Raw genomic sequence first — 139,893 nt, forward strand, 5'->3', positions numbered from 1 at the left:
GTGCCTGTACCAAGAGCCATGTACAGACTGACTTATTGATTGACTGACTGACTGATTGATTGACTGACTGAAATTGCCTGCTGTTTTCAACGGGCCCTTGAGGTGTTCCGTGATGTCTTGATGACAGAAGAACAGATACCTCCTCTCTTGAGATGTCTGGGCAGCGGACCTCAGCCAAAAGACGGCTAAGAGCCAGATAAGCAACCCCATTTCCAAGCCAGAAGCTCTGGCTCTCTCCTGTTGCTTTGATGGATCTTAGACCCCTTCATGTTTTCTTTCACAGGTGGGCTCAATAGTATGTTCAACTTTCAAAAGGGGATACCTAAATAAATATCGGACAGAAACAATTTTACACTATTTGAGCAATACAAGAGAAACCAACGGATGAGACTGAAGGAAGGGAAAGCAGTCTTATTATCAGGTATTCTACTTCCACAGCATCTGTCATCAGTACACGGTATATGATGATATTGATAGCCTGTCCTTTCTACACTTTTTAAAACTTGTATGAGTTGAAGTGATGTTTTTCCGTTGTTTTTGAGGTACAGTTTTTTTTTCTGGGTATTTGGTTGGTGGTAATAAAAATTATTGCAGACAGTCTATTATTTATTTAACTATATAGGGCATTTATATATTTTATTTCTTTTGGCCTAATGACATATTTTTCAAGGTTTGATATGTGAGTGTTCTGTTCTGTTTTTTTCCTAAATGTAAAGTCATGGCAATATTTTTCAACTATTTAAAAAGGGACATGGGATAAAGAATAATGCAGATGAGACGATGATTCCTTTGCCAAAATGTTTTCCTGTACAAAGTTTTGCTAAAGTTGCCTTTGGTACAAAACCGAGCATCAAGGGTAGCTGAATATGGTACTTCTGTGGGATTTACTATTTGCCAAAAATCTGTGATGTATACCATAAAATACAAACTTGGAGAACACTCTTTAAGGGCTTGTAGTTGGTTCTCACACACTGGAATGAGAGTTTGATGGGTGTATGGTGGTATGATTCTCAGAACATTTCAATGATGAGTTCTATAACAGTTGGAAGTCATGTTTGAGTAATAGTTTTAGTGTTGACGACACAGCGTACTGAACACACTGTAATTATGAATTTGTAGGAAATGCAAATAAAATGTTAATAAAAACAACTGAAAACTGTGTCATGTTGTCTGTGAAGCAGGTGGTGATGCTAAGGGGCCAAACACTGAGGGCCCCTTTAGTGGATTTAAGGAAACCTGAATCCACTGGACCCAGTAGTGCCAATGTCCACCCTCCCCTGTTGTTACCCTTGATACCAAGGCTGTGTGTGTCTCTGTGTGTGTGTGTGTGTGTGTTACCCTTCATACCAAGGCTTCAGAGCTTTTGTCAAGAACATGATGCACTTCCCATTGAAGCTCTTTATGTTTTCCATTGGTGTTGAGTTTCTTTATTATTAGGCGTCCAAACACAGGAAGCTGCTCGTTTTTGTTTCTTATTATCAGGGCCTGAGCACCAGAGGTCCTGGTACTCCAGTAAAGATTTAGTATTCTTCAATTCAATCCAATTCAATTTTATTTGTATAGCGCCATAACAATACAATTGCCTCTAGGCGCTTAACAGAGCCTAAAGACTTCAAGACTTTGCCATTTTTCAGGGTGGTTCCCATAGGTGGAAACTGGGGGTCTGCTTGAATCCGTGTATCATTCGTTCATTTGTTTTTCCGATTTAGACGAGAATTGAAAAAATGAAAACAACGTTTGATTTCTCGTTTTTCCCTTTTCAAAACCAAAACCAGAAATCGGATTACGGTTCGTTTTCTCGTTTTTTCCATTCTGCACCCCCAAATGGAAAATGAAACATTCGAATAACAAATCCTGGCCGTATTGGTTGTCAGGGAAACGAAGCGCGAGCCACATGTAACCATTTCCCGCTTGAGCTATAGTGTAACTGATAGTAATAATAATGGCTAATTTGGAAGATAACAGGGAGCTAATAGAGCAAATGTTTCGGTCGGGAAAGACCCATGCCGAAATGTCCGAGATATTGCGGAGTATGGGCGTTAAGGGGTTATCGAAGATGTCTGTGAGGAGGTTTTGTGGCGACGTTGGGCTGCGACGGAAGGGCCACATCACCGACCAGGAGTTGGAAGAAGCCGTCTTATTTTCCATTCAGAAGGTGAGTATGCCTAGCCCTAGATTTAGGCATTTGTTTGAACTAATGATACAGTATTCAAGTCAGTGGTTTGAACATTCATTATTGCCAGAGCCGTATGAATCCCGTGTAGGCCTACGATTCAGGGCCAGGTGAGCCCCAGATAACAGATCGGACCAAACATATGCCTAAATTGCCGTCTGGGCTAAGTAGCTCTAATAGGCTATGTAGGCTACAAACTTGTAATCTTAACGTGACTTTATGAGTAGGACATTTGTTTGTTTGTTTATTTGTGTGTTTATTTACTGTCCGTAGACCGGTCCAACGTACGGACGGAAATTTATGACGGGGTACCTGTCATCTGTGGGGGTTAAAGTGGGTGAACCCCGAGTTGGAAGGATCCTCCGAGCCGTCCATCAGCCTTACAACGAGCTGCGTCGTGAGGTAACGAGAGTGTGCATGAAAAATGAGTTCTGAAATCGCTGACACCATGAAAGTTAACTTAATGTCAGAGGTGGAAAGCCATCATCCAATACATTAATCCAAGATAGTAGAATAGTGGATGTGCTGTGCAAAATCTTTCATATTAAATTAAGTAGGTCTATACCTACTTGGGTCAAAATGTAGCCTACTCAAGTACAAGTGTATTCATTTAAAAAAACTACTTAAACAGTACAAAGTAGGCCTACTCATAAAAACTACTCAAGTACAATACTTGAATAAATGTAAGTTACTTTTCACCACTGCTTAATTTGTGTGTTAGCAGAAGGCCTACATAATAATCATATTTGCAAATAACCTGAATGTTTCTGTTGATGTTATTTTAGGCTTTCCATTGATTGCATTGTAATTCTTTTAAGGAGCTAGAAACCTGAACCCAGTCCCCTACCATGCCGATTATACTGGCCATAAGCTACATATGGACCAGAACAAGAAGTTAGGCATGTTCGGGGTTACCCATGTGTTGGCCGTAGACGGGTTCAGCAGCAAGATTGTTGCACAAGCCACGATGCCCGTGAAGAACAACCTCGTCATTCACGAGAACGTTTACAGGCAAGTTGGCAAGCCTCTACATCAGTGTCACATGTCTGCTCAAAAGCAAATTCGTCCATTCATTAATGCAATAATTAAGTAATTAATGCCAATTAACACTACTCTTTTTCATTTCTTTATTTCCTTTCTTTTTTTAAATACAGGAAAGCAGTTGTCAACAATGGCATGTGGGACCAGATCAGAGTGGATCACGGGAAGGAGTTTTATTTAACACTATACATGCAGGAGAAGTTGGCTGACCATCGACACAACACCACTAGATACCCTTACCGGCAGACAACCTCTTCAAAGGTATTTTTCTACTACTGCTAGGCTACTAGTACAGTACCATGGGGAATAGAGCTGTCAGTTGCTTTGCTACTCAGCTCTGGAATGCGCTTCTGTTTACGTGTCTTACTTTATTATTGCCTCTCTCTGTAAAGTGTCCTTGAGTGTTTTGAAAGGCGCTTTTAAATAAAATGTATTATTATTATTATTATTATTACTACTACTACTACTACTACTACTACTACTGCTTGGATCATGCTTAAAAGGATTTCAGCCTTTTATGACTTTTGGGTGCTTAAAGAATGTCTGAAGTGTGTCATATACAAAACGTTTTTGTGTGTGTGCTTTGAACAGAACCTTCGCGTGGAAAGAATTTGGCCAGAGGTCAACAACAGGGTCAACTAGAATGCGTTTCGTGAACGAACTGTGAGAGTGTGCTTGCTCTGTGACAGAGAGAACAAGTGCCTATGAATTAACATGTATTTACATCTACTCAATCAGTGTAGTGGGGCCTTCTTCCAATATATTTTAGCAAGCAACCAAGCTCAACCATTATATTTTGGCTCCACTGACGTTTAGACATATGAGGGTATCTCAGAGTTTCGTTATACTGACTTACTGAGCTAAGTGAATTGTTGAAATTGCTATCTTGGTAAAAGGAAACATCTCTGCAACAATATTGGAATGAATGCGGTTACATAGCCAGCTTTACTTAAAGTTTATTGTAAGATAGGCCTATATGTTAGACTTAATGCAGTTAGAGTTAGACTGTAGGTCTAGTATCAAACGTAAGCAACACTTTTACTGTATAGATAGAGAGCACGTGTATCACATTGGTTTATAGTCTGTCAAATTAGTTCTAGTTATTGGTGTTTGTTGGCATAAAAAGTTAGTCTTCTCTTATAAGCCTAGGTAGTACATCTGATTAGAGCTAGCAACCATGAATTGCAGATTAAGGGGTCCCCTATCTCAGTGTTCATTTTAGCAGCTATTTTTAGATTCAGTCTTAAGACAAAAATGCATATTAGTTTAAGTCTCATTTAGTCATAGTTATCCTTTTTAGTTTCAGTCTAGTTTTCGAAAACTCATTACAATTTAGTCTAGTTTTAGGCACATTTAAAATTCCATATTATAGCCACATTAAACTCCTTCCCTTCCCTTCTCAGGCCCAGGGACCTCCTGTGTTGTGTCTACTGCATAGTAGTCTAGCTTGCAGTACTTAAATTGTGGATGCAATTAGTCTCCAAGATACAGATCAGCTGAATTCCAATTAAATCAATGTAAATAATAATTTAAGGCAATACTTGATTAACAGAATTGTCATTCAAATATATGAGAATATCACGTCTAGATTAAATCAACCACATATCCTCCATATGAAATGCTGTGAAATCTCATTACCAACAGATTTAGCTAGACGGATAGTTTTGACAGTTGAAAGTGGTGTCAATGATTATAATAACAATTGCCCAAATAAACAAGGCTATTCAAACCAGTCACATATTCATTTATTTTTTGCTTGAGTAATGTTGTGCGTAGCCTGTCCGAAATTGTTATCTTGGTAAAAGGAAACATACTGCAATGAGTTTACTAGCTAGCTATCAAAAGCTAGTATAAGTTGGGATATGCTACCTCATTGTTAGCTAACGTTAGCTAGCTAAACGTTTACCGAGGCTAACGTGAAGCTTCAATCGAAAATGATTAGCTAGCCCTGTCCTTTAGCCCATACTGCAATGAGTTTACTAGCTAGCTATCAAAAGCTAGTATAACTTGGGATATGCTACCTCATAGTTAGCTAACGTTAGCTAGCTAAATGTTTACCGAGGCTAACGTGAAGCTTCAATCAAAAATTATTAGCTAGCTTTCCAAGCTAGCTGACACAACCTAAACACTCGACTGCCCCTTTGAAGTCAACTTAACGTTGGCTAATATATTCTAATAACTAGTTATCATTGACAGTTACAAGCTAATTTACCAAACTCCTTTCTGTCCTAAATTGAGCAGTTGCTGGTGTGAGCTACAATATGGGAGCTAGCAAAGCCATTTCTAGCTCTACTTCACAATACTGCTGCCTAGTGTAATAAGTTAACGTAAAACATAAATGTTTATAAAGTATCAGACATAAACAGGATACAACACACCAATTTATTTTACCAATTGATATTATGTGTTTATATATACCGAAAATGTCAGTAAATCCAGATGATGATTATGCTGCTGCTGCTGTTGGTCCCGTCGAAAACCCTGGAGTCGCGACCCTGTCACTTGTTTCCATGTGAAATCAATGGAATGCTTCACTTTTTGGCGCCGTATTGACAACTGTCTGTCACTCGCACACTGTGCTTGTAAATTATTTTTCAAGTTTGCACGTACCTATTTATGCGAGTGAAATACTCGCACTGTAGAGCCCTGGAAGGTGTCTCTTAATATTCCTACAGTTAAATGGAGAGCGACTGATAGAGCGGGTGACGTCACAATGGCTCAACCTTCCCCATGTTAGTCAATGAGAGAAAAAGGGGATGAAAAAGGGGAATAAAAAAGGAGTGGCAAAGAGTATCGCCACGAAAAGTCATAGCAACCTGCACCGGATCGGGCCGGACGTTTTGGTGTTTGAATGGCGTCTCTAGCTCAAACGAGCGAGGAGTAGTTAGCTGCAAGAAAAACGGGGAGAATAAATAAAGAAAACTTGACGATAACAATACTGTGCTTCCCTTCGGGCAAGCACACTAATTATCCAATCAAACAGGCCCTCATCCACTTGCAGGACCAGGAAGTACTGGACATGCAGGACAACATGTCCAAATTCTGTGTATCAAACTTGGCCTGTCAAGTCAGTGCAATTGGACTTACCCGAGTTGTGCAATCCTGGAATGCACACAGGATACCAGGAAAAGTGTAATAGCTTACAAGTGTAATAGTTCTTATCTGACCAAAAAAAAAAAGATTGTATGAAACTTAAAACTATTTTTACCCATTTTAGGCAGAGGGATACCAAACAACCTGGCGGCTGCTGGGTGTCCAGCTCGCTGTCCTGCTAAGCTGCTGCCCAATGCAGCTGAGGCAGCACAAAGGTACGAGGAGGAGTTGGGGTCATCTCTGACGTGGGTTTCAGACTTTGGCTCTGACCCGTTTCCCTCAGAAGAACAGAGAGGTCATGCAGATCACTTGTTTGGGGAGAGGTACCCGGACATATCTCAGCTCTTCGATACGGTCGTTAACCAGGATTACACCATGTTTCAAGAGGCACTGCTCCATCTAATACATGTCTCAGACATGCATGCAACATTGTAAATAAATAAATAAATAAATAAATACTTGTGAATCTTGTTAAAATCAACATTTTAATGGGTTATTTATTCTAAAAAAGCTTCCCCAGCACTGCCATGGCCTCATCTAACCCAGCCACTTCATGTACTTCTCTATCCTCGACTGGGGACCTGGATTTAGGGCAATAGTCATGGCCATGGTCCCACCTCTGGATGCACGCCCTGCATCCAATAATGTTCCTGCAGCAGGACGCAAAAAGCGCTTTTTCCACAGGACCTGTAGATTAAAAAACATAACACTTTGGTAGATCTTAGTTATTTTGCCTTAGGCCTGCGTGTTTAGTTAACATTCTTTATAACTACAAGTAAAGCTGTACTAACCTGTGCACACAAGGCAGCCAAAGACGGTCTTTAGGGCATTTACGTCTCCCTCTTGGAGGCACAGGAGTGTTGCCTTGCCAGTCCCGGCCGTTACCTCCTTATTGGTCTTGGTGACCTCCTTCAGGCCCTGGGCTGCCTCTATCACCTCCTCTATGTCAGACACCACCTCTGGAAGACCAGTGTCTTCTCTACGACTGAAAAACATTTTGAATTTACAATGTATTATTATTGAACAATGGAAAATGGAAACAAAGGAGTGGGGATTTACAGTACCCTTGAAGATGAGAGGGCACACCCCCAAATGCCATTTTTCTCAAATTTGAGTGATTTTGAGATTGTTTCAGAATTTGTTCCATTTATGTCTTTCAAAATAGAATACTTTTATGTTATGGCAAAAGACTACCTTAGCCGCCTCCTTTTGCCAATCTGTCCTAGCTGACTCTCAGGAATGGCAAAAATCTTTCTTGAATTCTGTTTCCAGAAGCACAGAATACAAATATCCATAATGTAACACAATTCCATATTCTTTTTATTATAATTCTTTATCTTATCTCAGCCAAACATAAATGACCATCTCAGGTTTACCCATTGAGAGTAGAGGAATTATTATGTACTGTCAATGGGTTTACCTCTGGTGCCCTCAGAATCTAGAATGGCATTCCCCTGGCCATCTGTCAGGACCATGTCCTCCGGGTCGCCAAGAGCCTCCAAAACCTTCCCCAAAACGGATGGCACAGTAGCCTCAAACTCGGAAAACCGCACTGTCACCGTTTTGTTTGCTTGCAGCTTCCCCTCCACCACACCCCCGATGTAAATATTCCTACACGAACAGTACAATCACAATTCAAAGAGTTAGAGGACACTTGACTTTTTGAAATCATTCAATCACACAATACTGTTGAAATGCCTTTGTGCGTGCAAAAGCACTGGCCACAGGCTGCTGTAATGAAAATCGTGCTGCACCGTGGTCCACTGCAGCTGCTGCTGTTGCTGTTGCGGGTGGTTGTGGTGGTGGTGCTGCTGCTGCTGACACATCCCCATGCACCTCATAGTGACCCCGGTCCACCAGGTCCATAGACACAAAGCGGCCATCGCCCTCGGGGAAGATGGCGATGTTGTGGTCATCTGTGAGGTAGACCGTGTTCTTCTGAACCTGTGTGATAAGCAGTGTTGGGAGAAACGCATTTAAAAAGTAATTAATTACTGTAATGCATTACTTTTTGCTGTAATGCAGTAATGTAAGGCATTACAGGGCAAAAGTTTGTAATATTTACTTTTGGCGAAAGTAACTAAAGTAGGCCTAATGCAAAAGCAGAGTAATGCCTTTCATTTTGGATATAGTAATATTGTAATGTAAGGTATTATTTTGAAAAGACAGTAATATGTAATCAGTAATGCATTACTGTTTTTAAGTAACTTGCCCAACACTGGTGATAAGAGATGAGATTATGATTTGTTACTTATAGGGGAGACCAGAGTTTGATGAGCCACTGTGTGGGGTACGTTGTGTCAAAGCAAAACAACTCTGCTAACAAAGTTTTATTTATTGCAGCAGATATAACCAACGGATCTGTGAAATTAAAACTAAAATAATGAAGTTAGACAGTGATATAGGCTACTTACTTGGAAGATGGCACTTATCTTGTCCGTGGTGAGATCTTCTGGCCTCACTGTCACCCTCTTGGGGCCCAAAAAAAGGACGTATGTATCCATCTGCATTGTAATAGTAGTTAAGATTTGCACCCATTACACAACAGATTTAAGGATACATACAACAACAATTTATAGACTATAAATGTTGGTCTAAATGTTCAAACAAACGTTGCATCGATTCGAATATGGTTCTAGCGCTGAAGCTAATTGCTCTGACTAGCAGAAAAGATTTGACACATGGCACTGATTAATGCATCCATGGCCAGGATATTTATAACATGCTAGTATGCCTAATGAGCTTGCGATTCACAACTTCACAAGGCGTGAAGAAGCCTCGGAATCTGAATAGAATGTTCGAGCAAACACATTTACAAAAAAGAATATATATATTTTGTATAGGCTATTAGTTCGGAGTCAAAGCTATGGTGAAAGGGCAGGCTGAAGCTCAAAACTCTGTTGGTTTGAAACACTCATTAAAAGTTGATGCTCGTTATCTTGGAAATATTCTCTAACTGCAGTCAAGTTGTCATTGCTTGTGTCCAACTATTGTGAATTTGTTGTTACATTAAAACAGGAGACAACTTACTATTTGTAGAGATTGATGCTCGGAGCTCCAGTGGTTTCCTCTCAGGTGAACGAAAGGTGAATCGGAGATCAGACGTGTGCAATTCCAGGATGCTATATTTTCATTAGTTGTTGGATTAAATCTTACCCAGATACTGTCACCAGAGCCAACATTACAACCTTACTTTCACCAAAATTTTAATGGATAGATGTCTTAATCTGTAACTTAAGGCTCTCTGTAATGCCACAGCAATGTTGTTATGATGTAGCTGAGTCATTTCAGCAAATAGTGAAAAGGCCCACCGGTGACCCCATCTGCACTACATCATTTTTAGTGTGTACACGTGTAGAAGTTTGGGTTGGGGGTGCACGGCTTGTCTTGGGCACAGGTAAAGCGGATGCTGAAAAAAAGTCAAGAACGACTGATGCAAGGCATTACGGGGGACTTTAATATATAGTTACAATTGTAGTAACTTTAAGTTACAATACATTTTACTGTAATCTGGATTTTAATGGTGTTTACTGTGTGGTGGGTCAGAAATAAGATATGAACCTGAACCTGCTATGAACTATCTATGCGCTATGAACCTGAACCTGCTAATTTTCCAGTGGCACACGTGAATAGGCTATGATGGAGATCACTGAATTTATTTATTTAGATCAAATGCTCAGAAACACCATTACAAGCTGCTTCATACAACAGGCCGAATGCCGGTTTGTTTTTTTCCCTGACAACCAACACGAGTTCTGCCTTGCGCAAGCAGAGTGGATTTGTTATTCGAATGTTTCATTTTCCATTTTCCGTTTGGGGGTGCAGAATGGAAAAAACGAGAAAACGAACCGTAATCCGATTTCTGGTTTTGGTTTTGAAAAGGGAAAAACGAGAAATCAAACATTGTTTTCATTTTTTCAATTCTCGTCTAAATCGGAAAAACAAATGAACGAATGATACACGGATTTGCTTGGCCCAGGGACTCCATAGCACCAACATAGGCCGTGAGGCTTGTGGCTGCCATATAGTTTTACCTTCACCCACCAAATTTTGTATGCATGTGGGGCTTCATATGTACATTGCATTAGCCATGCCCAACAGGAAGCAAGTTATTTTGGATTTTGTGCATTCTGACATGTTACATTTTCTCGTTCTCCACCTAGACAGTTCATCAGTCATGTAAGATTTGCCATACATGATCTCAAGATGTTGCAATTTTTTTTGCCAATTGTTGAAATGTAAAAACCTCAGACTCTGGTAAACCATGACCATCTGGCAACAGAATGAGTCTTTTCATCGCTCTCTTGGTTCTAGTTCAAGACAGTTCAGGTTCATTTAATATTTAGTGTACCTGAAGTCACTGGTGTTTTTATTTTCTATTGTGAAGGGCTTTTTGTTTTGTTGAACAGTGTAGCCATGGGGAATTTGGTTATTTCTAACAGATATTTGGTGTCCCTCACCAGTCAGGTGAGTAACAGGATGTTTAACCAAACAAACAAATGAGTTATGGCATGGGGGTTGGTCTACAGGTGTCTAAGTCATTACTAAGCCTTTGATATACAAGAGTCACCGCCATGTTTGTTTTTCTGTAAAGCAAGTTAGCGATGTTGCTCATTCATGATATTAGGAAACATTTGCGTAAAATCTTGATTGATAATCTAGGGTTAGTTCAACTTACTTCTCAAAAACACCTTGGCCAACTTTAGGCATCTTAGAAATAACATGTCCACCGAGGCTGCTAAAATGTATATGTTCTCACTGATTGTATCTCACATTGGGCCTAATTTATAAAAAAAAGTTGCGTAGAAACAACCCTACATTTTGTCTAAGGCATTTTCTGAAATGAGCGTAAGTGTGATCCACAGAAAACGGACGTACACACCAAAAAACACGTGTACACCAATCCTTCAATTATAAATCACAAATAGTCGTGGAATTGTGCGCAACTGAATCACCGCCCTCACAACGCCCCTATTTAATCTAATTAGCATATTATCAATGCACAAACAGAGTAGTCTGGGAAGTCCCGCCCCACTTCTTCCGGCCAAATTGATTTTGCCTCAGAACTGGGTCTGGCCAAGTTTGCATACCCGTTCATTTCAAGATTTCCAGAATCCTTGGAGCCAATCACAAACTGGCTTTTGGCTACCTGGCGCGCCATTGGCGGATTTAAACTTACCACGGCTACGTTACAAAATCTACTGCACGGAGAGTTTTTAAACATTGGACATGGTGGCCGCCGAAGCACCGCAAAACTTCGATAAGGCAAGTTTTCTTTGAAAACAGAACAGAAACTTGCCCTGGAACAATTCATACAGAAAAAATATGTGTTTGCTTTATTACCGATCGTTGTATCGTTGTATAGTATCGTTGGTCTGATTGGTTAAAGGACTGTCCAATCAGGTGGCTGAAGCGGAGCGCTGTTGAGAGTTGGCCAGACCAACTGAACGAATGGAATGCAGTGAAGGGGCAGGGAATTCCCAGACAACAAACAGAGCGCATCCTCGCACAAATTCTTTGTGACAATGGCAAGCAAGAAAGAAACATGTAAACCGAAGAATTATAGTGAGGCTGGTACCACTTTACAATAAGACTCCATTATAAATGGTTTATAAATGGTTTATAAATGGTTTATAAATAGGTTATTAATTAGGTTGTAAACCCTTTGTAAGTCATTAATAAGCCCTTATAAATGAGTTATAAACAGTTTGTATACATCGATGCAGGCTCAGTATTTGGGAAGATCCCCATCTTGGCAACCCACTGTCTATCCCTTAACTTGCTCTACTAGCCCAATTGCACACTCCCTACCATTCTTGTGTCTGTTAATAGAGATTTAACCCCAGGAAGGGGGGCGGGGGGCTCACAACGTGGTCAGAAGGTCACAGACCAGCGCTCCCACGACAAATAGGGAGCTTGAGTTTTATATCTTGCCTATATGGGGGGGGGAGGGGGCTTCTTGTGTTTGCATTCCGTTCCCACTCCTTTTGAACGTGTTCTCCCTATGCGGATGTGATTTGTGGATGTTGTGTATGGATGCTACTGGATGTCCTAAAATTTCCCTCTGGATTAATAAAGTATCTATCCATCCAAGATCAAGTTACTGCTTACTATTCATTACACAACAAATCACCCTTTATTAATCCGTTACAAACATTTATAACTGGCAAAATGGAGCCTTATTGTAACGTTTTGAGCCCCCCCCCCCCTCCTGGGGTTTAATCTCTAGTAACAGATACAATAATGGTAGGGAGTGTGCAATTATGCTAGTAGAGCAAGTTAAGGGATAGACAGTGGGTTGCCAAGATGGGGATCTTCCTAAATAGTGAGCCTGCATCGACGTATAAAAACTGTGTTTATAACTCATTTATAAGGGCTTACAAAGGGTTTACAACTTAATTAATATCCTATTTATAAACCATTTATAAACCATTTATAATGCAGTGTTATTGTAAAGTGGTACCGTGAGGCTTGAAGTTCTGCTGATAGAAGAGCAGATGCGGGCCAAAACATTGTTAGAAAGCCTGTCAGGTGGTGTAATGGCAAAAGCAAAGTGTGTGACATGTAGTAGACACGTCTCCGAAGCACCAGCGGCACGAGCAGCACCAGAGGCCGCATCTGTGTCAGCAGAACCATGGCTTTGGTGTGATCCACTACCGACCGTCTGAGTGTGCCCAATCTGGATGAGAATACATTGGCAACCCTGTTTTACGCAGGAAATCCTCTTTCACATTTTGCTGTTCCTGGGCACTGTATGGAACTCTAATACATTGCGGGCATATAGAGGGATAGTAGGCGAAGAACATCTGGCAAAATTCTGCTTAAAGATGACAGGGATTGCTCGACTGGTCTCCAATTTCTCATCGGAACGTTCCTGTAGCCAGGAATCCAAGAACGGACAAAACCTGAACGTGTATGGCCTGGTTGCATCTGGTGCGCCTCTGTAGACGAGAGGCCATTTGGGCACAACGCTCTCGGCAAGCGGTACCTGCTTATCAGCCATACATCATCCTGTGTGAAAAAGTCTGCACGATCACGAAAAAACCCTCTCTCTCCTTATTGCGCAGTTGGCAATATCCTCTAACAACGCCAATGCAGCCATATCTCCTACTGAAAACTAAGCCACTATTAGACTTTTATAGGCTATAGTTTGAGCAAATAGTTTTCTCTACACTTGTGAACTTAAAACGGAATACCCATAAGACGTGAATCTCATTCATGTGTAAATTATTCTAATAGTTAAATAGATTTTATTGAGTGAAACATTAATTTAGCCTTTCACCATTAGCCCAAATGGTGACAGGTGCTGACGATGATGATGATGAAACTGAATTCCTGCAGTACTCCAATATTGCCACAAGGATAGGCTTTGATAGTTTGATGAATTAAACGGCTGACTGATGACTCCCAGTGTCGTCATTTGCGTTTTCCGCGAAGCCAAATAGGCTATCTTTATGTTTCCAAACATTTCACTTTGGGGCACATCGTTGTTTAAAGGCGTCATTGCATCCCGCGCTAATTCTACGACAATATTAATACCTTCACTGTTTAAGCAATGTCTTTCATCAATTCCAAGTCGGCTGCAGCCATCTTACGATTTTTTGTGAATAGGTCTTAGTGACTTAGGAGTCCTCATGAGGAGTTTTAAGCTGTCTTAGACTTAGGTGCTACTTTTAGGGATAAAATACTTTGTGAATTGCTCTTAGTAAAAAATAATAGGAGTCCTAAATTTAAGACTGACACGCCCATTATTTTTAGGAGTTTCTCCTAAATTCGCCACTTATGAGCTACTTTTAGCCCTAAGATTCTTTGTGAATACGGCCCCTGGTCTACTGCCAACTCAAAATACTTGACAAAAAACCTAAATCAAATCATCACTGTTCAGTCCTCCATAAGTACAAACTTTTAAGTTGGGACAACCTGATCACATTTCTGTTTAATGTTCAAAATCTGGTTAAACCTGGTCCCCCCCACCACTATTCAGCCTAGTCAAGTTTAGAACAGCAGCAACCAGTGCTACTCGAGGGGCAGCAAGAGGACACTGTGATATTCCTTTAAAAAAAGTGTATTTGGACAGTCGGTTTTCTAAGTTAGGTCAGCCCAGGAATGGAACCATCTCCCACAGAACATTGGAGAATCAACCTCATTCAACTGCTTTAAAAAAAAAACTCAAAGCATGGTTGATAAATAACCAAAAATGTGATAATTAATGGGTAAGCAGTTTTTATTTAGTGAAACTCTTGGAGTACATTTGCTTCACCAATACTGGGCACTATGATTGTTGTTTCTCACTTGTACGTCACTTTGGATAAAAGCATTTGCCAACATATGAGTTGATAATTGTAGTTTTTGTATCCATTTCCATAGAATGCTAGATATTCTCTCCTATTAAATTTAAAATGTAAAAATTCATTTCAATTCCATGATGATTAAATTTGGTTTCTTATCTCATTTATTTGTAAAATGGTTTTTGAGGGCTTATGTGCTGGCTAGCTAGCTAGCTACAGACACATAGATGGTTTATGAGGGCTGATGTGCTGGCTAGCTAGCTAGCTACAGACACATAGATGGTTTATGAGGGCTGATGTGCTGGCTAGCTAGCTAGCTACAGACACATACAGTGCCCTTGATAAATATTGGCACCCCTAGTGAATGTCTTTGCTGTTAATCCTCTTGGTTTTTCACTCAAAATATTCACACAAATCTTACCCTTTCATTGAAGTAAAATTATTGAAAGAAAAAAAAACTGTGTGCCACAATTATTGGCACCCCTCGAAAAATCTTTAATTAAAATCTAACTGAAGTATATTTCCAGTCATATTTTACATTTTTAAGTTCACCTGTTTGATAAGGAACTCTTATGGAGCAACCATGACTTCCAGTTCCACTGGCAACCAAATATGAGGTGACACAGGCCAAATTCCATTAGTCATTCATCACTATGGGAAAGACCCAAATAACACAGTGATGATGTGCGACGAAAAGTTGTTGAGCTGCACAAATCAAGAAATGGACACAAGAAAATCTCTAAACAGTTGAAAATACCCATTTCCACTATCATGGCAATAATTAAGAAGCGACAGGAGATGTTAAGAATCAGCCTGAAAGAGGACGTGTCTGTACATTGACCCCACGCACCGTGAGGGGGATGGTTAACTGGCAAAATAATCTCCAAGGATCACAACTGGAGAATTATTGAGGTTAGTTGAGTCTTGGGGTCATAAAGTCTCCAAAACTACCATCAGAAGCCACATACATCACCCCAAGTTGTTTTGGAGGGTTGCCAGAAAAAAGCCTCTGCTGTCAATCAACAATGCCTTTGGACATCTTGCTAGGATACATGGTATCATGGATTCCATCAAATACCAGCAGATATTAAATGAAAACCTAACAGCCCCCTCCAGTAAGCATTAAAACGGGCCGTGGTTGGACCTTCCAGCAGGACAATGATTCTAAGCACACCTCAAAATCAACACAAAAATTGTTCACCGACCACAGAATACAATTTTTGACATGGCCATCACAGTTCCCTGACCTAACCCCCATAAAAAAATCTGTGGGATGAGCTGTAGCCAAGTCTACAAATGTTGACCTCAGATTCTGAAGGATCTGAAGAGATACTGCAAGTAGGAATGGTCTCAGATCCCGTGCCATGTGTTCACTAACCTCATCACGCATTATAGGAGAAGACTCAGAGTTATCTTGGCAAATGGAGGCTGCACAAAACATTACATTAAGGGATGCCAATAATTGTGGCACACATGTTTTGGGGAAAAATATTTATTTAATGTCAATGTTTTTTTTTTCTTTTAATAATTTTACTTCAATGAAAAGGTAAGATATTTGTGTATATTTCGAGTGAAAAACTGGAAGGATAAACAGCAAAGACATATTGTTTTAAAGCCTGTTTAGCTCATATTCACTAGGGGTGCCAATATTTGTGGAGGGCACTGTAGATGGTTTATGAGGGCTTATGTGCTAGCTAGCTAGCTACAGACACATAGATGGCTAATACAAAGATGCACACCTTTCACATCTTCCTCTCTAGCCGATGTTCAGAGAGTAAGATATTAAGTAAAGAAACATTTCAGAAATGAGAGAAAACAAGTCAGGATTTTCCCTCCTCCTGTTGGAACACAAATTACACTTCATTACCTCCGCCAAGGAGGTTATGTTTTCACCCCTGTATGTTTGTTTGTCTGTTTGTTTGTTTGTCAGCAGGATTACGCAGAAACGCATGGACCAATTTCCATCAAACTTTGTGGGGAGATTGGGTAATATAATGGCAATAATTGATTAGATTTCCAGATGTCAAGGTCAAAGGTCAAGGTCACAAGGCAGAGGTTTGCATTCTCTGAATGCTCCCATTCTTGTTAAGACTGCAGTGCTTTCAACTCTCCTCAGATTATTTGCCAGTAAAATGTGATGGTCCACTGCAGTCCACCCAGCTGTATCGCTCTCCCTCACAGGCTCCTCCATACTTCCTTCCACAGCTCTATTCTTTCATTGCTTTATTCATCAGTTCTGTATTTTTAAACAATGGTTTTACTCAAGTTTGAAAAAGATCATCTGACTTTTACTGATTTTATTTACTTAAGGGAGAATGCAGCTTCAAATGACCAAACAGTTAGCAAGAATACAGTCATAGGAAAAAGGCAGAGCAAAATGAAAGAAGAAAAAAAAGTGAAAAAGCATTTTATATTTGGATAGTATTGCTATACATTTGTCTTTAAGTCTTAATAAATATATATGTATTTTAAGCAATCATGCAAATGGATCTTCGATTCATTACAGTACAATAAACATGAAAAATATAGGTTTTCAGTTTTCATAATAGGTATTGCACATGTAGTTACCTGTTGAAACCACTTGAAACTACTGAAGTGTAACTGTAGTGTTGGCTGTAAAACAGTTCAAGGGAAAATACGTTTACATACAAAGGCCCAAAAATATATATAAGAGAGAACAACACACTCTGAAAATCAGCCACACAGGTGTGGGACTAAAGGGTCATGGATGGTTCTAGAATATTAAGCTTGTGTTCCTTACTCAGAGGCAAGTCCATGTGAGCCCCATTACGCTTGCCTGGATCCTAGTCCAAGTTCTGAGCTCAAGCAAGCCATTTTGCATCCCTTTAATCAATTTTTATGTCTTAGAAATAAGCTTCTGGCCTTAATATCTAACTGTCTAACAGACAATATAGGGTGGAGGATATTAGAAAATAAATTCAAATGGTTGATTTTTTTTTATTAATCCATGTTTTAGACTCTAACAATGTACCATTTTAATGTATTTTCTAATCTCCTCCACCCACCAGCTCCATTCAACAACACTAACCATTGTACCACTGATCACACATGGTAGATTTGCCACATCAAAAGTGGTATCTAAAGATTTTGTGATAGGCAAGCCAACAGATCAAAGAATCTGGCCCCCTACTGACCAGACTGGAGCCTGTTTTAGAGCCTTAACTGGCTATTTAGAAAAACATGTAAATCAATAGAGAGGAGGGATGGCAAAATAGAACTAAATCTTAGAACTCAGGCTAGGACCTATAGGCAAGGTTCATAATCTTAAAATTCTCCAATCTCTACTAGCCTTGAATTAAAGACCTAAATCTCAATGCTCTGCTCCCCTTTCAGACTAGCATCCATTCAAAGTACTGCGTACATGAGCTGCAGTTGGGAGGCTTTTTACACAAATGTTTTTAGTCCTTCAACCAAGACTTGAGTTGAGACCACAGTCGGTTCAAACACAGGACATGAATACAAGATTCACAGCATATTCTTTCAGCCTCTGTATGCTAGTAGAACACACTACAAAATAAGGAATAAATAACGCCTAGAATATAGTCAACATGGTTATACTTGGTGGAAAGGAATAACTAAATACTACAAATACACTCCACACATGAAAAAGCACACGGAGGCCAGTACAGTATGACAATCCCTTCCTCCACCATCTGGATCATACAGAGTGGCCACGGGATCAACGCCCTATCCCATGATTTAGCTTTTACTTCTTGAGACATCAATGGCAAAAAAAACTCAAAGATTGGCTCCAATTTGCTTGGAAAACATGCTTAAATTACAAGGACACACTTTGATCAGTGGTCTTGCGTACTGGCTGGCATGAAACCATAATAGTCAGCTCAAGATTTGTACCCTTCAGAAGAGGCTCAAGACCTCCCTAAACCTGGAATGTCTGATGGGGCTCTCATAAACTGAACTATGACTGACTGAGCCTTCTCTTCTGGTCCATCTGATGATAGAACAGACCGTGGGGAAGAATGGGAATGAGATATTTTCAATAGAGAAAGTACCACTGCCTGACCACTTGGATGAAGAACATTTTCTGGGGATAATGTTAAATGTTGCTGTTAATGTTCTTCAAAAACAACCAAACTAACCCAAGAAGCAGGTGGTGTAACAGACACTTTTGTACTAAAGGTGGCAGCAGTGGTTTAGAAGGGGCATCTCCTAGCAAGATAAATAAATAGTCATACAAATGAAATGAAAACAAAAAAAAAATCTCCCTTTGTTGTTGTGGTGTCTTTACTCACACCCTCTGACGGAGACCAAACAGGGACTTCTTGTGCTTTTCTGAACACCCAGAAAGAAACACAAAGTAAAAAGAGATATTTCTTTCGACTACATATGGTTCCCTTACATATATGCTGGGGTATGGATCATCATTACCATGGGTCAATAGTACTGGTTCCCTTCCATATATGCTGGGGTATGGATCATCATTACCATGGGTCAATAGTACTGGTTCCCTTACATATATGCTGGGGTATGGATCATCATTACCATGGGTCAATAGTACTGGTTCCCTTACATATATGCTGGGGTATGGATCATCATTACCATGGGTCAATAGTACTGGTTCCCTTCCATATATGCTGGGGTATGGATCATCATTACCATGGGTCAATAGTACTGGTTCCCTTCCATATATGCTGGGGTATGGATCATCATTACCATGGGTCAATAGTACTGGTTCCCTTACATATATGCTGGGGTATGGATCATCATTACCATGGGTCAATAGTACTGGTTCCCTTACATATATGCTGGGGTATGGATCATCATTACCATGGGTCAATAGTACTGGTTCCCTTACATATATGCTGGGGTATGGATCATCATTACCATGGGTCAATAGTACACGGACGCAAAAACACTATCATGACTTGGACCGAGGCACGGGGTTGGAAAGCAAAAGAAGCTTTTTACTTCGGTGCTATTAGTTCTTAATGGGTGCTACGATTATTGGATTAGCTGTACATCATTCACTTGGACCCAATGACCTCCAGGTTTGAAAACTGGGTTAAGCACTGCCTGACAGCGGTGAAATCTCAGACAGAGAGGGAGGATGTGCATGTTGAGTTATAGGTCTGTTAAGTGTGCATGTATGAACGTGTGAACTAACCTAAAGTTTTTAGCATATACACATATTTAATAATATGGATGTCTTTCCCTATATTTTTAGCATGACCTAGCACTCCCAATCTGTGCAGGGAGGCCCCTCATCCTCAGACTCCGACTCAGGGGAGGCTTCTTTGATGCGCCGCAGGGCCTCGTGGATGCTACGAGTCAGGGGGTCACAGGAGTCAGCGGGCGGGCAGCGCCCCCCGTGAGGCACCTTCTTCAGCTTCACACCTCTGCGGATCTGGGCCAGAATGTTGAAGCTGTCATCCGTGTCTGGGTCGGGGGCCAACACACGCAGCTCTGCCTTCCGGAGGTGGAAGCTGCCACGTTTCAGCGACGCCAGGACCTCATCCATAGGTGAGCTTGCTGCTGAAAAAGAGCACAAAGGAAGAACAAGTTAGGACTCCTATTTACGTAGCTTTTTGCTGTAGTAGATGAATAGTGAAAAAGGGTATGAAATATTGTTTCTAAATGTGTATAGCACTAAACCCACCCCATCTCTTCAGCTCAGGATGGAGCACTAAACCCACCCCATCTCTTCAGCCCAGGGTGGAGCATTAAACCAACCCCATCTCTTCAGCTCAGGGTGGAGCACTAAACCAACCCCATCTCTTCAGCTCAGGATGGAGCACTAAACCCACCCCATCTCTTCAGCCCAGGGTGGAGCATTAAACCAACCCCATCTCTTCAGCTCAGGGTGGAGCACTAAACCAACCCCATCTCTTCAGCTCAGGATGGAGCATTAAACCCACCCCATCTCTTCAGCTCAGGATGGAGCACTAAACCAACCCCATCTCTTCAGCTCAGGGTGGGGGCTAATGTTAAATACTGTAAATATAGGCACACCAACTAAATGTCTGAAAAAATGATTTGGTTTATAAAAAAGTCTTTATGGCTCTCCTCAGAAACTCAAAAGTAACCCTAAAACATACTGGTCATGCAGAAAACTGGATGACAGCACCTTCTCATGACTGAACTTTACGGCAGGCAACCTTGGATGCTAAGGTTGTTACTAGAGTGTCCTTATGGTAGTTATGGTGGTTGCTAAGGTGTTGCTATGGTGGTTTAAGTGATTTAAGAGAGAAAGACATAAAGAAACAGACAGTGATTGAGTGATGGTGATAATTTGACAGCCCTATCATCCTTAGTTACTGTTGCTAGGCCTTTAGTAAGCTCAGTTTTTGAGCCTTTTCCTATTTTTACTACTTTGATGAATATGCTAATCGCTAGCGCGGTCTCTATGGATTTACCCCTATACCTTAGCATTAAGCTAACTTAGTTTATATCACAGTTAAACATGCAATGCTATATGAAACGAATGTTACGAGATGAGATTACTAACCCTAAAAAAAATTATATTTTTTTTTTAATGTATTCTGCATGCCTGCTCAGTTTTGCAGTGCTTCCCAAGTAAAGGTTTGAAAAGAACTTCAAGCTTCAGACTTTCTGATAGGGAACCTGTTATCTATCTGCCAAGCAAATGTCAGGCTCATATACAGAAACTTTAACGTGAATTAAACTTTACTCCACCTATTGATCTGGAGGTGAATTGCTTTGCAACACGGGCAACCCTTTAGTAACCATGAATTGATAAGAGTACATTTGCACAACAGTGTGAAAAGCCGAAGCAACCGTTGCAGAAGCATGGGCCGGCCTTAAGAGAGTGAATGAAAAAGAGAGATAAAGAACTAAAAAGACAATTAAAGGGAAGTAAGATATAGGGAAAAAATGTAATGATAAAGAGATTAATTTTTCGCAGAAAAGCGGTTTAAAGAATGAAAAGAAGTGGCCGCCTAGCTTTGCATGCTCTGTAATAACAAGAAGCAGACAAATATAGCGCATTGTTTAGCATGTACTGTAATAAAACCTTTAATGCAGACTTGTACTGAATTTGGTAATGAACATTTGATTTGCAAGATAACCATTGAGTGAGGTTTAGTGACTTGCTTGCTACCTTGAGAATGCAATGCTAGCTAGCTAACTCAAACTAGCATTAGACTTAAAGAAGCATTCCGGATCAAATGCTATTTTCAACGATATGCTAGCAGGGAAAACTAACAAAATCTCTTGAAATGCGCTGACTTTGACATTATGACAAACTAGTTACTCAACAACTGTCCTAACACAGTCAAACATCAAGCAAGTGCAACACAAGACAAAGCAAGACCGCAAATAAGCTACTTACTAGTTCGGCAGACAGTAATAGCCGGGCGGCATCTGGCAATCTTACATTAAGCAGTTATAAGCCTATGGACCCTGGTATAGCAATGGCACGGAGGCGATTTTTCATATTAAAAGTCATTGTAGCGCCCCCATTTTTTCAAGCTGTTATTTTAAGGTAAAACTGCTTATCCTAACCCTAATCCTGAAGTATAATTGTTGCATAGTGTTACATTAACAATTGTAGCAGGATACACTAACATTGAGTTGGCTGCCAAAATAGACAATTTGGGTATTTTTGCTGTTTCAAAATTTGCTCAACTTTGCTCCTCCTGTGAATATAAGCACCAGCGGCCACTAAAAGGTTTTAGTGAACACGGCCAAGTTACATATTTATTGTAAGTATTCTATTGGTTTCAGTTTCATAAGTGTAATAAGTTATATGAATATCTGATTACATTTTCAGTCATATTTATGCAAATTTTCCAAAAATCTGTAAGCAAATTTGTCTAGAACCACTGTATGAATTGAAGGGTCAATTTATTGGGCCCCAATTTATTTTGTGGGCAACTGTCAATGAGCGAATTCAGCGTCGCATGATTTAATTAACTTGGCGAAATGATTTAGGTAATTTAATACCATGAGTGTTTAATACCGTCACCGCAATGTTCCCACACATCACACGATAGATTTAGTTCATGTGCGACACACTCGTTGCAGTCAATTAAATTAGGGCCCATTATGTTAATCATGATGCTTTCAAACAGAACTTAACATAAAATGTTTTAAGTGTGTGTGTGTGTGTGTGTGTGTGTGTGTGTGTATTTGAGTGTACTTCACCTCTTCTCCACTGGGATGACTCCAGAGAAGTGGTCTTCCTGAGTTTCCGGCGGGCACTGAGAAGTTGACTGCTGTCAAAAAAGCGTGCGCTGAAAGGTCCAAGTGGAGGGGGAGGGCTGCTTGCTGAGGGCTGCTGCTTGGGGCCGACCGCATCTGAGGGCCCCTGACTGCCCTCATCATCACTGGAGGGTGGTGGAGGTGGTGGTGGCGGGGGAGGGGGAGGAGGCGAGAGCGGGGAAGTTGCCAAGTTTGGTGGCAAGGAGCACGGGGCAGAGAGGAGTGGCTTAGATCCAGCACCAGCAGCAGTTAAGGAGAGGAAGCCTTCTGAGTGCAGCATGGAGGAGCCACAGTCCTCTGTCTGCACGCTGGCCGCCTGGGTCTTCATCTGGGGATGCTGCCCCTGCTCCGTGGGGGTCGGGGACTGGGTGGCACCGCCCTTCATCCTGTTGTGGGCGAGACGCAGCCTCTGGGACTTCAGGGTGACCTGACCAGGATACCGCTGAGAGGGAGAGTGCACATATCTCACTCAATGCACAAGAAGATGAATCCCAAGCAGTCAATGTGCATTATACCCAGATGCCCAAACACTATGTGCCTGGCTCTACTCACAGCCATACCTGCTTGAAGCTGCGTAAGCGGTCCAGGGTCTTCTGCCTCTCCTGTCGAACTCTGGAGTTCCTGACCTCCTCCTTCTCCTCCTCCTCTTCCTCCTTTAGATGTGTGGAAGAGAATAATGTAAAGGTCAGAGCATATAAAACACATTCATGGACTATAGGAACCAGCCTGATATCAAAGGCACATGTGATGAGTGCAACTCCACACACCTGGCAGAGACCAAACTGGGAGCCGCTGCTGCTGCTGCTGCCTCCCTCTCTGTTGTGCTGCTGGATCTTCTGCTTGTGATTGATAATACAGATTTCCTGATGAGAGGAAAACAAATAAAAAACATTGAACATAGTACCATCATTTAAAAGAACTCCCTAAATACACCAGTTTATGTCCGAGGAGGAGAGAGATGGCAGCAGTGGCAAATACACTCAGTCAATAGTTTTTGAACACCCCAGGTGTTTCATTACTGTGTCATTTGTGTTGTTGTCCCACACTGGAAAATGGTTGAGGTACAAGAGAAGTCAAAAGTTTACATAATAGAAGTTCAAACTAATTGCAGTTGAAGTGATTAATTAATTCTTTGTTAAAGCAGTATATGGAGGAAATTGCAAAATCAAGAAGGCTTTTATTGAAAGATGCTTCAACAGCGTAATTTTGATCAAATACAAGTCTGTTCCTATGGACAATGGGGAGACACATCATTTCCAAAAGCCATCTGGAGACAAAACCTAAAATAGAACATGTCTTGCATAAGCCCAAGGTTTTGTTCAACATGTGTTCTTTCAGTAATGAACATGATGCTGGTAGTGCCTGATACCTTCTTGTTTCTGAGATAGGCTTTCTTAGCGGTGATGCGGCCCCTTCGCGCCTCCAGCTGCCGGGTCTTCTGCTGAAGTCTGGTGACCTCTTCTCTGGTCGGGGGGCCAGGGGGGGCGGAGGAGTCAGTGGCCTGCATGGCGTCTGGACTCTCATAGGCATCATAATACACCACCTCATCCAGCCTCTCTAAAACACAAACACACACACACACACACACACACACACACACACACACACACGACTCTCATACGCATCATAATACACCACCTCATCCTGCCTCTCTGAAACACAACACACTAGGGATGGGAAGATTCACCGGTTCGCATCGATGCACCGGCATAAAAGCTCACGAGGCGATGGCCCGGATCCAAAAAGTTTGGACCGGATACAATGTGAGATGAATCGTGATGCATCGTTTCTAACATTTGAATCGTACTGCATCGCAATGGGGTGAATCGTATCGCATTAGTAGCTGCTTTTATGTATCTTTAATGTATCGGATCGTTGGCAGTGCATCGAGATGTGTATCGCATCTTCCTCAGTGATGAGATGCACATCCCTACAACACACACACACACAAGACTCTCATACGCATCATAATACACCACCTCATCCTGCCTCTCTGAAACACAACACACACACACACACACACACACACACACACACACACCCATGACTCTCATACGCATCATAATACACCACCTCATCCTGCCTCTCTGAAACACAACACACACACTCATGACTCTCATACGCATCATAATACACCACCTCATCCTGCCTCTCTGAGACACAAACACACACACACACACACACACACACACACACACACACACACACACACACCCATGACTCTCATACGCATCATAATACACCACCTCATCCTGCCTCTCTGAAACACAACACACACACACACACACACTCATGACTCTCATACGCATCATAATACACCACCTCATCCTGCCTCTCTGAGACACAAACACACAAAATGTCAGAGAGAGAAAATGTCCCTAATGTCTGCTGCTTGACTGCCGTTTTTGAAATGTTAAGGATGGAAGTAAACTGACGCTCACTGTATCCCTCTGCCAGTACATCCCAAATTGAACCTTTCTTTTCCTCACTCAACTTTTCTTTTGAACTATTTGGCATGGTTAAGACACTTTTTTGATTACAATTACTTTTGAGGTACTACTAGCACTGTTTATGCCATCCAGCTGGTACTATTGCAAGAAGATAGTGATGGCCACAGTACTGGTTTTATACTTTTCTTCATTATATTAGATTTGGTTCAGGTGATCACCTAGTTCAGTTCAGAATCAGGTGTGCCTGTATTGGAATTCAACAGACACTGGAATAGAATACACGTAGAGATGGTGATTTAAGAACAATTTGGAGTGGTCTCTTAATTCCTTCCATAGTTGTATATGTATTTTCCTTTCCTAAATGTTGATTGCTTGCTACTATTTGTTGCTGATTTGTATTGTGTTTTGTGAGGTGTCCTTGAGTGCCTTGAAAGGCGCCTATAAATAAAATGCATTGTTATGGCCCGTGCACCAAAGGTGCAATGCCTCTGGTGTCCACCGGGGGGCACCGGCACCAGCGGTGCAAGGCTCCTACAGCTGTATTCAGGATTCCTCTGAACTAATTTGGAGAGCTGGTGAGGTGCAGTTTGGGCTGTTTTTGAATTCCATTGCATTGAAGGCCTACTTCCACGATTCTATTACTCTGACCAGCCTATTTCATCAGTGAGGCTGGGCTAAATAACACAAACACTTTAGTGTTGAATTCATCATCTTGAATTATAAAACAATTGGGTTCTAGCGCGTAATTTAGCTGTTTCTGATTGGACGAGAGACGTTCCATGCTATAGGTTATTCGTCAACATACCTACAGTTACGGGACTTTTCACAGCTAAAAATAAATCACTCCGCGATGAAACATTCGCATTGATGATAACCGCTAAGTCAAAGTTTTTAAAATTCCAAATGAAGACGTTGACAATGGAACTATTTTTTGTTGCGGAGAAACAATGGCGAAAAAAAACATTTTTAATCAATAACTTCGTGTTGAAATGTTCATTTGTTGACTGTAGAATTGTTAATCTAACAATTGGTGGAGAGCATGCCAAGACACATGAAAGTTGTGATTTTAAATCAAGGTTATTCCACCAAATATTGATTTCTGAACTCTTCCTAAGTTAAAGCATTAGTATTGTGTAGTTTAAAAATGAATATGAGCTTGTTTTCTTTGCATTATTCGAGGTCTGAAGACACTGCATCTTTTTTGCTATTTTGACCAATTGTCATTTTTCTGCAAATAAATTATCTAAATGACAATATTTGTATTTGAAATTTGGTAGGAATGTTGCCAGTAGGTTATAGAATAAAACAAAAATGTACATTTTACTTTAACACATACCAATAAATAGTAAAACCAGAGAAACTGATCATTTTGAAGTGGTCTCTTAATTTTTTCCGCGGCTGTATATGTATATGTCCAATATGGAATAGCCAATATGGAATAGCAAAGATAACTGCTGAGTTGCAGCACCATTGTTTTAGTTTTTTATGAATAAAAATAGAAAGCAGTTTAAATGTATACATCCGTCTTTTGTCATACATCTTTTTCTCACAAAAATATACAGAAAAAAACGGTAATATGTGATTAATCATGATTAATCCACAGAAAACTGTGATTAATTTGATTAAAAATTTGAATAGTTTCACAGCCATAGATTTGTATAGACGCAGTCTCAAAACGTTTGGATCATACTCTGCAGATTCTAGTCCAAAATAAAGTCTCCAGAATGTAGGCCTATGTGTGATGAGCTACATACAATCTACAGTTTGAGTGAAGTTTTATGGAATCCAAGTGAGCAAAATACTTTTTTACAGGGTCAAAATCACATCCCCTGATTATACTTTTATTTCATTACCAATATAGGTCAGTTGAACAGTTGAAGGGATGCGGTAGGGCATTTTATAAAAGGTCCAACAAGCTACAGTTTCAACTTATTTAACCGTCTGAAACAATAGAAGGAGCAGTAGGGTATATACCTAGCAAAACTTCTCAGAACCCAGGACAATATTGCCCTTTTCTTAAATTTGTAATCTCGTCTGACACATTCAGTTTAAAGGGATTGCTCCACAATTCTATTTGTCAGTTTTAACCAAACCTTTCACTAACTTGAGCCTGGCTCAGCTCACTCACTGCCTTTGACCACACCTTCACCACTGACTTCATCGCTTGAGCAACAGTGTGCATGTACTCCCGTCCTGAAGATTACTCCAGATTATTAGAGTGTAGTGATGGGAGAAGTGGTCGCCCCATCTGGCGCCCAACACTGGTCTACTGTGTAATAACCATGCCAACCAACCAATATCCATAACCATAACCATGCAGCTTGACCTGCATACAGCAGTTAGTGAAGATCCTCAGGACGTCTTTGTCAAGAGTCTCACCTGTTATCTGTCTACGCAGACTATGGAGCTGTGCAGTCAGGAGCAGCTCCTCATACTTCAGGATCTCAAACTGGATCTCATAAAGCTGCAGCTGCAGCTCATAGTAAAGTGACTCCAGGTGGTCCAGGTGTCTCAAGGCATCTTCCCCGTCCTGAAGAGCCTGCATCTGAGGGAGAAGGAAAAGACAGATTAAGGAAAAGCTAAATAAAGAAGAAGAAAGAAATGAGAAACTCCTAAGGTAAACTAAAGTCTTACATTCTGTTTTATAGTAGGTTTAGGTCATAGCCATTCAGAAGCACAACTAGAAGTTTCTTAATGGTACAGGAAATATTCACAGTGGAACTATAAACATAATCATAGTTTTGGTATTATGATTATTGGTGGCCAAGCAGCGAAGCCACCTTATGGTTTTCTATCCATTATTGGTGGTCAAGCTGCGAAGCCACCTAGTGGTTTTCTATTTGGTGGCCAAGCAGCGAAGCCACCTAGTGGTTTTCTATTTATTATTGGTGGCCAAGCAGCGAAGCCACCTTGTGTTTTTCAATTTATTATTACACTTCTTCCTCTTAGAGAGCTCTCTTGACTCCTCGATGTCCAGTCAGAGAGGTGTCTGACGAGAGATCAAGGTATGCCAAAAGACTGTTAATTTTCGACATTCGGGACACTCTATTCAGACAGGATGTGGCGTCATCACGCTGTGTGTACATATCTGCTCGCACTAGCGCGCTCTATCAGACGGCAGTATGTGGTGTCATCACGCTGTGCGTTAGCAAGCACGTTGTTAGCAAGCGAGCATTCATCATCCATCAGCTACTGACAGCGTATACATCCCTAATGAATTTAGACAATTCTTTGTTAATCAATCGCGGCATAATTGCCCCCGCTCGTCAAGCGAAAGGTGTCCGATTAAAAGTGCCCAACGGGCTATTCCCGGGTGGTGGAATAGCCCGTTGTGACGAGCGCCTGCAGCCTGCCACCTGCCCCCGCTCGCCAAGCGAAGTGTCCCAATTTAGTGCCTCTTCGTCGGTCTAACTACAGTCCCGAGTGCTGGGATAGCAAGCTGCTTAGCATAACTGCCATTCAGAACCAATGGTAATGCTACCAAGCTAGGCTAGCTAGGTATGCTAACTGTCGGGTATACATCGTTAAAAACCACCAAAATACTCATGTCACTGGCTTTAATTTGAGAATGGTATGTTAGTTGTACATTTAATATCAGTACAGTTGTTTAATTACTGCTGATATTTACATTTACGGTCTGTAGCCTTGTGGTCTACTGACTCTGCTACCTAGCCACCGTAACCATTATGTCCGCCATTGATTTCGAAATAAAACGAAAAGCTCTGGTTAGGGAGTGGCGCACAGAGTTATGGGTAATAAATGCCGCCATTAGGGCATCAAGGAAGCTCAGACCCTCTCTTGAAAAACGGCCGTTATGTGACGTATTTCAAGGTCTCTGACTAAAGAGGAACTGAAGGTTTAAGCCAAATGGGACACTCCTTGCTCTCTTGATAGGAAGGAAGGAAGGAAGGAGGCATTTTAAGACCTTTGGAACGCAGTGTATGGCAGCCCCTAGAACCGCATGGTCAAAAGTTGTGAAATTTGGCACACTTGTTGGGACCAGTCCCCTCATCAATTTCACCAAGTTTCAGGGTGGGAAATTTACATAATTTTTCTGGGGCAATTTTTGCCCCCACTTACTGAAATCCAGGGGCATTTAACAAAAAATTGGGGGCACTTTTAGAAACTTTGGAAATAACATTTAAAGCAGCAATATGGAGTTCTGTTCCCAAACTAGTAAGCGAACTACCTAAAAGGCATGCAAAAGCCTTGCAAACACCACCAACAGCCCAGCTGACATTGATAGAAGCCTGCCAACACACTTACTGGTGTTTGTTTGGCAGTTTAGCTGGCAATGATATGCGTATAAAAGCTTTCCTTCCATTTTTGCACGGTGTACCAGCCCGTTACACAGAACTATAGGGCATATTCAGGATGGCTAGTGGGGAAGACAAAAGGTGTTTTTCTGGCCTTCACACTATCAAAATGAATTTAAGGATGGTACCTAAACTAGTTGCCTATAAAACCGTATCCCAAAAAGTGTCAAATTGTTGCATAGCGTTACTTTAACCTTTGTTCAAAATAATAAACACACTTATTTAGGCTTACAGTACATGAGCAATTGACATCAAATGGCAATGATAAGACTTTTAAGCAGTAGCCTACAAATCTTAATGTTTTCTTAGATTTATTTTGAACAAAAACCAAACAGAAAACATATGATTAAACAATCATATTCAATTTTATTCTTATTTCTTTGTGGTTATTTATTGTTACTATAACATTCTTTTAAACAACTGTAAACAATAGTTTTTTTCTTTTTTATAACAATTTATTATATTTATGGATTTTTGTGTCAACTTTAATCATGTTGTAGCCTACCTACCATAGTAGGCCTACAGGAAATACAGATGGGACTAGATAGCTAGCTTGCAAGCATGCATTTGTAGCTAACGCACTGTAAGAGCTATCTAACGTTAGCTAACTAACATTGAACTAGCTAAACCGAACTTAATAATTTCTAAAATTATTATTACTAGTTATCATTCACCATAGACGATTGCTTGTTGCCTGGCGCCTTGTGATGAAAGGTATTTCTGTATGTTTTCGCTTCCCTTGATGAAGTCAGAAGAAGAATTTGCCTGTGCTGGATTGACAACGACTTGGGCAACTCGTTGTCCACAAGCCCAACATGCCTTGGAAAAAAATTGCGTCTTTTTCTCGTCGTCGTCATATGGTCGTCATACTCCACCCCAAGCCAATATAGCTTCCATTTTTCGACGGTGGCTGGGTGTGTGAATTTGCTCTTTTAGAACCTGAGACTGTGACAGTCTGTGTTTGCTGATCCTTGTTCCTCCTCACTCTCGCATTCACAGGTCTGGTTAAGAAGCGCTCCAATTAGTTTTTGTTAGAATGTTCGGTTCTTCACGCAACAATCAATTAAGGCGAAAATCTAAACATTTTATTGAAACTGGACCAGGTCATATATAGGCTACGATGTTTTTGACAAGTTCATTAAATTATTATTACAGAAAATTATGGGGGCATTTTTTGCCCCTCTCCTAGTAATTTTGGGGGCAAAAGAATATTTCTTGGGGGCAGTTTTGCCCTTTGCCCTCGTGTATTTCCGACGCTGCCAAGTTTCATGTCTCCCGCTCCAACCCTCTAGCGCCACCAATGAGTCAAAGTTGAAGATGTGTTTACACACGTTACTTTTGAACCATATGCCCCATTTTCCAAAATGAGGTATCGTTGGATTCCCTGGATCAAGGCGAGTTCAACGTATTATATGACATTATACCCAGTTATTTAGATTCTCCGCAATTTTGAATGTTAAGGAAAAGCATTGATCCAGGGACTCCTCCTAAAATTCTTGGCGAATCTTCTTCAAAATTGTCACACATCATCTTCAAACCAAGCCTCACAAAAGGTATCTCCTGGCGTTTTGATTTTCGCAACTGTTTGTTAGTAACAGTCAATCAAATTGATGTGGCTGAATTGATTTGGCTGCCATTTTGAATGAATGAATATTACGTTTTTGGTGAATATCAAAGTGTCACCAAATTTGGCACACTCTTTGGGACCAGTCCCCTCATCAATTTCATCAAGTTTCATGTCTACCATTTGAACCCTCTAGCGCCAACAATGGGTCAAAGTTGAAGATGTCTTTACACACGTTACTTTTGAATCGCATGGTCAAAGGTTGCGTAATTTGGCACACTCTTTGGAACTAGTCCCCTAATCAATTTCACCAACTTTCATGTCTCCCACTCAAACCCTCTAGCGCCACCAATGGGTCAAAGTTAAAGATGTGTTTACACGAATCTTCTTCAAAATTGCCACAAATGATCTTCAGACCAAGCCTCACAAAAGTTTTCCCCTGGTGTTTTGATTTTTTCTCAACTGTTTGTTAGTTACAGTCAATCAAATTGATGTGGTCGAATTGATGTGGCTGCCATTTTGAATGAATGAATATAACTTTTTTGGTGAATATCAAATATTCACCAAATTTGGCACAGATTATCTTCAGACCACAATCACCTCGACTTGTTTAAACTTGGTCCAAATTTGACAACCATTTCCACAGGAAAAACCGCTTCTATTTTGACACAGTAACTGAACATCACTAACAATAGCTCACTAGGTAAGTGAGTTCACTGAAAAACTGCTTTTCTAACCTTGTGTTATTACTCTTACATTAAGATGAAAAATCTAGTTGGTCTTGTTTCTAGTTAAATTGTACTTAACTAGTGCTTTCTTGGGAAGGTTATTTTTACCTATTTCGAGCAAATATTACTTGGTCTGTCTTGATAAACACATTTGCACTTAATTTGAGTTCTTAAAAACTAGATTTGAGAACTTTATCTTAAAAGAATCCATTTTAAGTTGAAAACGTTTAATTTTAAGCCTAAATTCGCTTGTTTTTTTCTTAACGGATTAAAGGTCATAATTCAAGTTATTTTCAAATAGATATGAGTTTTAACAACCACTTTATTGCACCATGTAGTAAAAGTAGGGCTGTCAATAGATAAAAAAAAATTAACTAATTAATCTCACATTTTGAAATTCATTAATCTAGATTAATCGCGATTAAATTATTATTATTATTATTTTTAAACTAGTAATCACTCCAGACAGCATGTATTTTAGACAATGTTGAAAAAACTTTTGTGACAACGCGATTGCTATCGGCAAAGCATCATGGGAAGTTTAAAAGAAAATGTCATCAGGAGAGGGATAAACGAGATCTACTGTAAAGATATTTCTGCTACGTTGTTCTAATGAGGCTGTTCTCCACAACAACATGGATTAGACTTCGATGGTTGGACTATGATGGTAGTATTATAACAATCGTTGCCGCAAGAAAGAAAAAGATTCTCTCGTTTGTTGTGCCTCCTCCGTTGTAGCATACAACGTGAAGGCTTGGCAGATGCCGGTCGTGTGTAATGTGTAGGCTATTTCATTCCGTTCTTGCAATGTGAATAATTTGATTTCATGCTCTTGTGCTTGTTTGTGTGAACAAGTGCATTTATCTGTTGCTGTCCGAGATCAATAAAGGCAGGCTATTCATAAAAAACTTACGTAAATATGTGATTAGTTTTGAACAGTTGTGACATTGACTGCTTCAGACTCTGGTTCGGACAAAACATTATGGCCGGTTGTTCTTTGTTGTGACTTCTGTAAAACACCAACGACACCTAAATTAATTAGCTGTTCGGCTCTGGCTTCTGAGTTTTCCAACCTCCCCCCTCCAGAGAATGCTAGAAACACGGTCATGCCCCACACAGGTAGCTAGTTAGCCCAGCTAACATGTTAGCATAAATGCTAGCGAGACCTAGCATGTCAGGGTTGAAAATAGATAGCAAACCTCTTCCATAAAAGATTTGAAACAGGGAAAGAAGAGGTGACAGGGAGAAGAGTAACGTTAGAGCGGGAGAAGGAGGGGGGCACGAACTCAGACCACCCAGGGAACTGTGTGCGTGTGTCAAAATAAAACTCCTCTTTGACGTGTAAATTAATTCCGCACACCGGAAGTAAACAAAGTTGCGTTAACGGCATTAAAATATCTTAACGCGTTAATCGCGGTCACATTAATCTCATAGATTAACGCGTTAACGCTGACAGCCCTAAGTAAAAGTGACCTAAATCACTCAAAAAACAGTCAAATATACTTGAGATACTTGTGGATTACCACTGAGCACAAGATGCTCAATCAGAAGTGTCGTTATAAACCACAAGTTTTCCTCAAACTTGGTGGCACGATCGGATTCACTCAAACACATCTCAAAACGTCTCTGATGCTGCATGCCAGTGATGTGAACTGAAGCAAGCACAACAGCTGAAGACAACATTGTGCCTTTCGACTTCAAAAGCTAGAGGTAAGCTCACATAATTTAACTTCTGCCTACTTTGGTAATTCGTCAGCAATATTGAAAACCAAAATGTATGTAAATGACCAAGACCTCTGGTTGAAGTTATAAACTTTTTAGCAAACAAAGCTAGCACAGTTGGCGTCAGCTAAGACGGCTAAAATAGTCGAAATTGCTTCAATTGAATTTCATGTGCTGAGCTAACGTCTCTCATATGTTTTAAACTAGTGCCAGGTAATACAATGTCAGAAAGTGTCCCTATTAGATAGATAGATAGATAAATACTTTATTAATCCCGTGGGAAAATTCTGGGATCTTGCAGCTCTCACATATTTACAATAATTACAAACAATATTAATATACAGCCGCGGAAAAAATTAAGAGACCACTTCAAAATTATCAGTTTCTCTGGTTTTACTATTTATTGGTATGTGTTAAAGTAAAATGTACATTTTTGTTTTATTCTATAACCTACTGGCAACATTCCTACCAAATTTCAAATACAAATATTGTCATTTAGATCATTTATTTGCAGAAAAATGACAATTGGTCAAAATAGCAAAAAAGATGCAGTGTCTTCAGATCTCGAATAATGCAAAGAAAACAAGCTCATATTCATTTTTAAACTACACAATTGCTTTTTTGCTTGCCACCTGAAGTATAAGTAACAAAATTTTACCTCTGTAATCCCATGAGTCAAATGAGATGTTTCCTATGTATAAAGTGTCAAACCTACGTGGGATGATAACTTTAAAGATTGCTTCCAAGTGGAAGTGTATGTCTCCACAGTATGAAGTTAGTACTGGGCAATCCCAGAAGATATGAAAATGATTGGCCTCATTTGCTCCACAGGCCCTCCAGCAGGCTGTACTAGGTAATTGGGTTCGTTGTTGTAGTGGTGTTGTATTTGAGGATGTTGTTCTCCATTGTAGTCTGCATAAGCATTCCAAATCTTCTTCAGATATTAAAAGACCACCTTCCTTTTCCCATTTCTCCTTAATATATAGAGTGTTGTCTGGACTGGCTTGGCGCAACCCTTGATATAGTCTAGACACAATCTTCTTGCATATTGATGAATGGATTGCTCCTTTGAGCACTTCCAAAATACCTGTCTTTTGCCCTTCTATTGCTCTGGTTATATTTCCACTGGGAGACTTTGGAAAAGGTATAACAATCTCGGCAGCACATTCATTCTTATGGATTCTACTCTGGAATGAAGGCTTAAAGGGATAGTTCGGTTTTTAAGTCATGAAGTTGTATGGCATCTACATCACCAGTGTAATGCAATCCATGCTGATTTACCTCCGACAGCGTCCTGTGAGCAGAGTTCTCGTCCAGTTTTGGTCAAACCGAAAGTAGTCCGGCAGGTTTCTAGACCCAGGAAAATAAAACGTTTCTCTTCCCAAAACATTATGTGTTCAAAAGAGTGATATATTTGAATCCCAAAACCGTTGTAGTGGAAAAAGTCAAACCTCGTTATCACTTGGCCCTATTTTCAATACGCTCGATAATGCAATCTCTCAGCTAGAGTCTACCTGTTGATTCTCGAAAGTTGATTCGCGAAAGTTTGATTCACCAAAGTTGCCTGAGAGAACCGTCCATCACAGGAAAACGATGCTTTATGTCAATTTTATCAAATGTTGTCTCAGTTTTCATCGTTTTCCTGTGATGGACGTTTCTCTCAGGCAACTTTGGTGAATCAACTTTCGAGAATCAACTTCCGAGAATCAACAGGTAGACTCTAGCTGTGAGATTGCATTATCGAGCGTATTGAAAATAGGGCCAAGTGATAACGAGGTGTGACTTTTTCCACTACAACGGTTTTGGGATGCAAATATATCACTCTTTTGAACACATAATGTTTTGGGAAGAGAAACGTTTTATTTTCCTGGGTCTAGAAACCTGCCGGACTACTTTCGGTTTGACCAAAACTGGACGAGAACTCTGCTCACAGGACGCTGTCGGAGGTAAGTCAGCGTGGATTGCATTACACTGGTGATGTAGATGCCATACAACTTCATGTCTTAAAAACCGAACTATCCCTTTAAGAATGGAATGAGGCTCCATCTCTGTATGTCAGATTTAATGTTATTGTTTAACGGCCCGTAATTCAGGGTGGAGAGTTTTGAAATATCTTTTGGGAGATTAACACCAAGGTATCGTATATGGTCTGCCTCCCATGTCAGTTGGTACTTCTCTCTCAAGGAACTAGGTGGATCATAATTAAAAGTAAGCACTTGTGTCTTTTGAACATTTAGTTTATATCCTGATAGAGCACCATATTTTTCTAAAACAGTCATTAGTTTAGGGAATGTCAGAGTAGGCTGTGCTAGGTAGACTAATACATCATCAGCAAATAATGCTAGTTTGTGTTCCTCAAAATGTATATTTAATCCTTTAATTTCACAATTCTGTTGTATCCATTGGCTGAGTGGTTCAATAAATAATGCAAAAAGCAGGGGTGAGGCTGGACATCCCTGTCTTGTTCCACGTTCCAAGGTGAATGCCTTTGAAAGGGCACCATTAACTTTAATCCTGGCAGAAGGACTGTCATAAAGGGCTTGAAATGTGTCAATGATAGATTTATGAAAGCCAAACTTTTCTAATAATTTATACAGAAAAGACCACCTGACAGAGTCGAAGGCCTTTTCTGCATCTAGACTTATAAGCATTGCCTCTGTGCCATTTTGTATGATGTGATTAATAATGTGAAGGGTTCTTCTCAAATTGTCTTGTGTTTGCCTTTCCCTTATAAAACCAGTCTGGTCTGCATGTATTAAATTAGGTAGAATCTTGTCAATTCTATGTGCCAGTATTGATGTAAATAATTTATAGTCTACGTTTAGTACACTAATAGGGCGAAAACTGCCACACTCAAGCTTGTCTTTCCCTTCCTTGGGGATTAGTGAAATTGTTGCTTCTTTCCAGGAGGGAGGGATTTTATTTTTCTTTAGGACCCAGTTAAATGTGTCTAGTAGTCTTGGGACTAACTGCTCTCGCAGGGATTTGTACCATTCCGCACTAAAGCCATCTGGGCCACAAGAACGATTTGCTTTCAACCTAGAGATGGCTGCGTTTAATTCCTCAGTTGTTATTTCTGATGCTAATCGTACATTTTGTTCTTCAGAAATCGAGGGTAAGTCAAGTGAGGCCAAAAATGCATCAATGTGAGGAGAATTATCAATATGTTGCTGAGAATAGAGTTTTTTGTAGAACTTTTCAAAGCTTTGCTGGATTTTTTCCAGTCTGTGTTCAATTTCCCCAGAATCTGGGTTTTTTATCTTAGAGATTGTATTGTCTGCTTGCTGCTTTTTTAGTTTGTATGCCAGAAGCTTCATTGCCTTACCTCCAACCTCATAATAACGTTGTTTTAGAAATATACATTTCTTTTGTATTTCCTGTGTGCTCATTTCCTCTATTTCATTCCTTATCTCTTTTATTTCTTGTTTCTCCTTTTCATCTAAAGTAACACTGTGAACCCTTTGTAAATGTTTTAATTTGGTCTCAAGGTCTTGTAACTTTTGTCTTCTAATTTTTTTCAGCGAAGAAGTAATGGCAATTATTCTACCCCTCATAACTGCTTTGAGTGTATCCCAGAGGATAACTGGTGTTACCTCCCCATTATCATTTAGTTCGAAGAATGTGTTAATTTCTGCTGATAAAAACTCCTTGGTGTCTGGATTGTTCAATATATTTGAATTCAGTCTCCATAGTGTAGATCGTTGCTCTCTGTTCAAGGACAGTGCACTAAATACAGGACTATGAGTGATTGGGCCTATGTCACACCTCTCAATTTTATGTAGGTCTCTACTGAAAGTGAAAAAGTAATCTATTCTAGTGTATACTGCATGTGGAGAGGAGTAATAAGCATAATCTTGGCTATTGGGATATAATCCTCTCCATGTATCTACAATGCCCAATTCTGTCATTAAAGCAATCATTCTCCTACTTATGAGTTTAGTCTCAGACTTACCAGATGAAACATCTAGTTTTGGATTTAGATGTATGTTAAAGTCCCCACCGCAGATAACAACCCCTTGTGCTTTTGTTGCCATCAAATCAAATATTTTCCTATAAAACAGCCATCCACTGCCTGGAGGGGAATACACATTTAGGAAACTTACAATTGTCCCTTCTAGTTTACCTATTATCATCACATACCTGCCTTCTGTATCAGTGAGTTCTGACATATGTTCATAATTAACTCCTATTGCTAGCAGTATAGCTACCCCTCTTTTATGTCCTGATTTGTCAGATGATGAAAATACATGTTTAATACCCATTCTGTTTAGTTTGGCATGTTCAGTGGCATTTAGATGAGTTTCTTGGAGATAGGCTATTTGGACTTTGTCTTTTTTGAGCTTTGACAAAATGTTCCCTCTTTTGACTGGGTTATTTAAACCATTAACATTATATGTGGCTAATCTTATACTTTGCATTAAGGTTTACTTCAATAGTCATGTCCTGCATTTGCGTGAAAAACTTCCCCTTTACAGTAAAGAACAACTGTAAACATACAACATTTGAACATTTAAAGGTGCATTAAGGATTAATAGCTATTCGCTAAAGGTATGCTAGCAGCTAAAACTAACGAAATCTCTTGAAATGTGCTGACTTTGACATTATGACAAACTAATTACTCAACGACTGTCCTTACACAGTCAAACATCAATCATGTGCAACACAAGACTAAGCAAGACGGCAAATAAGCTACTTACTAGATCGGCAGAAGGTAATCAAAGTCAGGTCGGCGGGCATCGGCAGGCAAAACTACAGAAGGCAGTTATATGCCTATCGACCCTGCTATGCCATTGGCACGGACGCAATTCTCCATATTAAAAGTCATTGTAGCCCCCCAATTTTTTTTTAAGCTGTTATTTTAAGGTTAAACTGCTTATCCTAACCCTAATCCTGAAGCATAATTGTTGCATATTGTGCCTTTAACAAAGTAAAGAAAAAAGAAAAACATAAAAACGTCTTCCACGATATGGGTCTTGTTTGTGACCCTCCACCAGATGATAAAAGGTGGCTTTGAGGGAAAGCCCCCCTCTCGGTAAGTGGGAGGGCCCTCAGAGGTGACCGTGTAGCAAAGTTCCATGTCCATTGTCCCGATTCTTAGAAATATAGCTTAGTCGCTAGGTCATAAATAGTCACATTGCTCTATTATGGGCTAAACAGTCACATAATCAAACTCACCAAACCAGGGCGGGAGATTGAATCAGTTGGATAATCTGTTTGCATCAGGGTACTATCCACTGTCCACGTTCCGGGGTGGATCATCTCTTCGGAAGGCTTGCAGCCGCTCTTTGTAGTGAGAGGTTCCAGAGCTAGTGCTTTCCACTTGTCGTGCACGTCCACTTCTCTGCCAGCTTAGTTTGTGTAGGCGCTCCATCATTGTCTCAGGTTGCTTGACAGGCACGACGTTGAATCCCTTCTTAGACAAATCTTTCGTTGCCTCTTCCACGGTGTCGTATATCTTCTCTCCTTCCCGGAATTTCACTTTCAGCCGGGCAGGGAACAACGTTTGAAACTTAATGTCTCGCTCCTTGAGAGCTTTTCTTACTTCTGCATATTCTTTTCGCCTTTGCAGAATGCGTGGCGGGTATTCATTGTCAACATTAATACGTGTTTCTTCCAACATCAAGCCCTTCTTTTGCCATGCTTTGCGAAGTACCATCTCTTTGGTTCGGAAGCTGGCGAATTTGACAACGATAGATCTTGGCTGTGCGTGTGGCGGTGGCTTAGGTCCAAGTGAGCGATGGGCTCTCTCGATTTGTAGAGTTGTTGTATCAGCAATGTTGAGGTTATTTCCCAGCAGTTGTTCTACAAACTCAGTCACTGATGCACTTTCCTTTTCGGCCCCTTCTGAAATCCCATATAGGCGGATATTTACTCGTCGTGAGCGCCTCTCCTGCTCGGTTAATTTTGTCTCCATTTGAGCATGGAGTTTTAACATTTCTGACAGAACACCCTCGACATTTAGCAGTCTTTCTTCTGCCTTTTCGATTCGGTCTTCGGCCTCCTCCAGTCTATTGTTAGTTTTTGTTATTTCTCCTTTGATTTCCTCCAGTTGAAATGTATTGTCCTGTCGAAAGTCTCTTAATTCTTGGAGGATCAAAGCTAGATTAGCCGTTGGTTCTCTGTCAGGACTAGCCGCGTCAGCATTTCCACTTTGAGTCCCTGTTTGCCCTGTTTTTTTTTTTTTTTTTCTTTTCCTTCTTTTTTACCCCTAGCTGACATCCTTGCCCCTCTAACTCAATATTTTCAATTCTTAAATGTTATTCGATGTTTATGGAGCATGGAGAATTTTAAATACTCGGGAGCTGTTACTCTATGCTGCCATCGTGTCGGTGTCTCAACCGGAAGGTCCATATTTCATATTGTTTCATGAATTACTTGTAGTATGCTTATTGCTTAATTTTTTCATTGTTGTTCTCATGTTTTCGAAGTCGCTTTGAACAAAAGTGTCTGTTAAATCAGTATACATTTAGAAGGCAAGGAAAATGAGAAAAATGAAATAAATGCCATGCTATGCTTATGAATGCATTGTGGGTACCTCTTCACACAGGCCATGCTTCCTCTGCTCCAGACATATCTCTTTGGCACGCATCAGCTGCAGCGTCTCCTTGGACACGGCATACTGCAGCTTCTCCATGCGCTCCACCGCAGCGCTCCATGTAGCTTTGCCAAACTTGCGTTGGTCCACCTTCATGCGCTCGTGCATCACTAGAGGACAAAACAGACAAACGCACTGATCACGCATCAATTCACTCAATTAAATCAAATCATTTATGAAGGAAGAATGCCTCAAGGCATGTAAAAGTGCAGATGTCTATGTGTGTGTGTGTGTGTGTGTGTGTGTGTGTGTGTGTGTGTGTGTGTGTGTGTGTGTGTGTGTGTGCGCGCGTAGTAGCACACTGTATTTGAGTTATTACATTTCTGTGCTCGAGCTGTAGTCTCAAAGTACTTGACAGTGAGGTCTTGAATGGAGAGAGCAGCAGTGTGAGCCTTCTTCTGCCAGTCTTCATCCTCATGCTTCAGCCCCTCCACACGCCGTGGGCCCAGGTACTCCGTCTCAAGGGAGATCTAAGGGAAGAACACATGCAGCCAAATGTTATATACTGCGTCCTCTAGATCATAACTGCTACTGACATTTCACATTGATCATTTGTAGCCATCACAAAATGGAACTGGGCTATTGTGATGGGATATAATGGGCTATGTTTGTTTTGTCATGTTAATGTATTACACTTAGCATATCGATTGTTTAACAGACCGGCCGATTGTTTAAACAGACTGGCCGCTAACCGGTGCAGCTATGCTAGATATGCTAGGCCCAGCAGACAAGCAGATGATTTTGTCAACTGATACCATTGGAAATTGTATCTCAGACCATGAGAGGTCTGTTCCAGTTCCCTCTGCTCTCTCTCTACACCGGCGCGCAGGTGTAGCCGTGGCCTTTATAAGAGCTGCTTCTGTGACCTGTCTAGAGGCCCTTTGAACTACACGATTGACTGTTCCGCTGTCCTTTTGGAGAACAAGTTCATTCAAGTTCAATAATAAATACCGTTATTTTACCGCAATTCGCTTGCCTCTGCATCCCTTATTGTTTCGGCAACCCAAGGCCTTAACACTGCCTTACGATTGAGTTGACTTTTTCATGGAACGATTCAATCGTGTCAATAATGTTAAACACCCCCTTTGTTTACACACAACCGTGACAGGTAGGTGGATCAAATTCACCTGCTAGCTGGTGGTCAACTCCATCCCTGCCTGACACGCATAGGATTTCCTTCAGGTCACGCAACACACTCTTTTAGGATAGATACATCCACCACTGCAGCAAAACATTTGTCGGATCATGTGTGTGTGTGTGTACTCAGGTGTGTGTGTGTGTGTGTGCGCGCGTGCTCAGGTGTGTGTGTGTGTGTGTGTGTGTGTGTGTGGGTGCTCTGGTTTGTGTATGATCCAGCACATTAATGAGGCCTCAAACTATCACCCATGTATTGCTCTTCCTCCTGGCCAGGTAGTTCTCATTTGTCCTTTGGGAAGCACACGTAGATCCTGCTTACAAACTGAGGTACATGCCAAACACTGAATAAAGTATACCTTTTCAGCCCTACTATTTAGATAACCTTTATTTCATTTTTAATATATTAATTGTAATGATATGTTTGGTCTTCTACAACCTATCTCCCTCCCTCCCCCCGTCTCCATTTATCTGAAGCCCTTCCTGCTTGCATGAACCTGCTGAAGTGGCAATACATAACAACCATGTAACTTATGATGGAACTGCATAATGATGGTTTCCTGCTCTAAATGTTTGTTGCATGGTGGTTCTTGTGTGAGAATAGAAATGCTCATATGGGGGGCTGATGACACTGGATATTGCTATTCTACTGTTGTAAGATACATGAACAAAGTGTAGCATTATTTTGTATCTATAACTCATACTCTTGGATGTGTACTCTGTCTCACTCAGTGCGGTTACATGTGTCCAGATTTCAGGCGTTGTCGGGTTTAAATCGAAGATCCATTTCATGTAACTCCCCAAATCTAGATTTGCTGTGTCCGACTGAAATCAGATTTACACCCCCAGATAAGTGATCGGATTTGGCTGTATATCGGACAACGCGCGCTTGTAACTTTCGAAACTAGATAACAACTGGAGATGACGTCTTTTTGCATGCTTGAGATCCCGTCCATTAGGGGTGGGAATCTCTTGGCACTTTACGATTCTATTCGATTCCGATTCAGGTCAACGATTCTATTCTAAATCGATTATCGATTTTAAACCGATTATCCATTCCAAACATTTTTATTTTTTTGTACACATCCATTTTATGCTGAAATGCAAGCTGCATCGATTATTGCATTGCTCGGAGAAAGTCAAAATTGTGACAAGAAAAAGCTTTTTCTCTAATAAAGCAAACAGAGAAGGTAATTAATCTGTTGATTTTCTTTAATTATCAAACACAAAGTAGGAAGTGATTTTAGACTCTGAGTTGCAAACTCAAATGATTTTATAGTCGAAATACATCGATAATCGTTTTATCGGTTTCAAATTGATAATCAATCCATAATTGCATTTCAACATGAAATGGATGTGTTAAAAAAAAAAAACAGAAAAAAGACAGAATCATTTTAGAGAGAATCGGGAAAAATCGATTAATCGATTTTTTCCCCCGACCCTACCGTCCATAGACTATGAGATGATAATCGCTGCTAGACGCTCACTGTTCTTGTGCTCCCACATCTGATTCACTTTGAAATACTGAAACGAAATTTAAATTATAATGACCATGCACCATTTTCTCTGCCCTTATGTGCTGCATATCAGAAATGGCCAACAGAAAAGCAAATTATTCTGACGGCTCCTATCTATCTCTGATCTATTCCCATTCCATACTGAATATCCTGTTGAGATCAAAGGTTTGTTGCGACATACCGTGATATTTCAGATGACAGTTATGTGGTAGCCTGGCTATACCAATGTGTTGACATGAGAAAAACGTTGACTGCGACTGTTTTGGACAGAACGCGCTAATTCACTGAACAAATATTTTCATATTACTTTTCCACCACTTGTTAGTCATCAGGGTTCATACACATTTTGACCAATGGATTTCCATGACTTTAAACCAAATTTCCATGACCAAACATTTTGTGAAATCTCGGTGTGTATACGGGCCATTCTACCGAATTCGTGTAATATGCAGTCCCTCAACAATAAAAACTATTTACAAAACAATTAGGTATTTAGGCATAGATATTTATTTAGAAAATGTTATGGTCTATATAAACCCAATGCATTACATGAGATAGTGATAAGCTAAATATATACAAAATCATCATTTATAGGGTACTTTCTATTGGGAAGTAGCTGTCCCCAACCCTGACATCTAAATTTCAATGCCTTTAAATAACACTTTTCAATTTTTTTTAGATTTTTTTCAATGATTTAATTTCAAAGGTCTTTATGATTGGGTTGAAACAGAACTTGGAATATTTGGATTTATTGTGGGTTTAAGTTAACGTTACTGGTTAGCACTCTTGCTATTTTCTGTTCTTCAAAAATGCATTGTATGTATGGATATATGTGCTGAAGATAAATTAAATGTTTTATATGTACAAATACCGTGTTCTGTGGTTGTCTGATCATAATAATAATTGTATTTGTATATCATCTTTCATAATACAAAACAATGCGGCTCTAATTGACCTAGCCACGGCAATAGTTACCTGGGCAGCGTATTGAACGCATATTGCATCATGTTACACAATTGCGGTCTTCTTTTTTAAAAATCTAGATATCGATAATATTTCCAGTATTCACATTCATCTATCTATGTCATATATGAATAAGTATGCATTTCCAATGTTTAATTTACGCAGAGGATCTCTGTAAAAAGAGATGGAAAAACCTGCGCGATGTGTACAAGCGCGAGAAAAATAAGGAGAAGGACCGCAGCAGGAGCGGTGCAGGGTATTCCGCGGCGAAGCCCTGGAAGTTCATGGCCATTATGGGTTCCTTGCCCCATTTATGGAGTTTGCAGAGACCTCAGGCAACATGACCCTCTCTCAGCATGATGGGTCACAGGTGGCTGATCTTCCAGCCAGTCAGAGTCTGCCTGACCCCACTGCTGCCAGCCAGGAGCAGAGTGAGCTACGGGAGACCACCACCCCACCCACATCAACACCATCCACGTTCACACCATCCACATCCACACCGCAGGGCAGACCCGGGAGTAAGAGGGCAAGGGTGGACCCTTTCGAGGAGAGGATGCTCACTGCAATGGAGAGGTTCCAGCCCCCACCACCTGCTGCTGCTGCTGATGAGGATGAGCTCTATTTCAAGAGTCTCATACCTGCATTGAAAAGGTTGCCCCCCCATAAGAGGGGGGAACTGAAATTTTTTTTTTTTTGGCATGGTGGTTGAGGCAGAGAGGGAGGAGGAGATGCGGCAAAATCCCTGGGCTATGTCTGACAGCCTATACCAATAAATAGTGTTTTAAAACACAATGTCTCCCCCTTGGTTTCCTACCTATTTAGCATACTAAAAATAATAAACACATTACATGTTCCTATTTTGCTTTTAACAAATGGGTGGCTCTTAAAAGAGCCGTTGTTTTTCAAAAGCTGCCACTGCCTACACCACATTGCGCTGCCAGGACACTTCACCCTCTGCATTGGTTTAATAAGCCACTGACAACACATAACTTGTACATGTTTGCTTTTAACATAGGTGGCTCTTAAAAGAGCGGTTGGTTTAATAAGCCACTGACAACACATAACTTGTACATGTTTGCTTTTAACATGGGTGGCTCTTAAAAGAGCGGTTGGTTTAATAAGCCACTGACAACACATAACTGTACATGTAACTTGTACATATTTGCTTCTAAAATGATCAACATGGGTGGCTCTTAAAAGAGCCGTTGTTTTTGAAAAAGCTGCCACTGCCTACACCACATTGCGCTGCCAGGACACTTCACCCTCTCCATTGAAATAATTGGAGAAACTCTCCCTGGTGCGGATGGCTTCTCTACTAGCATTGTTGCCGCTGGTCGTGGGAGCATCCAGCAATGCAGTGGTGGACTCCCCCTCTGTGGTAGAGCTTGGGCGTGCTTGGTTGGTGGTGGTGGTGGTGGTGGACATCAAGGACACAGGTGGCCTTCACACATAGCTCAGCCTTTTTAGGGCCGACATTAATTACACGCCTGTACATTCGCCATTGGCTGGCGAGAATGCCGAATGCGCACTCCACCGTCAACCTGGCACGGCTGAGGCGATAGTTGAACATTCGCCTCTCCCTCGTCATGCCCCTTCCTGGAAAAGGACGCATCAGGTGTTTCTGCAAAGGGAAGGCCTCATCTCCTACAAACACATGTGCCATAGGTCCAAGGCCCTCAGCTGCAGGGATGGGGCAGTCCTCTGGGAGGTCCAGGGTGTTATTCTTCAAGGCATGACCAACAGGAGAGTTGCCCAGGGTCCCACCATCACTTCTCCGCCCGCAGCTGCCAACATCAATGACCCTGAACCTGTACTGGGCATCGACCACTGCAAGGAGCACGATGGAATATGTTCCCTTGTAATTGCGGAAGAGGGATCCGCTGTTGGAGGGGGCCTGGATGACCACATGCTTGCCATCGATGGAGCCCAAGCAGTTCGGGAAGTTCCACCGTTGTGAGAACCCCTCAGCGATGTCCCTCCAGTCCTGCTTGGTTGGCAATGGCCTGTAGTCTGCCACCAGGCTCTCCCAAATCGCACGGCTCACCTCCTCCACTATCCTGCCCACGGTGCATGAACCCACACGGTAACTAAAACCAATGGCTTGGAATGAGTCACCTGTGGCCAGGAACCTGCAAGAAACAGTGTAATCAGTCTAAATCTCATGACTCATTTTAGAGCTGACAATTAGGTTTAAACATTAAACATGAAATTAAAAATGAAATTAAAAAGTTGAAAAAACATTTACATGAAAAAAAAAAAAAGGGGGTATAGTAAAAATGCTTACTTGAGGCAGATGGCGAGTCGTTCGGCTGGACCAATTGATTCGCGGGTCCATGTCATTTTTGAGATGAATGGACCCACTTTAGTTAGCAGTGTATCGAATTGCTCTCTGTTCAATCGGAAATACTGCTGAAATTGCGCATTATCAAGACGCAGCTCCATCACCAAACGGTGATACTCCCCGTAGTTCTTGCGGGCCTGGTATATGGGGTGCACCCAAAATCGGTGAGTCCGCTGCTGTCTCCTCCTCCTCCTCCTCCTCCTCCTTCGAATAAGTAAAGCGCAGGTCGCGAGTTCGAAAAATCCATCCATGGTGAATACACAACAACGATTAAAACTTCCATATTTATACTTTTTTCAAGGACCTGAAAGAGAACTACGAGCGGGAGATAATACGATTCACAAATCGAATGATAAACAAGCGGGAGATGTTTACATTGGTCAATAAAAACAGATGAGAATTCCATTCTTTCAACTTTTTCTAAACTCACTGTAACAGGAAGTACTTTTCATGCGGACGTTCACACACACCATATTAGGAACTGTCACCCGCCATGTTTTGCACACGTCAGAGACATTTCAGAGAAAGTACACGCCCACTCAAAGCGATGGAATTTGATCGCGTCGCTCAGATCGCTTGAATGGATCTGCACCGTTAGGCACCGGTATCGTTTTAAAAGTAACGGTTCAGCACCGGTATCGGAAAAAAACCCAAACGATACTCATCCCTAATTGTGTTCCAATCTGGCTATCGGGGAACATTCGTCGAAATAGCAGGCTGGCATCTTCTAATGATTTAAAAGAATAATGCGAATTGGCCACATTACCTCCGCAATTAGGACTTCATTTTTCGTTACAGGATCGGTTATCGATGCCTGCCTGGTAGGCGAAGAGTGACGTGCTGCTCAGCGTAGCAGTTGCCCTTTCTGTGGTGAGAAAGCCCGTGATAGGGTAGGTAGGGCCAATAGTTTTCCGCGAAAACGGAAAACGGACGGAATACGCGGAATGGACCGTCTGACACGGAATGGACCATTGAAAACGGAATTGCAACTTTTCAAACGGAAACATAATTTTGTGCATCAAAATCGCCCAAAATCCCATGTATTTTACCCTGTAAGACAGAATTTCTTTCGAATAAACACAACAACGATCGCAACAATGAACAAACATTAATTAAAGAACAAAAGCAGGCAGAAAATGTCACGTCTGCGCTGAACTCTGCTCCGGCCACGCCCCCCTTTTTAACGGTAGTCACGTTCATTTGCTCATCTTCCCAATTGCATTAAAAACAAAAAATGATAAGTCTTCTGTTCTGTTGATGGCTGGCAAACAACAATCTAAGAAGGGCACGTATTATTCACTGAGTTACCAAAGCAGTCTTCTTTATCTCCCTTTAATGTGCATTTATCAATTTCCACTACATGCCGATGCGTGTGATCGATGTTTGGTCTGCGATGAGAATGCTAAATCACTATTAATAGCACTAGCAGGTAGCCCAAAATGTGGTATTTAATACACGATCTATCACAGTAGCAACTTCATGAAAACCCTTACTTTCATTAGGTATGCACATAATGCATCACATACAGGTCGAACAATGATGATTTAAGCATTGGAAATGTATAAGGCACAGTATGGTCAACTACTTGGCGTAACACTGAACTTGTCACTAACTTAGGGTGGCTTTACACGACAACGCTCCCGGGTGAAACAGACAAAATATTTTATCAGATGTGCCTTTTGTTTAGACGGTGACAGCGTTTTTGGGGCTTAAAAACGCAAAAAAATGAACCCACCCTCCAGAGTGGAAATCTTAAAAACGCTCCACCGTCGCGTTCCCGTCTAAAGGGTTGAAAAAGCAAAAGTGTGCTCTGAGCTGCTCATGCTGGCTATCCTCGCATACGCGTTGACATCATATCCATGTGCAGTACAGCCAAACAACAACAAACATGTCGGATTATTTCCATCAGTCGGAGATTCAAGCTGCTTTGATATCTATCCAGGAGTAATTTCAGCAAATAAGTCGAGTAATCACAGATAAAACAGAACAGAGAAGGCGCAGTTCTCACACACAAAAATAAAGTTTCAAAAATAGATTTTGAACATATATTGAGGGTACTAATAGGATGTAAACATACACTAACGTTTATGCATGCATATAAATTACTTAACAACAATTGCACCCATCATTGTCATCAGCAACAGTCACCACCATCAGCTCATCACCATCATCATGGATAGTCAGCCCATTGTGCCACATATTGTGCAATACAAGGCCCACAGTTAATATAATAACTAAACAGACTTTTAGTCACAAAATCAGTTGATTCGATCAAATGAACCTATAGCAGCACTTTAAATATGATAGTAAAAGGTGTCTTGAAATTTGAAAGAATTCATTGTTAGTACTATGTGAACCAGCTCCAAAAGGAATGTAGCCAGAGTAGGGCCAATGGTTTTCCACGATAACGGAAAACAGACGGAATTCGCGGACTGGACCATTTTAAACGGAATTGCAACATTTCAAACGGAAACATAATTTTGTGCATGAAAATCGTCCAAAACCCCCTATATTTTACTCTGTAAGACTGAATTTATTTCAAATAAACACAACAACGATCGCCACGATGATAACACAACAACGATCAGCCACAGACTGTTTGCCCTCCTCCCCTCTGTAGGGCCAATAGTTTTCCGCGAAAACGGAAAACGGACGGAATACGTGGAATGGACCATCTGAAACGGAATGGACCATTGAAAACGGAATTGCAACTTTTCAAACGGAAACATAATTTTGTGCATCAAAATCGCCCAAAACCCCCTGTATTTGACCCTGTAAGACTGAATTTCTTTCAAATAAACACAACAACGATCGCAACAATGAACAAACATTAATTAAAGAACAAAAGCAGTCAGAAAATGTCACGTCTGCGCTGAACTCTGCTCCAGCCACGACCCCCTTTTAAACGGTAGTCACGTTCATTTGCTCATCTTCCCAATCACATTAAAAACAAAAAATGTTAAGTCTTCTGTTCTGTTGATGGCTGGCAAACAACAATCTAAGGGCACGTATTACTCACTGAGTTACCAAAGCAGTCTTCTTTATGGGGACTAATTAGCACTGCACTGAATTATAACACGAGTTATTGCTACAAAATAACAATTACAAAACTTTTATTACTAGATACATATAATAGTGGACATTACACTAGGCAACATGGATCTCATTCATATCTCATCCAGTCGAAATCTTAACAAGATTGAACCCATCTTTTTTACAGCGTATCAACATAAGAACAGAACATAGCTAAATCTCCGCTTAGCATGCTAATCACTACTAATAGCAGGTAGCCCAAAATTTGGTATTTAATACACGATCTATCACAGTAGCAACTTCATGAAAACCCTTACTTTCATTAGGTATGCACATAATGCATCACATACAGGTCGAACAATGATGATTTAAGCATTGGAAATGTATAAGGCACAGTATGGTCAACAGTGTTGGGGTAGTTACTCAGAAAAAGTAACTAGTTACAAGTTACTAGTTACTTACGAAAATTGTAACTAGATTACTTTACTAGTTACTGCAGTTGAAAAGTAACTTCACTACTCGTTATTTTACTTTCCATTTTTTTTAAGCAAATGTCCAAATTTACCGCAAAGCTGGACAAACATCATGGCCCTTTCATCCCTTTATTTCCAATTGTCAATAAAGGGCATCTCTTAGCCTTTCATAGTGTATTGTAATTGTAAACATGTAAAACAATAGGGCATATAAAACTCAGCCATCCACTTGCACGGACAATAACCCTGTCCTCACTGTCTGACCAAAGAAATATGCCTCACTTTAAAATCCACAAACAGGATACAAGTGGCCATGTAAGGTGGGGACATTCAGGTGGTTCAATCAGCAGTAACACATTAAAAATAGGCCAAAAACAGGCTTTTGGAAACATGAGACCCCACTAAGCCAAATGGGGGCCTACTCCTGAGAACAAAACCAGCTTGTTGTTGGAATCACTGTTGTGGGTTAAGAGAAAAGCTCATACTCAAAGTCACTCAACATACATTTCCAAATACAGTGCCCTCCACAATTATTGGCACCCTTGGCTGTTCTGCCCTCTGCTTATTCAGGTCTGCAAATGTATATTGCTTGTATTGTTGTTATGGAAACGAACACAGTATAGTATTGGACTTTTACTTTGGCATCATTCAAATGTTCGTCTCGTGGAAATGGCAACAGCTGTAATCCAGAAACTTATGCGATGTAATGCTAAACACGTAGTGAGAACAGTACATAGGCTTTACTTATCCACAACGAAATGTCTGTTGGTATTACAAAAGGACCACCAGTAAGACTGAATTAAATGTTATGAATCTCAACCTTCACATTTAATGAGAAAAAACAGCCTGACGTCCTGCCTTTCTGCCGTTCTGATTCTATGCTTACACATCGGTTTTGCTATCCTTGTTAATTTATCTGTATGTTAAGTGTTTATGTTGTTCAATTGGACACATAGTGCATTTAACACGCAGATTTTGTCCTTTCGAGCAACAAAGTTAAAGTAATGAGAATATTGCTACTAGCTGAACCCTCCTTCTCCGCACCAGCAGCTACACCACTCAAATCGGTTCTCTGTGGCAACGGTGCCAAAACAAGCACACAGGCAGGAAGCATGCAAAGAGAACTTTTCGGACTGGCAAAAAATGGCTTGGGTAACGCAGGAAAGCTCGTTACTGAGGTCTAGTAAAGTAGTGACGTTACCAATATTTTGAGAGTAATGCGTTATTGTACTCTGTTACCGATAATAGTAATGTCGTTACTAACGTCCGTTACTTTGTAACTCGTTACCCCCAACACTGATGGTCAACTACTTGGCGACAAACTGAACTCGTCACTAACTTAACTGAGGGAGCTGCAGGCACGCAGACAGCGTTGCTAGGCAACATCACTATCAACAGAGTTTTTCATACAGTTAACGTGCAGAAAGCCATTTTACGTCTGTTTTTTTTTTTTTACGGGGAAAACACGGAATCACTAAAAACGTGACACGGAATTTGCTCTTTTTTGACGTGGAAAACTATTGGCCCTAGGTAGGGTAGCTTCGCTAGCAGCAGCGCTCTGTTTGCGTCCTTTGGCATGGCTTGTGAAAGGTTAATGCCTCCTCTTCCATGTTTGAAATGTCGAATGTTTTGTCACCACCCAACCAGCATTTTGCTCGTCCCGAGTGTTCGTCGGTTTTAACCCATGACGTGTATCTTTCCATGTAGCCAAGCATGGTATAATCTACACTTCTCTAGCATTATACCGTCCGCTTCCGTGAGTTACTGTTGCTATGCCCACCGAACTTTTCAGTTAGTATGAGAGCGTATATGTCTGCTTATATTTTGAGCGTATGTCTTTTACATTTTAAAAGCATATTAATTATTAAAAACTCAGCGTAAATAACTTTGAAAATATGAATATAACTAATTTCCATGACTTTTCCAAAACTTTAGATTTTTTTTTTTCAAGCCCTTTTCCAGGCCAGGAAATAACCATTTTAAAATTCCATGACTTTTCCAGGTTTTTCATGACCGTACAAACCCTGAGTCATGTAATCCATTCATATCGATGTGAATCAATCAATACTAATACAACTTTAACGGTGATGTGTTTTTGTTTCATTTCACAACTTATTTACTGTATAATCAACGGTAGCAGATGCCCACTTGTAAACATTCCACATTTGATTTGAACTGACACGGCCAAGATCTGGATTTGTCACTGCCATGTACCGTGAAATAAAGCAGTTAACCCCCCATGGAGAGAAGCCGGGCTTTAAGGCGGCTGCTTGGTTCTGCGTTGGGGTTAATTGTTGCGCAAACAGTTTTTAACAGTGGCTCTCTTCCATGAAGCTTTGATTGGTGAAGAACCCCGGCAACAGTGTTGTATGCAGAGTTTCTCCAATACCAGCTGCTGAAGCTTGAAACTTCTTCAGAGTAGTCATAGGTGTCTTGGTGGCTTACTAGTCTCCTTCTTGCATGGTCACTCAGTTGTGAGGACGTGAGGACGGCCTGATCTTGGCAGATTTACACATGTGCCATATTCCTTCCATTTCTTGATGATGGATTGAACAGAATTTCAGGGGATGTTTAGTGCCTTGGACATTTTTTTGTATCCTTCCCCTGACCTATACTTTTCAATAACCTTTTCTCTGAGTTTCTTAGAGTGATCTTTGGTCTTCATGGTGTAACAGTAGCCAGGAATACTGATTACTGAATACTGACCAGTGAATGGACCTTCCAGACACAGGTGTCGTTATACTACAATCACTTGAGACACATTCACTGCACACTGATCCCCATTTCACTAATTGTGAGACTTCTAGCACCAATTGGCTGGACCTCTGTTGAATTAGGTCAGTCTATTTAAAGGGGGTGAATACTTATGCAATCACTTATTTTCATTACATATTTTTATTAAATTTACATTAGGGCTGGGCAACGATTACAATTTTAATCGTGATTAATCGCATGATTTCCCTGATTAATTGCGATTAATCGCATTTCTATACACAAAATCCAATAATCAATTCAAAAGTAGTGTATAGCGCACTTTTATTTTAAATGTTCTGCCATATGAACAAAAGTGCCACAACATTTGTTGTGCAAACACTTAACATCAGCATTTTTTATATAGTAGCAGTTTAATTAAATAAATACTGTGTAATTCTCAACTTAAACAATGTTATCAAAACAAATACAAAACTGAAGCTTATTGCCACTGCCAGGGCATTGATGTTTAGAGTGTGGTGAAGCACCAGAAAGTTGTGTTGACGATATTACAACTGTACTTGATGGCTGGTTTCCCTGTAGTGTAACTAACCAGCCTGGTTATGACGTTGTTTCTGCCATAGCCCTCTGACGTTTGTAGCTCGCTAGTTTATGGCAACTCTCCATTATAGCTAGCGACAGCTAGCACTTTAAAATTAGTTAGCTTAACTTATCGGGAGCCAGGAGGACAGGGGATATGTGAAAGAAATATGCTATATAATTAATATCATGATATGTGTTTTAGTTTGGTAAATGGATGTCTCAGCTGTTTCTGTGTTCTGTTAAGAGGAATGCTGAGTCTTGAGAAAGGGGCATGTGAAACTCAGAGATGTCATGTAATGTTTACATTGAGATAGTGATTGATGATGCAATGTGGTCTGTGAACTCTTCCTGGTTGTTGGTTTTTAATCAAGCAAGCTACTCAGAGGTTGAGTGAGGGGTCTTAGGTAAGGATTCTTATCTTTGGAAAACAGAGACCAGATGGCAACATCGTGACATCGTGGTAACATTGTCAGAGACCTGGGAGTGGTCAATGTATTTTGTAACCACTGATTTTTCTAATAAAAGAGCTAAGCAGCCAGGATGAGCTCAGAGGTGATGCGAGTGGCGTCAGGTTCCTCTCCGCTCTAGGCCGGCGCGTAATAGTTCTGTTATATCTTTGCTCTGGTTTATGGTGTCATTTTATTCTAAGTAATTCTAACAAAACTAAGTAAGAGTTTAGGATTTTTTCCTGAGAGGATATCATTGCACAACAAGCTCAAAATTATATTTTTGATAGTTGATTTTCTTGTCATCCTGATGTGATCTTAATGATAGATCCAGTAGGGTGACAGGCTAGGTTAGCCAGCTTAGCTGCTGCTAGCATCATTCAGAGACAACGAACTTATAGATTCTAGCTAAACAGCTGACCGGTTAACGCCCACTGACGTTAACCTTTGCTGGAGGTGATGCACAGGCAATAAATCGCCACATTATTTCGAGAAGTTTAGCTTTCGTGTATCTGTGTTAACTTGCGTGTGGTCAATTTTTCAAGTATATGTCTGTGCCCTTCTCCAGGATTGTTCATCCGCCCATTCTTTTCTTTTCCGGTTGCGCAGCAGTCAAAATAAAAGCCTATTGGCAACAGACTTTTACAACAATAAAATAAATAATAAAACCTGCATTTACGCGCGTTAAAATAATTGTCGGCGCTAATTAATTGATGAATTAACGCAAGATTAACGCGTTAACTTGCCCAGCCCTAATTTACATACATTTGTAGAAATCTGTTTTCACTTTGACATTAAAGAGGGCTATTTTGATGAATTTTGTTGTCCAAAAAGCCAACTTATATTGACCATGACTGATTTATAAAAGCAATAAAAGGGTATAACATCCAAGGGGATGAATACTTATGCAAGGCACTGTATCTTCATGTGTATGTGTGCGCGATTGTATGCAAGTGCAATGTGTGTGTATTAGCGTGTGTTAATTCAGCTAACTGGATTAGAGTCCACGAAGCGGCTGGACTCGGCCGAGTTTTGATCGCATTCAGGGAAGTTAACGGGAAAACGGGATGAAAAACTTAGAGCGTCTGTAGGGCGTCTAAAAGTAGTGCGTCCAAGTTCTTATTATTTTAGAACAGTGCGTCCAAAAGACGCATGGACGCAAGCCTGGCTAAAAGCCTGTGTGTGTGTGTCTTGATCAAGCTAGCTTATATTTGGAACTTTGTATGCATGTGCCTGAGAGAGAGATACTATGACTAAAGACCATGGACAAGCTCTGCCAAACTCCCCTGAATAGCTCCTGCTTTATTAATGCATATCCTCAGGCTCCGTGCATCAGTCTACCACCTGTGAGAGCTGCCCTGTAGGGCCTTCTTCATTGTTTGCCTGTACTATTCCTGAACAGATATCCTTTCACTTCCCTCTTCCTCCCGCTCACATGTGCCGTATGTCAAAGCAGTTAAGTCATCCTACACCTAAATCATTCACAGGCTCCTCAACTCATTTAGGAAGTGTTCAGTGGCCATATGTTTCAGCAGATGTTCCTTCTCACACAGCTTAAACAGGAATAACACAGAGTGAGTGTAAATGTGACAATCCCACAGACGCAACACAAATACCAAACACGAGAACACATTTGAACACAAACCAGTCCTTCGCTATACCACAGACACCTGATACCTGATACGTGTACTGATGACCGTCTCAATACGCCATCTCAGACACACCAATCAAATCAAGTGTCAAAAGTTGACTCTACATTCTAAAGTGTTTTAAACTTCTTTTGCGAGGGTCGTTACATGCACTTTGGTCACACATATGTGTGATACACATACACTTTTGCAGACTTTACACGTATAAATCACGAAGGATGCTTTGAGTCGGAGGTGTGTGTCTGAGTGGAGAGGGTTGAGTGTGTTAAAGGGCCGTAGTGATATACCTTAAGCAGATTGGGGGGAAACCTAACAGAATGTCCCATCACTGCTTTCCACTGCCAATGCCTAACCATTCTACAACTGGAAACTGAAGGGAGGGAAAGGAAATGTGGAGAGGATTCCTAGTGGGCTATAGGCCTGACCTAATTTTTTTTTTTTTTTTAAACCCAGACTACACCCTTCATGTGCAGCTATTACAAACGTGGCAGCGTTACAGCTTGACTACTTCTTCCCTAAATAGATCTTGTATAATGTGGAGCAATGTTGTGGCTCTCTGTCTTGTTGTAGGATGAAGCTGGATCCATTCAAGTGCTGTCCACAGGGTACGGCATGATGATGGAGTTATGTTCAAATGAAGTTACAGCCTTCCTTGATAGTGTGCCCTTGCACTCTGTTCAAATGCCACACCAGACCATCACATGTCCTCTACTGTGAATGAGAGATAGAGTCAAGCACCCTTTCAGTACCTCAGAAAGTTTCTTGTCTGCAATCCAAACACCTCAGCTAGGGCTGGGCGTTATGACGGTATATACCGTGCAACGGTAGAAATGTGTCTACCGGGAGAGATTTGGCTATACTGTTTCAACCACGGTATACTTTACGCCCAAGAAAATAACAGCTGTTCCAGTAAGTCATTTACCATTTACAATAATTAAAATCATTCACTACTATCAATTTTAGGATCAGAATAATGTTTTGATTATATTCCCAAAACAAGGACATTTCTCAGTGTTTCCAAATGGAAGTTAGATAACTATATCTTAAATCTTATCAGGAAACCTAATGCAATAACACAATAACTTCATGTTATGCGTGTTCAACACCAGTTCATGATCAGCATCAATGTGATGCTCAGCGCAGGGATGCGTGTGAACTAGGACATGTCTGTTTGGGAATGAATCACCTTGATCTGCTGTCGCCGCAGCATGGCCAGCTCCCTCATGTCTCTGAAGGGTTGGAGCAGGTAGTGATAGAGCTCAGTAGTGGCCTCCACCAGGTCTCCGTACGCCTCGTCCTGCTGTGCGTACACATCCAGCAGGTCCACCATGCTCTCCATGCAGCGCTGCCTCTCTAACAGCTGGGCACAAAGACAGGCACACTTATTAACAGCTGGGCACAAAGACAGGCACACAGGACAGACAGACAGACAGAAAACAGATTACCATCTGGGCAGACAAACAGACAGAAAAACAGATAACCATGTGGGCAGACAGACAGAAAGACAGACAGACAGAAAAACAGATTACCGTCTGGGCAGACAGACAGACAGACAGACAGACAGACAGAAAAACAGATTACCGTCTGGGCAGACAGACAGACAGAAAAACCGATAACCGCCTGGGCAGACAGACAGACAGAAAACAGATTACCATCTGGGCAGACAGACACACAAAAACACCTGTTACCAGCTTGGCAGACAGACAGACAAAACTCCTATTACCTGCTGGGCAGACAGACAGACAAAAACACCTATTTGCATTAGTTTCCCACCATATACCCAACATTAAAACCAGTTAAAATAAATCAGATAAACAAATCAGATAAAGACAGCCTGAACCTGATCATTGCTGGGCAATATAGCCGTAAACTTTATCACAACTTTTTGTATCAGTCGATATCGATAATTCTTGATCATTAGATATACAGCCGCGGAAAAAATTAAGAGACCACTTCAAAATGATCAGTTTCTCTGGTTTTACTATTTATTGGTATGTGTTAAAGTAAAATGTACTTTTTTGTTTTATTCTATAACCTACTGGCAACATTACTACCAAATTTCAAATAAAAATATTGTCATTTAGATCATTTATTTGCAGAAAAATGACAATTGGTCAAAATAGCAAAAAAGATGCAGTGTCTTCAGATCTCGAATAATGCAAAGAAAACAAGCTCTTATTCATTTTTAAACTACACAATACTAATGCTTTAACTTAGGAAGAGTTCAGAAATCAATATTTGGTGGAATAACCTTGATTTAAAATCATAACTTTCATGTGTCTTGGCATGCTCTCCACCAGTCTTTCACATTGCCGTTGGGTGACTTTATGCTACTCCTGGCGCAAGAATTCAAGCAGCTCGGCTTCTTTTCATGGCTTGTGACCATCCATCTTCCTCTTGATCACATTTCAGAGGTTTTTTATGGGATTCAGGTCTCGAAATTGGGCTGGCCATGACAGGGTCCTGATCTGGTGGTACTCCATCCACACCTTTACTGGCCTGGCTGTGTGGCATGGAGCATTGCCCTGCTGGAAAAAACACTTCTCAGAGTTGGGGAACATTGTCAGAGCAAAAGGAAGCAAGTTTTTCTTCAGGGACAACGTTGTACTTTGCCTGGCTGAGGTTTGTAAAAGACCATAAGGATTGAACCAAAGCGGACTGGAGGTTCTTCTAAGTTCGTCTTCTCTGATGAGTCCAATTTCACAGTAGGTGCAAGACTCTGTGGCTTGTAGGCCTCTCCAGGTCTCCGTCTAACCATCAGACGACCATGTGTTGGGCAAAGCTGAAAATTGGACTCATCAGAGAAGACGAACTTAGATGGTCTTTTTCAAACCTCAGCCAGGCAAAGTACAACGTTGTCCCGCAAGAAAAACTTGCTTCCTTTTGCTCTGACAATGTTCCCCAACTCTGAGAAGTGTTTTTTCCAGCAGGGCAATGCTCCATGCCACACAGCCAGGCCAGTAAAGGTGTGGATGGAGTACCACCAGATCAGGACCCTGTCATGGCCAGCCCAATTTCGAGACCTGAATCCCATAAAAAACCTCTGAAATGTGATCAAGAGGAAGATGGATGGTCACAAGCCATGAAAAGAAACCGAGCTGCTTGAATTCTTGCGCCAAGAGTAGCATAAAGTCACCCAACGGCAATGTGAAAGACTGGTGGAGAGCATGCCAAGACACATGAAAGTTGTGATTTTAAATCAAGGTTATTCCACCAAATATTGATTTCTGAACTCTTTCTAAGTTAAAGCATTAGTATTGTGTAGTTTAAAAATGAATATGAGCTTGTTTTCTTTGCATTATTCGAGATCTGAAGACACTGCATCTTTTTTGCTATTTTGACCAATCGTCATTTTTCTGCAAATAAATGATCTAAATGACAATATTTTTATTTGAAATTTGGTAGGAATGTTGCCAGTAGGTTATAGAATAAAACAAAAATGTACATTTTACTTTAACCCATACCAATAAATAGTAAAACCAGAGAAACTGATAATTTTGAAGAGGTCTCTTAATTTTTTCCGCGGCTGTATACATATATAGATATTATTACCTGTAGATATAGATATTACCTATATAATTAGCTTTATTAAAGAATTGGGTTCGATCACGTTATTTAGCCATTTCTGATTGGACGAGAGACGTTCCATGCATTGGATTATCCCAGAACAACCCAACGGGGACTTTTCAAAGCTAATAATAAATGACTCCGCGATGAAACATCCTATAGCACATTGATGATAACCGTTAATTCAAAGTTATTCCAAAACAAGACGTTGACAATGGAACTATTTTTTGTTGCAGAGAAACAATGGCGAAATAAAAATTTTTTTAATTAATAACTTCGTGTTGAAATGTTAATTGGTTGACTATAGAATTGTTTTATAAAGGCAATATAGCACTCGTGGGAGTGGGGTAGGTAAGGGATAATCCCACGGGTGTTATTGCCTACGCCACTCGGCCTCCGGCCTCGGTGGCTACGGCCAAACACCACCCGTGGGAATATCCCTTACCCATCCCACTCCCACTCGTGCTATATTGCTTAAATAACCTATTTTTAATTAACAGTGGGAGGAATGGGTTGTAAAGAACCACTATCAAAAAACAGTTTCTTTCCAACTATTTGTTTTACCAGCTCGCTATCAACAGTGACAGCTCTTTCAGGGCTTCTAAAAACAAAGAGGGTCACAATTTGACCACGTCAGGATTTATGTCTGGTACTCCACTAAGAGTAGTCTATAAACTAACAGGGTTTATGTCTGGTACTCCACTAAGAGCAGTCTATAGACTAACAGGGTTTATGTCTGGTACTCCACTAAGAGCAGTCTATAGACTAACAGGGTTTATGTCTGGTACTCCACTTAGAGTAGTCTATAGACTAACAAAAGAAATGCCTTTCTGTTGTAACTGGGAAAGTGTCATTTCATTTCAAAATGAAGCCCTGTAACATTAGTTTGGTTGGTGTTTTATGGGGAACATAAAAGGTTATGAGTTACTCACCCATAGCAAACAAAACCCCTGATCAGTTATTTGTACTGATAGGGCTGGTGTTGACAGTTAGCTCACGCCTACTCTGTTCAACTGGCACCACACACTGTGGTAGGTTTATATTACGTACATCTCTCCATCCATCCTCAGATCACACAGCACGTGCTATATGTGTAATGATATACACAATAATATACAAGAATACAGAATCTGCTATCATCCCTACATAAAATCTATGTATTTATTTACTAACATCAGCAGTACAGTACTATACCTGCAGAGGAGGATACTAACCAATGTCGAGTAACAATCAGTATCTAATGATGACAACGGGTATTACTGAAATCATCCTTATATTGATGTTCTTGTGTAGCTTGTTAAACACCATTCTTTAACACATTTCTGTTTATTGTTTCCATTCTCCCGTCTTGTTTTTTTGGTGGTAGTTAGCTATCCTTAGCTGCTGTGGAGCAAGTTGCAGAGTACGGCACACAATAATTAAAAACTAAACATAAACTCATTCTGACTATGGACTTGTAGAAAATATACCATGTTCAGAATTTCAGTGACTCATTGAATATATGCCTCTGTTGTGTAGTCATATGAATCTAAACTTAGTTTGAAGCACACCTTTATGAGAACTTTTCTAAACCTAATTCTTCAATGAAATGCCATGTGAAAGGGTAAAAGGCCCAGTCCTCAAGCTTGGCAAAAGGTTGTTAATGCTTGGCAGAGACATGAAACTTGGTGGAACGAATCAGGGGACGGTCCCCAATAAGTGCCAAAACTTAAACTTTTTACCATATGGCTCTAGGGGCTACCAGGGGCTACCATAGAAGAAAAATGAATAATAAAAAAAATAAAAGCTTCTCTGCTTGGCCCGCAATAGGAAAAGGTATAAAACACATGTCTGCGGTCACACTCTTACGGGAGATTAAAAAAACACTGTTTAATTAAAAAGGCTTACCCTTCACCACACCCCTGACTCAAAATATTCACAAAAATCTTACCTTTTCATTGAAGTACAATTATTGAAAGAAAAAAAAAACTGTTTATAAATCAAAAATCTAAATATTCACAAAAATCTTACCTTTTCATTGAAGTAAAATTATTCAAAGAAAAAAAAAAACTGTTTATAAATATTTTTCCCCAAAACATGTGTGCCACAATTGACCGATCGCCAGGGCTCCGCCCCCTAGTTATTGTTGCTACGTCCGACACAATTCACAGAACTGTCAACCTCAAAGCCATGGCAAGTACGGGTACGATCGCTATAACTGTCAGTATAAGTGATGATTTTTGGAGTAATACCTCCGCGGTATCCTCCAGATCAAGCCAAAAGGGACTGCAATATGTAGTGGAAGGATATATCCAAAATATTAAGATCAACAACGAAGTGGACACAACAATTATTGAAGCAAAGGCATACAGGTCTCAATAAAAAAAAAATAGAAACCCTACGACCTCTTAATTGAGCCAGCACAACCTTGTAGACTAGTCATGTTATTTCACCACTGGGTAAGATCTGTATACAATATTTCAAGCTAGCTAATAACCTCCCAAGATTATTCTTATTTTTTATTGCGTCTATGGCGAGAGACTCTGGAGGTATGTATGGTGACTATCCTAGCTAGTAATGCTGATGTTACCGTCAGTAACCTTTTGTAAATGTGCACGCTGAGCTATCAAAGCTGGCGATTGCGAACGCCAGCAGCATACATACAAAGTGTTCGTTAAAAGTTCTGTTCAATGTTGTATTAAGCAAAAATGCGAACTACAAAGTGTTCGTTAAAAGTTTTGTTCAATGCTGGCGTTTGCTGTCGATAGCTTCAACAGCTCTGCGAGCAACATTGCAGTGACGGCTGCTGGTCTTTTGAAGAGGGGAAGTTCATTTTTGGCCTACATCAAAAAAGTTATCAATTTATTTTTACTTAAATTCTGCCCTCCGTTCCTCACTAACATGTTCATTGCTCTTTTCATGCCTTTCATATGCCCTGTCAAAGTTAGTCAGATCCCCAAATATTGACCAGCCAACACATCCCTGAGATGGTTTCATCAAGATGCATGGCCAACAGTACATTTTCTGTTACAGCACTTCCAGTCAGCCAGCTAACTTTGTCATACCAGGAGAGCTGAAAAGACCTGTTACTTTTCCCTACTTTTTGCACCAAATCAATCTTAGGTATTGATCTGCCCTGTTGTTTAATTCTAAGTTTCTCCTCGTAAGGAAGACTATCAAATTGCTTTGCCAAAATCAGGTCGACGATATTAACATTATCTACCATCGTGTGCACCTTACTAGCTGGCTAATTCACTCCGACCTAGGCAACAGTATGAATGAACGGCCTAACGAAACGATATTAAACTTGAACAAGGAAATGTGGAAAGTATGTTAAACTGAAACAAGGAAATACGATGAATATGTTTTATTTACAGTGTCAGAAATGAATAATGGAAACAATTTCGCCAAGCAAATATCAAGAAATGGGTTGCAGTTTGACGTAAGACTTTACTTACAAAATCAGCGATAGGGCTGAGCTCCTAGATATTCTAGTGACTCTGTATATCTCAAAACAGCTGTCAATCAAAAAGTGATTCAGCCTTTCGACTGATCCTCCAATCATCACGCGGAAGCCCAGCGTCCAGGCTAGCCCAGGCCAGCCCACTGCTCCATCCACCCCCAGAGACGCTGAGCGTCCGGGGGCGGGACAAATCTTGGCATTTATCCAATGACCGTCGAGTTTCGAGGCAATTAAAAAAACTGTTCCATGCAGTCTCATTCAAGTGAATGGACGCTCGGCTTCTACGGTCAAATGCATTGACATTACGGGAATGTATGAGAAGTTAACAAAATCGAGTCAGTCTTGGATAAGATTCTGATCGAACTGGTCTTCGACATGAAAGTATTCTCTCAGAACATATTTGACAATTTAATTTTTGACATATTAGGGGAAGCTGAGCTTCCCTAGCCTGGCCATTACCAGCCTGTGACTGCATTTCTTTCCATCAGTCAGTCTGGCCAAACCTCGTGCATTGTCGTTTCCGAGATGGGCGGGTGCTTAGCTTGAGGTTTAAAATCATTGGAGTTCCCTTAACCAATCAGCAACGTTTGGTAAGCATTTGGTAGATTAAACTCTTCCCAAAGCCAGTTGGGAGAAGAGCTACGACGTCCTTTCCAATCATAAAACTTACAAGACAATACTCTTGTTCTCCTTTTCATTTTCTGATGTTCTCGAGAGTTGAGACAACTTTTCCGATAGCTTTTCGTGTCTCTTCCTCCAAGGCGAGTTTTGCGTCACAGCTCTGAACTGTTCGCTGATTGGTGCGGTTGGATTTTGAGGCCTGGAGACGATTGTCAACGGGGTTGGGCCAGACTGAGTATGAGCTTGAAATCAATTCAGGCGGAAATACGTAGGCTGGTGTCACCAGGCTAGAGCTTCCCTTGCAGTCTTAGAGAAATCGCCTCTGTAACAGTGACATTTAGACGGGCACATCCATTAACATTTTTTTTTTTTTTAACATGAACACTTTGGTTGGATAGACTAGTTATGTTATTCTAGTGGTAATAATACAAGTATTATTCATGATCCATAACTGTTTGGGGATTTTCTCTCAATTAGATAGTTAGCCATCATACCTAGCGATAGCTAGCTGGCAGCAAGCAGCTTGATTTACTTTGGAGCAGACATATGTGTATTTTGCGATATATTTAGTTGGGTGTGGGGTGACCACACTGTTTAATACACAGCTGGCACTTTTGCGCCTGTGTTTTGGGCTTTGGGGAAGCGAAAAAAAAATGACGTATCCCTCTAATCTCTCAGGGTACCTCATGTCATACCTACAAGTCCCGTAGGCACACTGTTTAACCATGCTGCTCAGACCTCAAAATTGTCGGACCTTTTCTCTTAGTAGCGGTTGCTAAGGTATGATTGGACAAGGGCCTTTCTAGGGAGGAGTTTCGCGATCGGTCAATTATTGGCACCCCTAGAAAAATCTAACTGAAGTATATTTCCTGTTAATTTGACATTTTTTTTGTTAACCTGTTTGATAAGGAACTCTATGAGGTCAACCATGACTTCCAGTTCCACTGGCGTACAAATATGAGGTGACACAGGCCAAATTCCATTAGTCATTCATCAGTATGGGAAAGACCCAAATAACACAGTGACTATGTGCGACGAAAAGTTGTTGAGCTGCACAAATCAAGAAATGGACACAAGAAAATCTCTAAACAGTTGAAAATACCCATTTCCACCATCATGGAAATAATTAAGAAGTTTAAAGCGATATGAGATGTTAAGAATCAGCCTGGAAGAGGAAGTGTCTGTACATTGACCCCACGCACTGTGAGGGGGATGGTTCTACTGGCAAAATAATCTCCAAAGATCACAGCTGGAGAAATGTAGAGGTTAGTTGAGATTTGGGGTCAGAAATTCTCCAAAAGTACCATCAGACGCCACCTACATCACCACAAGTTGTTTTGGAGGGTTGTCAGAAAAAAGCATCTGCTGTCAATCAACAACAAACTAAAGCGCCTACAGTTTGCCAAATGTAAGTCAGACTTTCAATTGGACAGAGTAATATGGTCTGATGAGACCAAAATAAAGCTTTTTGGCAACAAACATCAAAGGTGGGTTTGGCGTAGACAGAAAGATAGCCATATAGAAAAGCACCCCATACCCCATGTGAAGAATGGTGGCGGATCTTTGATGTTGTGGGGCTGTTTTTCTTCCAAAGGCCCTGGACATCTTGTTAGGATACATAGTATCATGGACTCCATCAAATACCAGCAGATATTAAATGAAAACCTAACAGCCCCCTCCAGTAAGACTTAAAATGTGCCGTGGTTGGACCTTCCAGCAGGACAATGATCCCGACCTAAACCCCATAGAAAATCTGTGGGATGAGCTGTAGCCAAGTCTGCAAACGTTGACCTCAGATTCTGAAGGATCTGAAGAGATACTGCATGTAGGAATGGTCTCAGATCCCGTGCCATGTGTTCACTAACCTCATCACGCATTATAGGAGAAGACTTAGAACTATTATCTTGGCAAATGGAGGCTGCACAAAACATTACATTCAAGGGTGCCAATAATTGTGGCACACATGTTTTGGGGGAAAATATTTATTTAAGGTCAATGTATTTTTTTCTTTTAATCATTTTACTTCAATGAGAAGGTAAGATTTTTGTGAATACTTTGAGTGAAAAACCAAGAGGATTAACAGCAAAGACATATTTTTTTAATAGCCTATTTAGCTCATATTCACTTGGGGTGCCAATATTCGTGGAGGGCACTGTATGTTGTCCAACTTTTAAACAGCTTTGTTTGAAAGGTTAAAGGACCAATATGTGATAATTTTCTGATTAAGTACAATAAATGTAACATTAAGATTAAGGAATCATGCTAAACTGAAATACTGGCTTCCTACAACACTGCTTTAGCCAGTATACATCACAGTATATCAATGTGTCTTAATATATTCTCCATTTAAAATTTCCATGCTGTAGCCAAACATCTGTTTGTGTTTTGGCCTTTGTGATTCCACCCACTACCCATATCTCGAGACCCATTTCAACATCATGGGATGCAAACGAACTGGAGATAATATTTGATTCTACCCGACCAAAAAAGCCACAAAAGGCAGCAAAAAAATTGAGACAGCCAGCCGTCGAGAGCTGGCTAACACAGTCATGCTAACACACGTTTATGTTGGGTTAACTGCTGTCAGTCACAGCAGAGGAGCCGCCGGCCTACGGCTGTTTACTACCTCTGCAACAACACAGCTGGCCAGAATTATTTATTCAGTGACAATACATTTGTGACAATCAATAGGTGTGGACAAATTTTGCTAGTGTAAGACTTAGAAACTCTCTCCTCAACCTGTTGTTCTTCCTCTGCCTTCTCCTCAACATTTCTCTTGTCTCACGAACAGGACACTAAAGCTCATGGAGTCTATAAGCCTGTTGTGCAGTGCAAGTGGAAGAGAGTTCCATGTTCGCACTGTCTGCTTAACTATGTCTTTTCGGCGACTAAAGTAAACAAAGCTTCAAGTCAGCATCATTGAAAAACTTCTTACCTTGAGGTTTGTTTACGAAGGGGGGGGGGGTGTGTGATTTTATTGGCTGTTGAGCTCAAATCAACCATCATTCATCAGAAACATGGGCTGGACATTTAATAGGATAAAACTTGTTCCTAAACCCTTTCAGAGACCAGACGTTCTTCTTAGGAAGAAAAAGGGAATCAATTCTCATAAACATGACTTGAGAAAAGAATAGTCTCAAATCATGATACTGGATAAAGTAACTGAATGTTGTTGTCTTTTTTCTTTTCACCCATAGTGTCCAGCAGCCCTCAAACTATAACTTTGAGCTAGACCTGCAGGTAAACAAATCTGTATTTCTGTCAGTTATATAGGGCCCTAAAGAGTAGAAAAGGGTAGCCTACTTAGAAGGCACATTCTAAGAGGTAATATGGAGTTTTTGTCTAAAAAATAGCAAGCTAACTAGCTAACAGCCATCAGACATGCCTTTCAAAAACCAACAAGCACAGTGGTCACGGATAAAGGATGCCCAGCTAAATGTAATGCGCTTTAAAATACAAAGATATGGTTTGAGAGTAGCTCAGCAAGAAATTAAGCAAAATTTTTGACCTGCAAATAAAAACAGATTTTAGTTCATTGAGTGTTGGCCTACCTCATGCAAGCGTTTCTTGGCTCTCTGAAGAGCATCCTCGTAGCCCGTCTGACGGAGCTCACTCAAACTCTCATAATACTCTTCAGCATCTCCACTATCCGCGAACAGCACCTGTGAGAGAATCTTCCACCCACAGGTGTCCAGGGAATGACCTAGGTAGACTTGCAGCTGGTAGCATAGCGTCTCTGTCTCTCGCTGAGAGAGCTCTGGGACCCCGAAAAGCACAGTCCACATTCCTGAATGCTCCTCAGGAAAAGGGGGTAGACACGGTTCCAGGTCAGAGTTGACAGCACAGAGTTGGAGGTGAACGGCGCTCATGTCATGAAATGAGAACAAGCCGGCCCAGCTGAAATCCTGCCGGACAAAACTGTATAAATCCTCCAAACCTTCTGCATCGTCAGCTGGAGACCGGGTCTCACCCATCAGGGTGGGTGTATCAAGGACTCCAATGTCAGAAACTTTAGAGTTGTCGACAGGGTTTCTTACTTTAGTCTGACTAGTATGCTTTGTTTCCACAGTTTTCTCCTTATCATGACTCTCATTTAGTCCCATCTCCCCTAACGACTTGGGAACGCACATTTCCGTTTGGTCTGCTGGGGGACTCTTGAGAGTATTCTCCTTGTTAAGACTTTTGAGAGAAGTCTTCTCTCTAGCTTCCGTTTTCTTAGTCTGCACGGCAACCTTCAGGGATACGAATTCACTTTCGGCATCTTCAACAAGAGATTCTCTGACCACAGTTCTCTTCTGGATTGTTCGGTTGTGGCATGTAATAGCAAACTTTCCTTCAATATCATTCCAAGCGACAATAAAAACAAATCTGTGTTTTTCCTTTTCATCAAAAACATTAGGGCGCACAGAGACCCAATCGGACTCCAAAGAATCTTCCATGGCGAATGACATCTGATCTAATATAGACTTTATCCACTATTAGCAAAACGCAGCTATTAGCGTTAGCTAACCCCTCTATCCCTCTTATCCAGCGGTTAAAAACTATGAAAGACCTTTCCGGTGGTAGCAAGTTGGCTAATTTCACTAGCTAGATTTGAAACTAGCACTGACTTCAAACGTTATGTATTATTTATGAACCAGATACTCCTATGGAAAAATGCACAGTTTGTTTCTAGGTATAACTTCGTCTTACCCTTACACTTTAACGGGACGTCGATGTGCTAGCCGGATAGCAAGCTACGTTAGCTACCTACCTGCTAGCTACCGTTAATGTTCAATCTTTTACACGCATCGACAACAAAATTCATCTGATCTTTAACTTCGTTAATTTTTCTTGATCGACATACAGACATTCCCCTGCCCAACAACACACGTCTTTACTTTTCGTCATTGTTGTCTTACACTTGTTCGTCTAACTTAACGTTCGAAGGCACTGCGTTAGCCCTTTTGTACTCTACGAACAACGCAGAATCGCAACTCCCACTGTCACGTGTGAAGGTCTGTTTACAAGCACACGAGTGTTCGCTGAGTATGCTAGTTCTTGGTGGTCCAAATGTTGTTGTGGTGGCGGAGGTTGAGTGAACCCCTTCAGTCTAAGAACCATTCGGTTACCGCATGCAACTCAAATTATGAACGCCAAAATGGTAGCTTTAATCGACGATACTGTATGTTTAAGGTCTGCTTAAACACGCAACAACATCTCATACTACTGCTTTTTGGTATTTCGATGGATAATCCATAGTTCTCGATTGGTATATAGGATGTCGAGTCGCTGCTGATGACGTAGGTAACAGACAAGCGGCGTAAACATCTGCACGTGGGTCACGCAACATACGTAGAGACGTATTGAAAGAGGGAGGAGAGGAGGAGCTGCAGTCGAATAGTCTGTTTTGTTTAGGAAGACGGTGGCACCAGTATACATTTGTCTAGACAAATTGACAAACATAGACTTACAATGATGAGACTAGCTTTAAATTTAATTTAATGAATTGTAAAATCCCTCACTTTCGCCTACAGGACAACCACTGGATCAGCAGAAGCTTATTAAAAGCCCCATTCCGGGATAATTGGTATTTCTTTGCTACTGAGCTCCCCCTAAAGTTGTGGAGTGTAGCTCACTTTTACACCAAAATACAAATCCCCCTAATAGACAGTGTACACGTGTATTTGTTGACAAGCTGAAGGATATGGAACCTGCAAAGACAACAACAGAAGCATGTAGACTGACAAGGCAGAGGAATATCACAGCATTTTACAGAAATATGACGCAGAAATATGACTCTGCATAGTTTTATTTATTGTGACATCGGAGATAAATGTGAAACAAAGAAAAGAAAAGAAAAAAAGAATGACACATTTTAGTTTTGCTGAAATACTGCTCACGTTTTCATAGCATATTCATTGTTTTCTTAGTGTTTGAATGTGGAGTATGTGTGATCTAATAAAATGTTGGCGACATTGGACAGTGTAGTTTATTACCAGTTAGCTGAGTTAGGTTTTCAAGGTTGCAAACTTCCAACGCTTATTGGTGTAAGACTGACGAAGACTGATCAAACTTCTGACATAAGATACATTTAAGTTGAAAGTGACTATTGCAGAGGTGGTGTAGACACACACACTCTGAATTCCACCTCTGCATTTGACCCATCCAGGGTAGTGACACACACAGCACCCAGTGACACACACACAGTGAAGTGAAGTTACACTTACCCGGAGCAGTGAGCTGCCTTCAGGGGCGCCGGGGAGCAGTGATCTGGGTTAGGTGCCTTGCTCAAGGGCACTTCAGCCGTGGATGTGGGCATAGGAGAGCAGTGATCTACCACTTCCCCCGCCCACATTTTTCCTACTGGTCGGGGATCGAACCGACCACCCTACGGTTTCCAGCCTGAAACCCTAACCAGTAGGCCACTGTTTTGATCATAGCCAGAGACAGGACATATCAATGACTTTGGGCATCTGGAAAAACTACACATCTCTGTGAGACAGGCATGACACCAATAAGATAACAGCCTACGTTGAATTATTTCATAAATAACATTGGCAGGGATGTTTATGATGATTATTGATGCCAGAAAGCATTACACAGTTCTCGCAAGCTGTCTCGCGCCCTGTACCCCAAAGTTACATAGCGCAATACTAGGCGTGCTGTGTAAATACTAAATTAGTTTGAGGCATACTTTAGAAATACAATGACTAATGGTATTATTATTAGTATTGATGGGTTGATTAATTGAATGATTGATAATTGAATTGAATCGCGCAGAGACCGCCCTGTGGTATGTTTGCACTCGTGAATGCCTTTGGATTGATGCCACAGTCTGTTGTGGAATGCATTCAGCTACTTTCAGGTCCTTGAGGATATTTCAACGGCACTCTGTTACCTCCCATCTGAGCCTATATGGATGACATGATGATACTGACTGACGGAACAACTGCTCCATGTACCCGTTAGTTGTTAGCCAAACTGAATGACAGTCTAAATGAGTAAGAATGAAAGCGAAACCTACTTTACTAGGAGAAAACTGGAAGAAGAGAGGTTTTGCATAGATGGTGAGGTGAGTCCTTCTTTTGTAATAAAAAAAAAGTTTAGGCAGGTGGTACAATTCCACATTTAGTGACTGAGAACAAGCGTCAGAGCTTAGAGAATTCATTGTTAAGGCTTTCAGTACTAAAGACCTTCTTGCCGGGTCTCTCCAGTTAGGCCTTTGACTGTCTATGAAGCTGTTATTTAAGAGGTGGAGAAATTTGAGAGAATCAGCAATAAGGCAGTTAAGGCTTAGATATGCTTCTATGACTGTGTTACTGCGTGGCCAGTCTGGCCACGCAGTACCTGCGAAGCAGTCGCAAACCTTTTAAGCTTAATTTATGGTCAGCCTTTTACGCCGACACGCAGAGCCCCTTTGCTTCGTTGCGAATCCCCAGTACATCGCTGTTAACCTTGTGAGTAGTAGCATGCTAACATTAGATAGCTGGCTCAGACAACTCGCAAATCCCCTCAGACGTATTTTTCAGCAGCAATAATGGTGTAAAAATGTACAAATACGACCATCTACGGAGTTTGGTCGGCCATCTTTTTTTTTTCAGCGGCTCGATTTGTTTGCCTGGTCTTCAGGTCTTGCTTTGTGACACCCACTAACCGACAGACAACTATTCGACAAGTCCGTATTTGCTTGGGAGCTTTCCAATAAAATAAAGTCATTTTAACATAACTGAACCCTGCTGTTGTGTCATCTAAACAAAAGCATAATGCTGTAAACGTTTAATTATTAATGTATGTATTTCTCTGCAATTCACTCCATAATTGCCAGCAGTCTTTCAATTCTTTCGTCAAACTTCTGCTGACGCTCCGCCTCCTTCCGCTGATGCTCAACCTCCAGGGCCAGATCTCTTTCCATTATCTATATAAGGAAAGCCATGGTATAGCGCTGCTTCTTTCCCCTTCCTTCCCCGCTTATCTCCTTACTGAAAGAAAAAGTCTGTTGAATTTACATAAATTAAGTATGTACATCGGTTGCACGCAATAAAATCATGTTTTGCCAACATGAATCTTTCATTGAAATATACTGAACAATTTTACATCAGACACACATGATTTTATTATACAATTTAAACCCAAATATTTCATGCACAATTAACAATAAAATCATGTTTTTCCAAAATGAATCTTTCATTGGAATATACTTAAGAATTATATTTTACTAAAACCATTTTATTACGCAATTTAAACCCAAAGTTTTCATGTTCAACAAACTTAATCTGTATATGTATTTTTTTATGCTAGGGCCATATAAGTCAATGTAATTTTCATGCTTAATGTACTATATTCATTCAAAATTTGTTAAATTGACATCTCTAATTTAAGTATGAATTTAGTAGTTTGATATGAACATAAATATTATATCAGTTTAACAATTAACACAAAATTCCTTGTCTACAAAATAAGGACCAGGACACACCGAACAGATGTTAAAGCCCCATTATGCAACAATTATGCTTCAGGATTAGGGTTAGGATAAGCAGTTTAACATTAAATAACAGCTTTAAAAAAATTGGGGCGCTACAATGACTTTTAATATGGAGAATCGCCTCTGTGCCATTGCCATAGCAGGGTCCATTGGGCCTCATTTATTAAACGTACTTACGCACAGAACTGATCTTAGACTGTGCGTGTGATCAAATCCACGTCTAAGTACAGATTTATAAAAACCGTCTTAGACGTAGAAAAGGACGTATCTCTACGTCCGGTTTCAGTTCGTGTAAGTACATTTCCTTGCGGCAATACTGGAGTACTGCAGGAATTCAGGACTCTCCGAGCGCCAACAGCCGACACGCAGTTTCATCATCATCATCGTCAGCACCACCGTCTCCATTTGGGCTAATGGTGAAAGGCCAAATTAATGTTTCGCTCAATAAAATCAAATAAACTATTAGAATAATTTACACATAGATAGAAATAGATAAAAAAGCCTTTATTGTCATTGTATTTACATACAACGAAATTTGGAGTGCTTCTCCTGTTGGTTTCGACGAGGGACAACATATAACACAACAACAACATATAACACAACAATATTGCATATCTAAAAAACGGTAGGAATAGCATACAATATATATAAATATTAAGTGTGCAACAAAGCGCCGTGGAATATATTAAAGTACCTATGTATATATTATCATACAATATATGCAGCAACAGCACACAGCATAACAGAATATATATATATATATATACTTATATACAATATATACAACACCAGTACACAGAATAAGAAATACAGAAATACAAAGATGGTATGTGTGACTTGCAGTCAATCAATAAAGTGAAGTTTAGTGCATGACTGTATTAAGTGTTCTGATGGCCGTAGGGAAAAAACTGTTCCTAAGACGTGTGGTCCTTGCTCTAAAGGATCTGTACCGTCTGCCTGAAGGTAGGAGAGTAAACAGGTGGTGGCCTGGGTGAGAGGAGTCTTTTAGGATGTTATTGGCCCTGCTAAGGTAGCGGGAGCGTGCAATGGATTCCAGGGAGGGCACGGAGCAGCCAGTGATCTTTTGTGCTGTGTTGATGACCCTTTGGAGGGCTCTTTTGTCTGCTGCAGAGCAACCAGAGTACCACGCCGAGATGCAGTTCGTCAGTACACTTTCGATAGTGGTGCGGTAGAAGGCCACCATGAGTTTACACTCGAGGTGGTTTTTCCTGAGTACTCTCAGGAAGTGTAGTCGCTGCTGTGCTTTTTTGACTGTCACTGAGGTGTTGGCAGACCATGAGAGGTCATCTGTCAGGAGGGCTCCAAAGAACTTGAAGGAGTGGACCTTCTCCACACAGTCCCCGTTGATGTAGAGTGGGGCCGGATCTGCACTTTGCCTTCTGTAGTCCAGAATTAATTCTTTAGTTTTTGTGGTGTTCAGTGAAAGATTGTTGTCTGAGCACCACACTGTCAGTTTCTGAACCTCATCTCTGTACGCTGATTCGTCGTCTTCTGTTATGAGCCCGATCACGGTGGTGTCATCAGCAAATTTAATGATGGTGTTGGTGGGATGGGTTGGAGTACAGTCATGAGTGTACAAGGAGTACAGTAGTGGGCTCAGTACACAGCCTTGTGGAGAGCCAGTGCTAAGCGTGATGGTGGAGGAGAGGTGGGTGCCGAGTTTTACAGTTTGTGTGCGGTTTGTGAGGAAGTCCTTTATCCAGGTGCAGATGGAGGGGGAGAGGCCTAGTGCAGTTAATTTGCTTACTAGTATGTCAGGGATGATAGTATTAAAAGCTGAGCTGTAGTCAATGAAGAGCATTCTTATATAGGTTCCACGGAGTTCCATGTGGCTCAGTGCGGAGTGGAGGGCTACGTCTATGGCATCTGCCGTGGACCTGTTTGCTCTGTAAGCAAACTGATGCGGGTCGAATGTGAGGGGAAGGGTTAATTTGATGTGGCGAGAAACCAGTTTCTCAAAGCACTTCATTATTACAGCTGTAAGTGCAATTGGTCTATAGTCATTTAGGCTGTTGATGGCTGGTTTCTTAGGGACGGGGATGATGAAGTTGATTTTAGGCAGGGGTGGATGGTGGCTAGAGCAAGGGAAAGGTTGAAGATCTTGGTGAAGACCCCAGCGAGTTGGTTGGCACAGGCATTGAGTACCTTTCCAGATACTCCGTCAGGGCCAGCGGCTTTTCTGGTACTCACTGATTTGAGCGCACATCTCACCTCATGTTCTTGTAGGATGAGAGTGTGGCTGCTGGGGGTTGGTGGAGTCAGTGTAATTGTGGTGGGCCTGTTGACCTCGAAACGGGCAAAGAAATTATTAAGTTCCTCTGCCAGTGAGGCATCAGCGTGGACAGTGCTGGTGTTGCTGTTTTTGTAGTTGGTGATGCTTTGAATTCCCTGCCACACTCTCCTTGGATTGTTATTAGTAAGATGGTCTTCAATTTTCTCCTTGTAAGCCCTCTTGGCATCTTTGATGCCTCTCTTCAGGTTGGCTCTAGCAGTACTGTACAAAGCCTTGTCACCTGATCTTAAGGCGGAGTTCCGCTCCTTGAGTAGGGTCTTGACCTTGCTTGTCATCCAGGGTTTCTGGTTAGGGTACACCCGAATCCTTTTGATTGCATGAATGAGATTCACATCTTATAGGTATTCCGTTTTAATTTCACAAGTGTAAAACATTTCGCTCAAACTTATAGCCTATAAAAAGACTAATAGTGGCTTAGTTTTCAGTAGGAGATATGGCTGCATTGGCGTTGTTAGAGGATATTGCCAACTGCGCAATAAGGAGAGAGAGGGTTTTTTTGTGATCGTGCAGACTTTTTGACACAGGATGATGTATGTCTGATAAGCAGGTACCGCTTGCCGAGAGCGTTGTGCCCGGTGGTGTAGTCCAGGGTATACGCAGGTATACGGAGTATACCCACTTATTTAACAGTCAGCATTGGATTAACCACCTCTCAAAACAGGGCGTTTATCATGTGCTGTATGGGCTGCTTCAAAATAAATAAAGAGTATACCCACTTCTCCAGGGACCACTACACCACTGGTTGTGCCCAAATGGCCTCTCGTCTAGAGAGGCGCACCAGAGGCAACCACGCCATACACGTTCAGGTATTGTCCGTTCTTGGATTCCTGGCTACAGGAACGTTCCGATGAGAAATTGGAGACCAATCCCCGTCATCATTAAGCAGAATTTTGCCCGATGTTCTTCGCAGTATACTATCCCATATGCCCGCAATTTATTAGATTGCCATACAGTGCCCAGCAAAATGTGAAAGAGGATTTCCTGCGCAAAACAGGGTTCCCAATGTATTCTCATCCAGATTTCGCACGCTCAGAAAGCCTAGGAAGCCCACTTCAATACAGCACAGGTCGGTAGTGGAGCGCACTTGGTGCTGGCCTTGGTGAGCCTTGGTGCTGCTGCCGCAGATGCGGCTTTTGGTGCTGCTCGTGCCGCAAGTGCTGGTGCTTCGGAGTCGTGTCTACTACATGTCAAATACTTAGCTTTTGCCATTATGCCACCAGACAGGCTTTCTAACAATGTTTTGGCCCGCATCTGCTGTTCCATCAGCAGAACGTCGATGTCAGCCTCACTTTAATTCTTCTGTTTACATGTTTCTTTCTTGCTTGCCACTGTCACAGAGAGTTTGTGCATTGAGGATGCGCTCTGTTTGTGCATTAAAAATATGCCGATTAAATTAAATAGGGGCGTTTTGAGGGCGGAGATTCAGTTGCGCACAGTGGCGGTCCGTGCATTTCACGACTAGGCCTTCAGCGATGTCCTACACGATGTTAAACTGAGTGAATCCACCTCCTAATACCATCATTATGACGCCATGGCTCTCGAACCATTCTATTTATACAGAAAGGCAGTATAAGTGAGCATTGCATCACCTTAACATAGTCGAGTACAACAGACTTTATTAATATTTCCGGAGCATTTAAAATCAATACACCCGTATTAACAATACATTAAGAGTAGTAAACTCTCAGTTATATGATCGCTTGGATATTACTGTCACAACTTAAAAATAAAAGGCGATTTTCAGGGATTAGTTTACAAAGTTTTATTAAGTCCACCGAGAGTAGCCTATGTGAGCTTTAACAAGTTTGTCCACTAAACATCGCATTGTCCCACCTGCAAAGCAGTTTCATTAAACTTCCCATCCTCACGATATCCAGTTTTTCTTGAAAGTTCCGTCTTGAAAATGACGTTGTAATTGTATCCAAAAACTGGAATTATCAAGTTGGTGTAAACTACTTTATTTGAGTTGGTTAATGTAATTATATTTAGTCTTACCAATTGAAACAACTAGCATAATAAGCATTGAAACTGATGTAGCCTACGTCGTTTTCGCATTAGCCAGCTAAACTGAGCACTGAAGCACTGCACCGGTCTGCCTCAGTATCCAATCAAAGGACGTTTACGTGTCACGTTCAACGCGTGGAAAGAAATCTTCCGGGCCTTCTAGAAGGCCCAGTATCGCCAACTCGAAATCTGATTGGTTGTTACAACTGTCTGTTTCAGTTCATTCAACTTAAATGAACTGAAACAGCCAGTTGTGATAACCAATCAGATGTACACGGGCCTTCAATGTGAATTCTGAAGGCCTCAGGGAAGATTTCTGTTCTCGGGGAAGATTTATTTGAGCGTGGCAACACATGATAGCTGAAATATGATTGGATGAAAGCTCTAACATAAATTAACAACGCTGGAAGCTATGAAATGAAGATAATGGATTATGGGGAATAATTAAATACATATTTATGAAAAGAAAATATTGAAATTAAATGTATTTTATTACATTTATTTCTGATTATGTTTAGGCCAGCAGAGAAGGCCTTGAAGGCCCTGACGGACCACCACTGGTTGCGCACAATTTCACGACCATTTGTGATTTATAACCGAAGGATTGGCGTACACGTGTTTTTTGTGTGTACGTCTGTTTTCTGTGGATCTCACTTACGCTCATTTCAGGAAATGTCTTAGACAAAATGTAGGATGGTTTCTACGCAACGTTTTATAAATGAGGCCCATTGTCTGTGGAAGATGTCCTGCAGGGCTTGGAGCTCCCCGCCGATGATGAACCTCGCAGACCTGACCACACTGCGTACACTGCAAAAACTGCTTTTCTAACCTAGTGTTAAAACTCTTATATTAAGATAAAAAATCTAGTTGGTCTTGTTTCTAGCTAAATTGTACTTACCTAGTGCTTTCTTGGTAAGGTTATTTTTACCTATTTCAAGCAAATATTACTTGGGCTGTCTTGATAAGCACATTTGTACTTAATTTGAGTTCTTTAAAACTAGATTTGAGAACTTTATCTTAAAATAATCCACTTTAAGTGTCTTATTTTAAGTTGAAAACGTTTAATTTCAAGCATAAATTTGCTTGTTTTTTTCTTAACGGAATAAAGGTCATAATTCAAGTTATTTTCAAATAGATATGAGCTTTAACAACCACTTAATTGCACCATGTAGTAAAAGTGACCTAAATCACTTAAAGCCCCATTATGCAACAATTATACTTCAGGATTAGGGTTAGGATAAGCAGTTTAACCTTAAAATCACAGCTTAAAAAAAATTGGGCTGCTACAATGACTTTTAATATGGAGGATTGCGTCCGTGCCATTGTCATACGAGGGTCCATAGGCATATAACAGGGTTCTGTAGTTTTGCCTGCCGCAGCCCGCCGCCCTGACTTGTTTACCTTCTGCCGATCTAGTAAGTAGCTTATTTTGCCTTCTTGCTTTGTCTTCTGTTGCACTTGCTTGATGTTTGACTGTGTAAGGACAGTCGCTGAGTAACTAGTTTGTCATAATGTCAAAGTCAGCACATTTCAAGAGATTTCGTTAGTTTTAGCTGCTAGCATACCTTTAGCGAATAGCTATTGATCCGTTGTGCTGCTTTAAAAACACAGTCAAATATACTTGAGATACTTGTGGATTAAGATGCTCAGTCAGAAGTGTCGTCATAAACCACAAGTTTTCCTCAAACTTGGTGGCACTATCGGATTCACTCGAACACATCTCAAAACGTCTCTGAGGCTGCATGCCAGTGATGTGAACTGAAGCAAGTACAACAGCTGAAGAAAAGATTGTGCCTTTCGACTTCAAAAGCTAAAGGTAAGCTCACATAATTTAACTTCTGCCTACTTTGGTAATTCGTCAGCAATATTGAAAACCAAAATGTATGTAAATGACCAAGACCTCTGGTTGAAGTTATAAACTTTTTAGCAAACAAAGCTAGCACAGTTGGCGTCAGCTAAGACGGCTAACCTAGCACATGAAATTCAATTGAAGCAATTTCGACTGAGCTAACGTCTCTCATATGTTTTAAACTAGTGCCAGGTAATACAATGACAGAAAGTGTCACTATTAGTCTTGTCTGTAAAAAAGTAAGCAAGTTCAGTGGATTCATTTACTGTGAATGTTGGTGATATAATAGCTAGAAGCTGCAGTTAGCTCTTAGCTGGCTAGCTACTCTATGGGCCCTATTTTAACGATCAGAAACGCAAGTAGGACAGCGCCAAACGCAAGTAGCTGTGTGGGCGGCTCTATGGCGCAATTGCTATTATAACGGCGGAAAAAACACACTTGCGCCCAGCGCAAATGTCAAATTGGTTGGTCCAAAGGAGGTTACTCAGCCATAGGTGTGGTTTGGGCGTAATATGCAATAAACCAATCAGAGCGTCACCTCACATTCCCTTTAAGTGTGAGGAGCGCATATTCCATATCAGCTTGTTATTATAATGGCGGAATTACCTGGAGGAAGACCGTGAGGCCACCAGAACGTGTGTTACCAGAAACAATCACGGCAATATTTTCCCATACTTGTTTGGAGAAATGTTTCTACTTTTCATTTCTCGTTTGTATTTTTTCAGTTACAAGCATTCGTTTTTTGGTGGAAACATATTTGAAATAAAAGTCACAAAAACATACTTTCCGATGTTTTGGGTTCACCCTCACTGAATCACTAGGTTATGTATGCATGGTAATAATATTGCACCCATCGGCACATGCAGTTCAACCTCACGTCTTCTAAAGTCCTCTAATCTATCCTCATTTATGTCATTGACACATCCATGATTCTTGGCAATGTTGTGTAAAACACTGGGGGGGGGGCACGTATGTGAATATGGGTGCAGTCTATAGCGCCAAGGACGCCAGGGAACCCATACTTCTCCCAGAACGCCTGCTTAGTCCTCTCTTGGCTGTCGAGTGTTACGGGACATTTTATGAATTCCCCAGCATGTTAGACTAGACCTGACGTAACTGCATGTATAGCCGAACTTATCGCAGACTGTGATAGGGACAGTGTGCGTCTGTCCCCAGCTCATCTGCCAGAGAGAGAGCGAGTGAGTGTGAGTGTGTGCGTGCGTGTGTGCGTGCGTGCGTGCGTGCGTGCGTGCGTGCGTGCGTGCGGCCAGCCACTGATCAGGCTCTCCTCTCTTCCGATCTCTCCCTCTCCCTCCCTTTTCTCCTTATCTCGCCGCAGACTGTGATAGGGACAGTGTGCGTCTGTCCCCAGCTCATCTGCCAGGAGATGGCAGACATCAGAACCGCCATTACAATTAACCTGAATCATTTGGGTCAATGTGTACGCTGGATGTATGCCTATTTTTAAAATATCTTGGATATGGATATCACAATGATTTCGTCATGTGGTAAATACTTTATTTTCCTTGTAATTATATATGGCTTGCCAAAAAATTGGTGTAAATCTCTTGTGTAGACGAGAGAAGTAAAGTGTAGCCTACTGTGCAGCCAAGCACGCGTCCTTAAAATAGCGTCTGAATACCCGCCACAGACTCTACACAATGCGCCTGTGACCTTAGACTAGCTTTTTTCTGGTCAACGCCGCACTTTCGTTTTGAAACTGCAAGATACCACAAAGGAAGACTTGCGCCCGAGAAACGCCTTCTCTGTTCCGCCCTGCCCATATCAGCGCAAGTTCATTTCGACGCGCGCCTCTGGAGGTAAAATCCCGCTGTGCGCCGGGTGCAAGATAGGAATGATACATGCGTCGGTGACAATGTCAATTGCGCTGGGTGCAAGATAGGGCCCTATATGTTAAGGATCCCCCACACAAGCTTTGACTTGAAGTTCAAGATTTTTTTCTTTCTGAAAGAGTAAGAACCCTTTTCTTGAAATTACAGATGGAGCAATTGGACAAGACAACACAGTCACTTCTGGAAGGTAAGTCTATGATAGTAGATATGATAGAAGATGGTTGTATAGATAAAGCCAAAGATTGTGGCTAGACTGGCTATGCATGTTTTCCCTAGAAGTGAATAGTTAGCTGGCTGGCATGGAGTGGCAGTAAGACATGTAATGACAATAGTAATGCAAACTTAAACATGTGTAAGGGATAATGTACAGTGAGGTGGTCATTATCGCCACATAGCCGATATGCTTCCACTCTTTTTCTTGAATCCTCAGTGCTCTTAAGTATCCATAGTTTCAGGGACATAATAATATCGCTGATTAACTCTTACCACTTTGTTTGCAGCTGCACAGATCATTGCCTTGTTGGAGGCGCTCCTAAAAATGTTCCCTTCCCCAGCCGTCCCTCCAAGAAAACTCAAGTCGGCAAGTGATGCATGGGTTTTAGTGTCAGTACATAATGCTTTCATTTGTGAATTTCATGTGTTTGGTTTAACTTCATTCTGCCCCCCTCCCCCAATTTGTTGCTTTCAGCCATCTGAGGACCCCAATGTCTTCTTGCGTAAAAGGCCGCTTAGCAGTCCTGTCTTCATCATCGACTCCAACAATGTGCTTCCGACAGTAAGCAATACCCCACTGACGACCTTGCCAAGGGACATGCTTCCGGAGTCCCTCATGATACTGATGGGATGTTGCTATGTGTGCCAGTTCACCTATTCCAAGTGAATTGCTACGCTATTGTCCATAATACAAACAGATGTGCTGTACTGAAAGATTCTATTGACGAGAGTGAAAAGATGACAACATATAAAAAGGTGCTTGCTAACCGGCAAGAATTCATCCAAACCTAGTCTGTCTCTCCCTCTCCTCTTTGTCAACCTCTCTCTGTATGTCACTCTTCTCTATGCCCCACCCCCCCTCTATCTCTTTCTCTATATGTCTGGAGGTCAGGACAGCACACAGTAACACAATGTCCAATGTATTTCCAGCTAAATTTGTTAATGATTTGTTGGCTGTTGGATGATTTCCGACTGTTTGATGTGTTGCTGAATTGTTATCGTTTATGTTAGATGTCAATGTACCTTATGTCTGACAGTTAACTAAAATCATTATGTGTAATATGTAATTAAGTACATTTAAGCATTCTGATGCTTAATATTGTTCATTATTGTCAAATGCCTGTTCTTGGTTTCTTCATTAACAGGGTAATAAAACAGTGATAAATAATATGTTGTGAAATGTTTCCATGATTTTAAGAGCTATTGGTCTGATTTGAAGTAACTTAAAGCTTTAGAAGTACTCCAGGTTTGAGTGATGACAGACTTCTTTGGAAGTTACTATATGACTTGAAATCAGTGTTGTCAGTCTAAATTTTACTCTTATTTTAAGATTTTGTGGTCTTATGTAGAAGCCTGAATTGTTTCTTATTTCAAGTACTAATGCCTCAGAAGATCACTAGATTTGAGTAACATTAGGCGTATTTTGAGGTAACTGCATGGTTTGAAATAAGTAGAATTAGTCTTATTTCAGGACATTCTGCTTGAATTGTCTCTTATTTCAAGTACTAATGCCTCAGAAGTTCACTAGATTTGAGTGAAATCAGGCTTTTTTTGAGGTAACTACATGTCTTGAAATGAGTGGAATTAGTCTTATTTCAGGACATTCTGTGCTTTTGGAGTAATGGTAAGAAATCTTAACAAGCCAAATTTGCTCAAGGCACTGGCAGCCAAATTTGCTTGTTTTAATCAAAATCCTGCTTAAATATGTAATTATTTGTCTTAAATCTAGAGGGGCATTTTTTGCAGTGTGTATGCACTGCAAAAAATGCTTTTCTAACCTAGTGTTATTACTCTTATATTGAGATGAAAAATCCAGTTGGTCTTGTTTCTAGCTAAATTGTACTTACCTTGTGCTTTCTTGGTATGGTTATTTTTACCTATTTCAAGCAAATATAACTTATTTTAAGAAATCTTAACAAGCCAAATTTGCTTAACGCACTGGCAGCCAAATTTGCTTGTTTTAAGCAAAATCCTGCTGAAATATGTAATTATTTGTCTTAAATCTAGCGGGGCATTTTTTGCAGTGTGTCACTCTTCTCTATGCCCCACCCCCCCCCCTCTATCTCTTTCTCTATATGTCTGGAGGTCAGGACAGCACACAGTAACACAATGTCCAATGTATTTCCAGCTAAATTTGTTAATGATTTGTTGGCTGTTGGATGATTTCCGACTGTTTGATGTGTTGCTGAATTGTTATCGTTTATGTTAGATGTCAATGTACCTTATGTCTGACAGTTAACTAAAATCATTATGTGTAATATGTAATTAAGTACATTTAAGCATTCTGATGCTTAATATTGTTCATTATTGTCAAATGCCTGTTATTGGTTTTCTTCATTAACAGGGTAATAAAACAGTGATAAATAATATGTTGTGAAATGTTTCCATGATTTTAAGAGCTATTGGTCTGATTTGAAGTAACTTAAAGCTTTAGAAGTACTCCAGGTTTGAGTGATGACAGACTTCTTTGGAAGTTACTATATGACTTGAAATCAGTGTTGTCAGTCTAAATTTTACTCTTATTTTAAGATTTTGTGGTCTTATGTAGAAGCCTGAATTGTTTCTTATTTCAAGTACTAATGCCTCAGAAGATCACTAGATTTGAGTGACATTAGGCTTATTTTGAGGTAACTGCATGGTTTGAAATAAGTAGAATTAGTCTTATTTCAGGACATTCTGTGCTTGAATTGTCTCTTATTTCAAGTACTAATGCCTCAGAAGTTCACTAGATTTGAGTGACATCAGGCTTATTTTGAGGTAACTACATGTCTTAAAATGAGTGGAATTAGTCTTATTTCAGGACATTCTGTGCTTGAATTGTCTCTTATTTCAAGTACTAATGCCTCAGAAGTTCACTAGATTTGAGTGAAATCAGGCTTATTTTGAGGTAACTACATGTCTTGAAATGAGTGGAAGTAGTCTTATTTCAGGACATTCTGTGCTTTTGGAGTAATGGTCTTATTTTAAGAAATCTTAACAAGCCAAATTTGCTCAACGCACTGGCAGCCAAATTTGCTTGTTTTAAGCAAAATCCTGCTTAAATATGTAATTATTTGTCTTAAATCTAGAGGGGCATTTTTTGCAGTGTACCAGTGTTTTTTTTCTGCCAAGTGGGTAAAACATCAAGGCCGTGATTTAGTAATTTGTATTGCTGTAGCGTTTGAGATGCCAGTGTTTTGTAAAATTAAGACCATTGTTGTTAAGGAAAATGATGTGTTACTTTGTGGACAACTGATGGAAACTATGTGTTTTGATAATCATTACCATGCATTTAAGGTCAGGCTGCATCCAGATGAAGTGTTTCAAATTGTATTTCCTAATTAGCTTTGTTACTTCAAGCCATTTGATGTTCAAATGCCATATTGCTCTATAGATTCAACATCATTTATTGTCCCATATTGCCATTTTTATGGAGATTTGAGAGTTTTCTACATGCTTGTGAAAGAAAAAGGTTAGAAATATTGTTAAGAACATAACAACATTTGTAATTGTATGGAATTGTGAAGCACCAATCATTTTTCTACTTTTTGATTGTAGTATATGGAGAGCGTGGTCACCCCACCCGGACTTGAACCCGGGTCTACAGGGTGCCAAACATGCTCTCTGACTGCAATGCCAAAGTGCCAGGCTCGATGGCATGGCAGTCAGGGCACACTCGTCTGTAGTGACGGATCACATCGTCACACTGCCCTCACCTTCGGGAAGCACACCTTTTGCGCTTCACACACATAGGCATTCCTCACACATCCACGTACTGTACTTCTCCCATACAGAGCGCCCCACACACAAGCGCTTCACCCATCTGTGGGGTCCGTCACACGGGTCAACCTACCTTGGGGTCCCTCACACAGCTTTACAGGCACGCATCCGATGACCTTACAGCGAGCCATCCTACTTTTGACACCATTTGTAGCGAAGGGAGAGCATAGTTACCCCACCCGGACTGGAACCCTGGTCTACAGGGTGCCAAACATGCACTCTGACAACGCCAGAGCCTCTTTGGTGTTGCATTCAGAGTGCATGTTTGGCACCCTGTAGACCCGGGTTTGAGTCTGGGTGGGGGGACCACGCTCTCCTTTCGCTAGAATTGGTGTCAGAAGTGGGATGGCTCGCTGTGAGGGACCCCCAGGTAGGTTGACCCGTGTGAGGGACCCCATAGATGGGTAAAGCACTTGTGTGTGGGGCGGTCTGGGTGGGAGAGGTACAGTAGGTGGATGTTTGAGGAATGCCTATGTGTGTGACAACGCAAAAGGTGTGCTTCCCGAAGGTGAGGGCAGTGTGGCGAACGTGATCCGTCACTACAGATGAGTGTGCTCTGACTGCCTTGCCATTGAGCCTGGCTCTTTGGCATTGCAGTCAGAGTGCAGGTTTGGCACCCTGTAGATGCGGGTTTGAGTCCGGCTGGGGTGACCTTTCTCTCCCTTCGGCTACATTGATTCTTGTAAAAGAAAAAAGTGATAAAAATAAATACGAATTGAATGCATTTTGATGTTTTCTCATGTTTATCAACCATAAAAGACTAAGACTTGTCATTTCAACTGAATTTATCCACTTTTTACCATCACCTTTCAGTCATTCCTTGGTGTTGAATTAGAATTATTGAATATAGTGTTAAGAAGCATAGAAAAGTAACTTTTGTTGGAGTTGATTCGTCAACTTTCTAGAGTAATTCATCAACACCAGTAAGAGTGATCGTAGTGTTGAATGTTATCGACACTATTCGGTGTACACCAGTGTTAATGTTAATTCTTTACTCTATTTGGAGTCGATTTGTCAACTTTCTAGAGTTATTCATCAACACCACTAAGAGTGATCGTAACACTACACAGAGTTACTTTGGTTGTAGTGTTGAATGTTATCGACACTATTCGGTGTACAGCAGTGTTAATTCTTAACTCTATTTGGAGACAATTTGACTCAGACGTTTCAACACTGTAGTTTGACACCGATTTAGAGTAGGACCATATACAATCTGAAATGGTGTTAAATTCAACTCTATAAGTGTCACTTTAACACTGCAGAATTTACTGTGTACGCTGGTGACATCCTCGAAGGGCCCAGGCCCATTCCACAGCCACTAAGCGCTGCATGTGAAAAGCCAATCAAGGAGGAGGCCATCAGAAGGCACATGACTAGGTTCAAAGAGAATGAGATGATCTAGTTTTTCCAAAAATAAAGTGATGCCTGTTTATGTTGTGTGTGTGTATATCATAACTCTATGTTGTGTGTTCACCTCACGTTTTTAACATTGTCATGAACTTTATAATTAGTATAGTCAGCCCCTCTGTACATCATTACATCCTTATCTGTATATTATATACCTCCTAAAACACATGTTGAAACACAATGCATAATATATTGTCCAGAACACACTTTATTACTCTATTACTTACACATTCTTAAAACCAGTGTAGTCTAGAGAGAAAAAGGCCCTCCGGATGGCAGCTACAGCACAAGATGGCAGGGGCACTCTGACGTTCCTCCCAAGGTAATGGTAGCACCATCGGATGAACTGGCGGTAGGCTATGTGCCTCTTCCACCTGAAAGGAAAAAACAAAGAAGCACTTTTGGTATGATGGAAGACATGTGTTTTTTTCTTATGATATGACTCAATATCAGGTGTTTTCTACATAATTGTACAGACACATACTACAAGTTACTATATATAAAATAGATAATGCCATTTTCACATGGAAGGCTGTATACTCACTCGTTTCCAATCTGGTCACCATATTCCTGCATGTATGCATAATATGCAGTGCCCAACACTTCTTCATCAAGGCACACTGGCTGGAAGAAGAAGAAATGTCAGGCTGTGTCTTCCTTTTATCCTCAACCCTAGCCTGCTCCCTGCAGCAAACACTTTCGTCTACTGTGGGCATCGCCTCACACATTCCACAGGAGCACCTATAAGATGAAAGAAACAGGGAACCTGCTAGTATACTAATACTGTACATATGCGCACACCTAACACACACACGCACACAGAAAAAGAGATATAAACAACAAGAACATCGTCAAAGTCTTCCTTACCATTCAGTGTTTTGCAGTCTCTTGAACTCTCTTGGAATTTCGCCTACCACGTTTCCGTGCGCCCCATCCACATGCACACTTTCTGCTGGCTCGTCATCCAGATAGGGCTCGAATGTGTATGGCTCAATGCCCGCAATTTCGTGTACTACCCTCTCCGGATCATATTCTTCCTCAAATTCCGATTCTTCGCTCGAGTCTGAGACAGAAGCTTGCTCAAAATCGCGGACTTCTTCACCCTCCATCACTAGTTCTAGAATGAAGTATACCGACGCTGACGTCACGGGACCACCTGACAGATTTCAGGTAAGCCAGCAACTGTTTTATGATAAGAGTCGCGAAAACCACACTTTGAAACTCTGTACAAACTTCATTTTTCAATCTTTTGGTTTAAACATTACTTCAAAGTACTATGTTTTATGTATAGTTTTGATACTTATATGCCTTTTACCTTTTTAAAAAGGTGTCATACGCACTTTAAGCTGTGCCCCCTGTAAATGGAATTTTCCCATCTCCACTGAGCAGGGAACATGATGCACATGGAGATCTCCTGCTTCTGCCACAGACTTAGGGCCAATAGTTTTCCGCGAAAACGGAAAGCGGACGGAATACGCGGAATGGACCATCTGAAACGGAATGGACCACTGAAGACGGAATTGCAACTTTTCAAACGGAAACATAATTTTTTGCATCAAAATCCCCCAAACCCCCCTGTATTTTACACTGTAAGACTGCATTTCTTTCGAATAAACACAACAACGATCGCAACAATGAACAAACATTAATTAAAGAACAAAAGCAGTCAGAAAATGTCACGTCTGCGCTGAACTCTGCTCCGGCCACGCCCCCCTTTTCAACGGTAGTCACGTTCATTTGCTCATCTTCCCAATCGCATTAAAAACTAAAAATGTTAAGTCTTCTGTTGTGTTGATGGCTGTCAAACAACAATCTAAGAAGGGCACGTATTATTCACTGAGTTACCAAGCAGTCTAATTTATGGGGACTATAAGCACTGCACTGAATTACATTACCATGAGTTATTACTACACAATAACAATTACACAACTAATATTACTAGATACATATAATAGTGGACATTACACTAGGCAACATGGATCTCATTCATATCTCATCCAGTCGAAATCTTAACAGGATTGAACCCATCTTTATTACAGCGACATCAACATAAGAACAGAACATAGCTAAATCTCCGCTTAGCATCATGCTAATCACTACTAATAGCACGAGCAGGTAGCCCAAAATTTGGTATTTAATACACGATCTATCACAGAAGCAACTTCATGAAAACCCTTACTTTCATTAAGTATGCACATAATGCCTCACATACAGGTCGAACAATTATGATTTAAGCATTGGAAATGTATAAGGCACAGTATGGTCAACTACTTAGCGACAAACTGAACTCGACAGTATCTTAACTGAGGGTGCTGCACGCACGCACGCAAACAGCGTTGCTAGGCAACATCACTATCAACAGAGTTTTTCATACAGTTAACGTGCGGAAAGGCATTATACGGCTGTTTTTATTTTTTTGACGCGGAATCACGGAATTACCAAAAACGTGACACGGAATTTGCTTTTTTTTGACGCGGAAAACTATTGGCCCTACAGACTGCATATCTGCCAGTGCAACAATAGCACAAGGGTCAACTTGCAAACAGCCGGTACCCAGGCGGGTGATCAAGATGATGATCTGAATGGGAAATTCATCTTAGTTAAATACGAAGATCGACCATTCGTGGTAGGGGTGGGCGGATCGATATAAGTATTGATACTATCGATGCCAACGCTGGTATTGGTATCGGATCGATACAATTGTAATGGGACCGATCATAATGATCTCCTCTACGTTCACTATACTTTGCTCGTGTCTCCTAGACTCCCCTACAATCCTGAGCAAACGCTGCTCTCATATCACGCTTTGCTCTTCCTCCGCCTCATGCTGCTCTGCTGTGACTCGTTGTCGTGCCGTCTCGTGACTCAATGACGCAACACGTAGAAGAGCAGCGACTCCTCGCAGCCTCGCACATTGAATGAGAGACATGGCTGAGAGGAAGCGAAGCGCTGTTTGGAGCTATTTTACATCCGAGAATGATTCTACTGCAAGTTGTGACACTTGCAAAAAGAGCATACGATATTGTGGTAACACTACCAACCTCCACAAACACCTAAAAACACACCACAAGGAAAATGCCGAACTACGAAAACGGAGAGAGGAGGAAAATGCACCCAGACCCCCGGCACAGAGACAGAGTTTGTTGGCCGAATCTTTTCAGAGAGGCAGACAGTACACAGTAAAAATAGAAGTGTTAATATAACTCCTATAGAGTTGAATTTAACCCCGCTTCAGATAACATTTGGTCCCGCTCTAAACTAGTGTTAAATTAACTCTTTGACCAGTGTCAGATTTTCAGAGTTAAATTAACACATTTTTGTGTTAAAATTAACAATGAAATGTGTAAAAATATTTAACACTATAGGTTAGTCACACTGTTCAGAGTAATATGATGGCACTGTACAGAGTTAATTTAACTCTGGATTTTAGTTTAAAAATGACACTTAAATTGTGTTATAATATTTAATCTTGATTTCTCTACAGTGTTACTTATAAATCTAGATAATATGATGCTGCTCAATAACTGTACTTAAATCAACTGTAATGAAATGAGAAACACAAAATACAAGATGACAATACCAACGTTTATTTTAGAGTTATAAATCATTTTTATATTCAAACGTTATGAACTAATTGCCCATACTGTAGCGAAGAGAGAGCGTAGTCACCCCACCCGGACTTCAACCCGGGTCTACAGTGTGCCAAAACATGCTCTCTGACCGCAACGCCAAAGATCCAGGCTCGATTGCATGGCTGTCAGCGCATACTAATGTGTAGTGACGGCACATCTTCAAACTGCCCTCACCTTCGGGAGACGCACCCTTGCGCTTCACGCGCACAGGCATTCCTAACGCATCTACTGTACTTCTCCTATCCAGAGTGCCCCACACAAGAGTGCTTCACCCAAGGGGTCCAATGACCTCGCGGCTGTGTGAGGGACCCCCAGGTAGGTTGACCCCTGTGTGAAGGACCCCATTGATGGGTGAACCACTTGTGTGTGGGGTGCTCTAAAAGGGGGAAGCACAGTTGGTGGATGCGCAAGGAATGCCTGTGTGCGTGAAGCGCAAGGGTGCGCTTCCCAAAGGTGAGGGCAGTGTGACGATGTGATCGTCACTACAGATGAGTTTGTGCTCTGACTGCCATACCAATGAGCCTGGCTCTTTGGCGTTGCGGTCAGAGAGCATGTTTGGCAACCTGTAGACCCCAGTTCAAGTCCAGGTGGGGTCACAATGCTCTCCCGTGCGACACATACATACCTTATCTATAATGAAATGATATATGACAATGATTTATAAAACACCTCACCAAAGAAAGCAATATGGGACAATAAACAGACCTTTGTCATTCAATCCATAAGACATTTGTACATCAAAAGGCCTAGGATAAATCAGGTTGTCAACATGAAAAACAACAAAATCTTGCTTTGACCTTGCCACTTCATATGCATGGACATGTTCTTGAAAAGCTACTGTAAATAAAGGCAAAGTGAGCAACAACAGTTTTTCATTTATAATCAGAACAGACTCAATCTGGTAAAACAGAGGAATTTCACATTCAACTTTGCCACAAATAACCATGCGTGGGCGGTAAAAAAACCCAGTCTGTTTAGCCCATTTTACTTTCATAACCTGAATGCAACTAGGTACTTGCATTGCATCAACAATCGCAGAGCCCCCTTTTACCATATTTAAAGACACAATTTTTCCTGGACCAATGTCTAATCGTGTGAAAGTTGCTGAAGATCGCCAACTATATGCCATATGATACTGATGTTTTTTTGCCAGTGTTTTAGTAATATTTTTGAATGACTTAAGCTGTTTTTTGAAATAATTGTGCTTTCCTTCATACCGCATGCACCAACTATGAAGTACAGGTCCAATTTTCTGGATGCAGCGGGGATAATGGATAAGAAAATGGTGCTTTGGTAAAAGTCTTTTCTGGGGATACAACTTCTTAAACAGTTTGTGGTGTTCAACAATCAAATGTTTTAAATATACGCATAAACCTTGAGAAAGCAAGGGAGAGAATACAATGTTTACTATCTGTAGTAATAAAAGAAGCAGGGCCCAGTGTTGATCTGTAGAAGTGACCAGATCTCCAAAGATAAGAGGAACATTCCTCAGTAAGCACCATGACTGAATTGCATTCAGTCCCAGATCATTAGACCCTTCTTTTAAATTGACTGCCACTGGTCTATTGTTTCTCTCCATGAATCCATAATCAAAACTTTGTATTCTTGAATTAAGTTCCCCTAATGTAACATGTTTTTCTTTTAAATACACAAACAAACACTTCAATTCGTACTGGGCCACCCCTTCTAACAAATCATGCATCACATCAACTGAGAAGTTCTCAGTTGTGTGAAAATACTTCAGTGAATTTAGTAAGCATGTTCTCTTCACACCAAAAACGTAAGGAAGAGATGGATTGCATGCTATTTCTTGACAGTGAGCAGTGTGCATGTCCTTGGTGCGTAACACTATTTTGGAGGAATCTTCAGAGAATTCTGTTTGAAAGTCAACTTTTTCAGCTAAACAAAACCTGCAGCAGTACTTTGCACTGAAAGACTCCACCAGACCAAACAAGCCATGTAAACCCAAATTATCGCCAGTAACCTGTACCACACTGCCACGTACACGACCACTGTATAATGGAATGTCAATACCATCACTTTCCAACACTTGAATGTCTCGAACAAAGGGAGCAAGAATTTCAATAAAACCATACCGTTTGAGGTCTTGTGCATGAAATAACACAGATGTATATTAGACAAAAAAGAATTCCATTTTGGAGAAAAGTTTCTTAAATTAAAATATATTGCACCCAATTTATGAATACCTTTCTTGGAACCCAGCGGGTTTGCAACCTCAAAGTCATCATAGAACAATTGGATCTGTACAGCGTGTTTTTCAGTTGAAAACAGAGGGTGACTCTTAAAGAAAGATCCATCACAAATATCTCTGAGTCTTGAATTGTCAGTAGCTGGCCTTTTCAACATTTCTGCAGCATACTGACTTTTAAATAATAATAAACTTTATTACAGGCTCAAGGCCCACATGGGAGATGTACAATACATAAAATCAATAAATTACATATAAATATACATTCATAAATGCATATAAATACACAAGGAAAGAAGGGCTAAAAAAGGCACTTATGCCAGTGTTCCCAGATCTTAGATGTGTACTTGACAGAGCTGCGGCCAGGGTCTGTCATCAGATCAATTAATACATTTGAAGAGCGGTCCAGCCGACACATAAACTTAAAAGTAAGGTTCCTCAGCAAGGCCATGAAGGTGGTAAGACCCATATTACAAAACAGCTGACTGGCTCTAGTACTCCTGGGTTTTTTCAGGAGTATCCTAAGACAGTCATTATAGGCTACTTTCAATTTACGCAAGCTCTCCTTCTTGTAATTCACCCAGAGTGGAGCTGTATAGAGAGGGGTGCAGTAGGCTCTAAACAAATTAATTTTAACATCATATGTACAGTGGTGGAATTTTCTAACCAACATGTTAGCTTGGACATAGAGCAATCTCCTCTGTCTAAACATGTCAGCATCATCCTCCAATGTGTCTGTGATAATGTGCCCTAAGTATTTGGTACTATTGGACACCCCCAGAGCTTGCCCAGAAAGATGAAAGGCAGGAAACTTAATTTCCATGTCCTCCTTAGTTCTACAGACCATTACCACACTCTTCTTTGCATTATATTTAACATCAAAATCGACCCCATAATTAGTACAGATGTTAAGCAGCTGTTGAAACCCGCCTGTACTCGGGGATAGTATAGCTAGGTCATCTGCATACATAAAGTGGTTGACCAGGGAATCACCTATCATACAACCTGTACTGCATTCCCCCAGCTGCCTGGAAAGGTTGTCCATATAGATATTAAAAAGGGCTGGGGATAATATACCCCCCTGCCGGACCCCGTTCCCAACTTTAAAAGGGGTAGATAAGATGTTCCCCCATCTTACACTCATGCTCTGGTTCGCATACCAGTAAGCAAGGATGCGTACTAAGCTACTGGGCACACCCCGAAGCTTGAGCTTACTAAACAGCTTAAAGTGGTTGACGCGGTCAAATGCTTTGGATGCATCAATAAACCCTATAAGCATAGTAGATCCCTGCCTTCTATATGTGTCTATTGCTTCTTTCAGAGCATAAATACAAAGGTCAGTACTATGCTTGGGCTTAAAGCCAAACTGATTGTCAGTGGTGGTTATAAATTCACTTATCCTGTCAAGGATTAATCTTTCTAGCACTTTGGAGAGAATGCTGGCAAGTGCTATGGGTCTATAGTTATCAATGCTACCAATTTTACCAGCCTTATCTTTGATAACTGGGACAAGAACTACTGACATCATGGACTCTGGCAATATACCATGGGTCACAATTCCAGTAAAGCACATAGACAATAGCACTGCCAACCAAGGTGCTCTGCAGTGATGTTGTCCAGGCCACTAGCTTTCTTGTCTGCAAGTTGCCCTATGGCACTAAGAACATCATTGGGGGTAAAACAAATATTTTCTTGATCTATTTTGCCAATATGATAAGGCTCATATTTAATACAATTAAACAGTTCTGCATAATGCTGCCTCCATAGGTCAGCAATTGCCACTGCATCGGTTACCCCCTCTATACTGCGTGGAAGAGATGCTTTAGCCCTATTAAGGGTTTTTACCTCCTTCCAGAAGCTAGTGATGTCATTTTTGAGCATATTATCAGCCATTGAGTGAGCACTCAGCACCTGCTCTTGTTTGTTTATATAGCGCAGAGCATATTTATACTTAGCATTCATTTTCTTTTTATAATCAAGGTCAGGTCCCTGCCTGGGCCTACCAGCTATTACCCAAGCCCTATGGGCTGCATTGGCTTCAGCATGATGGCTAGCTACAAATGTATTCCACCCTGGCTTGATGTTCTTGGCCTTCCTGGAGTTCTCAAGAAGAGCTCTAACTATGTTGTTATAAAAATCACACAAACATGCACCATGGGAGGAGTCATCACAGTTCACATTAGTGCAACAAATAGCATTCATGGGAAGATATACCTTACTCAAAAGTTCATCAGACCTGAAGTAATATTTGAGGACATCATCATTGGATAGTTTCTCCCATTCGATCTTTACATTGCTGTTGTCCTCATGCTTGACCAGCTTGGGAACGTTGTCCACATTTAATACCATGGCAATGGGGATATGGTCAGAGGTGGCTAACCCATAACAAATCTCAATATTTTCCAATGAAGCATGAGCATCAACAGTGGAAACAATGTGATCTAGCCACGACGTCGTATTCCATGCTTCACTAACATAAGTGTAGCTTGAGTCAGGCAGGAGCACTTTACTTGATATTACTAAGTTTGTGTCACTAGTGAACCTTAACATATGTTTAGCAAACAGAGACTTATTATCTGACAGGTCTGCATTATAATCACCCAAAACATAAATGCAAGATGAATCATTATCCTCGATAAAAGATTGTACAAATGCAAGCCTGCTCTCAAATTCATCAACATGGTCATAGGATTCATATGGAGTATAAATATTGAGAATAATAAAATTATTTCCATTACAATTAAACTCTAGCCCAATAGCCCAGTCCACATTTAAATGTAAAACTTTGACCATGGAGTCATATTTGGTATTCCATAGAATTGCCACCCCTCCAGCAATCCTACCTCGGATGATTCTAGTGCTGAGGTCCGTGGTGGATTCACCAGCACCATGAAAGTCAGGGTGGAGATTGTTTAATTTTTCCAAATCCTGTTTAGCCATCCAGGTTTCCTGAATGCACAAAACGTCACAATTGTCAAGCAGTGAATCCACAACAAGGCGCCTTGCCTTGTCAGCAGCCGTGTGACCTACTCTGAGGCCACGAGAATTGTAGGACACAACCCGCATTATGAGTCTGTGTCATTCCCGTTGGGACTGTCAGTTTCCTCAGACATCTTCATTGATGCGCCAGCACCAGGGCCCGACGGACCCTCACTCGCTGCAGGGCAAGAAGTCCCCCCTGCAGATCTCTCTGGTAGAATTGTCACACATGTTGCTCCTCTTGGACGGCGAGGCTCGAAGTATTGTCTGACGACTGACCCAGCTGGCCAAAACTGGGGGTCGTACATCTCCTTCCAGTCGTTCCATTCAGCTGTAACGCAGAAGGAGCTGAATCTGCTGTGTGGTGTCTCTATTTTCCTGCACTTCACCTCCCGGTTCATCTTCGCTTGTAGAAAGAGACGGAGAGTATCGGCATCAAGGTTCATCTTAAATTTCGTGGCAAACACACTGACCATCTTCGTTTTAACAGTAGACAGTTCCTCGTTATTAATCACTGCAGTTCCAGTAATGCCTGTCTTTTTCCGTGCATGTCTGACTTGGGGTTTCTCAGCACGAGACTTTGCAGTAAACCGTTGAGCTGAGTTCTCTGGCACTGCCTTTCGTTTGCGGCCGTCCCTCACCATAGTACTCCAGCTAGGATGCTCAGTCTTCTCCAGGGCTCTTTCACTCCACTGAGCAGGGGACAAGCCCGGGGATTCACCTGTTGCCAACCACTCCATACCCGGTCGTGGGGTTTTGTGGACAGCAGGAGGAGGTCCTCCCGACTTTACCCCCATCTCCGCCATAGCCAAGCCCAAGCTTGGGCCCGGTGCATCAGGCTCGTTGCCCAGTGGAACCTCTGCAGACAGAAGAGGTGTATGCGCTGCTGCCATGGACGAGCCGTTGCCACCTGTTGGGGGACCAGTTACTTTGGGGTTTTCCACCACCACCAATCGCTCGTTAAGGGAGCCTGATACCTCCAGCAGTTTCTCACAAGTGGACGCCTGCGAGGTAAGGGAAGTCTTCAGAAGCTCAATGTCAGTATTAATCTGCAGAATTCTTCCGAGTAACGCTGAAACATCAACATGTTTGAATGAAACGGGAGGCAGTTCATCAATGTAATGGGACACAAATCTTGGTAGTTCCCCTTTTTCCTTGAACACAGCCAAACACATTTTGACGTAGATTTCGTCTTTCTTCTCACCCCTGTGAGAGGACCAGCGTTTGTTATCAGGAAACAGCTCTGCCATAACAGCTTTGGAGGCTTCAATCCTTTGAGAACTGAAACTGGACTTAACTATCTTGATAATACTGTCTTGATCGAGTGTTCTTGACTTAATCAGTAGAAAATTCAGCAGTTCATCTTCAACTATTATTTCTCCATCCGTAGTGCGATAAATCATAGGTTTAGTGCGAGCAAACATTCCCACATCACACCGACGTTGCTGACAGGCCAACTTTTTAATATTAGCTGGATAGGTAGTTAGCAACTCATCTTCATTTTTGAAGGATGCTCCTCCTCTTGTCTGGTTAATCTCCACTGAAGTATCCATTATGATGTGTGATAAATATTGACTGCAGTGTAGATAAAATTGGAATATACATAAATGTATCTTGAACTTCAACCTGATCATATGTTCCAGTCTTTTTATTTCGCCTTGTATCAAATCTCGATCCAACTACACATTCAACTGGTTCTACAGTTTCCCATTTGCTTGTAAAAAAAATTGCTCTTTTGTATTCAGAATTCAGAATTGTGAAAGGGTTCTCTAACTCTTGAAAGCATGCCTCAACTTTCTTGCACATTTCAGTTTCTCTTTTATCACTAAATACAGTCTTAATGACAGTTTCTTTTGCATGCTGATGGATATCTTGAACTAGCTCTTCCATGGAAATCACTACAAAATTCACTGTACCTTGCCCTACACCTGCTGCCTTTAGATCCGAAATTACAGCTGCACAACTATTTACAAGGTCTGGCGAAGGTAACTCAGATTCAGTCTCTGACTCATTTTCAGCTGACACTTCAACATGAGTAACATTACTTGTGTTTAGCATGCTTGAGGGATGTGAAAAATCATCTACAACAAACTCAAATGAACTGCTTACATGCCACTTGTTAAGATGTTTTCTAAAACCAGAAAAGCTACGAAAAGAATGTGAGCATCCCACTTGGCCACATTTAAGATAAAGAGTCCTGCCTGCACAAAGACCATGAATGACCTTGAAGTGCTTAACAAGGTCGTTTGGACGTCCATGGTCACTTTTGCAAATAAAACACCTCATGGTTCGATCTCAAAAGTTATTTTCTCAATGCAACATTCTTGCTCGCAACTCTGCAATCCTGGGAGTTTCCTTTGTTTCGCCAATGTCAATATTGTAGATGGTCGTTTGGACAAAAGTGTAAAAGCTGCTCAGGGAAGAACTGTATGATGTACCAAAGACGTAATGGGCTTTAATGAGTTCATCAAAGGCTCCCACTGACCCTGTTGCCTTGCATGGAAGTGCGTGCTTGTCGATCACAATGAAGAATGAGTGAATGCTGCTTCTGGTGGATCCCTGCGCAAGAAGATAGGGCTGACTGCTTTGGGTGATGTTGTCCAGATGTTGTTGCACGCTGGTTCCAGCCTAAGACAAAAGGCATTCAACAAAAGCATTTGGTGAATAACAAAAGACATCAGATCAGATCACTTCAAGCTGTAAATGTATTGATTATTGTGATGGAAAGTATTTTCAACAACTGTTGCGTATACCTTTTGAAATCTGATGAGCTGATCTACAGCTTGAGATGCAGATATCTTTCCTGGCCTTTTTCGACCTTGAGCAGATGGTGGTAGCAGATGTAGCAGCAGCAAAATCGCAGACATGTCACTGTCCCACCCTACAGATCAGTACAACAACATTAGGTCAATATAATGCCACAATTATGTTAAGCCGGCACCATAACCAAAATGCACAGTATATTGTCCACTTACATAAGCAACAATACCAAGTGAAAACAGTTGTATTCATACCGTTCTCAACTTCAGCGGTTGACTCAACATTGCGCATTAAATCCAAAAGCTCTGTGGTAGGCACCAGTCCATGGCTTTCTTTTATGACTTTTGCTCTGAAAGTGGTTGGCCACCTCTCCAAAAATTTGTTGGCTGTGGGCTCCCCAAACAAGAGTCTGAAATCTTGTTCTATCTGCAATACAACATACATAGAGAGCAATGATAAGTGATACCAGATACTGCATTGATTATTTTGATGATTCGGTGAATTTAGACATCATACCAGTCCTGGTGTGTCCAGAAACCGTGGAAAGACCAAGAAGACATCTGCTGCTTTGCTTTGATCATTGACCATTGCTTGACGATAAATGAAGGTAGTTTTCATCTTCTCACGGATAGTGTCTTCATCGGCAGAGTGTCTCAAAACTGCAATTGCTGCTTCCACATCCTCATCAGATAGCACTTTGTCACTTATGAAGGGTTGTCGACCATGGCTTGGCCCACCAACTTCAAACAAAACAGAAATTTGTAGACTCCTATCTCGATACTTCATGACTCAATTTCATTGATAACAGATAATGAACTTACCTTTGGGAGATCTGCTAACTGAGCCACCTCTTTCCTCTGAACTTTTTCTTTGGATGGTCTTCAATCGCCATGCAAGGTATCCAGAACCGCTCTCTGGATCGTAGTAATGTTCCTATGTAATTATAAATATATCCAAAAGGGAATGCTATCAGCAATTCAAACAGTGAATATATGCATAATGTTGTAATGATGCAATATTGTGATATACCAGGTGCATCTCAATATATTAGAATATCATCGAAAAGTTGATTTATTTCAGTAATTCTATTCAAAAAGTGAAACTCATGTTTTATATAGATTCATTTCACACAGACTGATATATTTCAAGTGATTATTTCTTTTAAATTTGATGATTATAACTTACAGCTTATGAAAACCCAAAATTCAGTATCTCAGAAAATTAGAATATTACTGTAGACCGATAGAAAAAAGGATTTTTAACACAGAAATGTTGGACTACTGAAAAGTATGAACATGTACAGCACTCAATACTTGGTTGGGGCTCCTTTTGCATGAATTGCTGCAGCAATGCGGCGTGGCATGAAGGCAATCCGTCTGTGGCACTGCTGAGGTGTTATGGAAGACCAGGTTGCTCTGATAGTGGCCTTCAGCTCTTCTGTGTGTTTGGGTCTGTTGTCTCGCATCTTCCTTTTCACAATACCCTATAGAATCTCTATGGGTTTTAGGTCAGGCGAGTTTGCTGGCCAATCAAGCACAGGGATACCATGGTCCTTAAACCAGGTACTGGTACCTTTGGAAGTGTGTGCAGGTGCCAAGTCCTGATGGAAAATGAAATCTGCATCTCCATAAAGCTGGTCAGCAGAGAGAAGCACAAAGTGCTCTAGAACTTTCTGGTAGATGGCTGCGCTGACCTTGGACCACACAGTGGACTAACACCAGCAGATGACATGGCACCCCAAACCATCACTGACTGTGGACACTTTACACTGGACCTCAAGCAACTTGGATTCTGTTCCTCTCCTCTCTTCCTCCAGACTCCGGGACCTTGATTTCCAAATTAAATGCAAAATTGACTTTCATCTGAAAAGAGAACTTTGGACCACTGAGCAACAGTGCAGTCCTTTTTGTCCTTAGCCCAGGTGAGACGCCTCTGACGTTGTCTCTGGTTCAAGAGTGGCTTGACACAGGAATGCGACAGTTGAAGTCCATGTTCTGGATACGTCTGTGCGTGTAGGCTCTTGAAGCACTGACTCCAGCTGCAGTCCACTCCTTGTGAATCTCCCTTGAATGGGCTTTGTTTCACAATCCTCTCAAAGATGTCGTTATCCCTGTTGCTTGTGCACCTTTTTATACCAAATGTTTTCCTTCCATTCAACTTCCCATTAATGTGCTTGGATACAGCACTCTGTGAACAGCATGCTTCTTTAGCAATGACCTTTTGTGTCTTACCCTTCTTGTGCAGGGTGTCAATGATCGTCTTCTGGACAACTGTCAAGTCAGCAGTCTTCCCCATGATTGTGTAGCCTACTGAACTAGACTGAGAGACCATTTAAAGGCTCAGGAAGCCTTTGCCGTTGTTTTGAGTTAATTAGCTGATTAGAGTGTGACACCATTGGTCATCAATATGTAACTTTTTCACAATATTCTAATTTTCTGAGATACTGAATTTTGGGTTTTCATTAGCTGGCAGTTATAATAATGAAAATTAAAATAAATAAACACTTTAAATAGATCAGTCTGTGTGTAAACAATCTATATAATATATGAGTTTCACTTTTTGAATAGAATTACTGAAATAAATCAACTTTTCGATGATATTCTAATTTATTGAGATGCACCTGTACTTACATATCCATGTTGTGAATATGGGTCTTCCAGATAGGGAAACAAAGCAACTATCCCCTGTGCATAAATCACTCTGACACTTTTGGGGGGCGATGTCCTAATACAAGAATCACATATTGACCGTCACACTCAATTGACAATTAGACAACACAAATCAAATAAATACCAATTGTCTATATAGCCTGTCAATACTAACAATATATCTTGATAGCCTAATATTTGATGCTTACCCATGTGTTTCTGTCATCTCAGCAGTAAGTATGTTTATCATCTGTCTTCTAGTGGCATCTGTCAGAGATTTAGTTTTCTCATACTCTTGCAGGATGCGTTCACCACCAGGCCTTGATGTTAGGATTTTTTCAACCAACTTCAAGTGAAATAAAATATGCTTTCAGTCAATTTTAAACCATATGTAACGCTGAAACACAATTATCTCAAGAACATCCCTTATCATATGGAACATTATTCAGATTAGACAGCATAAAAATTTCAACTACCAACCACTTTTGCTTCATAGTTCATCCGACATGGCTTTTTGGGTTGACTTGCTCCAACAGGAGCTGCTTCTTCATCGTCACACATCGAGAAGTTTAAAATGACAGTGTCCTCAGATGTTACAGAGCATGAGGATGATTGCGAGGCACCTGTGCATTATGAAAATTATACAAAATAGAAACATGTTGTATGGAGCTGTTATATTTAATGGCATACATAGTCTCGCATCAGCCTTCGTGCTAAATTAACATGTCTGTGATTGGTCTCAAAGATTACCAAGTTCTTCACTGCCCAACATGATTCGAAAGGCTCCAGGTGAATCCTTCACTATCTCTTCAAAAACCTCAGAGTCAACCTCTTTGTCAGACTGGTCATAAACATTCATAAATAGCTGCCTGCCTTCTGGTATGTTGAATTTCAGGCACACTGATGTGGGAAAAAAACAGGACATTTCAGAAATGTAGTGTTTCAAAAGTTTGAAATCACATGCATTTCCTGCTCAGAACAATCTAGTTCTCAAAAGGAACGGTTCAATATGATGCATTAGGAGTACAACCCTTGTAATACTCTTTTAACTAAACATACTAACCTTCTTTCAAAAAAGTTTCAAATGTCAGCTCAGACAGCTTGATGTATTTTTGCTCTCCCCCAAACAGAACTCGTAGCAGCATTGTGAATTTATCTATATAAAAAAAATAGTAATTCAGTTCAACAAAGTTACATCCTGGGGCAGCAAGCAGAATAGAATAATATATAGAACAACATTGAGCAGCACTCTGAGATCAAGCATTACAAGAAGTAAACTGCACTAATGGAAGTAGTGGTGGCTTAAGGATGTTAGCATTACTAAGGGTACAAAGGGTTGCAAAAAAAACTAGAATGCGTTTCGTGAACGAACTGCGAGAGTGTGCTTGCTCTGTGACAGAGAGAACAAGTGCGAACAAGTATGAATTAACATGTATTTACTAGGGATGGGAATCTTCACCATCAAGGCGATACGATACACATCTCGATACACTACCAACGATTCGATACATTCACGATTCATGGAATTACCAGTGATAAGATACGATACGATTCTCCTACCTCCTGCGATCCGGTGCGATACAGTACGATCTAATTTTAAAACAATGCGATCCAGTGCGATACGATACGATACGATACAATACGATGCGATGCGATGCAGAAGAAAAGTACACCATGGAATACATAGTTCAAGTTATGGCACTTGAAGCATTAAAGCTGGCTGTGCCTTTTATTTTGAAACAAAGGAAGTACAACTTAGAGAGCAATTCATTGTAGGTCTCTGGAACTTTAGGATACAAGTGTAACCTGATTTCTCTTTAGTGCATGTTGTAGAACAATTTAAGCCCTACACAAAGGCATGTTTTCCAGTTAAGCCTTTAAAAAGTGCTTTATGTTTATACATGAGGTAAACCAAATAAAATGGGCTAATACAAAAAGGTGCAGGCCAGGAGATTCCATCCACAATAAAAACTAATAGGAAAGCATTAACAGGAACATATTGCATTTTCCCCAAAATATACAATGCACGCCATTGATGAGTACACCCCATTTGAAAAGTAACATTTTGAACAACATTTTAATAAGCACAAGTTATTTCCAAAATGTGCATAGGTAAATGTCATGCCCAAAATGTGCATACAATATCTGATGAGCAAAGTAAGGTTAATAATGTAACTTAGGTGACATTTTTTCCATTTACTCAGTGCACATTTTGGAAATAACACGTGTACTCATTGAAATATAGTTCTTAATGTTACTTTTCAAAAGGGGTCGCCGCTTCAGATGTGTCGACATATTAGTTGTGCTGCCTGTATATTTTATCGCTGCTCTGCATAGTTTACATATGGCCGTTGTCTTATCCAGCTCTCCATCTCGTTTGTAGAAGCCAAAATCTTTCCATACCGTAGACTTAAAGCCCACAACCGAATGTATTACCTCCGTTTTGTTTTCCTCCATGCTAACGCGCTATCTGACTGACTATATGGCTGGCCGCCTCTGTTCGAAAAGACGTTTGTTTGGACCCGCCTATTCGCGCGAGCCTTCAGCCGAGATTTGAGCAGAGACTAGAGGGGTAGGACTAGTAAGGATAGAAACACAACTGAAACTCAGAGACACGTTTCTAAAAAGTAATAATAATAGATAATAATCGGTTTGTATCGATGCAGATAATTTTGATACGATGCATCTCGAGTTTATGTGCAGTTTTTACCGATGCAGACGTTTGCAAATCGATGCAACTGCATCTTACATGTCGTATCGATTTTCCGATGCGCATCGGTGAATCTTCCCATGCCTAGTATTTACATCTACTCAATCAGTGTAGTGGGGCCTTCTTCCAATATATTTTAGCAAGCAACCACCCTGCAAACACATACAGTTGGGGCCCACATGGGCCTCATCTGGGCTAGTTGGGTGTTGGCTGGGCATGGGCTTCGAGTGGGCTTTGTTGTTGGGCCCCACATGGGCAATAGGTGGGCGTTACATGGGCTAAGCTAAGCATGGGCAGCGCGTGGGCCTTGTCGTTGGAGCCCACATGGGTAATAGGTGGGCCGTAGATGGGCTAAACTAAACATAGGCAATAAGTGGGTTCCAGCTGGTCTCCAATTCAAAATGATGTCATGAGATTGTGCTGGACAATTCCAGCTGGACTGAGTCCAAAATTCCGCAATTTTAGAGCATAACAGATAATGTAATGTCGTAATCAAACCTCAATGAAAATGTATATTCCGCTAACAAGAAGAAGATGGTGAAACTCCTCCACCCCCTCCCCCAAGCAAAGTTGAAACATTTTGCGCCGTTGCGTTAACGTCTGCTGCTGGTGCTGACTGTCATGTGCCAGTGATTCATTAAACACGTTCAAGGCAAGTGCAAGAGTCGAGTTTGGCTGGACAAAAAGCAGGTAAGAATCAATCTCTGAATAATCTCTGAATAATACAAAAAGCTATACGCTTTAATAACTAGGACATTCTGTTAACCAAAAGGACAGGAACTAGCTATCTTTAAGCGAATGTAAGAATGTAGCTGCATGCAGTGACGTGCAGTCAGGGTAGGCAAGGTAGGCACTGCCTACCCTGACAAAATTCAAACGTAAAAATGTTTATTAAATAATTTTATTTAATAAACTTGTATTTGTATTTGTACCGAGTATTCTTGTGATTTATATATGCAATACATACGTTATTCCAATTGTTTAGACGTTACGATGACAATTGTATCAGTTACGCATAAACAAATACAAAAAAATGGTAGAATAAGCAGTGCCTTTACTGTCCATTCATTTTGAACGGCAGCGAAAAACTCATGTCGCGCATGCGCACTTAGATTCTGTATTCTTTAATATGTACGTCGAAAGCAGGGGCGGATTTAGAGGCGGGGCCAGGGGGGCCGAGGCCCCTCCTCTAATTTGATTGGCCCCTGATTGGCCCCTGTTCTGCCAATCACCTGCCGAGAAAACCAAGCGGAAAACCAAGCGGAGAATTAAATGATCACTGCTGCAGTTCCACCTCTAAACTGTTGGTGGCAGTGCGCCGGTTGCGTCAATACAAGTGAATAGAAGAAGAAGCGTTCTGTTCCTGCCGGTTGCTGCGTAGCGCAGCATTTTGTACACGTGCTGTTTTCATGACGAATGCAGCATATAACTCACTCTGGTTGGTTAAAATTTCACATGGGGTGGGTCGTAAGGCTTTGGTGACCACCAAAACGAACTTTGGTTGGCTGAAAATCACGTCAATCAATCAGATAGCCACGCGATATTCTGTGTTTGTTTTCAGTGAATCTCAAATGGTGCACTTCATCAGACATATCGTAGTAGACAGATGAATGGCGAGGTAAGAGAAACAAAATGAAGGTGCATGGTATTTTGAAAGGGGTCGATCATCACCAATAGGCTAATATCATTAGATATGGGCTTGCATTTTCATTAAGCAGGAAAAATTAACCTTAGACATGCAGGGATAGCCTGCTACTGTTGTGTCAACTCGCAAGCGCAAGTTAAAAAGAACAATGCTGCTAATTCTAAATGATTTAGCAAGTAGTCTATGCGATCTCCGAATCACATTTCTCATTCCTAGCTGGATGAATTTTAAACTTATGTGTATCTATGAATTGCAGTGCATTGCCTAGGCTATTTATTTGTGTACAATGCTCGTCTGAGTCACTTGGGTGTGCTAAGCGTTGAGTCTCGACGGGCCAAGTCATTGGACTTGAATTAATTTGTCAGGCGTTTTAGCGCAAAGCATGGCAATCGGAGAATTCTTCTTTTCTGAAGAGAGAGAGAAAGGTGTATACATGCTTTTTGCCACCTTGTTAGGACTAGCGACTATAAACAAAGCTTAGAAGGAGAAGCTGTTGTGTGTGTGTGTGTGTGTGTGTGTGTGTGTGTGTGTGAGTGAGAGAGAGAGAGAGAGAGAGAATATGTTGTTGTATATAGGCCTACAGTTAAAAGCTGTTGCTATCTTTTATGTTTTGTGTGTTTATGCACACTGAATTAAAACATATATATATATATTACAATTACTGATTCATGATTTTTTATTTCAGTTTCAAAAGGGATACTGAGTTATTCATTGTTGCTTTTGGATAGTTGACTAGAAGTAGATGTTCTTTACTGTCAGTATGTGTGTATTGCCTTGTCGCAAATTGATGTTTATTTAAGCAGCGTCATCACTGGATATCAGATGGTGATGACACTGTTGGCCCCTGAAGGTTACATTTGGCCCCATTGTGCCCCCTGCTTCAGAAAAATCCTAGAACCGCCACTGGTCGAAAGGCACAACTCTACTGTGCCTTTGCACGTAAATATGTTATGCCAGTAATCATCTACGTTACGTATCAAACATGAACCAATTAAAATTGAGATATTACTGGACATTTGCGCAGCTGACGTCATTACACCAGCTAAGCGTAATCCCCGCGAAAATCAAAGTAAAAATGACAACAGCGGTATCTACCGATATTGTGGAACTTAGACATTTCTCCAAACTCGACTTTAATAGAAAAAAGTAGTAACTAGCAAGAGGGAGGCCTATTCCAACACTAAATGAAATTCTGCAGAAAAAGGGACCAAAAATTGTCGTTTCAAACGGACTGGTATGACAAAAAAGATTGGCATTGTGGCTGTGCTAGTCAGGTGAGTTAGAAACTATTTTGAGCTTAATTTTGAAATGATAAGTGTGGGGTTGAATTAATGCCGACTGCAAGCCATTTGCTTTCATATTCAATTGAGCAGTGTGTGTTCTCATTGCTGCTGACTGACATACATAATTGGCCGCTGTGCGGATAAAGATGTTTGCATTCTGATGATGGACATTAACTGGTGTGTGCGTGCGTGTGCGAGACTGAGAGTACGATATGTTATCGTGATTGGATTTCTTTTTTATACATCGATCGACCGTGCCTGTGTGCCGCACTTGTACCTACTGTTGTGACGTAGCCTATTAGCCTAAACAATAAATAAAGTAATCTGGCTTTCATAACTCAGTGCCTACCCTCGTACTGACTTCACCGCACGTCACTGGCTGCATGTGTAGCTAGCTTTGGTAATTAAACCTGGTTAAACGTTGATGTTGAACACAGATATCTAGTGCTAATCGTTAAGTCAATATCAAGCTATTTTCTATCTTATTTTGCCTGGTTGCCTTATAGTTTAGAAGGATTTGTTAGGAAGGCAGATAAAAGACTGGGAATGTCTGCAATGTTTTCTCGGCTAGCAGCTAGGGTTCCTATCCATTCTCTATCCATTCTCATTCTGGACGAAACTCTGATGCTAGGAAACTGTCGTGCTGTTTGCTGTGTGTGTGCATTTATCTGTTCACTCCGGTTTTCTCGAACGTGATAATGAAAGTTAGTGAGGTTGAACACATGGAAGAAAAACTGGCAAACCCAGACATTTATGGTGGCATGTATGTTAAATCATTTGGAGTGAATCAACCCGTAGCTCTGTTTTTACATGTTGCCAAGTGCTGTCGATATTTAGGAGAACGACTGAATTTCATGCACAGTGGACCAAATAGCGAAACGGCAGCTAACACTAACTGAAGAGGGCATAGCAGTTTTGTTTTCGTACGCCCACATAGCTGCCAGTTCGCAAATTCGGTCCACAATGTACCTATTGCTGTCATTCTGTCATTCTGGTACCTATTGACAACACTTAGAAGCAGGGATTAAAAACGAAATATTTTTCATTTCGTTTCGTTCTGACCAGAAACGTTATTTTTCTGTTCCGTTCCAGTGTTCCTATGCTTCTCTTCATGTTATTAACCGGTTAGAACCTTATAAAAGAACGGTTAATAACGTTCTTTTCAAAAATGTCATGGGGGGGGGGGGGGGGTGCGCGTGCCTAATGTTTGTCATTATGCGGGGGGGGGGGGGGCACGTGCTTAATGTTTGTCATTATTCGGGTGCGTGCGTGAAGCCTATAGGCTAAACAACATTATATCACCTTGCAGTTCAATTTTATTTGTTTCCAGTCGGCAACATGAAATTAGGCTGCAGGACCATTTAAACGCAAACATGTCTTTCGAACTGAAGTCCGTTCAAAAAAAAGAAAGCAAGAAATGCAGCAGCTTAGACCCATATCTATTCAAAACAAAATGACAACAAACTCAGCCGGTCACATTTAGGCCTACATTCAAATTCGGAAAGCATCTCCAACAAAACGTTCTCCATTACGCGCAAAATAAACACAACTCATGTCCATAGCTAGAGGCCTATGCCTACTCTCTTCTATTAACTCGAGAGTTAGCCTATTTGAAATGGACAACAGATAGCTTACATACCAAATTGCTTATTCAGTTTAAGGAAAAGTATGTCCTCCAAAACATTCTCCTTCAGATTGCTGCGCAAAGGAGACAGGATATATTTGAGAGGCGAAAAGGCACGCTCTACACTGACCTAGGTAACGGGCACAGGCAGCACAATCATTGCAGATCTGTTAGGCTACTCGCGGCTCGCTAGTGTCAACAGTAGTTTCACTTCAGCCAGGCGGTCTGGGTAACATTTAGCGGGCAGGTAGCCAAGCCCATCACTTCCGGAATAAAACTTTATTTCAAGATTTATTTTAACAATTATTTTATTCCCACAATATTTCAAGAAAGGTTATTTGGAACAAAAAATAACGTTATTAACCGGTTATTTAAAATTGAAAATATTGTTTTCACTCCGGAACAGCTGAAATTGTTTTTGTTCCGGTTTTCGATTACGTTCATCACAAAATTTCGTTCTTTACCGGTTTTCGTTTTCGTTCTTTGAACCGTTTCTAATCCCTGCTTAGAAGCCTCAAAGAACAGATTGAACGGATTGACAGATTGACTCTTTATTTTTCCTTTATTATCTAGGGTAATGCAACTCAACTCATTAACAGTGAATTTGATCTGAAACTTCCCAAGAGTGCTCATATCCATGCATCTGGCAGTTCTTTCATGTTGACTGGTTTATTCCAGTGAACAATATACTGTAGATAAACCTGCCTTGTGTTGCCTTTGTTCCCCCTCAGATTGCAGCTGTGGCTGATATAGGGGGGAGGGCTCTGTTGAGCAGGCCACAAGAAGAATGATGGCCTTCCTCTTCGACCATGGCCTATCCAGGCAGTACAACTTTGTGGGACGCAACGGGAAGAGGGAATTTAAGTCCTTAAAGTTATTTGAAGTAATATATGGTAGGTGTGCATGTGTATGATATTTTAAGTTGTACAATATTAGAAAACATCCTAATTTTGTGAGATACTGATTGTGGGGTTTTCTTTATCAAAATGAACACAAATAGCCTAATGGCTAGTAATATGCCATTAATGTCTATTGAATCTATATAATGTATGAGCTTCACCTTTTACATTGAATTACTGACATAAAAGGAGAAGTTTGGTGTGAATCAATAAATAGCCCTGTTGTTTGAGGCTGTCAGTGTGATACAGCATAGACCACATACAGTATGTATTGAACTGGCAACTAACACTAAAGCAGTACTATGTGAAATAGCCTTCATTCACCCCGGAATGAGCCATATAAACAACTAAGTCTTTACAAAGCTGATAAATAAACCTAAAAACGTTGCATAGTATGCATTTAAGTGAATAGGGCATAGTAACTTTCAGTTTAAATTTGTTATGCCCTGTGCAATTAACATTAGTTATTGGTTCGTTATTCGTTTTTATGTTGCATCAAATTTTCTGGCCCCTTTTCTTATAGATACTGATAGATACTGAACAACAGGTCTATTGATTGATTCACACCGGATTTCTCCTTTAACAGGCTTCCACAATATTCTAATCTTTTGAGACCCACTGTTGCTTTTGCAATCCTGGTTGATAGTTATCACGTGAAGTAAGTCGCTGTTATATTTGTTCCTTGCAGGAGGCTTGAAGAAGGACAGCCTGACCAGCAAGATCACACGAAATGATGCAGAGAAGGCGGTCTCAAAGTGGCTGATTGGTGCGAGGGACCGGGGGGCCCGTCAGGCCAGACAGGCAACCCCTCAGCTTTGATTGAAAAAACTCTAAAAACAGTCGTCACCACGAGAGGAGGAGATCAGTGTCTGTCTGTCATTGTAACGCTTGTATTGTTCCCATGTTGCAACTGAATGAATCATAGGTCCAGAAAAGTGGAGCTGTCTGACTGGGCTTACAACAGACGTGGTCTTTTGGGTTTGCAATTTCTGCTTCTCATGGATCCACCTGACGAGTTGTTGGACAGGGTTTTGAGGCCGACGGACAAGTTTTTTCAGTTTACCTAAAAACGTCTCAAAGGGAAAAGCTGACACATTATCCAATGGGCCGAATTTTCGTGCATCTTGAGCTAGGTGGATCAATGAATGCATGTTGTAGCTGACAAATTCACTGCCATAAATTGAAGCGAAATCTGTTACAAAGAGTTTCAAAATCTCCTCAGCATAGTCAGCATAGTCACAATTGTCAGGACAACATAAGGCAGGACTCTCATCGATACAGGATCGATACAGGACTCTCATCGATACAGGATCGATACAGGACTCTCATCGATACAGACAGAAGTAAAAAGTTTCTGTACATTCTACTGGGTATATTATTGAGAAGAACAACAGGGCCAGTGTAAAGTAAAAATTGGCGAAGCTCTGTAGCTTTCCATGTGCTGAATTCAAACAACAATCGTGGTTTCCTTGCAAAATTGCTAGGTAAATACTGTCTGATAGAAACCATATATGCGGACATTGCAATAAAAAACTTCACAGACTGCCTGCATTTCAAAGGCCCCTTCATCCAAAGAAATATCAATTTACGCATTGCCCCTAAGCACACAAGGTGCATATAATCCAACACAAAACTGGTAACTAAACCAATGCCAAGATCATTTAGGGGGGAGACTGACAGTTGGTGCTCTTTATAGCCTTGCCTCTCTAAATTGCAATAAAAAAAATTATGAATTGTATAACTTGTCTCTTTGTTATTGTAGTTTTGTAAAGAACTGTACTATGGGCTGACTAAAGTAAGTAAAAATTATTTTGTATGCCCATAATGATAATGGTTATTACCCTTAAGGGTACAATAAGGGACCCATCATGAGCCCAGCTGGGAGAAACCTGAGTTGCCCATGTGGGTTTTGCCTAGGGCCCATGTGAAACCCACCTTGAGCCCATCTGGGCATGCCCACATGGGGCCACCATGGAACCCCCGGACAAAACTGACTGGTGCCCAGCTGGGCAGCCCAAATGGGGCCCACTCACCAGCCCACATGCAACCCATATGGGCCCCACATGGGTGTGTTGGCAGGGCAAGCTCAACCATTATATTTTGGCTCCACTGACGTTTAGACATATGAGGGTATCTCAGAGTTTCGTTATACTGACTTACTGAGCTAAGTGAATTGTTGAAATTGCTATCTTGGTAAAAGGAAACATCTCTGCAACAATATTGGAATGAATGCGGTTACATAGCCAGCTTTACTTAAAGTTTATTGTAAGATAGGCCTATATGTTAGACTTAATGCAGTTAGAGTTAGACTGTAGGTCTAGTATCAAACGTAAGCAACACTTTTACTGTATAGATAGAGAGCACGTGTATCACATTGGTTTATAGTCTGTCAAATTAGTTCTAGTTATTGGTGTTCGTTGGCATAAAAAGTTAGTCTTCTCTTATAAGCCTAGGTAGTGCATCTGATTAGAGCTAGCAACCATGAATTGCAGATTAAGGGGTCCCCTATCTCAGTGTTCATTTTGGCAGCTATTTTTAGATTCAGTCTTAAGACAAAAATGTATAATAGTTTTAGTCACATTTAGTCATAGTTATCCTTCTTAGTTTCAGTCTAGTTTTCGAAAACTCATTACAATTTAGTCTAGTTTTAGGCACATTTAAAATTCCATATTATAGCCGCATTAAACTCCTTCCCTTCCCTTCTCAGGCCCAGGGACCTCCTGTGTTGTGTCAACTGCATAGTTATCTAGCTTGCAGTACTTAAATTGTGGATGCAATTAGTCTCCAAGATACAGATCTCATGCCTACAGCTGAATTCAAATTTGTTTGTAATAAATAATCGAATGTGATGATGAAGGACGGTACGCAGCATCTTAACTGAAGCTCAACTCAACTATTACAGCAGCTAGCTTGCCGCTAACACTAACTGAAAACACACTGGAACACATAGTGGCTAGGTAGCTAGCTGCTAATAAGTAACACATCAGCAGTAATGAATCAAGTGTACTGATATTAAATGTACTACTAAATGTACTACTAACATGCCATTCTTAAATTAAAGCCAGTGACATGATGGTTAACGATTAACGAGTTAATAATGGATACCGACAGTTAGCAGACCTAGCTAGGTAGCATTCCCATTGGATTTCAATGGCAGTTATGCTAGCTCTGGCTATCCAGACAAAGGAGCCTTGTTTTTGGACACGTATCACTTGACGAGCGGGGGCAATACAGTCATCTGGAAAGTTTGAAATGATACTAAACGAAGGGAAATCTATGGGAAATATGATTGATGCAACTCTCGTTCTCCACAACAACATGGATGAACCTGGATGGCTGTATGTAGTTTCAGAACGAACGTCAAAGATCTTCAATGGTAAGACTTGTCGGTTGTGCCTCTGTTGGTGTCTCGTAAAACGTGAGTTTTATTAAAGCATAGCGTGTGTATTGTGTAGCTATTTCATTCCGAGATGGCATGGGAGTAAAATGCTCCGCTCTGCTGCTGGTATACAGACAGCCGGAAAGGTTAACAAACGGAATGAAATAGCTACACATTACACACGCTATGCCTTAATAAAACCCACGTTACTCACCTACTGGTTAACACTGTTAGAGCGGGTGTATAAACTGTACCTGAAACTGTTGCCACTACATTCGTTTTAATATTTTGCACTCTCTATCTAACCACTCGTTCAGGTGTTTTCTTGAGTTGGTACAGCCAACTACTGCACACGTAGTTCCCGAACCACTTTTCCTCGTTAAGTTTTCCATCCTTTTTCACACTGTGTCTCTGCGTCGATATCGGAGATACCTAGCAAAATAAACCTGAGCCTGGGTGAAGGCTAAATAGATTGCTAGCTATCATCACTCTATTCACGATTGTATCAATAGTATATCTAGGTTTTCTTTGGTGACTGTTGTCGGGCCTTTTGAACTGTCTGTGGGTTGTAAACGTAAACAACTCGCTAGCTATTACTACTACTGTATCATGATATAAAACTTAATGGTGGTTTTCGATTTACATGATTTTTATGGCATTTAAGAGATATAAACCTTGATGGTGGTTTTCGATTAGCACTATTTTTATGGCATTTAAGAGAGCTTCGCCTTCTCCTATCTCAGAGTGGGTGACGTCACAATGGCTCAACCTTCCACCATGTTAGTCAATGAGAGAAAAAGGTGATGAAAAAGAGGAATAAAAAAGGAGTGGCAAGGAGTACCGCCACGAAAAGTCATAGCAGGTTGCACCGGATCGGGCCGGACGTTTTGGTGTTTGAATGGCGTCTCTATCTCAATCGGGCGAGGAGTAGTTAGCTGCAAGAAAAACGGGGAGAATAAATAAATAAACTAGAATGCGTTTCGTGAACGAACTGCAAGAGTGTGCTTGCTCTGTTGCAGCCATCAAGCACAAGCAACTGCAATGGCCAAGAGCGCATATGTTGTTGAGGGGCCTCACAGACTGATATCTGAGAACAAAATCTGTATAGTAGGCTACTGTGTTTTCTGTGTTTCAATACAACGTTGAATGCAGGTTGTAGGATGAATCTGCCAGCCTTCCAGCGTAACCATCACTGCAGTGACACTGAATACACCTTTTTGTTTTCAACCAATATATTTTAGCAAGCAACCAAGCTCAACCATTATATTTTGGCTCCACTGACGTTTAGACATATGAGGGTATCTTTGTTGTTCTGTTTTTGTTTGTTTGTTTGCTTGTTTATTGTGAAAGGGTCTAGTCTTAAAATAGGCTCCAAGTGACATTATCTCTTATGGGGTGTAATTTTTCCTCCAAAGGTCGCGTGAGGGAGACATGGGCTTGTTTTGATTTTGTATTGGTTGCGGATGCAATAAATCTTGTCTGTGCTTCAAATGTAAATATATGTATTGTCTCTCTATGGTGGAAATGAGATGTATTATGAAACTTGCATATTTACTAAGCACAAACATTTCAGGTGTCATGGTCATAATAGTTCCAGAGTTTCGTTATACTGACTTACTGAGCTAAGTGAATTGTTGAAATTGTTATCTTGGTAAAAGGACACATCTCTGCAACAATATATGAAATGCTGTGAAATGTCATAACCAACAGATTTAGCTAGACGGATAGTTTTGACAGTTGAAAGTGGTGTCAATGATAATAACAACTGCCCAGTTAGCTAACGTTAGCTAGTGACATGAGTATTAACTAGTTAACAATGGATACCGACAGTTAGCATACCTAGCTAGGTAGCATTACCATTGGATGTGAATGACAGTTATGCTAGGTCTTGCTAGCCCTTTGGTAAAAGGAAACATCTCTGCAACAATATATATGAAATGCTGTGAAATCTCATAACCAACATATTTAGCTAGACGGATAGTTTTGACAGTTGAAAGTGGTGTCAATGATAATAACAACTGTACAGTAAGCTAACGTTAGCTAGTGACACAGTTAACAATGGATACCGACAATTAGCATACCTAGCTATGTAGCATTACCATTGGATGTGAATGACAGTTATGCTAGGTCTTGCTAGCCATTGCTGTCCCCAAGAAGGAGAGGGATTTTCACTTGAAGAGCGGGGGCAATACAGTCATCTGGAGAGTTCAAAATGATACTAAACGAGGGGAAATCTACTGTATGGAGCTATTTCTGCTTAGTAGACAATTCAGATTCTAATTAGGCTGTTGGATATGTCCAATGTAAGGAGTGTGAAGTTTTAATAAAATATGATTGATGCAACCGCCGTTCTCCACAACATGGATTAACCTGGATGTAGTTTCAGAACGAACGTCAAAGATCTTCAATGGTAAGACTTGTCGGTTGTGCCTCTGTTGGTGTCTCGTAAAACGTGAGTTTTATTAAAGCATAGCGTGTGTATTGTGTAGCTATTTCATTCCGAGATGGCAGGGGAGTAAAATGCTCCATTGGCAAAATAGATAACATGTTTTTAACTTCGGGGGTTAATTCCCTTTCCTTTACGTCTGCTGCTGGTATACAGACAGCCGGAAATGTTAACAAACGGAATGAAATAGCTACACATTACACACGCTATGCTTTAATAAAACCCACGTTACTCACATACTGGTTAACACTGTTAGAGCGGGTGTATAAACTGTACCTGAAACTGTTGCCACTACATTCGTTTTAATATTTTGCACTCTCTATCTAACCACTCGTTCAGGTGTTTTCTTGAGTTGGTACAGCTAACTACTGCAAAAGTAGTTCCCGAACCACTTTTCCTCGTTAAGTTTTCCATCCTTTTACACACTGTGTCTCTGCGTCGATATCGGAGATACCTAGCAAAATAAACCTGAGCCTGGGTGAAGGCTAAATAGCTTGCTAGCTATCATCACTCTATTCACGATTGTATCAATAGTATATCTAGGTTTTCTTTGGTGACTGTTGTCGGGCCTTTTGAACTGTCTGTGGGTTGTGAACGTAAACAACTCGCTAGCTATTACTACTACTGTATCATGATATAAAGCTTAATGGTGGTTTTCGATTTACATGATTTTTATGGCATTTAAGAGGTATAAAGCTTGATGGTGGTTTTCGATTAGCATGATTTTTATGGCATTTAAGAGAGCTTCGCCTTCTCCTATCTCAACTGATCTAATTTCAGTTGGCTAGAGTGGGTGACATCACAATGGCTCAACCTTCCACCATGTTAGTCAATGAGAGAAAAAGGTGATGAAAAAGAGGAATAAAAAAGGAGTGGCAAGGAGTACCGCCACGAAAAGTCATAGCAGGTTGCACCGGATCGGGCCGGACGTTTCGGTGTTTGAATGGCGTCTCTATCTCAATCGGGCGAGGAGTAGTTAGCTGCAAGAAAAACAGGGAGAATAAATAAAGAAAGAAAACTTGACAACAACAATACTGTGCTTCCCTTCGGGCAAGCACACTAATAAAGAAAGAAAACTTGACAACAACAATACTGTGCTTCCCTTCGGGCAAGCACACTAACTAGAATGCGTTTCGTGAACGAACTGCGAGAGTGTGCTTGCTCTGTTGCGGCCATGACAGAGAGAACAATTGCCTTGGAATTGGGGCAGGTGTCAGCCGTTCGCGCCTACCACACACACTCTCCCTGCTGGATGAGCATGCACAAATGAGTATGCATGAGTGAGTATGCACGAGTGAGTATGCATGAGTGAGTAAACATGAGTGAGTATGCATGAGTGAGTATGCATGAGTATGCACGAGTGAGTATGCATGAGTGAGTATGCATGAGTGAGCATGCATGAGTGAGTAAACATGAGTGAGTATGCATGAGTGAGTATGCACGAGTGAGTAAACATGAGTGAGTATGCATGAGTGAGTAAACATGAGTGAGTATGCATGAATGAGTATGCACGAGTGAGTGTGCATGAGTGAGTAAACATGAGTGAGCATGCATGAGTGAGTATGCATGAGTGAGTATGCATGAGTGAGTATGCATGAGTGAGTATGCATGAGTGAGTATGCATTAGTGAGTGTGCATGAGTGAGTATGCATGAGTGAGTATGCACGAGTGAGTAAACATGAGTGAGTATGCATGAGTGAGTAGAGCCCTGGTATGGAAGGTGTCTCTTAATATTCCTAGTTATACAGTTGAATGGAGAGGGACAGAGAGAGAAGAGGAGCCTTGCCGCAGGTGTCAGTGAGAGGTGTCAGTGAAGCACAGGTGCAAGCCAGTTTAATGACCCTATTATGATGTCATAATGGCACAGAGTTCTGCCATGCAAGTCTATGGAGAAAAAAGGTGATGGTAAAAGAGGAATAAAAAAGGAGTGGCAAGGAGTACCGCCACGAAAAGTCATAGCAGGTTGCACCGGATCGGGCAGGACGTTTCGGTGTTTGAACGGCGTCTCTATCTCAATCGGGCGAGGAGTAGTTAGCTGCAAGAAAAACGGGGAGAATAAATAAAGAAAACTTGACAACAACAATACTGTGCTTCCCTTCGGGCAAGCACACTAATAAAGAAAACTTGACAACAACAATACTGTGCTTCCCTTCGGGCAAGCACACTAATAAAAAGAATGGAAAACCAAGAGTTTGCATAGATCCAAGGAATCTGAACAGAGCAATTAAGAGAGAACATTTTAAACTTCCCACCAGAGGAAATTATGTCACAGTTTGCTAACGCAAAATACTTCAGCAAGTTGGATGCATCTTCCGGATTTTGGCAGATGAAGCTGGACACTGCAAGTTCAAAGCTATGCACGTTCAACAGTCCGTTTGGCAGGTATCGATTCCTACGATTACCTTTTGGTATAGAATCAGCACCCGAGGTGTATTGTTGTAGCTAATTTACAACTGTTTCCAAAAACTTAGAGATAATATTCAATCAGAGTCAGAAGTCCGGAGTCCGATAAACTGTTGTTTTATTCAATCCTGCAGACAGATCATCCAAATATGAGAGTGTTGGTCCATGGAACAGCTCTGAATCTAAGACTCAATGCACTGTCTTTTTATACTCATTATTCGTCAGTTTATGCAAGTCATGGACATCACCTTAACTAAAATGACCCAATCAGAATATTCCCTCATATTTTCACATATTTTATCCACATTTCTAGCCACTCAGAATATTCTCGCTCACCTGTTGTGAGGGGACTTTTGCTTTGGGGAGGAAAGATCCTCCTGCCAATTTTCTTGGTTATCACATGATGAAAGGCTATGTTTGGCCTTGACTGGCATCATCTTGTGTGTGTGTATGTATGGTTGTGTGCGTATGCGTGTATTTGTGTGATTGTGTATCCATGTGTGTAGGTGTGTGTGAATCTGTGTGTGTGAATGAGTGACCCCCTCCTAACTGCTTTGTTATTTTCCACTGCCCTGAACCTGCACCCTGGTCTTCATCCTCGCCCTTACATGATACCCATCCCTGCACACGGGCCTAATGACAATTGTAGCTGCAATTCAGCTCTATGACCACCACGGCACTGTTTGACAATCATAATTTTCAACAGTATCATAAAACCATTCACATGCTTTATGAGCATCTGGACGGAGTGGACACATTGATGGACGATATCATCGTATGGGGAAGTACCAAAGCTGAACATGATGAGAGACTGAGAAACGTGCTGGATTGGTTGAACAAAGAGAAATGCCAGCTTGGGGTGAGTGAACTGACATTTGTTGGGGACATTCTGAGTAGCAAAGGAATAAGACCTGATCCCAGGAAAGTGTCAGCTATTGAGAAAATGCCAAGGCCGCAATGTAAGAAGGATGTACAAAGATTTAATGGCAAAGTTCATACCCCACCTTTCAGAACGCATGGCACCTCTAAGACACTTAACAGAAAAGAGAACAGAATGGGAATGGGACCACGAACATGAAAAGTTATGGAGAGACTTAAAGACACAGCTCACATTGGAACCGGTGCTTAAGTTCTATGACCAAGCGAAGCCCATCAAGATCTCATCTGATGCGTCACAGAGCGGACTTGGAGCTGTCTTGTTGCAAAAATATGAAGATTGGCAACCAGTTGCATATGCATCACGTTCAATGACGGATGCAGAGACGCGCTATGCGCAGATAGAAAAAGAGCTGCTGAGCATAACATACGCCTGTGAGCGCTTTCATCAATTTGTGTCAGGACAGGACATATCTGTTGAAACAGACCATAAGCCACTGATTGCATTGTTTCAGAAACCCCTGAATGACTGCCCACTAAGAATCCAGCGAATGATGATCCGGCTGCAACGCTACTCATTGACTGTGATGTACACGCCAGGGAAGCTTATGTACACTGCAGACACATTGTCAAGAGCAGTAGATCCAAAAGAGCCAGCAAACGTCACTTTGTCAGATGATGTGGACACTTATGTGGACATGATAACAAGCGCAATGCCTGTAGCAGATGTGAGAATGAAACAAATAAGATCAGAGACTAGCAAGGATGAAACACTGAAAAGATTGGTTCATGTCATCATTGATGGATGGCCTAGCACTAAACAAGGTTGTTCAACTGATATAACAGAGTACTGGAACTGCAGAGCAGAGTTGTCGGTAGTGGACAGGGACGGACTGGCCATCGGGCATACCGGGCGTTTGCCCGCTGGGCCGACGTGCAATATGGGCCGATAGTCCCAAATTTTTATTTTGTATTTTTTTCCCCATATAATGGTCTGACCGGCTGGCCCACGAAAGTAGTTTATGAGCGGCCCTATTGACACTGGGCTGGCCCAATCACATCCCCTGGGCTGACCCAACACCAACCCCTTTCGATTTGGACCTGCCTACATAATGCATTAGGACGGTAAACAATCTCAGCGTGGCCCATGGCCTTGACATGCTTGACACGCGCACGTTAGTCTGCGGCCCATTGGCTGTCTTCTTTAGTGACTTGGGGCTCGTCCAATCATATCACCGAACACCTTCTACCTTTAGCTTGGTCGATGCACAGAAACGCACGTTTCGTTAGAATACTCCAGTCCAAAATGGAGAAAAAGCGAAGAGGGGGTGCGGAGAAACTGCGAGATAAGAAGAGGCTTGCTCTTCAAGCCAACGCTGCCAAATGTGCCAAAATATCGGAAATATTTGCCACGGCAGGGCCATCATCAGCTCCCATGGATGACACTGATGCTGGTGGCGACAGCCAGGGAGATACGATACAACGACCTACGGTAGGCTTACTGATCATGAATTAAAACGTCTATAAAATATGTTTGACTTAGGACCTATGTTCTATGGCCAAGTTCGTTTGCATTGTAAATACAAGACAAGTCTGTAGCTGTTGCTAGCCCTCAGCCTACTCTACTCTGAAACAGCCAGCCGTTAGCCTATTGGTGCGCGGTGCCATGTCAATGTTCCTAAAGCCCAGTATTCCCAAACCCTGGTATTCCGAAAATATGCCAATTTGTCCAGATACCGAATTATGATAGCCCGTTATACGCTCCGCCCGTTATACGCTAGTGCCACCTCATCAAGCGCGTTTCCTACAGGAGGAAATAGACTCCCTTCTAGGAAAGGGAGCAATACGGTCTGTAGGCTACTTCTCGGAGACGAGAACAGGGGGTTCTTCAGTCGCTATTTTCTGGTTTCCAAAAAAGGACGGAAAATATCGACCGATCTTAGACCTCCGTATTCTAAACAAAGCTTTAAAGTGTATGATGTATATTGTATTGTATTGTATTGAATTTAGATTAATTAAGACCACCACCTTAACACACAAACTCTTGTTGAACTCATAAAGTAGTAGGTTCAGTGACGTGCGGTGAGACAGCTGTCTTCTGTAGCTTCTGCAAGCCCGTGAATCAATGTTTCGTTGGAATCATGATGTAACGTTGTTGTAGCGGGAATATAGCAATGCTATTTGTCTAATTGGCAGGGCATATGTATGATTCTAGACTTCGCTAAGCACTGAAGCGACTGAAACGGTGAATTTTGATCACATTCAGCGAAGTTAACAGGTAAAAAGGGAGAAAAATAGGGCGTCTTTAGGCCGTCCTGCCTAAAAGTAGGGCGTCCCATTTCTTCTTATTTTTTAGTAGACTATAGGGCAGACGCCCTGCTTGCTAAAAGCCTGGTTGGTGTAGACATTCGAGAGACCAAAAAGACTGAAAAGGTGTGTTAGTGGGCCGGTCTGGTTCAAAATGCCCGGGCAGATTTTTTGTCCCAGTCCGCCCCTGGTAGTGGAAGACATCATCTACAAGGGTAGCAAGATTGTAATCCCAAAATGTTTGAGAAAAGTTCAAGTTCAAGAAGATACACGCAGGGCACCTTGGGATTGAAAAATGTAGGAAAAGGGCACGTGAAGTAATGTACTGGCCGCGAATCAATCAAGATGTGGCAAATGAGGTGTCAAACTGCTCAACATGCCTGAAATATCAAGCAAGCAATCCTGCTGAGCCACTACTGCCGCACCCAGTACCCGACAGGCTATACATGAAGGTGGGCGCAGATCTTTTTGTATGTGCTGGGAAAGACTACATTGTCGTGACTGATTACTATTCGCTGTATCCAGAGGTAAGTAGACTGAGCTCCACGACAGCGGAGGCCGTGATAACAGCCATGAAAGCCGTGTTTTCCAGACCTGGTGTGCCAAGTTAAGTGTTTACGGACAATGGTCCTCAGTTTTCCAATGCCAGCTTTAGGCGCTTTGCAGATGATTGGAATTTTGTGCACACAACATCGAGTCCTCACTATCCACAGTCTAATGGGTTAGTGGAAAAATCTGTTCAGACGGTTAAAAGACTACTGTACAAAGCTAAGGATGATGGGACAGACTTTTACCAGAGCTTGCTGGTATACCGCACAACACCACTTGAGTGTGGTATGTCACCAGCGCAACTGCTCATGGGACGTAGGCTGAGATCAAACCTGCCCATTCAAGAAAGTCTGGTGGAATCAAAAGAGGGGGGAAAGGTAAAGAGGTTCAAGGAACAACAAAAAGCAAAGCAGAAGTTCTATTACGACAGAGGAACACAGAACCTACCTGAGCTGCACACTGGTGACCATGTGAGACTGAAAGACAAAAGTAATACATGGGCACAGAAAGCAACCATCCTCAATGAAGTTCAACCAAGGTCATACAACATACAGACAGAAGATGGCGCTGTGCTAAGACGGAAACGCAGAGATATCATGTCACCAGCTACAGCAGATCAGAGCACGCAGAGAAGCCACCATCTGAAGCACCAGTTCCTGTTCAGGAACCAGCTGTTACAAGACCCTCTAGGAATCTGAAGCCACCTCAGAGACTTATTGAACAGATTTAGACAATCCTTGTTTAGTAGTAAAGTTATGAGTATTATGAGATAATGTCTTTCAGCATTTTAGAGTTCAGAGAAGCTGGAATGCATTAAGAGTGACAGTTAAAGGTAAGGTACTCGTTAGTTGAGATTTGAGTGCTGTCTTGCTAAAAGTATACTTTTATGTTAAGAAAGGGAGATGTAATGATATGAACATGTAACCATCAGCTAGATGGCGCATGCGCAGAGTGATACCAGAGGTTAAGGATAAAGTCGCATATTTTACGTTGTAGGCTAAGCCTGTTGCACACTAGACGTGAGTTATAAAGAACATTCTCTTCAAGTATGTCTGTTTATTGAAGAACCTACAAACACAACAATTTGCTTTTGATTTGAGTACCTTGGCGCAAACTAAAGCTTTCTGCGTGTTCCATGGTGTGATTATGTTTCAAGTGGTAGAAAAGGTTGGTAGTGTTACCAGTCTTGGTAGCCACCTGTTTACGACACAATTTGCATCGCACATCACTCTGCTCTTTGTTGTTTTTTAGAAAGCCTAACCACTTCCAAATGACTGAGGAAGACGCACCTTTTTTATCAACTATTTCTTCATTCTCCGAGGGGGAAGATGCCCCCTCGCCATGGCTATCGACAAGACTAATTTTCCGTGGTTCATGCTACTCCACACAAGGTACTCTGTTTATTTTAGTGGGCGTATACCAGTGGCGTAGCCAGAAAAAAAATACTAGGTGTTCCCAAGAAAATACTGGTGTTCCTGTTTTTTTTTTTTTAATTTATTAACTCCAAAATAATACATTAACCATGTATTTTAACAGAGAACAAATGCAACCGCTGCAAAACATAAAGGGACGCAGTGCCCAGAGATGAAGAACACATAGAACGTGTGCGCATACTCATGGAGCCATACTATTACGCATACTATTACGCATGGTTAACAAACCCATTTAATCAGTATCTGAACAACACCGCTGCTGGGTTAAGAATGTAAGGTATTTGCTGCTATATTTGCGCTGCAACTGAATTCACAGGGCAAGGCGGCGTGGCTCGGCTTTGAATGCATTAATTATCTCATCAGAGTCCAATTCCTCGGTGAGCTCCTTTTCAAACATGAGCAGAGAGATGCTATTCAGTCTGTCTGTGACCATTGTGGTTCTGATCTTCGACTTAACTCTGTTAACAACCGAGAACAGACGTTCAACAGAGCAACTTGTGACTGGAAGTGTTGCCAATACACGGATTAAGCTGTTAATTCTCGAAAACACATCTTTATTACAGGAATCTAACACTTCCATAATGGACGAGAACTGCAGTCCTCCGTCCATTTTCCTTTTGAGCAATTGCTCAAACACATTCAGCTCGGATGTGTCCAACTCAATGCCATAATGCCCGCTTGCCTCGCGCAATGCGTCAAGCATGTAACGTGCGTCTGGCGCAGGCATGAGGGAAGCAGCGGCCTTCATTATTCCGTAGGAGTCTCGTTGGAAACGGTTGTTCAGTTCCATCTGCTGTCTGTCAATTATCATATTCCACAGTGACTGCAAATCCGAATCACTCCTGATTGGTGCGCACCTTCCCACTGTAGATGTCACGTGAGAGTCGGCAAGCCTGGCAGGCAGCTTAATGTTCCGTGCGCCTGGCCCTGCAACATCCCAGTTCTGAACATCATTTTCGCTCATAACGCCCTCTGTTTGCTTGAGCATTCTCTCAAATTCACCATCTGCGTTACTTCTGAAAGTAGCAAACGTTTCTTTGAGGGCCTCGATCATGTGAATGCAGTCAGCCACTGACAGAGATGGGGATTGTAGGCTTAGAAAACGCAACGAGAAGAAAGATGAATCTTTTGGTCTGTAGTTGTTGCAGTAGAGACTCGGCTTCTATTTTAGTCTGACCCGACCCCTCAGCAAACCCGCTCAGTGTCTCCAATATCACGTCATACAACTTCAAAACACGGTTCACAGACTGTGATTTTGAACTCCACCGTATGTCTGTGGCGTGCGTAAGCTCCAGACAGGGTGCGCTTGGGTGAAGTTCTTATTGGATTTGTAAAAATCATGCGTGTCTGTTGGCTCCGGTCATGAAATGGGGGAGTGAATTCAAAACATCAAAAAAAGTGGCCAGAGTGGGTGACACTTTTGAGGCTGTAGAAAGCACTAAGTTCAAACGGTGGGAGTGGCAGTGCACATACACTGCGTGAGGAAACGTTTTTTTTAGCTGCACCTGTACCCCGGATTTCTCACCGGACATAACAGTGGCTCCGTCAAAACTGAAACCCACACACAATTCAGGATCCAGCTGCAGTGGTTGGAGTATTTCCAAAATCTTGTTGGTGATGCCAGATGCTGTCATGTCATCCGTTGCAACGAATCCAACAGCCCTCTCAAATTGCCGTTATGCACATATCTTAAGCAGACAGCAATGAGTTCTTTTTTTGACAGGTCCTTGTATTCGTCAGCTAAAATTGCATAATACGTGTCTGTCTCTGCATGCAACTCTGCTTTAATTTTGCGGAGGAGTGGAGATGCTGCAATTTCAAGGAGATCATTCTGAATATCTGGGCTTGTCATTTTTGCATTATTTGGAAGCTCGTCGAAGCGCTTTTTTATATCATGGTCATAATTACAAATCAGTTTGAACATCTCCAGAAAATGTCCTCTGTTGAGGCTTTCTGCGTCTTCCTTGTGACCACGCAGTGCAATGCCCTGTTTTGCGCAGAACAGTAAAATATCAATGATCACTTTCACATGTGCCCGGTTTCTTTCAACAGAGTCCATTAAACGCTCGTGGTTGTCTTTTGTCACTAGATGTATGATGTCACTGTTTCCTGCACGTTTTATGTCAATGTAAGCTTTGTGTCGGGCCACTGCAGAAGCATGAGCTTTACTTAATTCGTGGTGTATACAGGTCTGACTGAGATGCCCCCAGTCTCTCATTCCTGTGTTTGTGAACCTGTCCGCCTTGTCGTTTCTGCTGAAGTGACGGCATGACTGACAAAACACTGCATCTCATTTAATACTGTACTCCAACCAACTGTATCGGGCATACCACTTGGTAGAAAAATTCCTTTTCTTTCCACTGACCGCTTCGGTGACAGGGAAAGCTTGCAGATTGGGCTGGCATGCAGGCTCGTCTACAGAAGAGAGATCTGGGATCCCCGAGCTAGCTGTATTGGGTTCATCTACAGCAGCGTTAGCTGCATAATCTTCTCGGATGGTGTGGGTAGCTGTGGGCTCACTTGGTGGTGTCGTGGGCCTGCTTGTTGAGGGGAGAACATCTTCGATTCTAGAACCTGAGTCCTGTTGGCCCTCAAGCCGTGGCTTTTTAAAATAATTTTGAAGAGAACTCTGTTTCATCGTGGCATATTTTTAAGCACACTATGTCGCACTCGCGAAGCTTGCGTTTACAATCGGTTGCCAGGTGACGGCAATTTTTTTTTTGGGTGTTCCAGCTATGAAACGGTGTTCCCAGAACCCTTTGGAACACCCGTGGCTCTGCCTATGGCGTATACCATTTCTCCGCAACTTCCTGCTGCATCACAGAAATTAAATGGACTGCTGTTCCTAATTGTTCTCTATCGATATTATTGAAAATGAATTAATGTTACGATAGCTTTATTGAGGGAAGTCATTACTTCGATAATTATTTTTATCGTTTTATCGCCCAGCCCTATGTGGCGGTGTTGGATTTTGCCATGATTTTGGTCTAATATTCTTCATAAGTGTTCATGATCATCTCCTGCTCGCCAGCGGAGAAAAAAGAGGCTCTTTCTCTCAGTTTAGTAGCCATTGTACTGTCAGAAAATCATGGTTTTGGTGATCGACGCTTCCCTCTGTTGAAGTAGGCAATGTTCCGAAAGCCCATTATTCCGACAGCCTGCTGTTCCGAAAATGTGAGTAGGCCTACAGCAACGTGAACCACTATAGCCCACATGCACATCCCAATGAATCACACAATCATAAACATATAGGCTATGCATTAATTTCACAAGCATGAACTTTAATTCAGAATATGATTACACACACATGGCTACCTCAGAATAAAAAGGTTCTATCTGCGTTCAGGTCAGTTTTGAGATACTGAGATTTAAAGTTTTAGCATTGCATATACCAAAACTGACAAATGGAGTATATTTCTTTATAGCACCAAAGTTATACACACCATACATGTATTCTACATCTGAGATATCAAAATTCTAGATCAATTGTAAATTAGGGATTTTGAAACAGGTCAACTGTAGATAGAACCTTATAGCTCTAAAAACAAACAGCCACCTTGGAATTATAAGGTTCTATCTTCAAAAACAGAAGAAGGAACAATGATTATTAACTACTTACTGGCCGAGAGTGAGGTCATGCAGGTAAATATCAGACAGAGGCCGTAAGGTATACTGCGGGGCCGAAGTCTGATATACCTGCATGACCGAACGGTCGAGGTTAGTAAGTTGTTTATTATATGGCATTTAAGCTCTTTTCATTTTGAAAGTAAATGGTAATTGTAAATAGAAATCATGTCGTTTTGTTCAGCTCTCAAGTCTTCTCACGACAGTGTTTCAGGTGTTGCCTAGCAAACAATGACTTGCTAACTTAAAGTTACAATGATCAATAGAAAACGGACAACAGGGCTCAGCTTAAATGGCTTTAATTTACAGTTAAACACAAGGTTTTCAAACTATAGTAGTCAAGTCTTCATCATCACTTTCAATAACACATTTTCGCTGCTTCTGAAGTCCTATAAAGTATTACCCGATATGAAAATGTTCGCGAATTCTTGAGTCTTTATTCTTCAACTCTCATCAACTGACATGTTACCACGACATTCAACTGGTTTCCTGTTCTCAGATAATTTCATAATAGGAGTCCTGATTCTATCAATACATGCTCATGGCTGTTGATATATCGCTAATTTTTAAGGATGTAATGTTTAGTACTTGGTACATGGTATCACTCATTTTTAAGATTGATGGGGTGTGCAATAAGAATACTTATCAGACTGCAGACCGGCTAGAACGCAATACGCGGCTGGCATGACTACCCATTAGCAAATCAGAATGCTCGTACTGTCGTTGCCATATAATAAATAGACTTATTCCAAGATGATGATGATATTATTTGCTGAATATAAGCACATTTGTCTATGTTTCGAAGAAAAGAATTCTTACTTTTTTTAAAAATAATTTAGGCAAATGCACTTGTTTTTAGAGAAGCTGAACTTATTTCAAGATAAATTGCCTAGCATATAGCCTCAATTCAAGATAATGTTGCTATCATTTGCTGAATACAAGCACATTTTTCTACATTTCGAGAAAATAATTCTTTTTTTTTTTTTTTTTAGGCATATATACTTGTTGTAGGTGTAGTTGTACTGATTTCAAGATAAATAGCCTAACATATAGCCTCATTTCTAGAGTATGGCGCTAGCATTTGCTAAATTTAAGCACCATTTCCTACATTTACACTGCAAAAATGCTTTTCTAACCTAGTGTTATTACTCTTATATTGAGATGAAAAAATCTAGTTGGTCTTGTTTCTAGCTAAATTGAACTTACCTAGTGCTCTTTGGTAAGGTTATTTTTGCCTATTTCAAGCAAATATTACTTATTTTAAGAAATCTTAACAAGCAAATTTGGCTGCCAGTGCGTTAAGCAAATTTGGCTTAAAACAAGCAAATTTGGCTGCCAGTGCGTTAAGCAAATTTGGCTTGTTAAGATTTCTTAAAATAAGTAATATTTGCTTGAAATAGGCAAAAATAACCTTACCAAAGAGCACTAGGTAAGTTCAATTTAGCTAGAAACAAGACCAACTAGATTTTTTCATCTCAATATAAGAGTAATAACACTAGGTTAGAAAAGCATTTTTGCAGTGTAGAGGAAATAATTCTTACTTATTTTTACAAAAATACTTGTTTTTAGTCTGGCCACACTAGTTTTAAGATATATATTTGGGTTCTTTGAGGCTAGCTATTTTAACTTGTTTTAGAAACTCTTAATAAGTCAAATCTTCCTGTTCTGTTGGCAGATCATTTAGCTTATATTATTTAAGCAATATTAGCACCATTTTATTACTTTTTTCCCCTTGTTTTTGAAAGCTGATTTTTTTTTTGCAATGTAGGCTTCGGGACTTCACTTTACCCTCACAAAGACAAAACACCTTCCTCTTCCTGGAGAGGTGGAGTGCTCTGGAGATTTCTCCTTGCAACCCATACTTTTAATTTAGCTTATTTTAAGCAATATTTGCACCATTTTATTACTTTTTTTCCCTTGTTTTTGAAAGCTGATTTTTTTTTTGCGGTGTAGGCTTCGGTACTTCACTTTACCCTCACAAAGACAAAAGACCTTCCTCTTCCTGGAGAGTTGGAGTGCTCTGGAGATTTCTCCTTGCAACCCATATTTTTAAGGATACTCCCAGTTAAAAGTTTGAACATCACCTGTCTGTCTGCTCTCTTTTGGGTGATAGTGAAAGTGTCTTTAATATTGGCCATGAGGGCATTGGGAGCCAACAATGATCTGCACACCTCAGATGAGACTAGGGATGCGTACCGGTACGCCGGACCGGTTCTGGACTTGTAAAAACGCTTAGGTCCAGGTCCAGAAAAACCGAAACCCCAGTGATTCGGTACTGGACTTGTAAAAAAATCTAGCACTCACATACTATATCCTTTTCGTTCAAGACCATCTTAAACCTTCCATAGGTCGCGGAATTCGCGGTGGAAAAAGTCATTCCTATACCGTTACGCACCCAGACCGAAATGTCACGCAGATTTCGGTGCCTGAGCCGATTTAAATAAATAACAGGAACAAATCATGCAGCTAAATCTTGAAAACTTATGTAAAATGTTGTCTTATAAACAGGAATTATTTCAGGCTGCAACATGAAACACAGGGGCTGCTTCCAAAACAGTAGAAAACTAGCGATAGCTAACTAGCAGTAACGTTAGTGGTGTCACTATGATCTATATGAATTATTTTGTATTTTTTTGCCAGGCAGATTTCGTGGGGCACTATCACACTGCCCTAGCTCCCAATATAAACTTCGTCCTGTGTTGCTCATTGGTGTTTTCATAGCAACAGTCTTATGACAATGAAGAGCAGGCAGCATTTCACAGAACAAGAACAAACAGAGCTAGCCATAAACCTTTTAACAGAGAAAATACCGAAAGGTAAACGGTCAAAAGTGTGGCTGTATTTTGCACAAAAAGATTCAAACATCGCGACGTGCAGCAAATGCAAAAGAGGGGAGAAGGTCAACAGCAAATCAGCAACCTCAGACTGACAAATAAACGGAGATCACAGCAAAACGTATCCTAGTCTCTTAAAGGGGAAGTGCACATTTTCTCGTACTCAGTGTGTTCAAGTAAAAAGATTAACTATAAACAGATAGAAAAGATAGGTATCAGAAATGGTGAAATTCCATGAAATAAATAATACAATACAAACAAAATAATACATTTTTGACTCCAAAGGCAAATATGCTCATATTTTTGCAAAATAAGTTTGAAGCTGTAGTGTGTGCAGAGTGTGTGTGTGTTTTTTGTACTTATTTATATTTATTTAAGTAAACTATAAACTGTTGTTTACAGTTAATATAATGTTCATAGTTTGAAGTAAAAAAAAAAAAAAAAAGCTGTAGTTTGAAGCCAAATGTTTTGTATGTATTTATATTAATAGTATACTTTAAACAGTTCATATATTCAATTATGCCATGGGTTCGGGTCCGGACTTATTAGGTCCGGACCTGAACCTAAACCTCTGGATTCGAATTCGGACCTGAACCTGAACGTGGGTTTAGGTATGCATCCCTAGATGAGACCGATGCATTTTGTAGTTACCGTTTTGTTTTTGATGCTGGCTACTCTGCCACCTGCTGGTTCTTTGACTTTCTTCTATTTAGGCCCAATCCCATTTCTAATCTCCACCCCTACCCTTACCCCTACCCCTTGGCCCTCGCCTTTTCAAACGAAGCAATAGGCGAAGGGCTTGAAACGCTAGCCCTTCGAATTGGGATATCCCTTCAACAATTACGTACGTCATCAGTACGCTGCGTCAGCTGTTACGTAACCGGAGAGCGACAGCTGTCACTCACCAGACATAAACAAACATGGCGCCTGCAGCTGTTGTTTACACAATGCAACATTTCATCAAACAAGTTTTAAAACCATGAATTACAAAGAAAATACTTACATTTGTGTGATGCTTTTCCTGCTGTTTCCGACATTTTTAAAGGGACTCGCGCAATGTTTCTTCTTTAATGGCAGCTGCCAGACTCAACTTATTGCCGCCATCTACAGGATTCGGTCAGAATCGGTCTCACCCCTCCGTTTCAAGTGTGCCCTCGGAAAATCTCCGTTTGGAGGGGTGGAAAGCCCTTCCCTCACCCCTCCCTTTCTGTCTTAACGCGAATTGGGATAGCCCTACCCCTCCACGTGAACGCGCAAAACGGAGGGGAAGGGGAAAGGCGAAGGGCTAAGGGGTGTAATGGGATTCAGCCTTAGTCTTTTCCTGAAGTTTGTATACGTTTCGTTTTTGTTTTTCAAATAAGGATTTCAGTTTCTGTACCAATCTGTGTAGTTTTGAGTTTTTTATCCTAATCTTTTTTCTTCCAGATTACTTCTGTCTGAAATTAATAAAGGATATCATATATAATTTAAAAAAAACTACACACTGGAATTAGAAATAAGGACATTATTGAATGCAAAAACCTGCTTCTGTCTTTTCATCCTAAACCTCTACCTTGTTTCCTGAGGCTGATGAACAGCTGGACTGCCTGGACGGGAAGGTGGCATACTATGTTCTGAGGCCTGTGCTTACTTTCCCTGCTTCTCTGCTGTGCTAACTCTCCCTGCTTCTCTGCTGTGCTCTCCACCAATAGGACCTCTTGCTCCTTTCTTCTATAATCATGTGCCACTGTTTTCACCTTTCCTCTTGACCTGAGCCGTTATGGAATCAGATCAATGCCATAAATATTTTGTAATCTGTAATATAGATTTTGTATCTGTAATATAGGTTTTGTATCTGTGAAACCATCTACACTTTCAAAACCTATCTAAAGATACGGATTTCAAATACGAAATGTATCTACACTTTCAAAAACTATCTTCACTTTCAAAATCTATTTACAGATACGGATTTGAAATACGAAATGTATACACTTTCAAAAACTATCTACACTTTCAAAAACTATCTTCACTTTTCAAAATCTATCTGCAGATATGGATTTCAGTTACGGATTTCAGTTACGCATTATGGATACGGATTTCAAGTACGAGTTACGGATTTCTGTTACGAATTACAAAATCTTTTTGCCACTGTCTTTACTTCCTTTTTACAGAGCCAATCAGTGCTTTTGGCAGATTTTCTAAAGCGTCAATCAACACATTGTATCCTGTACTGATCAGCGCTAGCTTGCTGGGAAAGTTGAACGGTGTATGCAGCAGTCAAGGATCAGAGACCGAGAAATGGCACAAGTAAGAAGTCCTATATTTGGAGTTGTTAATAAAGTCATTGTAAAACGCACAATCATAGTCAGTGGTGTTCACTCCACACTTCGTTCCACCTGTTTCAAAGATCCTTGTCGTTGTATGGAAGATATTAGGATCTGCTTTGTTAGCCAACGAAAGCTAACGTTAGCATTTTCGTGAGCGATCACCTATTCACATTTAATTAAGTTAACCATGAATAGTATTCATATGACCCATTATCACGATGAGAACATTTAGCAGACAGACTGCTATTGTCTTGTTCTCCAGACACATGCAAAGTGATGGTGGGGTATACCGTTAAGTTCATGCATCCTCAACAACTGGATAATGACCAGCCTGATTTCAAAACCACCTTGCAATGTCATTTTCGTTTCTTTTCATGGCACTTTGGGGAAGGCTATTTGTAACCATTTTCTGAAGTCCTTGAAAACGCTTTATTGTGTATTTTTTGTGGAAGCGAGTTTTCTAGCGTCTCAGTGGAACAAGATATATGAGGCAGCAAGCTGGAGTCTTAGTTACAATGCGTTCTGCAGCCAAGCGATCTCTGAATCGCCAGAGCCTAAGATTAACTTAATAGTACAGGTGTTCATCAGCCCTTTGGGCCAGACATAAGGCATGCTTGTTTAACTTCCCCCACGGCGTTCGTACACCGAATTCAAACCGTGAGGGGGAGACCCCAGATCTCTCCCTACGCAGAGCGGTGGCAGATTTAGGTAATAACTATTGAATAATGAGCGGGCCAGCAGTTGCCAGCAAGCTAGCGCTGATTGGCTAGTCAGTACAGGATACAATGTGTTGATTGGCGCTTTAGAAAATCTGCCAAAAGCGCTGATTGGCTCTTTTGAAAGGCTGTAAAAACAGTGCCAAAAAGATTTTGTAATTCGTAACAGAAATCCGTAATGCGTAACTGAAATCCGTATCTGCAGATAGATTTTGAAAGTGTAGATAGTTTTTGAAAGTGTAGATACATTTCGTATTTGAAATCTGTATCTGTAAATACATTTTGAAAGTGAAGATAGTTTTTGAAGGTGTAGATACATTTCGTATTTGAAATCCGTATCTGTAGATAGGTTTTGAAAGTGTAGATGGTTTCACAGATACTAAATCTGTATTACGGATACAAAATCTATATTACAGATTGCAAAATATTTATGGCATTGATCTGATTCCATAAGCCTGTGCCATACGCTGCCCTTCTCGCAGGATCAGCATCTCGACGAGCCCTGTACCTAGGCTGTTTCTCAGCAGCTGACACCTATTCCACCAGTACAAATGTTTTAAAAAAATGAAAAAATACTTAAATATCTGTTCAGTGAGAATGTTAAAACATGTTTATAATGTGTGTTGAAAGATATGTAGACTGTTAATGACAATTATGTAAGGGATAACGGCCGACGAGCTGTCCAGTTCTACGAAGTTAATGGACGCTGCGGGGCAAAGAACACCACGACGCGGAGCGGAGTGGTGTTGGTCCGCAGAAGTCCATTAACTTCGTAGAACTGGACAGCTCGGAGGCCGTTATCCCGCTTATCTCCCGTTTACAACATCCAAAAATGTTTTTATTATTATTATTATTATTATTTAGAATTTCCTTTATCTTTAGGAAATGTAATATGCATAATAACCTGATGAATTCTTGATTTGAAGCCTAGTGCTCCCGTTAGAGAAAGTAGTGCGTTTTTTGAAGAAAAAAAAAACGTTACGTTGGTTGTCAATGGTAACCATTCATGAGCATTGATATGGAACGGCGATTTAACGTTTCTACTGGGACTACGTCCAAGGTGTCCGGTTATACGAACTTAATGTACACCCCATTAGCCAATCAGAAAACAGTATTTCGTTCCAGAGGGAGATAATCTGTGATAATGTCTGATGTATATAAGTTCTTCAACCAATTGTTCAATTTCATGAAACTCTGTTAGTGAACTGATCAGATTCATTGATATGCAGGCATCTGGAAAGAGCTTCAAAGACTCATCGTTTCCATGTACCACTTTCTGAAGACCTGCTCTACTTCACAGACGATCATGGAGCTATTATATATACATTCAAAATCCTCACTGACAAAGCTTTCTATAGAGGCCAAGGAGTTGTGAAAAATAGGAAACAATGAGCAGGACGACATGAGTATCATATGGACGTTTTATTGAACCTTAAAAAAATCAATGGTCAACACTGTCATAACTATGGAGCGTTCAGGAAACATGGAGTGCAGCTTAGCTACAAATACTATTTTAAATGAATGTGGTAACCTTAAATCAGTCAACATTTTTAGATTTCAATCATAGTTCATTATCCTCCAAATGCTGCTGGATTCCATCAAGAATGATGTGGTTATAATGTGTTGTTCTATTCTATTGCAAGAGGCTCTAGGTGAAAGATATAACAATGTAGAAAACTGAAGACTGGTCCTGACACCAACAAGTACGCTTAACTGTATTAGTTCTGTAATATTTTTGCAAACTTGTGTGGATAATAAGTAGGGGGGGTATAACGGGAATCTCCAGTAAATCAAACTACAGGCAGCTTTACATGGATGATTTTGGTCTCCAGCACCCCCCTGCTCATCCTCCGGTTGGACTCAATGCTTGGCCTTCTCAAAGAGGGGTTTGAGCTGGTCCTGGGTGGTGGCTTCCTTCTGCTGAACCAGTTCAGCGGAGCCCTGTGTTACACCCCAACCGTCTGGGGTTGACAAGGATGGGCACTTAGGCCTTCCAGAGGCAGGCTTGAGGTTCTCCCAGTAGTCACGACGGGCCCTTGAATAGACACACACAACAGTGAGCACTGACTGAAAACTGGCAGAAGATGTATGGCAGCTCTGTAATTCATTTGCCCTTTCTGGTGTAATTACTTAGCAGAGTCCCCATGAGAAGAAATATCTATGATACTACAGTGAGTGAGTGGCTCTAACCCTAGAGATATCTATGATACTGAGGCGAGTGAGTGGTGTTGTACTCACCTTGCTCTAACCCATGGTTTAGTGTGCATCTCCAGGCCACTAGCCCACAAGCCATGCTTTTCAGAGGCAGCAGGAAGGAAGCCCCTCTCTGGTGCCAGCTCTTCAGCCACGGCACGGATATGGTATGGTTCGTATCCACAGCAGCCTCCAATGTACCGGATACCGACTTTGTAGGCCTCTCTGGCATAGGCCTGCATGTCCCACCGGGTCAGGATCCTAGGCTCCAGGGCTGAAAGAGATGGAAGTGGGCGATGTGAAACAGGTCAGAGAAGTAAAGGAAGGCACCTCTAAATAATAAGGCCCGAGCTGCTGTAGGCAGCGAAGCCCTATTGTTTTCCTTAGTTTATTATTGTATTTGTTTTTCAGCATGCGTGAATTCAACATTTGTACTTCACTCTTACGTCAAAGTTGGCTTTAGCATAAAATCAGGATTCAACTAAGGCCTTGTGTGGTTCTTGGGTCAGCACATTTCACCATGTCATTTAATTGTGGAACTGCCTAACAGGAGGTTACGTCTTGTATTGATAATGGTCTGAGGTAAATTGACTACAAACCTAGTGGAGGGAGTGTGACCCATGTCATAAAGATCAAAGAAATGTCTGTCATTTGACGAGTGGGGGGTGCTACAGTCACCAAACCCGTGTGATGACTTGGGTGATCCCACACTGAACAAAGTGGTGCAGTGAATTTACTTGACTAATGTTGACATCAGTGCCACATGAACAAAATGAATTAAAGCAATCAATACAGGATTTCTTTTTCAATGTACAAAATTCATATAGGCCTCTAAGGAAAGCAGAAACAACTCTTCCAATTAATTTCAATGAAGGAGACAGAGTGATCCTCACTCATAAATGCCGGCCATTGAGCGGAGGAATATACATATGTATGTTTTCAGAAAGTGCTTGTATTATTTGTTTACATGATGCCTGCTGTCAATGTATTTAGCTCCATGCTACAACATGTAGCCTTAACATTTCCCTCTATTAAAGTGCAAAAATATTTTGGACTTACAGGTAGCCATGCGTTAATTTGTCTACACCCCATTATTTACAAAATCGAGCCATCAAAATTTGGCATGAGCAAAAAGGAAATAGGAAAAAAGATGACATTATACAGGCAAGGGACCGAATAGCTAAGTTTCTAAAACAAGACAGACATGCATCCAAAGAGCAAGGTGGGACATAGTTGTTGCTACATTCACGTTAGTCAACATCTGGTCCTAATCATGTAACGGAGCCTACAACTGTACGGGCTAATGCTAATACTTTAAGGACCTCAAACATGACAAAAAAAGTGGTGGGTGGCAATATAAAGGCAGACATTCACAACAACCTTTTCTGTACACATATGTAGAAAACACAATTCCAGATGAGGTTGTGCTTGCATGAAATGTGGATGTTTTATACAGCAGTAGTTGCATAACTAAGTGTGTATGGTGGCACTCTTACCAAAGGGAAACTCAACCAAATCAATGAAGCCTTGACAGCCGCAGTCAGGGGTGTGGAAAGCCAATGGCTGCACCATGTAGTGACTCTTAAGCCCCGCCTTCTCAACACCTTCCTTCATCATCTTCACAGTCTTCACACAGGTCATGGGGTCAAAGTGACAGTTGACTCCAATAATATCGGCACCTGCAAAAAAAAAAAGGTGAGCGGGATCTTATCTACGACAATGTCTTGCTTGGCTCCATTAAGCCAAAAGTGTCACTGAACTTAAGAAACGTGTGTGTCAATATCATTGACCAGGGGAACCACACATATCATCAGATTAATCCACAGAAAAGGAGTACATGGGGCACAGATACAGTTTACAGAAATAATTTAGTAGACAAAAGAGGTCATGCATCCAAAATCATATGGCAAGATATTTTAATAAATATATTATATTTTAATAAATGAACCAAATGTAAGTTACTCTAAATGTAGCTTCCAGTCACTTCTATTTATATAGTTAATTTTAAAACAATGGGAGTTAAAACAAAGTGCTTTCCAGTTGAGGTAAATTAACTGACCTAAAAAAATGAGGGTTAAGGTAAGTCTTAACAATGTTTAATTGCCTTGATACAGCCTGGGATTTTCTGTCCACTATCATCCTTTTCTAAAGCACTTACAGATGACAAACCAGCCAAACAGGTAAATAGCAGTGATTGTCTGGACTGGAGTGAGTGTTTGGTTTGGAGACACTCACCTGCCTTAACCAGGCGGACAGCACACTCTGCTGGGCTCACTCCATGCATGTCACCCTCTGGCCCGATGCACAGATTGGCAGCAACAGGTTTCCCAGTGGCCTTCAGCACCTGAACGGCCCACTCAGCCTCCTCAACATGCTCAAAATACTGAAACACAATAAAGAGAATGAGTTCGCAATGCCTTTCAGAATACCTGAAGAGTGTTGCTTGTGTCTTGATAACCTTACCTCAGCAATCAGGAAGTCCACATCTTTCTTGATGAAGACCTCAAGCTGCTTCTTAAGAATGGCCTTCACTTCATCCTCGCTCTTGCCGCTCAAGTATGTGGGGGTCTGGGATACACCACCGGCCACCAGAGCGTCGCCCTCGTCAGCCACCTCTCTGGCCAGGTCACATGCTGCCTCATTGATCTGCTGACCCTGCAGAGTCCCCAGAGACAAACTGATGAGTGCCAAATATAACCTTATAATCATATAATATATATCCTTAAAATCATAAACATATACTTATACTGAAGTATCTAATCATATACATATACTTAAACAGAACTTTTACATCATATACTTATACAGAACTATGCAAGACACATTCATAAGTAATAAAGACATTGAAATGGATGCTCTGAGAAAGCTCAGGTATTGGCACTGCAATAAGTATGTAATTTCAACATGGTTGTAACAGTCAAAAAAACATGATAAGAGATGAACACTCCCACTCGATAATTACTTTAACTCTCTGAAGTCGGAGGCGAAGGTGCCCCTAATTCCATTGCTTTTGTTCTTGTTATAAGGGGTCCAAACAGCGAAGGTGCCCTAATTCTATTGCTTTTGTTCTTGTTATAAGGGGTCCAGGCAGTCAGCATGCATGACTGATTGGTCATTACACATGCCAACGATGGCGTCAACACAGCGCCAAAATCTTTTGTGCTTGTGAGTCGCTGCAGTCTCCTTATAAACAATAGGTGTTGCCAAGAAAAAATACCATCTAGTAATTACAGGTTACAAAAATTGTGAGGTGCGCGACCAGCTGAAATGACACCAAAGCACAAGGACGGGAACGGCATCTATGCATTTAGTTTAAAACACAAGGTGCCCAGGGCATATAAACATTGTGCAAAACATTTACTGCCAAACTTGGGGCCCCCGACCTAAGCTGAAATCCAGGGGTGACCCAACTTTGCTGCTGCGGCCCCTAGATTGTGGAGCAGCACCCCCCTCTCTATTAGATTAGCCCTCCTTCAAATCCAGGCTCAAAACACACTTTTATTCTTTAGTGTTTTGGATCCTCCTGATCTGAATTGATGATTGATGAAGGCACAACAGAGGCTGTTAAAACAGGAACTGTTAGTGTCGTTTTACCGCTGCTCTGTGGAGTCAGTGCTGAGCTATGGCATCTCGCTGTGGTTTGCCAGCTGCACAGCAGCAGAAAGAAAGGTACTCCAGAGGGTCATTAACACCGCACAAAGAGTCATTGGCTGCTCTCTGACACCTCTGGAGGACATCTATAGAACACGCTGCCTCAGGAAGGCCCACAGCATCCTCAGAGAAAGCGCCTCCCTGGTCACCACCTTTTTGAACTGTTGCCCTCAGGGAGGCGCTTTCGCACCATCAAAGCAAAAACAGACAGGCTGAGAACCAGCTTCTATCCAAGAGCCATCATAGCACTTAACAATGCGTAATATGTCTTGTGTTTTTTTTTTAAACTTGTAAGCTGAGTCTTCATAATGTAAATTTGTTATATTGTATATATTTGTATTGTTTTATTTTTTTTATTTTTCAATAGCACAAAGTCTGAGAGCTGCCACCTCAATTTCGTTGCACTTGTGCAATGACAAATAAATATATTCTATTCTATTCTATTTGCACACTTGCACTGTATATATAGATGCTTATGTGAGGGTTTTGTTTCAGTTTTTATTTGATTCAATATTTTATTGTGATTGCCTACTCTGATTGTACAGCACTTTGGTCAACGTGAGTTTTTTTTTTTTAAATGTGCTTTATGAATACATTTGATTTGACTTGACTTGATTATGTGAAATAACCAGAAAAAGAGGCCTTCTGTCTGATCAGGGCCTACCAATAAAGGAAAGAATATTAATATAAATGAATTCATATGAATGGACCAGTCTTTTTTATAATTACATTAAATTAGATGTAATTTACATTATATAATATTAAGACAGATAACACACACATCTTAATAAATGAAGTTATAGCTAGGAAAACTGATAAGACTACCTTGCATTACCTAGCCATGGTGTCACTTGAGTTGCTATGATAGTCTGCTCAGTTTGACAGTATTTATTATATAGGCTTCCTAAATGTCAAAATATTTTGTCCATTACTGTTGCTGATGCGCACACGCCTGTGAGACCATGGCAACCATGGCTGAAACGGACCATAGAGCCATCCCACAGAAGACACGCGCGCACACACACGCACACGACAAATCCCAATTAACCCCCTGTGCTTAGGTACAACCTACAACATAAGGGTCCATGGATGGATGCATAATGTCACACGACTGTACTACAGTGTTTTGAAAAAAGGCTTAGATTCCCCTCCTCTTTGTCTTTCTCAACTTCTAAATGACTGGGAGTCCGAAACCGGTCTGCCGAGTTCCCCACAGCTGCCTCCTTTATTGCAAAAACAGCTGGAGAGACACACTTGAGAAATACATTTGCACACGCAAAACGGATACAACAATTAGACTTGAATTCACTTACTGTGAAGGTTAACTTGTTGCCCCTGTTCTCCAGTTTGTCATCACTGGCGTAGAATGTAAATGTCTGCATGACATTCGATCCCGCCCTCAGAAACTCTCTGTGCAGCTGTCGCACTGTGATATGAAAATGGCATGAGAGTCTGCTTCCTTCATTCAAGGGCGTGTTATGAGTGCAACAGTTGGTTTTCTCAATTCACAGCAACTCTAAGAAATGTTTGTCATCACTGAAATAAAAGTATTGTTGTTGTTGGACGAGCGGCGCGTGGTCACATACCAGCCTCTGGATGCTCCGCTGCAGCCTCTGGAGTCCACGGTCCTGCCTTCACATAACCTCTTTTCTCCAGGGCAAAGACGAACCCACCATCTCCAATTACGACCTCCCCTGCACCGAGCCGTTCCAGAATCCCCTTCAGAAATAAACGTTACTCTGTTAAACTTAGACACTGTGTCAGTATAGTGAATACCAAATATGACGCCATTACGCACGAAAGTTGTATTTACTCCTTTTGAGGTTTCCAGTTCTCACGCTCACAGAAAAAAATACTTTTTACTTCATTTAATTATTTTATGCACAGCACTGCCTGGTCTCAAGGTTTTACGCGTTGTAAGATAATGTGCAGATGGTTTACCTTTTTCGTGCCTGTTGGTGCCATTTTCATGGAAGTGTTGTTCCTTGCAATCTCCCTCAACGTCTTGGAGTAGAGAGACCTAACTGAGAAGATGTGTGCACTTTTATACTGTGGCTTAGGGGTGTGGTGTGGTATTCCTGATGTCACTGCAAATCCGATAGCATGGTAAGTCCTCTGCAGACTGGTTATGGTTATCGTAATCCTTGATTGCGTGACCCGTTTGCCTCCCAAATATCTGGGTTGTAAAATGGTCCTTGTAAAATGGTCACTTTTGTCTGCGTCTGCTTTTCAGCTAGCTGAAGGGTCTGCCGCCAGAGTCGTCGTGACCTTTGGAACAGAGAACCATTTAAAAGGACATTGTTATCAATGATCTTTATTTAGCTTTACAATAATAATAGAATTGTATTTCGTATTTTCATAGGACCCTTCTTTCTGTGTGCTGCCCTTGTTTGACTTGCATGCTAAAGTAAGAAACGCATGGAGTTTTTGTTGCAAAAATTGTGAATTGTATTGATTCTGACAATTCAATGATGCCAATCCAAATAATGAAGATGGTCTGTCTTTAATGAATACTGCACTGCAATGAGGTAAAAATGTCACAAAGATTAAAAGAAGTGTGTCGCAACAGCAATCTACTTTGTGAATGTAGCTTGTGAATGGTTAATTGTTTCAATTGCTTTAGAACCTAAATGTAAGATCTTTCATTCTCTGTCCTGTCTCTTCCTCCCTCTTACCTATGCCTGCTGCACCACATCCCACTTCGGAAATGTTTAGTGCCAAGCACAACTTACCTTTGTGACCCTGCTACTGAAGCGTTTATGTTTGTCCTGTTCCATGATTCTTAATTCCGTCAAAGCTGTTTTCGTTTTCATTTTGTGGGCCTTATTTGGGCACGCTTCCAAGCACACAGACACAATCCACAGTATAAATTAAACAAGGGGAGGGTAAGGTTAAGGTATGTTATTCCACATATGCAAAACAAATATTTGGAACGACAGTTTTTTTCTCCATCTTTGTTTTCTGATGAAAAGACCGCATTTAACGTCTTCATTATTAAGTAGATAATGAACCCTCTTTATCAATTCAGTTACCAGTCAGGGTTACAAATCTTTTTTTTTTGTTTGGTGTGGCAAATGTCTATCTACTGAACACGCTCAAGCTGTTAGTGAGTGGCTGAACACGTGTAACATAAAAACATCTTAAGCAATGGGTGACAAAGCGGTGTGTTACGTTAAGCGAACATGTAGGTCAGCGTCTTTAAATAGTTAACTGCAGAGTTTGCACAGACTTTCATCGTCACGTTACCTTAATTTCATGAGCGCTGAAAGGGGGCGTATCTCCACATCTGGCTGAGCGCAACGCTTTATTTATTAACATACTGGCTTTGCACATGTCATTGCCTGCGGCGCACATTTTGTTAACGTAGATTGTCCCCCAATTTGCGCCCCTTGACGTTTTATTGTATTTTCACTATGTACAGAATTCTTAAGCTATCCAATGCCAAATTTCGAAGAGATTTGACATGTTTTCCATTTCTATGCCAACCTCCACTGCGGACTATCAGCAGGACTCCAAAACATTATTCAGAAGAGGGGTGAGTGCATAGTCTAATGCATGACAGGGAGCCTAATAGCCCACTGCTGGGTGTGCAACACAATATAGAATCTGTCAAGTGTGCAATCTGAATTTGAAAAAAAGGAATAACTTTAAAGGTACTTTCAGCTACATTTTCCATAGTTCCTGATCTGAAAAGGGTCTAACCCTAGATCTGAAATTCAGTGCGAAATCTGTACAAGCCTTAGACAGATCACTTTCAGGGTTACAGAGTAAATATAGTGAGCTGCAATTTAGGGCTGCATATCCCTACGCCTAATGCAACGTGCATGGTAACTAAGAGAGTCAGTTTTCAAAATGATTCCTGGTCTTTAGGCTAACTCTGGTTATTGCACAATGTTGCTTTAGGAGATACAGTTAAATACAGAAAAGTCACGTGTTTAAGCATATGTAGAATTTAATGATCTCTACATTGATACAAAATCACAATGCAAATACAGCCACAAACGGCAGTTATCAGGGTCCAAGCAGATATTGCTACAATTTTGTCAGCATGGTCTCTAGATTATGTACAGTATACCAGATTTGGTTAGAATTGGATGAACAGCCTCACAAGAGTTTGTTTTACTTTCAGTCAAGAGCTTTCAAGGAATCAGAGAATTTTTTTTTGTTCTAACCCCTGTAGTTTCTGAGATATGAGCCAAAGCATAAATGTGGCAGATTTAAAGCATCCATTGTGGCAGATTTATTTCATATTTGGTACAGAGCTGCCATGTG

At 41.0% G+C, this 139,893-nt stretch overlaps 3 protein-coding genes across 4 annotated transcripts in view; 1 reads left to right on the top strand and 2 right to left on the bottom strand.

Moving 5' to 3' along the window:
• Positions 1–19,299: 19,299 nt before the first annotated feature.
• Positions 19,300–67,669, bottom strand: jmy (junction mediating and regulatory protein, p53 cofactor). Of its 2 annotated transcripts, none has more exons than XM_080848143.1 (10): positions 66,204–67,669; positions 56,209–56,382; positions 40,492–40,642; positions 40,113–40,282; positions 27,627–27,792; positions 24,167–24,354; positions 23,565–23,660; positions 23,358–23,450; positions 22,741–23,239; positions 19,300–20,106 (listed from the first exon to the last, which is right to left on the bottom strand). In XM_080848143.1, the coding sequence occupies exons 1-10, from the start codon at positions 67,101–67,103 to the stop codon at positions 19,808–19,810; spliced, it is 2,736 nt and encodes a 911-aa protein (XP_080704269.1). In that variant the 5' UTR covers positions 67,104–67,669; the 3' UTR covers positions 19,300–19,807. The 2 variants fall into 2 exon arrangements, with proteins under 2 accessions (XP_080704269.1, XP_080704268.1); XM_080848142.1 differs by having other exon boundaries at positions 19,300–20,109.
• A 63,515-nt stretch (positions 67,670–131,184) lies between these two features.
• On the bottom strand, positions 131,185–137,623 carry bhmt (betaine-homocysteine methyltransferase). Its single transcript, XM_080846948.1, has 8 exons — positions 137,563–137,623; positions 137,208–137,340; positions 136,935–137,047; positions 134,434–134,625; positions 134,206–134,353; positions 133,467–133,649; positions 132,016–132,244; positions 131,185–131,812 (listed from the first exon to the last, which is right to left on the bottom strand). Exons 1-8 carry the CDS (start codon positions 137,590–137,592, stop codon positions 131,638–131,640), a joined length of 1,203 nt encoding a protein of 400 aa, XP_080703074.1. The 5' UTR covers positions 137,593–137,623; the 3' UTR covers positions 131,185–131,637.
• Positions 137,624–138,986: 1,363 nt separating this feature from the next.
• dmgdh (dimethylglycine dehydrogenase) overlaps positions 138,987–139,893 on the top strand; it is a 54,774-nt gene continuing 53,867 nt past the window's right edge. The window contains exon 1 of the mRNA XM_080847996.1: positions 138,987–139,156. Within this exon, the coding sequence (XP_080704122.1) occupies positions 139,035–139,156 (122 nt within the window). The 5' untranslated portion in view covers positions 138,987–139,034. The remainder of the gene's footprint in view (positions 139,157–139,893) is intronic.

The sequence above is a fragment of the Sprattus sprattus genome (genome assembly GCF_963457725.1).
Source record: "Sprattus sprattus genome assembly, chromosome: 11".
Taxonomy (NCBI): Eukaryota; Metazoa; Chordata; class Actinopteri; order Clupeiformes; family Clupeidae; genus Sprattus; species Sprattus sprattus.

Bases quoted from the DNA above. Each gene is read 5' to 3' on its own strand.
- bhmt (XM_080846948.1), bottom strand. From the start codon at position 137,592: ATGAAAATGGCACCAACAGGCACGAAAAAG. The intron at 137,048-137,207 runs GTATGTGACCAC...TTCATATCACAG, and splicing joins AGCGGAGCATCCAGAGGCTG to TGCGACAGCTGCACAGAGAG. The intron at 133,650-134,205 runs GTGAGTGTCTCC...TTTTTTTTGCAG, and splicing joins TGTCCGCCTGGTTAAGGCAG to GTGCCGATATTATTGGAGTC.
- jmy (XM_080848142.1), bottom strand. From the start codon at position 67,103: ATGTCATTCGCCATGGAAGATTCTTTGGAGTCCGATTGGGTCTCTGTG. The intron at 40,283-40,491 runs GTAATAACTCAA...TTTGTCCTCTAG, and splicing joins TACAGCTCGAGCACAGAAAT to TGATGCACGAGCGCATGAAG. The intron at 27,793-40,112 runs GTACCCACAATG...CTTCTCCCTCAG, and splicing joins AGCATGGCCTGTGTGAAGAG to ATGCAGGCTCTTCAGGACGG.